This window comes from Gymnodraco acuticeps, unplaced genomic scaffold (genome assembly GCF_902827175.1).
Source record: "Gymnodraco acuticeps unplaced genomic scaffold, fGymAcu1.1, whole genome shotgun sequence".
Taxonomy (NCBI): Eukaryota; Metazoa; Chordata; class Actinopteri; order Perciformes; family Bathydraconidae; genus Gymnodraco; species Gymnodraco acuticeps.
The window spans coordinates 8789777-8933955 of record NW_022990238.1 but is presented as its reverse complement, the minus strand read 5'-3'; the positions used below and the strand labels follow the sequence as shown (position 1 = coordinate 8933955).

Below are 144179 nucleotides of genomic sequence, written 5' to 3'. Positions count from 1 at the left end.
CCCCCACAAGTACTGTGAAGTACTTACTGTGTACTTTTCCAGTAATCCTCTGTCAATGTCCCCTCCCGAGTACAAGAATGCATGTTTTTCTTTTAATAAGTGTTACAGCCGCTGTTTTCCTTGTGCCATTAACTCTGTTTGTGTGTGTATATGTAAATTAGCTGTGCAGTTCCTTTGATGTCATTGGCCGCCCCGTCCTCGCAACATCCGCGGTGATTGGATTGACGTCGTCCAATCCCCGCCCGCTTCTGCCACGTCATCCGGGGGAGGAGTACAGAGGCCGGGCAAGGACATCATTCGGGAGGCTCTGTATTGTGGGACAGACGCCTCTAGCCTCTCGTTGTGTTGCGGCCTTATTCTGTGCATTTTTAGACTGCTTAGCAGCGTGTTAAGCAGGTTTTTTGTGCTAGGTACACTGATTAGCAGTGTGTCGTAGGGTTTTGTGTGTAGTATAGTGTGTGTGTATTGCTTAGACCCAGGTTAGCTTAGCGCCTGTAGATCAGCCTTTGTGTGTGTATTGCTTTGACCCAGGATAGATTAGCGCCTGTAGATCGGCAACAGCTGTGTTCTCACTCAGTCTCTTTTTGTTCATTATTTTGTTCCACTTTAGAAGTGAGGTATTTTCTTTCCTTTTGTGTATTACTGTGCAGCTCCCTTTTGGAGTTCTCCTTTTGTTTAATAGTAACAGTTTGGCCCTTTGTTTGTGTATATTATTGTGTTCCTTTATAGTTACAAATAAACCACTTGTAACGTATACCAATTCTACTCTGGTCGTGATTCTTCCCTTTGGAACTCCTAGACCCAAAAGGGAATGTAACAATAAGCGTTAAAAACCCTTTCTTCCTGAGACTGATATTGTTGGACAGAGTATTTTAAGAGGATGGTAGACATGATATCGGCAATACTTCCAGTCAGTACTCCGGCAGCAGCATTTTTACACCTTGGAAAGTCTTTAGAGACTGGCCTGGATAGCTGGTCACAAATATCCTTCAGCAAAGTAACACACTCTGTCACATGGTTGCCCTCTTATGATGCTGCTGTCTTTTAATATATAATTTAGTGGGAATGCTGTTAACAGCATTCCAACTATCTGTTCTTCTACGCACGAAATTCTTTAATTTAATTCCGCCCGTTATTTTGCCGGTCTTCTTCTCCCGCATTGAACATCACAGAAACTCCGTTCAAACATCAAAACGTTCAGCTCGGTCGGGAATCGAGTGCTATTACTTTTATCATTGATAACTTTCATAATTCCAGAGATACATCCCATAATTCATCACATGTTTAACCATTGAAGTCAATGGAGAAAATCTTCAGACTTGAACAATCTTCAGGCAACTTCAACTGCTAACTGTTCCTTCATACTTTCACTCAGAAACCTCATTCCAACTTTAAAATGTTACACATCTTTCTGACATTATTCGTGTGACACAACTTTTAAATCTGATTCTTACTTTTAGAGATATTAAACATTGTTCAGACCTTGGTACAGAGGCCTTCTTCAGATTTTAACATTAACTAGAGTGCGTGATGTGACAGCTAGAGTTTAGGAAATCTTGAAATGTGCCTTCATATGTTTTTTTAAAACTGCCATAATTCCCAAACCCTACATTCCTGAGACATAATTTGTCATTACAAACGTAGGAAAACATCTCGTAGCTTGAAAAATGACAAATAATTAAGCAAAAAATAATTAAACAAAATGCCTCTTGAGGGTATGAAGGGACAAAAACTTTCAACATGTCTCCATTAAAGCCCATTGTAATTTCAGGCTGATATTTCCTCCCTGCAGCAGCCGCAAACCTTTAATTAATCTGCTAAAAGGCCACATTATTGACCCGAAAGTACACAAAAAGCACACTTACAGATACTCAAGGTCCTTGAGATGCTTCACGCTTTGAAATTTCACCGATATCTGTTACGGTTCTTCAACAAAACGTTCACATGTAAGAGGTTTATCTCTCATTCAAAACAATAGAAACCTTTGATCTCTGGACACCTCGTTAGCTCAAATATAAACACCTGTGTCATGGAACACGATGATGTCATAACTCCAACTGACATGCTCAGAGCAGCAGACTTCAGATAATGGTTAATGGTCCTGCCCTCAACAGCTCTACGTCAATTATGGGGTGTCATCATATGCCGTTTTCATGGAAATGCATCCGAGGGATGCGTTTTTGGAAGATCAAGAGGGCGATCAAGAGAAGAGAGAGAGGGCGATCAAGAGGAGAGAGAGAGGGCGATCAAGAGAGAGGGTGATCAAGAGAGAGAGGGCGATCAAGAGAAGAGAGAGGGCGAGCAAGAGAAGAGAGAGAGTCAAACTAAAGTGGAGACATGGCAGAAACCCTATAGTGAAGTGTTCTCCTGTGAGAGGGCGATCAAGAGAAGAGAGAGATGGCGATCAAGAGGAGAGAGAGAGGGCGATCAAGAGAAGAGAAAGAGGGTGATCAAGAGAAGAGAGAGAGGGCGATCAAGAGAAGAGAGAGAGGGTGATCAAGAGGAGAGAGAGAGGGCGATCAAGAGAAGAGAAAGAGGGTGATCAAGAGAAGAGAGAGAGGGTGATAGAAGAGTGAGAGGGTGATCAAGGGAAGAGAGAGAGAGCGATCAAGAGAAGAGAGAGGGCGATCAAGAGAAGAGAAAGAGGGTGATCAAGAGAAGAGAGAGAGGGCAATCAAGAGAAGAGAGAGAGGGCGATCAAGAGAAGAGAGAGGGTGATCAAGAGAAGAGAGAGAGGGCGATGAAGAGAAGAGAGAGAGGGTGATAGAAGAGTGGGAGGGCGATCAAGAGAAGAGAGAGAGGGTGATAGAAGAGTGAGAGGGTGATCAAGAGAAGGATCAGAGGGTGATCAAGAGAGAAGAGAGAGAGAGTGATCAAGAGAAGAGAGAGGGCGAGCAAGAGAAGAGAGGGTGATCAAGAGAAGAGAAGAGTCAAACTAAAGTGGAGACATGGCAGAAACCCTACAGTGAACTGTTTTCCTGTGAGAGGGCGATCAAGAGAAGAGCGAGGGCGATCAAGAGGAGAGAGAGAGAGGGTGATCAAGAGAAGAGAAAGAGGGTGATCAAGAGAAGAGAGAGAGGGCGATAAAAGAGTGAGAGGGCGATCAAGGGAAGAGAGATATGGCGATCAAAAGGAGAGAGAGAGGGCGATCAAGAGAAGAGAGAGAGGGCGATCAATAGAAGTTAGAGAGGGTGATAGAAGAGTGAGAGGGGGATCAAGAGAAGAGACAGAGGGCGATCAAGAGAAGAGAGAGGGTGATAGAAGAGTGAGAGGGTGATCAAGAGAAGAGAGAGAGGGCGATCAAGAGAAAATAGCGGGCGATCAAGAGAAGAGAGAGGGCGAGCAAGAGAGAGAGGGCGAGCAAGAGAAGAGAGAGAGGGCGATCAAGAGAAGAGAGAGAGGGCGATCAAGAGAAGGGAAGGAGGGCGATAGAAGATTGAGAGGGTGATCAAGAGAAGAGAGAGAGTAATGTAACCTCCTAATGCAATGTATAACTCCTATGAAAATGTTCAAAAAGTGCTCAAACTTCACATGTGTGCTAACAGTCCAGCCGTGAAGACATCTACGGGACAGTTTTGAGATTTCTTCAAATGCTGTTGCCATGGCAACACAATGATCACCATGAAACACGGTTTTCTCATAACTTCAGTGAAAATGCTCCAAACGGCCCAAAACTTCACAGGTTTGGTAACGATGCAGCCATCAACGCATCTAAGCGTATTATGGGATGTCATCAAATGCCGTTGGCATGGTGACAGATCATTCGCCATCAAGTTAGTTCAAAAGTTTGCAGTTCAAATATTCTGCTGCTTTTCCAAGCCTTTTTACTTTATTTTCTTCTCTCATCACACATTCAAGCCCCCAGTGTTCATGTATAATTTCAATCTAAATTCTTCACTTTCTTCTTACACATTACATTTCAGCATAGCAATTCAGCGTCAGCTTTTCAGCATTACGCATTCCCACTAGCAATTTCTTCAGGAATTGCATTCTCTAGTTATTCCTCTGCCGCTAGTTCGTACCTCGCAGATTCTTCAGTCTCATCAGCCTCACCCTTCTATCAGTCCCAGTCAATGCCTCCAAAACACTTCCAGTGTCTGACTCCATATGATATTATCCTGATGCTGTAAGGGTGATGCCCCATGATCACAAAATGACCCCTCTAGAGTCTGAGTGCCAAGGACCTCATATTATGTCTGTCATTAATGTTACATCACCCATAATAACAGTTTTCTTTCCTTTATTCTCTTCTCTTAACTGAATAGTCCTTTTTCTGCACCATTTTAAGGCTTCAAAACAGGCATTTTTACTGTATGTGTTTATTTGATTAAATTACACAATCAATGGCCCAGAATTGTACTTGATGAACTATGAATCTTGTGGTGCTTGAAGAAATACACTGGCTAAGCCGGCCAGGTTATATATGCCTTTTATGGAGCCCTTTTTTGCAATATTTATAAAAATGTCACTAATTATTTAAACAAACCACTATCTGAGGATAATAAAAGCAACCATAAAACGCCCTTTATCTAGAGAGCCATTGAAGCACATGAAGAATGTATCCTTCCACAAATCTTTTCAACTGCTGTATTAATAAAGTTGCCAAATGTTTTCAAATTCAAGTTAAGGCACTATCTGTGCAGAACATTACAAATATTCTTCATTTGCAGTATTTTATTTTAAAAATGTTCAGAAAGACTGCATCAATGATATGCAATATCTATATAATATCACTATTGTTATTAACTTCAACCAAAGTCAATTTAAATAGCGGGCAAGACTTTCCAAGGTGTAAAATACTACTGCCGGACTACTGACTGGAAGTATTGCTGATATCATGTCTACCATATCCTCTTAAAATACTCTGTCCAACAATATCAGTCTCATGAAGAAAGATGTTTTAACGCTGATTCAAAATAGCAGAGAAACATGCATTCTTGTTCTCAGGAGGGGACATTGACAGAGGATTACTCAAAAAGTACACAGTAAGTACTTCATAGTACTTGTGGGAGTAGTTTCACTACTAGCCTACTGAGTCCAACAGTGTAAATCTCACAAAGAACTAATGGCAGAACAAATAATAACAAACTCGAGAGACGGCTGACCGCAGTGCAGAATCGCTGTATAGTTGAAATCTCCTAACAATGTTGTCCATTTTAGACATGGGCGTCGCAGCCATTATATGAGGGTGGGACCCCCCCCCACTTTTTCAAATGATTAGTTTAGACCCCCCCACTTTTACCATGTGGAAAGTCCGTGAATTGGTCTCTCCACTCGCCACACTTTGTAGAGCGCTGTGTCAGTGCTTCACTATCAAATCCATTCCACTTGCTTATTAAGATAATGCCCAAATCAATGAAACTCCGTACCATGTTTTCACTGCTACTTTGTACCAAGGCAGATTCTCCCATAGCGTGCGCATGTTCAAGGAGTGTTGTCATAGTTGGACAGCTCAGATCTGTTGTATGAAGCGATGCCGGTAGCGGAGGTAAGGCACACACACCAAGTGTTCAGGACATTGTTAATACAGTGAAAATCAAAGCTGATGATCTCTTGGTTTGATATGTTTTCTCCCCCAGACAAAATGGACATAACAACATTTTTTTCAAAGAATAGGAAAGTAAGTCTTCAGCTGGTAGCAGTTAATCAGTTAACAGTGATGGCGGTGGCGGCAAAAGCGTCTCACTTCTGGAGAGGAGTTTCGTCTTTATGTCATGATAGAGAGATACAAATACTGAATAGTTTAGATGAGAAAAGGCATCGAAATGCCAAGGTACTAGTATTTATAATGTAAACAGGGAACATGAATAACCCGATCTCTCTGTGCTCATGTAAACACCATGATGTCCATGTAGAGACGCAGTCAGTGTGTTTTACTGGAGCCTCAGTTTGATAAGAGATTATTTTCTGAGTTCTTTAACTTCGGTACTCTCTCTCAAAATGGTAATGTGCATTATGTTTTAATTATACTTCTTATCATTCAGAAGCTTTTTGTGTGTGTTTATGTTTTACTGAGTGCTTATAGGCAAGCCCGCCTTAACCTGCCATCAAGCCCTGGGGCTGATAGTTTTTGTAGGCCCCCTATTTAAACAACAAATCAAAGTCATTTATAGCCTCGGCAGGCTCTGTGATCGCACTTCTCCACTCTGCTCTACGCGCACCTGGTCCTCTCCTCCAGATGAGTGACGTATCGGGCCTCCCTCATGTAGCCTATCGGTCCGGTTGCCGTTGGCTCCCCTCCACGTAGCAAGTCTTCGTCGTCCTCCTATCTCCTCCAACGGATAATGTCCCTCCTGTCTGTTTTTCCTCTCCCGCTACTCCAGCTACTCCATCGCTATCAGAACCAGACGGCCTACTTGGCTCCGAGGCCCCGCGGCCGGCACCGCTGCCGCTCGATACAGAACTCATCTGTCCTTCCTCCTCATCCTGGCTGCAGGTTTAAAATAACCTGTAAGCTTTGGCATGTTTTGTAATAGCTGCTTGTCTCGAAACTCCTTTTCCCTCAACAATTTCCTTTTCCGAGCGCCACTCTCAAACTTTTTTTTCTCCGACATTTTCTCCTAAACAACCTTCATCTGTCACTCAATCACTCGCAATTTTAATAAGTCACATGTGAAACATATTCTCATTCTGATTGGCTGTTAAGTGGTGCCCACTGACTGTTTCGGAGTCATCATTTTTGAGAAAAATCTCTGGAATCCATCGATCTGATTGATTAGCGGAGCAAATGATCAAAATAGTACGGAGGGAAGATATTTTCGTTTGGATTACTGGTCTGGGGGAAGCTCACGAGTGTGTGTGTGTGTGTATACGTGTGTGTTTGTGTAATTTTGCGTTTGTGTGTATTGTGTTTGTTTCCCGGGGAAAACACTCACGAGAAACACCGGCTGTTGTTATGCCTGCTGTGACGTAAAGTTACTCCGTTCTCCGCTTGTATTTATGCCGTTACAAGCTTCAAAGTTGTATTTATCATCTGAATTTGCCGAAACAAGTTTAATATTCTGAAAGCCAAGACTTTGTTTATTTGAAATCAGATGAAAACCAACTCTCACGGACCCTGTCGTGTTATCTATGATTACTATACACCACATTCATAATTTCAGCCGGAGGGAGGGGGGGCGGCGCTGTGGAAGTGCAGGGTGGCGAGTGAGAGCTGTCATCTTCCCTTTACAAGCTTCAAAAATGTATTTATTGTGTGATTTTGGAAATAAAAGTTTCATATTCTGAAAGCCAAGACTTTGTTTATTTAAAACACCAGAAGAAAAAAAAAAATATATATATATATATTTGTTTTTATTGGCTCATGATAGGCCCCCGATCTCCGTAGGCCCCTGGGCTTCAGCCCAGGTCAGCCCGTGCATTAAGGCGGCCCTGCTTATTGGCCATTTCCATCCCAGTATTCAGTTAACTGTGTATTTTCTGTGCACATTCAGTGGCGTTTTTATATGTACAAAAGTGGTGGGGCACAAAAAACTTAGATGTCTATAGCTTCTGCAGTGAGGTTCATGGCTGGTGAGGCACTGGCACTGACTCTGCAGGTTTACAAATATTATATTTTGACTTAAATCAAAATATAATATTATTTTCAAAAGCTTTTTTTGTCTGATGCTTCAATTAATTTTAAACAGACAGTTCAACAAAAGGATACCCAAAAAATGTAATTTTATCATTTAAATATTGAATTGTTCTCTCTTAGTAAGATCCCATTTCAATAAAATTGCAGTCTTACTTTGACTTGAAGATTAAGTCCATTTGCCTATCCTTCTGGACAAAAATCTCTATTACTTTTTTGTAAAAGTCCTCCTTATGTTCTTGTAGTTTCAAACGTCTATCATAAATCTAATCTAATCAATAGATTTATGATTCGAAAATTATAAAAGTAGGGTAGACATGTGGATATTATCCGGCTGAACAAAACGTGCATTTATCTAACAGCTACGTTTCCCACAGACCTTATTTGGAGCTATTTTCTAAAATCCTATGGAGAAATCTCATTGCTTTTTTGTCGAAGGAAGCCATGCGCAGCTTACTTCCGGGTTTTAGGACGCCTCACTGCAGCTCTCTCGTCTCCTCTTCACACACCACACTTTTCGCGGCACACGTACTTACAGCCAATCAGCTCTGAATGATGTGAGATGACGTATGGTGGGGATGGCAGCACTATGCCCCTATGGTCATTATTTTTTTGCCACAGACATTAAATAGGAAAATATTCTGAGCATGCGCAGTGTAGTTTTTACAGTCACCGTTCACTTAGACAGAGAGAGGGAGGGGTAGGATCGGGTTTTGTCCCACATGACTCTAAACAGCTCAATAGGCACACACTGTAGACACTAATTAGAATAACACAGACTAAAACAGCAATGTACAGACGAATCAGATGATTAAACATGATCTTAGAATATATATTTTATATATTTTTTAATTTATTTTTTGCATTTTGTTGTAATCATTATTTGTAATACTTTCTGCTGACACTAGGTGGGGCTGTGCCACCTGCCCCTAATGACCAGTCGCCACTGGCTGTACTAGCTGAGCTCCCCGTGTCTAATGTTTTGGCTGAAGACCCATTAAGTCGGAGGCAGGAGGCGCCTCTAATGACCAGTCGCTGTCCACTGTGCACATTACATAGACTAGCTAATATTCTACCTACTGCTTGGGACTTTGAGTCTTCAAAATGTCCAATGTCACAGACTGGGACTTACTTTAGAGTCAGTTGTATTTACATTCAGTATGACTTGTTATGATTCAATGTGAAAGAGTATACTGCTCAATAAGTAATTATCACTTCACCACCTCTCTTGACATATAGGCGCTTGAGAGTGAGTCAGAGGCAGAACACAGGGACAGTGGAGAGAGGTCCGTTGCTGAAGTGAGTGATGAAAGGGAAATTACAGTTTAGAGTCAATTGTGATGTGGACTCTCATCCCAGAATTTTAAGGAAATCAGTGGGGATATTGAAAAGGAAACATTTCAGTCAAGGGGCATCTCATATGACCAATATAGACAGAAGAGCAACATTTATTTGAACATTTAAGTCAATGATACCATTCCTAGGTGAACTTAACATCTGTATGGAGTCAGATCAGTCTCAATATTAATAAATGCTCACAGAAGGATTCACAAATGTATTTTGCGATTTATATATAAATGACTCTCCACAACAATATCTCTCAATGCACTCACAAATATTTATTGTTGTATATAAATGTACAAAAAATGTGCATTTAAACTGCTTTTTATTAATTCAAAGACGGCTCTGAATTAATAATCAAATATGTTTCCTTTCTTTATTACTGGATGAAATTACAAAATGTTCCCATAATTTCCCTCATGCTAGTATAGCCACATAAAAGCTAAAAAACAAAACCACCAGAATACAGGAAATCTATTTTTTTTTGTGGGGGAGGACCCCCACACCACCTGTTAAAAATGTCCCCCCTACATTCAGGATGCTTCCTACGCCCATGAGACCTATTATATTTACAGCCCTTAATAACATTCATTTTCTGGGCTCAATATGTGTCTTGGCCGTGTTCGTTGTGAAACCAAATGGACCCAACAAATACACTGAACAAAAATATAAATGCAACCCCTTTGTTTTTGCTCCCATGTTTCATGAGATGAACTCAAAGATCTAAAACATTTTCTATATACACAAAATAACCATTTCTCTCAAATATTGTTCATAAATCTGAAAAAATCTGTGATAGTGAGCACTTCTCCTTTGCCGAGATAATCCATCCCACCTCACAGGTGTGGCATATCAAGATGCTGATTAGACAGCATGATTATTGCACAGGTGTGCCTTAGGCTGGCCACAATAAAAGGCCACTCTAAAATGTTCAGTTTTATCACACAGCACAATGCCACAGATGTCGCAAGTTTTGAGGGAGCGTGCAATTGGCATGCTGACAGCAGGAATGTCCACCAGAGCTGTTGCCCGTGAATTGAATGTTCATTTCTCTACCATAAGCCGTCTCCAAAGGCGTTTCAGAGAATTTGGCAGTACATCCAACCGGCCTCACAACCGCAGACCACGTGTAACCACACCAGCCCAGGACCTCCACATCCAGCATGTTCAGCTCCAAGATCGTCTGAGACCAGCCACTCGGACAGCTGCTGCAACAATCGGTTTGCATAACCAAAGAATTTCTGCACAAACTGTCAGAAACCGTCTCAGGGAAGCTCATCTGCATGCTCGTCGTCCTCATCGGGGTCTCGACCTGACTCCGGTTCGTCGTCGTAACCGACTTGAGAGGGCAAATGCTCACATTCGATGGCGTCTGGCACGTTGGAGAGGTGTTCTCTTCACGGATGAATCCCGGTTTTCACTGTTCAGGGCAGATGGCAGACAGCGTGTGTGGCGTCGTGTGGGTGAGCGGTTTTCTGATGTCAATGTTGTGAATCGAGTCGCCCATGTATGTTATGGACAACGAACACAGGTGCATTTTATTGATGGCATTGTGAATGCACAGAGATACCGTGACGAGATCCTGAGGCCCATTGTTGTGCCATTCATCCACGACCATCACCTCATGTTGCAGCATGATAATGCACGGCCCCAGTGGCGGCCGGCCCATAGGGGCGCTAGGGGCGCCGCCCCACCTCTTCACACATACAAAATAAAAAATATATATATTTAAAAATATATATTTTTTTATTTTATTTTTATTTTTAATAAACAAGGTAAATATTATATAATTGGTATCAGTAAAATGTATAATCTACAATAAAATCTCGTTTAAAATTGTGTTACGACGATGTCTAAAGTTACTGATAAGTCAACTTATCAGTAGACCTGCCTGGCCTTGCCCATGTGTCATTACCTTTATATACACCCTCTCTCGTCTGGGCAGTAAGAAAGGAGCCCTCAACCAGTGCAGCAGCAGCCACTAGCAGCTGACTGTTGCTATCTGTAAACTATGATGCTGAAATATAATTTCAGCCAATCAGCGTCGTCAAATCTGATGATCACTGGGCGCCAATGTCAGCGCCCGGTCCAGTCTGTGAGTAGTTTGGGCACTAGTGACTCGTATCCGGTAGGGTGACGCAGTACGGCAGTAGTTGATGAGGATGGCTTCATGTGCAGGTGGAGTCCCCGCCCAATTCCGTTCAAGTGCTAATCTCCAATCCTTTCGAAGTTTGGGAGATAAACTGTTGCTTAAAGACCTTGGACCGGACCAACCCGATTTGTATATATCGCAGCAAGTTCGTGAAAAAGACAAGACGTATCAACGAGGCTTCTCACGTAGCTGGTACACCAGAAAGGCATGGCTAGCTGGATGCAAACAGGTAAATACTGTCTTTTGTTTCCCATGCTTGCTCTTCAAACAGCCGGGGACAGATACGATCTGTTCAGAAACTAGACAAAACTTAAACAAGTACAAACCACAGACTGTCTGTGTCATGGAGAATACAGTCGCTGGTTTATTTATGTCTGTATAGGCCGTTGTTGTGAGTGTGGACGGTCGGAGCAAATACTGCGTTAGCTTAGCCAAGCTCCATTTAGAAAACACGCATTTTAAAAGAGGTTTTCGCCTGCCGTCTGTCTGCAGACTTGTCAAAGCGTTAATTCATGGTTTTTACTAACCGGTATCAGTATGTTGTTAATTCGGCATAATTTTGAAACGTGTATTACAATTAAATCACGGTAAAATATGTTCATCTGGTTATAGTTGTAGCCCCCTTGCCAGCGATTCTCTCTCTAGTTTAGCATACTCAGCCCGACTCAGCCTGGTTGTTCAAGGCCCTAGAACCACGATTTATGGGGCCAGAAAAACTGTGAATTAGGACCCGATAGCCGGTACTAGGCCAAGTGGAAACGCAACCAAAAACGGGCCCCGCACGGCTCGGCACGCTTAAAGCGAGCTCCGCGCTGCACTGGAAACGCGCCATTACATCACCAGAAGTCCTAATTTAAGGGGTAATTTCTCCCAAAAAAATATGTTTTACTCACTATATCAACAGCCCCACCAAAACGATTTTCCACCAGCTGCCACTGCACGGCCCCATGTTGCAAGGATCTGTACACAATTCCTGGAGGCTAAAAACATCCCAGTTCTTGCATGGCCAGCATACTCACCGGACATGTCACCCATTGAGCATGTTTGGGATGCTCTGGATCGGCGTATACGACAGCGTGTTCCAGTTCCTGCCAATATCCAACAACTTCGCACAGCCATTGAAGAGGAGTGGACCAACATTCCACAGGCCACAATCAACAACCTGATCAACTCTATGCAAAGGAGATGTGTTGCACTGCGTGAGGCAAATGGTGGTCACACCAGATACTGACTGGTTTTCGGACCCCCCCAGACCCCCCCAATAAAGCAAAACTGCACGTTTCAGAGTGGCCTTTTATTGTGGCCAGCCTAAGACACACCTGTGCAGTAATCATGCTGTCTAAGCAGCATCTTGATATGCCACACCTGTGAGGTGGGATGGATTATCTCGGCAAAGGAGAAGTGCTCACTATCACAGATTTTTTCAGATTTGTGAACAATATTTGAGAGAAATGGTTATTTTGTGTATATAGAAAATGTTTTAGATCTTTGAGTTCATCTCATGAAAAATGGGAGCAAAAACAAAAGTGTTGCATTTATATTTTTGTTCAGTGTAGATACACGGATTGACCGTCCTCATCTGCGCTCTTATTTTGTCAGGTAACTTCCGGTAGCAGAATATGAAAAACCGGTAGTTTTTTAGTTTCTGTTTTCTAGTGATTTTATTTTTTGTTTTGAGAAGTAGAAAATGAAAATCATCCCGTTTTTTAAGTTTAGTAAATCCATTTTTGACCATGATAAAGAAAAACACCTTTTATTTCAATTTTGGTTTTTCAATTTTAAAACTGTCTACTGACGTGTATGGCAGCAACAAAGGATTTCAAAGTCCAGCAGCTCAGTTTGAACTTATTCTACAAATCTAGCTTGAATCTATTCTGTATTTTCGCAAATGTGAGCCCCTAACTAAACCAGAAAGTCAACATGTGAGTAAATACATGACTTATGGCAAAACTAGAGCTAAGTAATAAATAATCTCTGAGGTAATACATTTGGAACAATGAAGGCAATAAGCAGCAGATTTTGTGGTTATATTCACAAACGAGAAACAACATACCTTTGCAAAGGTGCTGAAAAGTTCGGGGGTCACCTTGAGGGTCTTCTTCTTATCTCCATCGTACACAATCTTTGATCCCACTGGAGTGTTGGCCTGGGTAATGATAGCCCTGTCCAAACCATGGCACTGACTGCTCAGCTGAGAGCTGGGGAAACACAAGGACTTTGTTAAATAACTTACAAGAAGGTCAGGGGAGTTAAAGACAGAACGCTTCATAATTCAGGCAGTTTGTTCAGGTTATAAATACGAAGATTCTAATTTCCTGTAATGTTTTTAATTGAATAAAGAGACCCAGGTTGGTAGAAGCAGAGTTTGGTCCTTCAGGGGAAGTCTTTCTGTTTTTCCATAACTCATATGACCTTAAAACATGTAGCTATATTTTCAATGTCATGTGTGTATAATGCAAGTTCCTCTGCTTTTATCTATACTTCTATTCTCACTTCTTCTTCTTTCTTCTGACTGTTCTGTACTTATTTTTTACAAGAGCAAAACACATTCTACAAATCTGTTGATTTTTCTGTCAATATTTGAAACTAGTACACTTTAATTTGATGCATTGCATTTATATTTAAAAGACCAGTTTTAATATTTCAGCTTTTTGTGTAACATGTCAATCAGGTGAGTTGACCCAACAATATGGTGTTGGAGTTAGGTAATGATAGTTTATTGAAGTACTCCTCTTGAGCTCGGCTTAATGTACAATTTATTTGAACTGCCTTTTAAATCATATTGATTGTACATCCCAGGGACATGTATAAAAACATATACATGGTATAGCGGTTGTTTTGTTGTTTCCAAAGTTACAAATAAAGTAAAATACCTGTGTCGTAGTTTACCTGAATTGTTGGTAATTGTTTTCCTGCTTCCTCCAGGTTTTAGAGTAACGCTCTATTACTTTGTCGATGACCTCTCTGTGTGACCCACACACACAAACACAAAGTCAAGTGTTTTATCACTGTAGTGCTGTTTTGTCTTGATAAGATTCAAGCATGAACACAAAGCTCCTCTGAATAGAAACAGTAATGGTTTTTGCCCTCACCTGCAGCCTTTACAAGGGTCAGAGGGGTCAGAGGGGTCAGGGGTGCTTTTCTTTTTAGGATGCGGCCTCTGAGGTTCCACATTACTGTGGAGTGAACAAGAGAGAAACAGGACAGGTAAGGAAATAGGCAGGTGTCAGACAAAGATTAGTTATTTTTCTATCGGTTGTATTGATTCATTCCATGCAACTTTATGTTAAAGGAAGCAATCTTAATTAAAGGGACAGTGTGAAGGATTTGGCATATAACTTCCAGCACCTTTGCCTTGCTCATAGGCCATGGCATCATTACACTCCTTAATTGAAGGCCCTATCCAGAGCCAGTGTATGATTTGTCTCTTTGCTACTGTAAAACATGACAGGTGGAAGAGGACCCGCTGCCTTTGTAGGTATGAATGGCCTAAGGTAAGGAAACATAACTACTCTTAGCTGTCTGGATTAAAGACTACTTAAAACATGTTTTTGAATTGTATATTACATTTCTGCCAATGGATCCCCCTAAAACACAACAGAAATGTAAAGTAAGGGAGTACAAGCAGTAAATGCTTTTATACAATCAACTAAATGGTTAAACACAAAGTTCTATGTGCATGCACTTCTAGCTTCAAGCCACATTAATGTTATATTTTGTGTGGTTCTACTGTTGACATGAGGTAGAGCAATGGTAAGTCTCTTCTCTTAATGAACAACCAATGTACACACACATGTGCAGAGACCTTTGCTACTTTGGTATATTTTAGCAGGAGATTTGTGCACCCTGTGGTCAGAGTTTTGTAATGTCTATAATCTATGGTATGTTTCGCATTTACAGTTATGTGTCCTGTTCTTTTCCTGTTATGAAGTATGCAAAAAGTCTTTGATAGAGGGTGTTTATGGGTATTGGTTGTTGCGCCAGCTCAGAAACAGGACAGTTAAGGTATTCTAAAACTGCCTCTGATATAGCACTTCCAATGAATGAATGAATGAATGAATGGGGTTTCGGGGTTTGGCCATTTCTGTTACAAAAATTGCTTTTCACTTTCTTAACATAGATACTTAACAGAACACCATTTAAAAATAAATTAACTTAAAAAGTTTCAATTTTCCACATTCTCCACTATTATTATTACAATTAGAGTGCTTAATATTTTTTCAAATTGAATCCACATTCGATATTTTTCTTGTAAAATATGAGATACAACGTAAAAGAATAATATATATATATATGTATATACATATATATGTATTGTAGTAATAATGATATAATCTATTTAAAATTGTAAATGTATTGTATGTAGACATACATTTAGATATAAAATAAACAATATATATATATGTTAATGGTGGGGTGGGATTAAATAAGTGTGAACTTCTTCCCACCCCTTTTCGGATGTGTAATTAGGTAGATCATTTGTTTATATATAGCCTGTAAGTCAATCATATTTTTGTTTATCAATTTGACACTGCTTAAGTTTGTACAGTATAATCATTTTCACGTTTCATTTCATTATAATTTGTTTGTATTATTGTTTTACACGTTAGAAATAAATCAAATCAAAATAACACATTGAAATGTAGCCTCTGCATTTACCTTATCCTAGGTATCAGGAGCATTGCGTGGTACGATACAGCACTAGGGAAACAATGTGGCGGTGGCGTACCTTGCTAAAGGGGCGTCTCAGCCTGGAGGTGAACAAGCACCTCTCAAAGTACCAGTCAATACACTACACCTGGTACGATCAGAGACGTGAACTGACAACTCATTTTGTACTAATACACTTTCCATAGTTTTGTGTCTTTTGACAAAAAGAATGACATGAGTTGTAAAACATGTGTGTGTGTGTTTGATTGAAAAAGGTTGGGAAACACGTACTTGTTGTTGACCATATACCAGATGACAGTGGTCAGCAGGCTCCCCAGACAGAAGAGAGTGATCACCAAGGAGAAGAATAACTTCAAGAGCTGTCCCCTCATACCTTTCCACTCCTACTAACTTCACTCGCTAACCCCCTCACTGTCTTTCTCTCTGCTTCACCTTGATGAACACTCACCCAATGTCTGCTTTCTGTTATGCTCTCTCTGTTTCCTGATTTCCTTTCTCCCTCATTGGTGCTCTCTCTCTCCTTGTCTACAATTACATACATACACACACACACACACACTCTTTCTCTCTCAATAGGTTTAATCTTTTGCCTCTCAGCTTTCTTATGTTTTTTTTTACCTTACCCCCCCTCTTTATCCTCTTCCTGTCTGTCTGTCTGTCTGGTTTGACTCAGTGTTTCTGCTCTTCCTTCGGGTGAGTGAGAGAACGCCTCCTCAGTTGCCTTTCTCCGTTTTCTGCCTCTTGTTCAGGCAAGTTTTCTGTCTTCTGTGTGCCTCTACTTTGTCCTTCCTCACTTCCTGTTTGGGTCCAGGTCAGCTGAAAAGAAACCAATCTTTTGTTGCTCTACATCCTACTTTAATCAGTGCCATGTCTCTTTAATCCACATAACTTATTTCCTCATGTGTTCACACAGTCAAACTCACAATCCTACTTTCCACCCTTGTGCCAAAGCTCTTTCTATTCTCCGCCCCCAACCCAGAGCCCCAGACTTCCCTCTCTGCTTTCCCCTCCCTCCCCCAGCCATCCTCCGCCCACACCCCTTAAGCCCCTCTCCCCTTTGCACAAAAAGGAGGCAGTAACATGAGTGCCCAGTACTGAATTAGCCCACAGTTTGCCTCTAGGCAAATGTGTTTTTTGCGTATCAGGAAATGTATAAAACCAATATGGGGCAAAGCAAGTGAGGGGCAGAGACTTCCCATCCAATCAGAATGACTGCTTAAACCCACCAAACTCCTACCTACACACACAAGCATCTTTTATTCCTCACTTTCTCAGTGTGAAGTGGGAGGGAGTTGGAGGTTGGGGGCCAAGGAAGGGAAGTCTCCTCTCAGCAGATGGGAAACTTGCTTTTAACATGGCTGGCTGTATCAAGGGAGTAACTAACTATAGTAGCAGCCGGCAGAAGTGAGGGAAGCAAACATTTATAGGAAGTCAGACACAACCAGAGAGGTAGGGAGTTGATACCCAGAAAAGTTGAGATGTTTGGCTTTCATTTGGTGGCTGTTGCCAGCTATCAAATGAAAGGGAAATACAAATCAAGGAAGTTGTGCTCCATTTGGATTATGGTAGATATGTTGTGTATATGGTATGCACTTCCAAATAAACACCAGTAAACAGATGGCCACACCTAGTTCTGTTGCATTCATTCCACCTGGTTTTAGTTTCAGTGGAAAACTCCCCGCTGGGCTCCTTAAAATAAAGCAAAAAATGTCTAGTAACTACATGCTGATTAAGCTAGGCTGTGCCACAGCAACCCTAACCCCAACAAACACACAACACAAAAGAGCTCTTGGAAAGTTTTTATTTTGGCAGAAGAAAGGGGTTAGTAGAAGACGTGTTTGGGTCATATGAGGCTGCTTTTTTGCAACCAGACGGAATGAATAATCAATAGAGAAGGTTGTGGAAGTAATGAAATCAGACTAATGGTGCCAATAGAGAAAGTACTTAACCTGTTCCTTACATCAAACACACAGTCATGTAAGGGTACCTTCCCTGACTCCAGTGAGCAGCAAAGCCTCTCGTGGGGATATGTGACATGTTCGTGATAGTACAGGTGTTTATTGTCATAGTACGCAAAAATCACTTTCTGACATCAGCAACCAACAAGAAGTTATTCTGGAGTGTGTGTGTGTGTGTGTGTGTGTGTGTGTGTGTGTGTGTGTGTGTGTGTGTGTGTGTGTGTGTGTGTGTGTGTGTGTGTGTGTGTGTTGTATCTGGAGTAGACGAGAAGCTGCCGGGGGTAAATAAGTACTTCCTCTAAAGAGCCCATGTGACACCATCACAAGGCAGAAAGCAGAACAAAAGTCCCATTGTCACCTATACAGCATCCACTAAATCTGTCATCCCCTCCTCTACCCCATACATACAACCACCTCCTTCAGCAGTGATGAAGCTGCTGCCAGCTTCTTCTAAAACACAGGTTACGCCATTTTGAATGAAGTAAATTGCACAAGAGACATATCCAGGCTCGCCTCTGTCTCTGCTCAACATCTCTTAACAACGGTGGTTTCCCAAGAAACGCAGCATGCTTCCTGTCAAGATTTGTGTTAGGGGCGTATTTGTTATTTTTGTAAGAAGAAAAAAGGCTGTTGTGATGCAATTCTCTGTTTTGCTTCTCCCACCTAGTATTACAAAACCCTCAAGTTAGTTTGTTTCCACACGCTGTCTGACTTAGACCTGTTGCCTGTAGGTAACGTGACCTGGTAAAGTCTACAGTGACCAAGCGTGGAGACCTATCATAGGCAGACCACACTGAACTCAAGTTCGACAGAGTTTTGATCCACTATAGGAGAGAGGGATGAATCAGCAAAGCCAGGGGTTGAAACATCTACATGACTCCTCTCTCAGGATCAGATGTTTTAAAAACCTTGGGGTTGGAGACAAATCTGTATCCTGCATAATGTGTGACAATGTTGTGCATTATCACCAGCATTTTCTTCTCAATACCCCATCTGATGAAGCTTGTCTGAAATCCATCAGATTCCAGGAGCTCTGAGTTACATGTCGAGATAAAGTTGTAGGATTTCACCAGCTGTGACTCTTTATATTGTCCTCACCCCCACCTCGCTGTGACTGGAGAATGGCTTCACGGGGAGGTGTGATGGAGAAGGCGGGCCGGAGGGGGGCAGTAATGGGGTCATGGGACAGCTGATCCCGGTGCATTCCTGGGCTGCTTAGCATGAGGCCTGCTGCCCTCGTGACTGAATGTCTCATAAGAACTCATACAACCAAAACACATACCTGACAAATGTTTTCAGCACACGAACACTGTGCACAAACCACATTAAGATATTTGGCGCACATACAGTCACTTAAATGGCCACATGAATAATTTACACATCCTGCCATGATGTTAATGGACAAGAGAGACCCTCTTTTCCAACATATTATAAATCAACCTGTATTACCAAAAATAGAGTGGAGAATTGTCAATGTGTGCAATATAAATCGGGACCCCCTTGAAAACGAGATGGTGCATCTCAAGGGGTTTATCCCAATGAATAAAATGTCTATATAAAAATATATATAATAAACAGGTAGGAATAAACAAATGGTTTCTATGTCAGTTTCCAAGAACACATGCTTGAGGTTATTTACTGGCGCTGTCTCTTTGTGGTTGAAAGTGATACCAGATTCATCTTCATTGCGAATGTCAATAATTAGCATAAATCTAGCCGTTGGATGAACAGACGTTTTACCATTTTATCTGCGACACCCAACTACTTGAAGGTTACCAGCACGCTCCAATATATTACTTACCAACTTATTACTTAGGAATGGAACCTACAATTTCAAATCAACATTGCTGTAAAAAAACTAATTTTAAAGCCAAAATTATTCCAACATATTTCACCCTTTTTTCTTACTCCCTACATATGTGGATCACCGTGATTTCTGAAGACAAATGTACAATGCTCATGAGATCAATGGCTAATATTTAACCTTTAAACCTTAGTTTAGATATTTTTTCATACCAGCTGCAACCACTAGATGGCAACAAACCTTAAAAATAACCGATTACAGTGTGATTTGATGTTCAAATCATTATTACCTTGTTTTAATTAAAAGTGGTACTTCCTTAAGTTTTCTTTAGTATCAACTAAGTTTGAGAGACATTCAAAGTCTCTGAAAGTCATCACAATGTGCAGATGTTCACAGCTACATTTATATTCCTTAGAAGGAAAAATACAATTAATTTCAACTTCCTTGGAATCGGAGGTCTGATTGCAAGGTCTGATAGACTCCTTTGGTGAATAGCAAGACTAGCCATGTTACCAGGGTCGGGATACCAAAACAGCCTTTCAACTCAATTTAATATTAGAAATAAAAATGTTGAATTAGTTTTGCTAACCTCACTTTAAGATAGATATACAACCACAAACGTCATTTTGTCAATGGAAAATAACTATACAGATAAGTGGCTGTTAGATTTTCATCTAGCGCAGTGGTAGATAAAGTACTCAAATCTCATATAGAAATAACAATGTAAACATTCTCAATAAAAGTAAAAGTCCTGCTTTCAAACTTTTAGTTAAATTAAATGACTTGACATACTGCTGGGTATAAGTCCTTCATACAATATTTTGGTTCCCTTGTTTCTTCAAGGTCACATGTCATGGCCATTTCTACTGATCATATTTCCATTGTTGAGGTCTACTAAAATAGATTTATATTGTGCAATTTTCCAAATTCACATTGGTTTCTCATACAGCATCTCTGTAAAGTATGTGTATTCACCGGTATTCACTCTCTGTCCTAAACGGCTTGTTGGAGCTCCTGCCCCCCCCCCCCTCCCTGTGAGCCCAGCGTGCTCTGATTGGTCGGGACGTTGCGAGGTTTCCTGGTCGGCGACACCACGGGACAGTGTGAAACTCATCCTGAGCACACACAAACACTAAAAGCCGAAGTAAAAACAATAAGGCCCATTCCCAAACCGCCCCCTACACCCTACCCCTCCGTTTGCGCGTTCACGCGGAGGGTCCGCCATATTGAGGGCTGTTCCAAAGCAACGAGTGTGGAGGGGGAGTGGGCTATCAAGCTCTCAAACAGCGAGTCTGCAGCGGTGCTGACTTGAGACCGGTCTCTACCTGACCGGAGTCACGCTGTGTGTGTCCGTCAGGAAACACGCTGTTTACAAGTAGTTCCAGCAAACATCCACTGATAAACTGCGATGTTAACAACCTCATGATAACCTCATATGTTTTTAACTTAGGATCATCTGTGTTTAGTCTAAAAAGGTAAATGTGTGCATTTTATTATAAAGTTGTGTATATTTACAGACCGTTGCAAAAACTAAGAAGCTTATAAACATCAGGTTTAAAACTAAAAGAGCTTTGAAACACAATGAAAGATGTTTGGAGTTTTATTTGAGTTATTCATTTAAACTTTTTGTCTAAGAGATGCTGATTTGAAACCGTTGTTACATACAGTTACGGCATTTCCTGTTTCTGCCGGAGAGAGGGGAGGCCGTCCCAAAGCTTGCTGCTGTATTTACTCCCTCCGTCTGACAGGAGGGAGCCTCGTTGAGCTGCGAGTGTGGCTACAGACGGAGTTCACTCCATCACGGAGGGGTAGGGTCGAGGGAGTGGTTTGGGATTGGGCCTGTGTGGCTTGATATTGAGTAAGAAAAAGGTTTATAAACGCTGTGAGAATGGGTCTGCGGAGCAGGGGCGGTTCTAGGGGGGGGCAGTGCCCCCCTAACACTGACTTTGGACCCTCCTGTGGCCCCCCTGAAAATGAAAAAAAAAAGAAAAAAGTTTATGATTAAACGATTTCTTGGCTGACAGAATAGGCGTAACTAACGCTATTTGTCTTTCTAGTCGGACCCATTACAGCAGGGGTCTCCAACACGTCGATCGCGAGCAACCAGTAGCTCGCAAGCCCTCAATAAGTAGCTCGCCAAGAAAAATGTAAAAAATACACACAAAAAAAGGAAATGTAATTAAAAGAATCTACCCTATGTATAAACAAAACCTCAATCTTAGCGAACTCTATCTACTTACTACAACTCTATATCTATCCAACACCCCTTCTCCCCCCACAATGAAAATGGACCAATCACGTTCTTGCAACAGTTTTAAAGGGGAGTGATTAGTAAAATATGCATAAATAAAAAGAAAGAATGCTAACTATAGGTAACATAAGATAAGAATAAACAAGTTTAAATGATTTGTTATTGGTTGTGATCATATTCTAAAGATGTTTGGATTATTGAAAAGTATACAGCTCCCTTTCATATGAGTGTTGAGAGCTGTATCCATAAATTCATTTTGTGCTCAAAGTGCACCAGATTGATGCATTTAACTTCAACATTTTAAAAAAAAATTTCCCGGGGGTGCATGACCCCCCTAGAGGATGTGAGGTCCACCCCAAAATAAAGCAGGTTAAAATAATTAAATTGCATACATTTTCTTTTAGTAAACACTGAAAACAGGTCCCAGACCCAAACAGCACACAAAGTATAATGTTAAAATATGCTAAATATATACACTGCAAAAAACAAAAAAAAGAGAGAAGTAAAAGTAGCTCACTACTTGTTTTATTTTTGAAAGTAGCTCTCATCCTAAAAAAGGTTGGAGACCCCTGCATTAGAGCGTAAAAACTGTAACTATGAGTATATGAAATAAATATGTGTACTGAAACAAATACCAATAACTGTATTGCATTGTTTTCTTATGCGCAATTACTTCATATTGTCTTTGTCTTTTTCGTCCCGCATTTATTGTGCCCCCCTCAGAAAATAACTGGCCCCAGCCTGGCCCCCCCAGTCAAATTGGTCTAGAACCGCCACTGCTGCGGAGAGCATTTCTTGGCGATCCCAACTCGTCTATTACCAACCAGGGGTCTGCCTGTTAGTTGAAAATGTACGCTAAAGGTCCCCACCCCTCCTGGGTTGCGGTCGGATAATCCAAAAATAAGCTCCTACCGTCTATCCCTTGACCTCTGTGTGAAACGTCATGGGGTTAAGGGATAGTGGATAGGAGAATTCAAAAGGACTTAGGAGAAGAGACTGTGGTACTTAGCACATGTGTCAAACTCAAGGCCCGGGGGCCAAATCAGGCCCGTGGTGGATTTAATTTCAGCCCGCAGGATAATTTCTAATTACTATTCGATCTGGCCTGCCGGTATATTGCACGCACACCTTCACTCAATCCTGAGGATTTCCTCAGTTCAGAGCCTGAGCCCAAACATTGATGAACTTGCACCCAAGATGAGATGCCCAAGATGGCTTGAACTAGCATCTTCGAGCAGCAAACTGATTTTCAATGGATGTTTCCTTCTGCACTTTTTCTCTCACGACAACAGGGCATGTTTGGTTTTTTCTTTGAGGTAAATAGTTTTTTTGAAGCTGTTGTTGGCCTGTGGACAAATATAATCATAAGAAATGACTCCGGAAAAGCTGCAGATAGAGCCATAAGAAATGAATGCAACTGATTATTTAATGTTTAATATTGTTTTTATAGGCAATCATTTAAGCTTTGTTAGTTCCAGGTTTAATATGTGCAATAAGTTATTTTCAATAAGTTCTGCAATAAACATTGAACCAGTCCGGCCCTCGACTAGTAGCCTACCGATTTTTTTTATTTTGGCCCACTGTGTATTTGAGTTTGACACCCCTGCTTTAGAGAATCCGACTGCACTTTCACTATCCGACGTGTTAATGATACGCCAGCGGACGTCATAAATGTGCGTCTGCTATGGAAACTACAGTTTTCTATACAGCGGACTACAACATGGATGTATAATAAGAACAACGGACTACTGTAAACTCATCTAGAGACTCTGCACCGTGCTCTAACGCTGTTGTTTTATGCTTTATGAACGTGGACAACAGAGAAACATATTCTTCATGACCAAAGTTGGAATTGATATAAAAAAGGAAAGTGAAACGTATGCTCGTCATGTCGAACACTGACAGTAAGTCAACATTTTCCAGAGGATTTTTTTAAATCACCAGATAACGCTAAAAAACATAACATTTATATAATTGTATGACGAAGTGTTAATTGAATATCTCTGGCTTGCTATAGCTACTTGCTAATGGTTTAGCTTACCCGCGCGATTCAAAGTAACGTCAACAATGTAGCTGTAATATGCTTTGCTTACATGTTCGCATAACTTGGAAGTTTACTGACATTTACATACCTTGTTTACCTGGCGCAAGTGGTGGCTCTGGGGTTGTTGAGTGAGGCATCACTTGAGAATTGTCGTCTTTTTTAAGAAAGATTTTTCTTATGTCCATCTTCAAAAACTCCCGAGTCCGACTGACAGTACCTGTCAGCAAATAAGACACGTTTATTTCCATGCAACTCTCTGGTGATTGGTCTGGTGTCTTGCCTCTGTTGCATTCACTGAACAAGGGAAATTACAATCCTGCCGTCCTCTCTAGTGTCATGATGAGGTTCAGGTAAAGCACGGTTAATGTATTATATTATTGAGGGAGAATTGTCCGGGGCTAAAGAAAAAACACCCGGGGCTTGCCAGGCGACGCGCCTGGGTACGGGTAATAACCATAGACTGTATATATATAAGGTTATTACCGTAATAACCAGAAAAGCATGACATGGGACCTTTAAGATATAGAAGGCAGCCGGTTTCAGTGGAAGATCCACTGAAAACGACATAGTATGCACCAAATGAATCAGACACAATTAGTGACTAGCTGGTGAACAGTAGATATTAGGAGGTAAACATTAGAGTCAATACAGACTAAGAACACAGCTCTGAGTAAATATTAGATTTATTCCAGGTGGCCAAAATATTACTTTTTATTACACTAAAATTAGATTTTTATAAGCTGTAAATTAGGTATTTATAGCAAAACAAAGCTAATTAAAATGAGATTTTCTAAAACTAATTTATGATTGTCTCAATCATCTCATGATTACTATGGGTGTCAGCTTTCCAGCTTTTCAAACTATTTGCCCCCGCTAATCAGGTATTCACTTCATGAGGAAAGAAAGTACACATGATCATCTGTGTTTTTATGTACACTTTTATTGTCAACACTTGACAGGTGGCAGTGTCAGGCAGGATTGACGGATCCACATTACTTCTTGGTCTCCTCCTCCAAGGTCTTGATGAACTCCTCCTTCTTGATCTGGAGACGCTCCTCTCTGCGCTTGCGGGCCTCCTTCGTCTTGTTACGACGAGCCTCGGCCTGATCACTGTAGATAGGCAGAAAGATGTTAGTATGTAACGATACATTTTAACATCAACAAATTGAGTTGATGCATCCTTACTGCATAATTTAAAGATTTTTATCCAAACACTTTCAGAATAAATGCAGCTTTTCTGTGGACAGGAAAAAACAACAACACAGGGATGGTTTAAGACTTACGACAGGAGCTTTCTGCGAGCCTTGTCTGCCTTCAGTTTGTGGATGTGTTCCATAAGGATGCGCTTGTTCTTGAACACGTTACCCTTGGCCCTCAGATAGAGGCTGTGGTACCTGAGAGACAGCGAGGAAAAACAAATATTAAAATACACAAACTGATTACAAAACGGTTGTCAGGTGCACCAAAAATGTGATGTGAGCTTGTGTGTAATACCAGCATTGTCAACGAGCTTTACTGAGCTCATCTCATGATTTGCCAACACCTTCAGAGGAATGGTTAGTGTAACATAGGCCCAGGGTCACAGCAGAATGTCATGATTACAGAGATTAGTAGTGGATACCAATACCAGGTAAATTTGACAATTTGTTATACCAATTCAATACTATGGTACAACAAAAAAACAACGAACTTCTACATTCCTTTGTTGCAGTACTGTTTTGAAACAGTCCCATGTCCAAAATCTATTTCATATTGCTATCACAAGAAATGTATACGAGCCATTTTAGAAATATTGAGCCAACAACCTTGGACTCTAAAATAACAAGACATGCCAAGAGACTGGCCACATCAATAAAGGCAGACACAAATAGTGAAGATGTCCTGAACCTACATATGCCTGTCGATCTTCTTGGCCTCCCTGTAGCGACGCAGAAGACGACGCAGGATCCTCATGCGGCGCATCCAGCACAACTTCTCTGGCATACGAGCGTTGGCTGTACCCTTTCTCTTACCTGGGAAAAGGGATTAAGTCCAGTCAAGTTACCTTAACTATCATAATATTAAGAAGTCTGACAAAACAATCATTCCACAAGACTTGCTAGTAAATATTAAAAACATTGCACTGCTAATTAATTCAGAAATGTAATCAAATCATAACGTAAATATTAAAACAGAAAGCCTGGTGAATGACTTTACTCTGCAAAGTATAACATGGCGATTTAAACTCACCAGTTCCCATGTGTCTCCCCTTCCGACGTGCCAGCGTGTTCTTGCGGCAGCGGGCACGGGAGTGGACCGTAACAGGTTTGCGAATGATAAGACCATCCTTCACCAGTTTACGGATCTGCTGGCCTGAAGACAGAAGGAAACAAGTGAGCTACTGGGATGAAGCGATTCATCATCAGGAAAGAGAAAAAAGTATGTTACGTTGCTCATTATTTAGCATTTTTTAGGAATTAGTTAATTTTAACAATCAGGAGTACATCATTTTAAAACTATCAGCAAAACTTGTAAAATACTTTAACCTTTAAGAGCCATGGAGACCCAATTTAGTGCATTTAGAGTTATCGGAGAAATCTCGATATATCAAATTGAAACAGTACTGTTTTCATGTTAAGAGGGTCCCATGTTATTGAGCTTTTATGTGTTCATAATATGGTTTAAGGTTTTCAGGAATGTATGTTTCTCTAGGGCAAATGATGACCAGCCACCCAAAGGTTAGTAGGCACGTTATTTTTTAACCATTTGTCTGGTTCTGGATAAAGCAATATAATAACTATTAAAATACACTTTAGGTATGTTATTACCTTTTGAGCTCCTGTTTAATGATGTTGGCGTCAGTGACTACTTCTTTACTCGTCAAAGAAATGCGTTTTAGTCATAGTTGACTCAATATAGTTATGAAGAAACTTTGACTTGAGTACCGTTTTGTTTACTGCATTTAAACCTGTATTCGCACCATGTAACACCGGGAACATGCATTTATTAAGACAGGTCATCTCAGATTTTCAGTAGGCCTAAGTGGTGAAGCATATAATACGACTAGCAAACTAAAATGGTGACTTGTTGCTTTACTTACGAGAGTTGGCGTTGGCGATCTCATTGGTCTCGTTGGGATCCAGCCACACTTTCTTCTTGCCGCAGCGAAGAACGCTCGAAGCCAGCCTCTTCTGGAGCCTGAGCACACACACACATAACTCAGATTAGATACCCAATAGTTACTTTATCGTATTCTGCTGTCTTTTGTGTATCAAACGTAATGTCAAAATTGAAAAGTTTCATGACTGTCGATGAAAAATGCCAGTGGCTAAAATCGCCGTTAGCCTCGCAGCTGACAGCCAGCCGAATTTACAACATGGCTTCTCAGTCTGCTACAACGTGTTACACAAGGCCGCGTTAAAATATAGGTTTCTGTTTTGATAATTACACCAAAGCTTTATCTGACGATGAAGAGGGAATGCATGTGTCTTATTTGATTGATATGGGGTTTACATATGTGCATTTTAACAGTTAAACGATTAGTTTTTTTGTTCATTCGGCAATGGTCCTACCTCATGGCTGCTACTTCAGTGGGAAAAGGAAGGCTTGAGAGACGGACTGGAACCTACCATTATGGAGGAGAGTCCATCTCTGAACGCGAAACATCTCTGTTAACCTAGACTACAAATGGCATTATAAATAATATGTTCATTAGAAGTAGTGTACATCTTTGCACTTACGTATAGATAAGATTGGTGGAAAAAGATGCCGACAATGGAAATGTGGAGATTTGAAATCTATGATCACCCCTCTTAAATAGAATGGTACAGATCAGTGTTTTTACAGTGCATTATGGGTAAGGTTGGGTGCATTCTGCTGTCGAACACATGAGGACGCTGTTGAATCCAGTTTTCAGTTTAAACTAAAAAACACAACATTACACGTTATCAGGAATATTTGCAGTAGGCATATGTTTTATACAATGCATTTGTACAACGAGGGCCAATATTCTTAAATGATAATATAACATTTCTAATTTTACCATATTTTGTGTAATACTTGACGTAAAGCCTTCAACAACCTTCAAAAAGAGATGATAAGGTTGCACAATGTAAATAAAAACACAACAGTATAACTAACAATGATGCAACTCAATAAATAATACTAATAGAGGGTTATTTTATTATTATATTGTAATCTGTGTTTGTTTACCATCATACATTGATGCTAAATGCCTTCCTGAATGAGAAAATAGCTGCATATTATGATATGCAGCCAGTTAAAATTTAGTTTAAGAAAAAGTTGTGTATAAATTCATAAATACACATGTTAAAAACAAATACATTTAAAATCCATTATATGCCGATATGCTAAAGTGTTAAAAAACAACTTTCCAAAATACGAGCAAACACAAAAAAAAGGACATGCAATTTAAACGGCTTTAAACAGTAGATCAAAACCAAACACAGGTCTGTTTAAACATTGGAAAAGGACAAATTGATGTTAAAAGCACTAGATTATTACCATACATTTGAACTAACTCGATACTGTTATGGAAATCTAGGGTGCTATCTAACAAGAAAGTAAAGATAAGACAAAAAGACATTTAGAGTCTGAACTTTAAATATGTATTGTAAAATTCAGCCTATAAGAGTGTGAAATGCACGTATTAAAAATAAAATGTGAGTTGGCTGCTAAAATAGGATTAACACCTGACAGTGTTGCATCCTTGGCTCTCCCGCAGCACCCAATCGCCATGGCAACACTGCACGCTCAACAATGTGGGTGCAAGAGTAGCACTTCTTCACCTCAGGTAACTCAGAAATACCAACTGAAATCATCAGCTCCGGACAAAGTATTTGACTAAAGTACCGGATCACCTCCTACCACAGCTTAAACAGACACTGCTCTCCTCTTCGCACAGAAATGTGCCGCTGCGTGAGTGATCAAAAGTATTTAAACCTTAAAGAGGTTGAACTATATGCGCAAACTGAAAACTCATCTCTTTCGACTCCACTTCGAGCGTTAGAACTATTAACGAAGCACTTTTATACTAATAAAGGACTGGCTTACCTAAAGCCAGTTGAGTAGCACTTGAAATGTTTGGCTCTATGAAACCTGATGTACTTATATGATTCTGTTTTCTTCAAGGTTGTGTCTTCCTGGTCGAATGCACTTATTGTAAGTCGCTTTGGATAAAAGCGTCAGCTAAATGCAATGTAATGTAATGTAATGTATATGTCTACTGAAGAGATGGATCACTTAACTTTATTGCATTTGTATTCCTCTTTGAAGAATCATGAATGCAAATTATCTAAATATATATGTTTTCACTGATTACATAAATCTTGGTTGATGATAATAATTGAATGGTGCATCTTGTATGTCATGTGTCCCGTCCTGTTACGGACCACAGGAAGATTAGCAGTCCCCAATGTCTCAGCTAATGGGGATTTCGAAAATGGATAAATCAAGCAAAAGGGGTAGCGTGCGCTGGCAGGGGAGAGATTAAGCCACACTGGAGGCTGGGGCTTTTAAGTCCTGTGTTGCATCGGGCCCGTGCTCCAGATGTGGCTCAGGGACTGCCATCAGACTCCTTTGATGCCTTGAAAACAACAGAAGCACATTCAGCTGATGCAGCACACACAAGCAGACTATAAGCAGGGGCCGCTACCAAAGTGTCATAGTGTCTATTTGAACACTCAAGCTAGCGTAATCAGGTTTACAAAAAGAACTGAATATGTTCGTATAGGTGCAACACATTCCCAGGATACTCAGAAACACGCATGGAATCATGTTCAATATGATCGTGAAACTGTAGTGTTAACTGAGGTACAAATAGCATCACATTAGGGTTTAGGCATGTGCAGGCGAAACAAATTATAGCTACTGCACACATTTTTCATGTTGCTTATTTGGATTTCATTCGAATGGATCTTAAAGTTGAATAGTGAACGATTTAACACTTCAGAGGTGTGTTGTGTTAGTTGTGGATAAAGCCAAATATCTACAACAATCATAACTGCAGGTCCCTTTAAAGCTGAATTCATTCAGTCACTGTGCTGCTGACCTTTACCAAGGTGTTGTGACTTCATTGAATTATGAACAAGTATTTGATTTAATTTTAACTCAAGTAACTTTTTTTAAATGTTGATCAGTCACTTTTGGTATTATTTGGTTTATTTTACAAATTTCTACTGATCTTATTTTTAATATATGTATATATATATATTTGTCTAAATCTGTATAATTTATGTGACTGTTGTAATCATTTCTACTCATGATGTCATATGTTTATCTTTATGTGTATGGTGCATGTGGCTGCATTACCAGAGTTGCTCATGCATTGTGCTACCACCTGGAACCAAATGTGGTATACAAATAAAGTTCTGCTTACTTGCTCACACTGCATGGTAAGTATTCATCAAAGCATTATGATTTAAGGAGACAAAATCAACAACAAAGATAAGAGAATAAATACAATATTGAAGCATATTTATTTCATAGTCTTGACCCTTGCATTTTTCTTGTTCTATTTCCCATCCTGAAACCTGAGTTTAATCTATTACAAGAAGTTGCAAAGAAGAGCAAATGCCAAAGGACTGTTTATCCACTTATTTTTCTTTGGTAGCAGCAAAGAAGAGGAAAATCAAGTGAGCAGCTGAGGACAAACTCAACCCTGCACCCCCCTGCTGCACATTATGTTTTTTCTTGGAGGAAGATGTCGACCAGCTGCTGCAGAAGAGTCACAGTGACTCTATCATCTGTTTTTTTCCTTTCATTTTTTTAAGAGGATAACCATCAATGCTTCCTAGATGACTACTGATACGTCTGATTGCATCTATAATTAACTTTTGATGTTAATGTTATTACATTGATGTAAGCAAAAGTTATGTTTGCTGTCTTGAGCCACAAAAGCACTGTCAGAAAATCTGTGGCCCCTGAAAACAGCTCCTCATTCTTGACATGTTAAAGGGACCCAGTAATGTCTGCCCCTGCTAAAAAGAAAACTCAGGCACCTAATTCAACCCCCCCTGGGTCAAAATGTCAGTTGTAGTGCAGGGTCCTTGGAGTATGGGTGTTTTGCTCTGGGCCACTTCAGAATCCTTGATTTACTGAACCTCTCCACTGCTGCCACAAACTAACTGTGAATTTGTTCTCCCCCCCCCCCCCCCCCTTAAAGCCCCTCTAGGACCTCGAATTTCTAGATTCCCAATGTGGCGACAAGCGGCTTGGCCTGATGGTCTTTGTACCTCCATCACCACGGCTGCTCTGTTGTTCTTTCATCAATCGATAAGTGAAGGTGGGGTCTATTCAGCGGGGCGTGGACCTCGACTCCCAGCTGGAGTCCATGGAGCGCACACAGGAGACAGAACCAGCGTCAAGACAGGCAGAGGAAGACTGACTCATTCCGGTAGTAAGAGGAATCTGCCTTCAAAATTAAAGCATGTCGGTTAGAAGACTATGTGAATTTGACTTTTGACCATAGACTGTATATATAAAGCTTTTGACACAACTGCTCTGGTTGTAATGGTTCCATTACTTTTGATATGATGTAATTACTATTACTTAGTGTCACGAGCCCTAGCAGTGATAACTTAAACCATGGTAAGTTATATAATTCAAAAAAGGAATAGGCTTAGTCCCAATGATTCTTGAAATGTATACGTATATAATCTGCAACTAATAATTCACTGTAAAACTAATTTATCATGCAATCGTCAAATATAATTCAGTTTCCGCCCTCTGAAACGTAGAGATTTCCTGCTTTTCTCTGTTCATATTAAGTAGTCTACTGACTTATTGTTGATGTAAATTATTTTTAGTTCAATTCAATATCATGAAAAGAAACAAGACTGACATAAGTGGTTGGTTTAGTTTCCTCACACAAATAATATTATAACAAACAATTATTTGTGAAACTGAAGACTCTAAATTGTTAAATGTTTGATGTTAATGAGTCAGTATATTTTTGTATACACCTCTCGTGGTATAGTAAACTCCACATAGTGACAATAGGCAACTATTATAATATAATATATTTAAACACGAGGCAGCTTGTTGGTAGTCTTCTATTTATTTGTTTGCCCAAAATAAGAAAATAGAGAACATTTCACCAGTTACAATGAAACAATCTTGAAGTTACAGGGAGTAATGATCTGCATTAAATAAAGCAGTATTCTATTTAAAGGTTAACATAAACATGCTGACGTTTTTTAAATTATTATATTTAGGCCATAACAATTAATTACACGTTCAATAGTAGGCTACACCTTGACAGTTTCTCAGCTATTGAGTTTACGATGCTAAATATTTTTATTTTGAAAGCTCCAGCCGGATGTGCCAGTGCATGATTCCGTGGCCTTGACTCTAGTGTAAAAGCCTGGTGCGCAAGTGTGTAACGCTATAGGCTGGAGGAAGGCAGCTGTTGCCATTATTTTACCAGCCAGCTCAGATCAGCGACTCATCACTCCCTGGAAAAAAAAATGTGTTGGTCCTCAGCATCATAAACACACGAAACTGAAAATAGATTTAAAAAAGTTAAATCAATGGTACAGAAAAGTAGTATGTCCAGGACGCCTTCGACCTCAACCCAGGAGATCCAAATGGACATGTTCGACCATCATCCACACACACAGGTAAGAAGCAAACAGCAGAAACGGAGGAAATATCGTGACAGGAAAACAAAAAAGACTGCGCAAACTAATGTGCATTTATAGGAAAAAGGCGTTTCGAGGACGGTGAGGCTGTTTCACTTCCGAGGATTAACAGGTTGTTCAGCAATTAAGTCGCCTCATTTGCTTTCGGGAGCCCACCATGCTCGTGTTCGCTGCAATGATTCAAAGCCGAATTTTATCCGAGGAAGCTCAAATTGAGTACATGTTCTAGTTTGTTTTGGATTTAGATATGTGTTGATTTCATCCTCGGTCTTGAGTTGTGTTGGGTTTAATTAGTCTCTATGTGTAACCATATGTGAGGATATGATGTTACGCTGGTTTTATTGCAGTGTTATCATTGGGTCCTCGACAAAACCACGCCTATTTTTGATTAATCATTGATTAATCAAGTAGATGGTACACTAAATGTTGATCTGCCCTGCTGGAGGAGAGATGCATCAATGTGGATAGACATGAATCCCACAGAGATGCTATGTATTAAGTTTTCAAACCTGACATGACCAGTAAAGTAATCAATTTGCCATTATTTTAGGAAATAACTCTAACACCCTGCCCCACCCTCAGAAATTCAACTTGATGAGGTAATCTTTCAATTTATTTTTCAACTTTCGATGGTGTCAATCTATTTACATCTACAAATATGCTGTGACTATTAGAAAGTGACAGGATATTGTGGGCATGTTTAGTCATAACAGGATGAAAAAATAAATGATGAGAATATCTAGAACAACACACCCACGCCTGAGCTCATGTCTCTTTGGAGAAGGGGGAAAAAAACCAACACCTCACCACAGACAACCAACGCTTCAAACCATGCCAAGTCCTGCTCTCTCCTCTTTACTCCCACTCTTCCCAGCTCCTTCTCATCTCTCAGCTCTCCAGATTCCTTCCGCATCCACTTTGAATGTCCCACTATCTCCATCCTGCTCTCACCATCTCACCTCGTCCTGTCTGTTTTTAAAAAATCAGATCTTTATCTGCTGTGAGGCTTTGGTGAGAAGCAGATGGACCCCCTCCTTTAGCCAGGCAGCTGGAAATGGTTTGTCTCATATTTGTGTGTGTGGTAGCTCTGATCAATTAGATATAAAGTTCATCCAGACCAGCAGCAGGTCATGCTGGTATATGTATTTATAACTCTGCTGTGGAGAGACAAGCAGGGAGCGACATTTCTAATATCCTGAAGGAGGCGGTTTGAGTTTTCTACCAGAGAAAAAAAAAGATATTGGGCAAAGACATGATCCAAATTCAACGCCAGTATCGCTGAAGATTGTGTTGTTGAGCATCGTCATCTTGCAGATAAGGGGTTTATATTTTAAAGTTGTGACATCGTGTAACCAACCAACCAGCTGCATTTTTAGACATGTTTTATTATTGTCTCACAAAATACAAACAGAAAATAGCCGTTTCAAATCGCCTTCAAACCAAACACAGGTATAAACCAACCATTTACAAATGCACCCCTGAAACAATATCAGTCCTTAACATTATTACTTTCTCTCAATATTCACATAGAAACATCCAACGTTATTACTTTAGAACCGTGATGAAAAATAGGAGACATAAGATAAATGTGCTTTTCTTCCTTCTCCATTTTTCTTTTTTTATCTTTTGAAAAGAAAATGTTTAAGTTAAATTGAGTACCTTTCCACAGTCGCCCATATTTCCACATATTCTGTCTTATTACTTTGCCACATTAAACCACTTGTTCAGTTTACTTACTCCAAATATAATTTGTTTCCAGGTGTGTGTATTTAAACCAACCTAGCTTTTCGTGACCACCATTTTTGTGATCATACAGAACTAGAAAAAAAGGTATTTTGCCTCCAAGCTCCATGCTTCTCCATTTAAAGTCTCCTGTTTACACACAACACCCTTTTTAATTGTACACTTAATCTGGGAGGATGTTTACCAACAGGAAGCCTCCCCTCCCTACTTCCTCTGGCATTTCCCTGCCCTTTGCTGACAGTAGCTCGCATCATGGCTCTGATCATAGAGGCATGGACACACATCATATTTAATGTAATTTTGAAATTCTGACAGCAGTGCACACGTTTATCTCCGCACAATCACCAGAACATCCTTATAAGAAACTTCATTTTTTGAACCACATAGGTCCTGTTTTATAATTGAGCTCTTATCTATATTGATAACAGTTTATTTGACAGCTTAATTGTTGATATATCTGGTGGCACAGCAAAATCTCCAGCGGGTTAAACATTCACTGTGTGATTATCTTATCTATGTCAGTTATTTTCAACCTTAACTTTCCATTGTCAACTCTTATTATACTGAAGTGGATTATGGCTTTGTAACTGCAGTGTGGTCATCTTTGTTCTGAATATATGGCTGTACTGGGAATTTGTTTACAACCTGTTTGATTGCTTGGTCGTGTTGCAACCTTTAGCAATTAGGATGGTGAGTTAGATCCCGTTTACATTGGGGATTTGTGCCTGGATATCTTATCTGGATAAGGTGAAAAACACGTTAAAGGGATAACTCGGATTGTTTGAAATAGGTTACACGTAGAGTGGATGGCGGTCAGCATGCACCCAGTTTGGAGAAACAGACAGGAGTTACGGCTCAGGATCTAAGAAATGTACTACCAATGCCTATACCTTAAAAGATATTCAACCAATTTAAGTAAAGACTGTAGTTTTTCAGCTTTACTTTTCTGTTAGACAGCCCTTTCTGACAAGAATCCAAAGCCGTTAACCATGTCTGTTGCCGTGTGACTTTGGTAACCCTTTAGTCCACCAAAATAACAGATTAACCAATCAAAGCAGTGGTTCACCGGCAACACCCGTCCAAGTAATATTATTTTGTTTTTCAAAAGAGACTGGGGACTTTGAAGAGAACATAGACAACAGCTACTGTATACCGTCGGACAGAAAGGTGAAGCGGTGAAGATATTTTTTGTTTTGTTTTGTCTGATGCTTATATGAGGCAAAATGAGTATTGGTCATTTTATTATAAGATTGCATTGCTAACCCGTTGAGCTGAAAGGGGATTGCTTTTCCTCAAATTCAGACATGTCTAATCTGTACCTTGAAATCTTACCATAATAATTGTTTTTATTACGAAGTAGGTTTACACATACGAGGAATTTTCTTTTGTATATAGAACATTTTCCCATACCTAGAAATGGTGGCAAAAAATTAGACATGTTTTTAAAAATCATCAGATGATGTTATGTTAAAAAAACACAGAACTAATCGTATCTTAGAATATGTCTAAAAAGCCATGATTCTCTGAAAAGATTTAGTGTAGAAGTAAACCCTTTAAATTGTTTTTTTTCTATGTTTTTAGTATCAGTTGCATCTTATCCATTTACATGTTTACATATTTTCACCTCAAGTTCTTTGATATCATAGCTATTAACTGTACTTGCAGATGTTTTCCACACAGTAGTTGTTGTTGTGTGTATCACTGTTATTTTGCTGTGGAACATCCTGCTGTGTATTTGTCCTAACCATCAGCAGCAGTAAATCAAGCATGGCACACAGGGCTGGATCTATTATTTTAGCGCAACAGGAGGTTTAATAGAAATTCAAAAGGACTCCCAAGCTCCATTTTTGGATGGGAGTGTATAACAGATTTTATAACAGTGTGATTATATGTTAGCTTGTGTATATTGGTGCTGATATAACAGGTTATGCATGTTTAAAGTAATCTCAGGTCCTCTGCCTGCCCTCTAGGTGACATTGATAACAAAACGCTGAGTTGGAGAGAGCTTACTGTTGGCGGGTTGTTAACACATGTGGACAGGTTTAAAGCAGCTGCTGGGTAATATGCAGGGTGATAGACATCATCATTGTCAACAATTTAAAGTATCACATTTTAGTTTTAATCATTTTAAGGTACTTAAGGTTCAAGCCTCGGAAAGTTCCCACTTCTTTGCTGTTCTTTACTGTCTTATAATTCCTGTAAATAACATATATTTGGGGTTTTGGATCAGGTTGGACAAAACAAGCAATTTCAAGGATAAAAGCGTCAGCAAAAAAAATGTAATGTAAAGATGTTACCTTGTTGCTCTGTAAACAGTAGTGACTTATTTGAACAATTTTTAATTGAAAACATTTTAGTTTCAGAACCTAAATAAAATAGTGGCTGTCTTTAAGGAAAATAATTGCAATGTGTATTTATGTATTACATACAATTGTTATTGTAGTGATTGCCTCTTCTACTGGGTGGCTGTGGCTAGAGTGCTGGACTTCGAATCAGGGGGTCCCAAGTTCGAGTGTCACTGCAGTCAGCATGTCATTGTGTCCCTGGGCATGACACTTCACCCCAAATTGCTCCTGTGGGGATTGTCCACAGTACTGAAGTCGCTTTGGATAAAAGCGTCTAACAAATGACATGTGATGTAATGTACTGGGGCGTCATATGTAATAGAAAAGAGGGGGCATCCGAATTTGAACCGGGGACCTCTTGATCTGCAGTCAAATGCTCTACCACTGAGCTATACCCCCAGTGGTCTAAATATGCAAGTACACAGGTCTATAAAGCGCCATAGAGGTGTTTAGTACGTTTTGGAAATAAGACACTTTATCAATATCAGATGTTCAATTCAAGACATTTGTGGTGTGGCACCCCCTCCTGTAAGTGCTGTAAAATGAACACATTTGCCGTGTCTATTTTTTAAGCATTATCTTAACCAGCACTTTTTTTACATTGAAAGAACAACACAGCCAGTCTCCTGATGAGCTTCCAACAAATGTAATTAGTCGGGATTGTGTAACCATGGCAATGTGGGCAGGGTGGGATCATAATGTGCTGTGTGGCCTCTGCCCAACCCGGATAGGCCATTTGCAAGGGGTCTGCCAATCAAATTACAAGGTCTCAGTTTGCATCTGAACATGAACAATGACGAGTAATGAAGGCTGTTCGTGGACACTCAGGACACATTTAATCTGGTCGACTTCCTCTCCAGTCTGGGAGCAGTGCTGCTCTATCTCTGGTTCTATCTGACTGCCTGATCATATTCAGAAGCTTTAACAAATGCTATGCCGAATGTTAACTGCTGTCATGCTCCCCGGAAACAAGGTTAACTAAGAGATATGTCAAGAAAGATTATTTTGGAAACACTCAATGAAACTTTCTGTGTTTTTCTCTTTATTTCCCAATCCCCCTCTCCCCTGCCCTCCAACCTCTCCAATTGCAGGGAAAGTATGGCAAGAGGAAGAGCCGATTTAAGCGCTCTGATGGAAGCACCTCATCTGACACCACCTCTAACAGCTTTGTCCGACAGGTAACATTTCACACTTAATCCTTCCTCCAGACCACTAATCCAGGTCCTAGACTGAGTCTCAGCTTAATTTTTATTTAATGAAGAGTCGTATAAAATGTTAATGGAGTCAAAGTGAGGTCTTTGATGCTGGGAATTCAGCAGCCCCATATAGACTGTAGTTTAATTATTATTTTAGACTCTTTTTTCATTTTAACAAGCAATTTCAAGCTTTTCAAATGTCTAGAGTAACTGCTTTTTCGCTCTTTTATATAAATAAAAAAAGTAGTACAACTTTTTGAAGTCTGAAGCATTCACACAGTAGGCTGAAGGAAGAACTATAATCTTTAAATAACAAACTTTCTAGCACCTCTGAACAAAGCAAAACTGATTTTACACTAGAGTTTAAAGGGTTTATTTGCCACATTTTAACCATGAACTGTTATTACACATTTGTTTTCAAGTTTTGTTTATCTGGCACATGGCATAGCTGTGCTGATCTCTTACAACATGAAACACTTTTATATTTGTTTCTGTATTTTGGTCGTATTTTTCCCTCTTCACCTGTGTGTTTGTCACAGGCAGCCCACATACTGTACTGTATCTCACACACTGAAATGGCTTTGATAACATTTCTGGTAACAACAATAGAACCCCTGTGACTGCAGTTACACATATATATTGTCACAGAGTTAGAAATGAGAGACTCATCCGAGATTTCTCTGGGACTCTAAATGTAATTATAATCCCCATGTGTTAGCCTCAACCCACACTACGCCTCTCTGACCCTGACTCCACCCTGGTATGTGGATGTATATCCATTTATTGTCTCTGTCTTGAGAAGCTAGTATAACCTAGTAAGCATCATTTTCCCGAGCTTTGTCAGACACTTTTGGCGCATTACCACAACAGCGCGGAGCGCGGTTTAAGCGTGCCCGTTTTTGGTTGCGTTTCCACTAGGCGTAGTTCCGGCTAGCGGGTACTTTTTCACAGTTTTCTGGCTCTCCAAAATCGAGGTTCTTTCCGGCCCAACAACCGGGCTGAGTATGCTAAACTAGTGAGATAATCGCTGGCAACCAGAGCCGGCCTGACCCATTAAGCGAAATAAGCGGCCGCTTTAGGGCCCCCGCAGCCACTAAAAAAATCTCAGTACACCGTCGCCGTGATAAGTATGTTTAATTAATTGTGTTAATATGCCTAGATTGCCTACTCTCAAAGTCATGTATTATATTATTGAGTCAATAATATAATACATTAACCGTGCTTTACCTGAACCTCATCATGACACAAGAGAGGACGGCAGGATTGTAATTTCCCGTGTTCAGTGAATGCAACAGAGGCAAGACACCAGACCAACCAGAGAGTTGAATGGAAATAAACATCTGTCTTATTGGTTGACAGCAGGTACCTATCCTGTGAGCTGTGACAATGTTTAAAATAAACTGTCAGTCGGACTCAGAGTTTTTGATGATGGACATAAGAAAAATATTTCTTAAAAAAGACGACAATTCTCAAGTGGTGGCTCACACAACAACCCCAGAGCCACCACTTGAGCCAGGTAAACAAGGTAGGCCTATGTAAATGTCAGTTCCAAGTTATGCGAACATGTAAGCAATGCATAAATTACAGCTGCGTTGACGTTACTTTGAATCGCGGGGGTAAGCTAAACCGTTAGCAAGTAGCTATAGCTAGCCAGATATATTAAATAAACACTTTGTCATACAATCTAAATGTAATGTTTTTTAGCGTTACCTGGTAATTTCAAAGAAAGCTCTCTGGGAAATGTTGACTTACTGTTCGACATGAAGCTAGAAGCTACCTTACAGTACACAGTTGATCCGGAGTCCTGTCAGTTAAAGTGTTTCATAGTTAGCTTAGCTAAGCATCAACCTAGCACTGAAATATATGGATGTTATGTGACAGTATTTCTGAGAAAAAGTCAGCTGAAATGGTGGCATGCCACTGCTTTACGTGTCAACAACATGTTTGAACGTATTTGCAGCAGTAAATGTGGCTGTTTGGCCACTGACGTTGCCATAACAACACCTGAATTTAAATGTGCAGCCTCTTTTTGTGACAGATTTTTGCAAGAAATTATAATTCTCCGGAATGATATTCCTATTGACAGCTAGTTTCTATGTGAACATTATGAGAAGGACAGCCAGAGACAATACATGAAAAACAGTTATGAAATACTATATGACAAAACAAGAATACAGTTTAAGTGATTTGTAAAATATCCATAATGAAAAATCTGTTTACAGTTCTGTTTCATATGGGTGTTGAGCAGGCTTGGATTTTCGTAATTTTAGGGGCAAGGCCATTTGGGCTTTGGTGTCACACATTTTTTCAGGGCGGAAAGGCCACATGCCAGGGCACAAAGGCCATTGAGGGAAACATTTGGATTTGGAGCTTACAAATAAATAAACTTTCTGATAAGAAAAACACACGAATGACATGGAAAACAAATCACTTTTTTTATATCAATAATGTTAAACATTATATCATCCTATAGGCCTATGCCTCCTTAGTATTACCGTGTATAAAATGAAATACTTTACTTTGAATAATTAGTGTTTGGTATGTTTTGCATCTACTACTTCTCCCATTCACAAATCCGAAATCAAATCACAAATTCTATTAATATGTAACAAATCGATTCCATTTCAGAGCAGAAGAAACAGCCTTCAAGGGTCAAACTCTGCACATACATCATTCGTGTGTGTGTGTATACCACAGACTGTCTGTGTCATGTCTGTCTTTAGGATGTTGGTGTGAGATTGGACGGAGCAGCTACAACGTTAGTTTAGCCTGATCGATCCGATCTCCATTCAGAAAACATGCATTTTAAAAGGTTTTTCGCCTGCCGTCTTGTCTGCACACTTGTCAAAGCATGGTTTTTACTAACCGTTACCAGTATTTAGTTAATTCGGCATCATTTTGAAACGTATATTACAATTAAATCACGATAAAATAGGTTAAGTTTGTCGTAGTTGGTTTCCACCACAGTATTTACATGGATATAAGCCCCGCCCCCTCTCCAGCGCGCTCTGTGACAGGAGTAAACACAGCTGATAGCCGCAGTGAAACCGGGTGAAACTCCAGCGGTTAGAGCAATGCGAATATTCGCATCGCGTCCGTTGTGAACGCAGCATAATGCAGTTCAGAAACCACTGTTCTGACGCTTTTAAAGCAACTTCAAGATTTTAACAGTGTGAGGGGCCCAAAGGCCATGGTGGCCGTAGGACGTATAATTATTTGTGGGGCATAACGGCCAGACCGAGGGGCTACGATAGCCATGGCCGTCATGGCCTCCGTGAAAATCCCACCCTGGTGTTGAGAGATGTATCCATAGATCTCTTAATTTTGCTCTCAAAGTGCACCAGATTGATGCTTTTAACTTCAATATTTAAAAAAAAATCACAAGACAAAAGTTGGTTCCGTGTTGTGTGTAGTGAGAACGCGCTAGAGTGAGGGGGGCCTCCAAGCCAAAGCTCGCTTAGGGCCCCCAAAAGTCTAGGGCCAGCCCTGCTGGCAACTACAACAAAATGAACATATTTTCAGGGTTGCCAACTCTCACGCATTTGGCGTGTGACACACGCTTTCACTCTCAATCTCACGCTCTCACGCTGCCCAAACTATTCTCACGCCAAAAACAAGAATACCGAAGACTAGAAACATCTTTGATAATGTCTTCTGGCCAATCCGAATCAAGATAACGGCGTGGTGTTGTTGCAGGAAGTACCGACGGAGAATACTTTTGCTGTAGTACATCTCTATACATCGATACAACATTACGTGTTGATAGAAATTAACACGTAATGAAATAAGACCCCACGGTTTGATGATTGATAGGTGTGTGGGCTGTCTTTAATTTTGACACACAGAACAATGGGGGCGATCCACCCTTATCCACAATGTAAAGTAATTGACACAGCCTCTTCCCTCTTCTCTCTGTGAGGAGCAGCAGGTTCAGCTTTCAGAACAATGTAACAAAAAACTAAAATGGCATTCATTTTTTTAAACATGTCGTGTAGTAATAGATTTATTTATTGTTCTTCTCAAGAGAGTACCAGAATGTGTATTTTATGTTAGTATTTCAAAAAAACTCCTGGGGGAGAATCCCCCCAGACCCCCCTGCAGGGGTTGGGTTTTCAGCATGTCAACTCTTTCACCTGTGGAGAAATTGCAGGATTGGCTCCAGGTCGCCCTTTTTATTTACTACAAGACAAATGTGCCTTTTTATTCCATACAGTTCAATTTGGATTGAGACAGGGAAATATTCTAAACCTCACGTGTGGCGTTTCACTGTCAAGGGGAGCGTGTATGTAATTACATTGCAAATACTGACTTGAGCCCCACCACTGTATGGGTTAGCCCTACCATAGATTACCCAACAAAAATACTCTGGAGCCGCAACTGCCGACCCGTATTGCACATGCGCAGATCTAAGATCCAGTAGAAATTATAAAAAAGTAAAAGTCTGCTGCTTATTGTTCTACTAGGCCAAAATAGAGTCAAAGAGTATATGAGAGTGAGAGTGTGTTAATTAACATATTTGGCAGTTTGGAGTAAGTCTGTAGATTTGTTTGTGTGTGTGTGTGTGTGTGTTTCATGTATATTAATAATTATTAATTATACGATAATTAATTTTGTTGGATACATTTTCCCAGAAATTATTGCGATAAACGATAATATTGTCGGCACCGTTGTATGGTTATATATATATAATAATATATAATAATAATTCAAGTACATCCTTTCAAACTGCTAGTCATATCCTCATGTAAATGGAAATTTATCGAGTTCATTTTTATTTATCGTACGATAAGTCAATTAATTGCTTATCGCGACAGGCACATAATAAAACAGTGGAAACAAACATGTGTTTGACTTTCATTAGTGAATGAAACTGTGTGCCCTTTATAGTCTGTGTCCAATATTGTGTATTTGTATATATTGTATATATATCCTGTATATATGCTAAGGTCCCACTGCTGACACGATAGCAGTCATTTTGTGCGCATATGTGTAATTAAACCCATAGTATCAAAATCTCACTCCAGCCAGGTACCCACAGTTGGCAACCCTGATATTTGACCGTGATTGAATTGTAATACACGTTTCAAAATGATGTCGAAGTAACAACATACTGATACCGGTTAATAAAAACCATGAATTAATGCTTTGACAAGTCTGCAGACAGACGGCAGGCGAAAAACCTTTTAAAATGCTTGTTTTCTGAATGGAGATCGGCTAAGCTAACGCAGTATATGCTCCGACCGTCCACACTCACAACAACGGCCTATACAGACATAAATAAACCAGCGACTGTATTCACCATGACACAGACAGTCTGTGGTTTGTACTTGTTTAACTTCTGTCTAGTTTCTGAACAGATATGAGGAGCTGTGAGCTCTGAGGGCTAACAGCTAACGGCTGATGTTGATTTTGTGTTTCGCATTGAAGATGACGTCACGGCTCCGCCTACACTGCGTTACTATAGTTACTACCCCAGTTCATAAACTGTAATGGAAACGCAGTATAAAGTGAGCCTGGCCTACCAAGGCCTAACTATACCGTACTAAGCCGTGCGAGGCCCTGCAGTGGAAATGTGCCATTTCTCTCCCCGGCTAGTACAGGAGGCGGGGTTAAAGCATCACAGCTCGAGGCCTGAACCACAACCCTGTTTGAACATAACATTTCTCAAAGCCACGCTGCATGCCAGGTAAACGATTCCCCTTTTCTCTCTGACCTCATCATTTGTGAGAAGAAATGATTTGGCCCGTGCTGAATGACATTTACCTGTTCAGTACTGAGGTTGCCTTAAAAAAAAAATGAAGAAGAAAATCCCAGGGAGCTGAACTCTCCTGCGGTTTCTAAAGGTTAGCTGCATCTTTGCCAACACACATTACCCCTCCCACTGCCTTGTCCTTCATTAACTCTGAGACTCTGCTTGTTGAAGGACCACGTGCACTGGGGCCGGCAGGTTAGGCAGGAATTATAATCTCTTACATTGTATAAGAAACTCATTAGCTGCATAGTAAGGATGATTTCATACTTCCTCAGATAAAATTCCTTCCTGTGTCTCGTGCTGTCGCACAGCATTTCAATCATAAAGAGAAAAAGTGGAATTGTAAACATTTGAAATGCTGTACAGAAACCAAACATGTATTAATTTACTAGTGGGAGTGTTTGTACATTTGAATGTATTTTCTGAAACCCTGTTAAGATTTCCAAAAACGTCACAGGAAAAGAAGCACAAAGGTGCCCTATAGGTTTCTGCACATAACCTTTTTTAGCCTCCCCTTGAACAACGCAAAGCAGAGCCCTGTATAGGCTTTACAGTACACCTACGCCAGTGCAGACTCACTCACCACACACACAAATACACGAGAGCCACAATCAGCCAACGGTAGAGCTGGCTGGTACACTCAGCCTGGTTTCCATGGAAACCAGGCCACTGAATCTCCCTCTGTGTGCAGGCACAGTGGGATGGAGAGACGAAGGAAAGGGTGTTTGTGTGTGTGTGTGTGTGTGTGTGTGTGTGTGTGTGTGTGTGTGTGTGTGTGTGTGTGTGTGTGTGTGTGTGTGTGTGTGTGTGTGTGTGTGTGTGTGTGTGTGTGTGTGTGTGTGTGTGTGTGTGTGTGTGTGTGTGTGTGTGTGTGTGTGTGTGTGTGTGTGTGTGTGTGTGTGTGTGTGTGTGTGTGTGTGTGTGTGTGTGTGTGTGTGTGTGTGTGTGGGTGCAACCTACATGTTTGTGCAGTGCTGGTTTGTGTGTCCAGTTCAACAAAAACACACTTCGTCTTACGTCAGAGAGACTGTCTGCTGCTGCTGTGTACAATAGGTGACATGTTTGCTGATGAGTAGGGATGTAACGATATACTGAATATCGCGGTATATCGCGATAAATAAACGTCTCAATACCGCGATGTTACATGGTTAATTAATTGTTTTCTTTTTTTTTTAAACCTTTATTTAACCAGATGGTCCCATTGAGATCATCGATCTCTTTTTCAAGGGAGACCTGTCCATCATGGCAGCAAGTATGTTACAACATGAACATAAAACAACAGATAACACAAAAGGACATCGTATTTACAGGGCTACATGTACATACCTAGAGACATTGACACGTACCAACAGTACCCTGTCAATAAGCCTCACCTTCTTGGCAAAAACTGTATTGTTTTTGAAGTGGTGGAGAGACAATGCACAGTTTTACCCACTGCTGTCACCCATGGCCAAAGCATATCTCTCTTTTTTGATGTCCGTCATTTTGACAGACAGGATCGTAACATTTCCGTCATAATCCATTATTACCCGTCGGGTCTGAACTCGCCACTAACGTGTCGCGCTGACACGGGGGGGAGGGAGAGAGAGAGTACGCTCGTGAACTGTCAACGGGGGGGGGGGGGGGCAGGCAGTGTTATGCATGCCCACCGAGATATGCATGCACCTCATGGGAGCGCGCATAGCGTAAAGAAAAAACTCCCAGACATTTCAATGATCTGTACGGCAAAGTACGGTTTGGAAACTATATCATTTCCTTTTGGAGGGCATGCATAACACGGCAAATACCAGAGCCTCGCTGCGGGGAAACTTTGGCGCTGTTCCGATTTTTCCGTCATTGTTCAAAAAAATATTCGGTTAACGCGACCACTGCTGTCCCAGCAACATCAGTACCAAGCGAGAGAGTTTTTTTCTTTATTTTTCAATATCGCGATAAATACCGTACCGTGGACTTGTTATCGCGATATTATCGTACCGTGAGTTTTTGGTATCGTTACATCCCTACTATTGAGTATATGCTGAAAGACATTATTACATTTACTTCAAATTGTATATTTGCTCTATTCAAAATGTAATACACTTTAGAATTATAACATGAAACCAAATCATGTCATGATGAACACATAACAGATGTGTCCCACTTCAGCGGCAGAAGAGGTAGAAGATGCAAAATTCCTCTTCAAACAAATCACCAAAACAAAATCGATAAGACGACAAAATAAATCAGGGGTAATATTAATCATACAGCATTTAATTAACTTAAGAATTATCTGTACCACCCTGTAATCAGCTTAATATTCAGCCTGATAACATAAACCAATAAACACGCAGACTTTAGGGTTGGTTGCCATTCATTGTTATCTGCAGTGGGTGGTCGACATAATCTACTACATTTATCAGTGACTGATTACCACCATTTTCTGGTTAAATGTGACATTGTCACAGTATATTTGAAAGATCCCCTAAGCGCTCCATCAAAAAACTGTGCAGTGGATTATTGGATACTCTGTGTTGATAAGGATGTGGTAAGCGTGTGATGCAGTGGGTTGAGTGTTGGTGTTCGGATCAGGGGGTCACAAGTTCAAACCCCACTGCAGTCAGCATGTCGTTGTGTCCCTGGGCAAGACACTTCACCCCATGTTGCTCCTGTGGGGATTGCCCACAGTATTGAGTATGTAAGTCGCTTTGGATAAAAGCATCTAATAAGTGACATGTAATGCAATGTAATGTGTGTACTCTTAATTTGAGCATAAAGCTTCGTTTCTCAGTCCCAACTTTGATTTATCAACTCGAAATATGGAGGATTTATCCTAAGGTATAGCTGTTGCTTGTTGTTTTCCTTCTCTCTGCTGTAATTGCTCTATTAAAGGAGTAAAATGCCATGCATTTCAGTTATAAATGTGGTGTGATAAGTGGTGTAATTTATAAGGAGTTTATGTTGTTTTCATTCTTATGTAAAACACAAACGTTTTTGCTTCAATACAACAACAAAAACTCTGGGCAAAGAAGCATTTTAGAAGTCCAATAACTAAAAGTCTTAAGACTCTGAAAACTATCAACCTGTATTGTATTGACCAGATATTTTAACCATCGAACAGTGAAAGATTTAAATGACCAGAATACCAAGAAACATAATTTTGCCTCTAATGCTTTCTAGACCATATTGGCTTGGCTGCCATATGTGAAAGGTCTCGAGGATTTAGATGCTGAAGAGAAGATCAGTCCTCCTGTCAGTCGAGCCATATGAACCTCAGCGGTGCTCCCGTTGCTGCTGTGTCTGGCCTGAGAGGAGCCAACTGGTCCCCATTTGACTGTCTTGATCAGCTACTAATACAGAAAGGAGGAGGAGGTGGTCAGGTGTGTGGTCGTTGAGAAGCCCCATACAATGTGTCAGAGGTCGCCCTCTAGTGGACATACTGTTTCCCCTTCACTACCACCCCTCAACCACACCTATCTGCGTGTTCACCATTTATTTTAGACTTGTATCAGCCTTGATTCCAAACAGTTGTTAGTATACAATAAATAAATGCATGTCTTTTATCACACATTAGTAGCAGACCATTCTAAAATGTATGTAAAACATATTGGTGATTATGGACAACGATAATTTACAATTTGATTTCTACAATATAGAATTTAAAAGTCAAGAGATTGTGCATTTCCGTATTTTATGAAAAAAGTGTGTATATCTGTACTAAATGTTATGTTTCGGTAGGGTGGTTTAGTTAGGATTGCATGAAGGGTAAACATCTAGTTTGTGGAAATGAAAATAGTAAAACAATTGTTGCAAAACCAAAAAAGGTTATTTTACGATTTTTTCCTTTTTAGATAACGTAAATGACAGCTGGCTGTAATAGCCGCCCTGATTCGTATGTGAAAAGTTAGGCCAAGTTCCAGACTCACAAACACACGGTTGGCATCGGCATATTGGGTGCGTTATAAATGTGCATATACAAGAAACACTCCATTATAGAATTAGGGATAGTACAAATTAACACACAAGATCAGTGGAATGCAAGAATAGAGATTATTCATCAGCCATTAAATTGAATTTTGCTTAATGATGCTGTTCTTTATAGGTGCAGTTTTTTGTGGTGTGTGTGTGTATATATATATATGAACTGAGGGATCTTAGGATAAAGGGTGTCCCATGCTGTACTGACTGTAAATCCACTTCAGGCCATAATATTGGGCCACATAAATACATATGACAGACTTGATGCATGTAGGAGAAATTCAAGATAAGTTCTGAGAAACAGTTTATGCAACATTGATAGAGTACAACCGTATCAGTTTTTGACTTTGTGAATCTTAGTCTAATCAACTTTGGAGATCAATGCCAACCTTCAGTCCTAATCATTTCTCTAATACCCCTTTTCCGGCAGAGAGACAGAGAGAGGGGCTGGGAAGAATGGGATCAGGTCAGAGGCCGAGGGGAATGAAGCAAAGGGAGAGAGAAAGGGGAGGGGGGTTTCCCTGGGCACTGCCACAGCCCTCTACCACGTCAGTCAGGGCATTGAATGGCTGACGGCTGCATACCAAGCCTCCTTCTGGGTCTTGGTGCGTTCATGTCCCTGTTTCTGACCGGCCAGGGCTAAATATATTTCCCCAGTTTGCAAATGTAGCACAAGTCCTGCAACCCGACCCCCCAGCCAGCCCCTGCTCCCTTCCTCTACACAAGGTTCACGTTGGTGGAGGGGTGGCTAAGTGTGTGTGTGTGTGTGTGTGTGTGTGTGTGTGTGTGTGTGTGTGTGTGTGTGTGTGTGTGTGTGTGTGTGTGTGTGTGAGTGTGAAGGGGTTGGAGGTTAAGAGAGCGCTCTCCTAGTTTCACACATACTGTACTCTTTTCTGGCTCTCTCTGCCATCCCACCACACAAACATACATACACACACATGTACACTTCTGCACTTGACAAGCTAACAGACAGATACACACACCAGTGACTGCTATCTCACGCGCACACACTTACACGCACACCCACATAACTCTGTCTGTGGACTCTGGCGTTGCCCCCTTGGTTTGCCGTGGTGCGGCGAGCGTGGCAAACGAGGCATGGAGCGGACTGAGAGGATTCAAAGGCCCGTCATGGTAAGAAGGCTCTAGATAAGCTTTTTGCTGCGTCTGACTGAACTGGAAGCAGTGTATGTGTGAGTTTATCTGTGAACGTGTGGATCTGGATTGAATTTTGAAAGTTCAGCAGACACTGTTGCCCTTAGATACAATGACAGGAGAATATAACTTGTGGCCCGTATACTGATAGAGCTTTACCTCCATGTCTGCGGCTTTCTTCGCTCTTTCGAGTGTGATTCCATTTTGGGCCGGGCCGCAGCTGCTGGAAAGGCGCTGCGTTTTTAATTAGACTTCCAGTCCCACCGGTTGCTCCTGCTACTATTTGCCCTGCCCGCAACTTGGCCATTTCAGGGGGCTTCCTTGACTGCTGTCTGCCTGTCCTGGGCTGGACCTTCTTTTAGTTTTGTTATTGCAGTTGGCTGGGCTAAAGCACCATTCTATGTTGTGTGTTGTTGGCTAGAGTTTCAATATTTTTGCAAATATTTAATTCAGGGCTCATTTTATTTTCAATGGATTCCTATTGTGGTGATTAGGACTGCAATGTTAACGTTTTCATTATTGATTGAAATTATGAATCTATCAATTGTTGTGCAACTATAAGCCTTTGTCTATAAAGTGTTTGAAAATGAGTATATGATATGAAACAGGTAAAACCAGCACATTTGAGAAGCAGGAATCAGTGAATGTCTTTAAACTATTGATAAGTGATCAGTGCAGCAGTGGGGATGATGGAGATTATGTTACATAATTAGTCATTTAAGTTTCTGATGTATATATTGAATTGTAATCATTCAACAAATGAATACAGTCTTGCCAGTTATGTCCTAAATTAATATTGTTAAGTTGATTGACTGTTCAGTTCACCTCTACCTTATACATGCATTTCCCTACATTATGTATATCATGACTTCATTTGGGTATTGCACATTAGATCTTAAATGTCTATCTAAATAAACGTAGACAAAAAATCAAGTTGTCATTGCATACTTGGTCAGATAATATCTCTTTGATAATATGAATCTTCTTAATTTGATTTTATAATTTAGGCTATGTTTTTGTACAGCTTGTGTTAACACAACATTAAGTTACTGATGCATTGAGAAGGCTGGAATACCATACTAAATGGAAAAAGTGTGTTGGGTTGGCAGTGGTATCAAAACATTTGAAACGATTCCCAGCCATAATCATGACTCATCTTGAGTCCTGAAAAAAATTAAACAGGCCTAACTTTGTTCCTGTATGTTGAATGTAATGAGATTGACTGAAATTAATTTCTAAGGAGCAACTTGTTATGGAGTCCCTCTTTCACTTATTATCTTATTTGTGAAAATGGGGATTTCTAATGAGTTCAGTCCATGACTCATCTTTTTAGTTATCTCCACACGGTCCATTTGGTTGCCATGACGCTGCTGTGACTGGAAATAAAAGGACTAGGGCCATTTACAGCCACCTGCCATGAGATTAATGGCAGGAAATATGTCCTTTGTTATTCCTCAGTTTGTACATCTGTCTGCTCTATGAGGCTTTTCCCCCTTTGGCCCCGTTTTCTTTCCCGTACCTGTCTTCACTGAGCTAATCTCACTCTGGATGTGATGTGAATACACACAGCTCGACTGGTAATGCGTTCTGGTTTACACTGAAAAGAGACGTTTGGTTCTTATCCTTCTTCTTCTTTTCTGAAATGTTTGGTGACAGGGTCCAAGATAAAGCAAATAAGATCATTTTCTCACTTTCTTTTTTTTTTTCACATGATCTGAGCTGATAAGGATGGAGATATGTTTAGCTGCTTGATTATCAGGGTAGGGGTTTTTGTGTTGTGTGTCTCAGATGGTAATCACATCATAGTCAAACATTGTAAAGTCTGACAACCACGCTGTGATGCTCCTTTTTTTATGGCTTTAGCAGATTTAAAAATGTAACCTCTACCCTGTTATCTGGCATGAACATTTGACTAGTTTCCCTCTCTTTACAATCTTTATAAAACATAAAAATAAATGATCTGTGTCTTCCTGATCTGATTATCTGTTCCTATAACACGAAGACAAGACATTTCTTAGTTTTATAAAGACCTTAAAGAGGGGGAAACTAGTCCAATTTTCATGCTGGTTCAGTATCTTCATAATCATGTTTATCTCATACTAGTATACCCCACATTGCAAATCCACTTTACCACATCCAACTCCCTTTTGTCCAATGTCTCTTTAAAAAAAACAAAAAACATTTACAAACATTGCATCAGAAGAAACAATGCAGACCTGTCTTTTACTTTATTCCATTACCCCCTCCGCTCTGTCGGTCTATTTTACCTTCTCCAATTATTCCATATTAAAGCTTAGCAACACAATCGGTTAATTTTACACAATATTTGCTGAGTTTCACCTTGTTTATTACTCTTTTTTTAATACTCTGGGGTTTATGACAACTCAGTTTGTGAGGTAGATTAAATAAATTCTTTGTCTACTAACACTCATTGATTTTGTCGACTGATCGACTTGTTGATTTAATCAAGTTTCTTCACAAAGAATCATGCAAACACACCTGTCCTGTGTTTAACAGACAGATTCTCAGAAGGAAATGTTTCAGCATGAAAAGGGTATATTAAAATTACTTATTGACTGAAGAAATCTTAGTTCAACTATGAAAACAAAATATATATTATTCAGATTACTCCACTAAGAACATGTGTTATCCTCCAAGTTATTGACCATGCTGTGGTCTCACAGCTGTAACTTACACAGCATGGAAATATCATTCATCACCTTTTTTAAAAAGCTTTTATGACATTTTCCCCACTGCTGATTTCCCGCCAGGGTTTTTTTCCCACCACTGACAGCGGTGAAAGAAGTACTCAGATCTTTTAGTAAAAGTAGTTTAAAAACAGTGATAACATACAAGTAAAATTCCTGCTTTCAAATTGTAACTGGGAGCGATCAAGATCATTAGCATGATAATCTACTTGATGAACAAAATCAGATAGATTGAACAAAATGTAAAAATACCCATTATAAAAAATGGTAATATATATATTATATAATAATTTCAGAATTATATTTATTTGACCATTGAATTATCCTAATTATTGTGTTCATCTCTCCATGACACATATTGCATGTTTGTCCGTCTTATCAGAGGAATCCCTCGCTCTTGCTTTTTTCACTTATTACTTGGCTTTTTTAGGGGGGGGACATTTTCTATTTTGTCTGTAAGGTTCCAAGGACAGATGATGTAGCTTGCTGTATGCATTTTGAAGCCCCCAGACAAGTTTGTTATGTGTAAAATTGGGCTTAATAAAAAAAAAGTATTCCATTTGATCACTTTAATGTTGCAGCTGGAAAGTGAAGCACCTTTGTATTACTGGTGAGTGTAACCTATAATAATATGTGATCATTTAGTATATTTTATAATAATAATACAGGCTGTGAAGAAACTAAATCCGTCAATAACTGAAGTGGAGAGAAAAATCCAATATTTTCCTGTGAAATGTTTTGTGGTAAAAGCATGAAGTAACTTGAAATAGAAAAACTCATGTAATCAGTAATAGTTATAGTCCACCACTGAATATTGATCCATATAACTGCTTTCCATCTTCTTTACTGCTCTCACTGCCTGTTATAAGCCGCAGAGATGGTTACTATGACACTGCTGGGGTCTCTGGTATGGCACAGCCAATAGGAAAGCAGCTCAGCAATCAGATGACCTGAAGCTATTTTGAACATGAGCTGTATGTGAAGTGAAGCAAGCAGCTAAATTAGAGACACAACCTAATGGCATGAGAGGTGAAGAAGGAGAAGAGAGGGAAGGGAGGAGAGTGTCAGAAATGAAGAAGTGGAGGAAATGTTTTCTTGCTTGTTCTGTCCATCATCGCGCTCTGAAATGATTTCAGGGGCAGGAAGTAGAGAGGTTATTGATCAGTCGCTGTTTTATCCCCTCGTTCACATATATATTATTTGTATGTGCTGATGAATCTGTCAATTCTTCCTGCCCCTTACCGTTTCCTTTTCCTCTGATTGTATGTGACATGAATTAACTGGATGACTCACATACACGTATTTGTCCACAATCACACATACACTCACAAAGGGTAATCCCTCCCACTCTCTTTCGCACTACATTTTGCTGCATCACACGCTGTAGTGAGCTGGTTTGTCACATGTTGTTTCAGACGTCATTCTTTATTCTTTAAACATATTCCTGTGGGTTTCCCATCAAGGTTTATTAACCTTGACCAGTCAGCGATTATGGTTTCGATGACTCACAGCTGGTTAATGGGGGCGGCTGTTAATGTGCTCATTAGATGCTGCATGCCACTCACAAGCTCATTCCTCCTACCTGAGTGGGATGCCTCCTCCAGCGTTTGAGTGAATGTAACAGGAAGTGGGGATGGTTTGTGGAAGCCCGAGGACGCCTTGAGTAGCTAGCCATCGCCTTGGCAACAGGGAGTGTCTGCATTTAATGTGCTGTTACCAAGTCGCAGAGCCTTGAAGCAACAGGTGGTTGAGCTAGAATCAACATTTGTGTTTGTTGTTTTCGTTTTAAATCATACAGAGATGCATGGATGGTAATCAAAGGTATAGAGGCAGTTTCATCCCACATACATACATGTGCAAACACGCTGACGCACCACACACATGTTTCACTCATGGATATATTTAGACCTTCAGGCGCACTCGGCTCACAATGTTTCTCTTGAGGAATGACATCAAGGACTCTTTCATTGATTCTTCTCATGGCATTTTACTTTTATCCCACAGTTGGCTGTCGAAATAGAGACAAGGCTGAGAAAGAGAGGGTGATGACCTGCAACACAAGTCCCCCACCAAATTCCAACCAGGGATATTGCTGCTTTAGCGTATTGTCTTTACCACAAGGCCCCACTGGGACATCTCACATTTCTTTTTATCTTTATAATAAGCATACAAAACAATTCAGACAACAGCAAGTTGGCTGCAATGAACCAAGAGTATGGCACTTAAAAGAGTACTGCACTGATTTAGTATCGCTTTAAATGCTCGCTACAAGTCTCAACAAGTCTTGATGTTAATTTGCAGGTTTTCCAATTCAAGATTTTATTTAAGGTCTTCATTTAAGGCGCTGGGCAGTTCCAATTATTTTCTGAAATGGAAAGAAAACATTAGAACATGTTTATATTAATTTATATTACACATTAAGGTATCAGTAATTATATTGTTTTGGTATAAACACTAAAACTCATGGTCTCATGCAAAGATTTGTTACAATACGCAGCCCTTGTGCAGAGATATATGTGTTGTACTCTACTGAAATCTTGGTGTTGTCTGACTAATCATGCAATGGGAATTTTCATCATCATTGCATATGGTGTATGTCATCTTTGCGCATTCTCACCTCTATTTTAATAGCCCACACCTAGTGACTCACTTGTTCTGCCTGGCACATTCAGCTGTCCGCATTCTTGTCGGCACCTCCTACAAAGCGCCAGGCAGCCTGAAAAAATTAAAATAAAACAGCAAGAAAAGAATAAGTGGGATTGTTATATAAGTTGAACACTCAAACACTTGAGAACAGAAGTTCAGGCTGCCTCCCTCTCTGCTAAACAGTACAGTAGGCTCCCAGCAGGCTCTGGTTTTTATTGTGGTATGGGTGTCTGGATGAGGGTCAGCAGAGTCAAGTTACTGTACACGAGTGGTGGATGTGCTGGAAACTGTAGCCACTTCATGTGAAATGAATAACCCCACTAATATTATAAAGAGTCCACGGGTCATTTTTTTTCTCTCTATCTCTTTTTCTGTCTCTACTTGACACTTCCACACACTGAATATGCTGCTCGGCCTCACTATAGCTGCAGTGGAAATGTTGGCCTGTTGTTATGCATCAGCTCCACCTCAAATTACAGAGTCAGCTTTCATGTAGTATGAAGGCCGAGGCCCCCTTTGTGTCTTTGTAGGTTATGCTTCTCAAAGCAGGCTTGACATTTTGACCACAAATGAAATTGCAAAGGCAGAACCACAATCGTTCTTCTTCACACTCAAGACGAGAAAGGTGGATTCAAGGGAACAGGAGAACACTGGGAAATCTTAAAGATGAACAAAAAGGTTGTCGGGTTAGACAGCAGACATTCAAACATATACCCAGACTGCACTGAGTTCATCACAATTGACTCGGTGTACTCGGTTGATGCTCCCTCCAAGGGTTGATTCATAACAATGTTGTCCTTTTCTCCTCCTCACCTTTATTTAAACTTGTTATGCATTTCAGGGCTCGGCAGACTCCTACACGAGCCGGCCTTCGGACTCAGACGTGTCCCTGGAGGAGGACCCCGAGGCTCTGAGGAAGGAGGCTGACAGACAGGCCCTCGCCACGCTCGAGAAAGCAAAGGTCAGCGATAATAAACTGTTGTATCTCCACCCGTAATGGGAAGTATTAGTTTAATAGTCATTCTTATTGCATAATCTTCACATCAATGTTGTGTTTTGACACTAATGAACCTCATCCCCTCGTTCAAAGGGACACCAAACTCTGTGTTGTATTGAGTTAGCATCTGTATACTAATATCTGTGTTTCCCATCACTGCTCCAGACCAAACCGGTGGCGTTTGCTGTGCGGACAAATGTCGGTTACAACCCCGGCCCCAGTGATGAGGTTCCTGTGCAGGGCATGGCCATATCCTTCGAGGCCAAAGACTTCTTGCACATTAAAGAGGTATGAACTTCTCCGACTCTCCAAGGAGAACACACCTTGGTATGGAAAAGAACGTTTCGGTACGGAAAAGTATAGCACTAGAGCTGTTACTGTAGTTAGAAGTAAAAGTCTGCACTGATTCACCCTGAACTAAAGGTAAGTCACAGGCTGCAGGATTGTGTAGGGGGAAACAACAGCAGGTCTTGGAGAGTCAAACAATTGGCATTGATGATGGGATCATGTTTTATTGCAACTCACTGCACCGTCTCCTTCTGTCAAAACCCTACCCAGGCCATGAGTGGGCGTAAGCACTAACAAGAGCTGCAGAGCAAGGAGAATTGAGTAAAACACATTTGGTGGAATAAGGAAAAAAAGTGATACAAGTATTGTCCTACTTTCTGAATACAAATATTTTTTGTTCAATTAGATAACATTAGTTTACTGACATCAGGCATAAAATGTATTTGCAAGAAAGTGTGCCTCATTGTGCTCAGGTTCACATAGGGCTACTACTTGATTCAGCAACCTTATATTGCAATAGTGCAACTGAAAGCCTGCATTCGAACTTTCCCAAAACAGCTTTGAGGGTAAGAGGAAGAATACAAAGCACATTTAGAGCAGGCAGTCATGAAACAAGCTACACAAATCATTGCAGACTCAACATCCTCTCTTCTCTGAATACGAACTTCTGCCACCAGGAGGAAGACTTTGTGTGGCAAAGTGCAAAACCACATCACTTAGCGATGTTTGGTTCATGGTTCGACTCAATGAGGATGAACCTAAGTGCATTTGTGTAATGTGTAATAAGTACAACAGCATTTTTGCGCTAAGCACTTGTGCACTTCAATTCTACCAGTTTTTGGTGTTTTCATGTTATTTATGTAATGTTTGGTAATTTAAGGCAAGATTTCCATCTCAGAAAAAGTCAAGTTTACTCTAATCTATTCTACTACAATTGATTGTGCTTTAGGCTTTCTGTACTATGAACGGTACAGTTCTGTTCTATGTGCTGTTATTATTTTATTGTTAACGATGTCTACATTTATGAAATTGCATACAATTCATTGTTCCTTGCACTAGGGACGTGCACAGACATTTGGAGGGGCTATTACTCTAAACTGGAAAAAGGGCCTGCCCCCGAAAAAAACACAAGACCTTTTGAAAATTGTAACTTGTTTTTAATGTAAAAGAAACCAAACGATTATTACATCAACTAAATTGAACAGTGATTCACATCTCATAACAAAATAAGCTAAGGCGAGTATGACTTGATTTAAAAAATGTTTTGCGGTCCATATCTCATTAAAATATCTAATGTTAGTAACTATTAAAGATAAAATGGGGACAATTCTGTTCTAATGTAGTTTGAGCATTGCTGTGCAGACATACTGATAAAATAGGGCTTCTAACTAATTACCTTAAATAAACTCACTAATTAATGAAACCAGTTCAAGTTCAGTTCTTATTCTTATCATTCTTTATGAGCGCAGTGACGGTAAGGTGTCTAATTACTTATTTATTTAGTATTCCATAACAGAGATGGTCAAACTAAAGTGGTAGAGACATGGCAGAAATCCTTCAATGAAGCGGGACATTGAACTGTTCACCCGTGAGAGGGCGATCAAGAAAAGAGAGCGAGCGGCCCCGTTGAGGGAGTTTACAGATGAGAAGACACAGAAAGACAGAAGCACAATAACAACAAGTAGGCTATATTTAGGTGTTTTTTGTAAATAACCGCCGGTATCAAGAGGAAGTAAAGTCTCGTGGGTTGTCCCTTATACCCTAACTGCCATGAGTCAACTCAAAATCAAGTTTCCAAAATCTGAAACTGAGGTGGTCTTAAAGCACCGGCAGATGACAGCGCTGACAAAGTGTGTTTCCCGCAGCGAGACGCTACAATACTAATTGTGGGCTTATCATGTTGATTCGGCCACAACAGAAACAAAAAAAACTCTCGCTCTCTCCAGAGGGGCAGGTCAGCCAAAAAGGCCAAACGGGCCATTGCCCGGGCAACAATAGCCCGTACCTGTGCACGTCCCTGCCTTGCACTGTCCATGTTGTTTCAAATGTGTACATTTTAATTCAACCCAGTGATAATGCATGTGAAAAGGAAAATGCTGGTACGTCATTGGTTACAGATGTCTGTCTCTTTGCAGAAATACAACAATGACTGGTGGATCGGACGTCTGGTGAAGGAGGGCTGTGAGGTGGGCTTCATCCCCAGCCCGGTCAAACTGGAAAACACCCGCATGCTGCAAGAGCAGAGGATGAGACAGAACCGACTCAGCTCCAGGTACTGTTGAAGTCCCTCAGCAGCTCCAGGATCAGCGTCACAAACAACAACCACACTTTTCAAAACAGGTCAAACCTGAGTCACACATCACCCACCAGGCAATGTAAATCTTCCTTAAATAGACACAAGCACTGCAGTGAGTCACCGTATTCCACTACAACTACAATATGTACTATAGATTTCTGAAGTGTAGGTTTTTTATTTTATATTTTCCAGGAATGTATGTATCATCAACACATATAACAATAACAAGGGTTGATGGGATTCTATACATTTTACAGGGAGTTCACTTCATTTCTTTAAGCTGGGGGAGGTACTTTATTTTTGGCAGGATTGGGAAAACATTCCATAATAACCTTTAAGCTTATTCTAATTTAAGTGGTGCCACGGGGTATGTTGTTTTCTGGAAAATAAAGGAGATTTTCTAAAGTCTGAAAACTGAGCCAAGAGGAAGTGCAGAATACTCATTTTCTCTCACACCACTTGAATTACAATAATATTGTGGAACTTTAGCTTTATGAAGCATAAAACACGTCGCCTACCCAAACTTTAATTACTTAGAGATGACATTTTTCTCAAAGTCAGAAGCTCATTCTGGCTTTTTCCAAATGTGTTCTCTTCACTATTTATTACCAGAAGGCCAATACAGCACTTTGTTCACTTTAAACTACGAGGAGCCCCCTCCTGGCGGGAGAAAACCTAACATATATTATTTGTTGGTAAAAATAAGCATCCTGATGATTACGGTGTCCTCAGTATTGTGAAGCTATAATTTGGTCTTTACTTTACCACAAAAATAACTTGTGCTTTTTTTTCTCCAATAATAGTAAATCTGGAGGAAGCTCCAGTCTGGACGTTGCCACGGGAACCCGCAGGCCCACCCCACCTGGCACAGGTGAGGTCAAGGGGGTCTCCCTCTCTTCTGTCAGAATAGTGACTGTGTGTGTGTTTATGTGGGCAATCCTGACACAGCGTGATGAGACAGGCGCCTGATATTTAGATGAAGATTTTAATTGGCTAGTTAGTCAGGCATGATGATGAATCACGGCACATCTCAGTGGGTTGCTCTGTGATGTGAGAGAGGTCTTAGGAGGTCTGTCATTAGCACACAAGACGGCACTGAAATAGAGCCGAGAATGGACCTCACTCATTTAACTTGACAAGTATGTCTGGCTTTTGTGTGTGCATCGCCAGTACGACAGAGAGCTGCTCGATATCCAGAGAGACAGCCAGAGATAGAAGTGCAAACATGGGGAACATACTTTGATAGACATTAAGATTTTAATTAAATAGAGCAACTTTATTGAACAGAAAACCTGTATACCGGAAAGCACATATGTCTAATATACCTAGTTCACCCTAAAGTAGGTGATCTCACCTAAAGAAACATTTTTGACATTTTAGGAATCATGCTTATTTAGACAATGGATTATATTTGATATCATATGCCCATTTAACACAATCAGTTATCAACTGACAAAAAACAACAAAAATATCCCTTAATAATGTTTGTATTTTCACAATGGACTGTAAGCTAGTAGGTGTTTTTAACTTGGCTTTGATGATATTGGATCATTGATCATTAAATCATTCTATCAATCCAGATTGTTGGATCCTTACACCCTGTGGATGCTTAGCACACACACACACACACACACACACACACACACACACACACACACACACACACACACACACACACACACACACACACACACACACACACACACACACACACACACACACACACACACACACAAATAAACAGATGGCTCTGTTCAAAGGTAAATCTGGCTATCAACACCTCTAAAGGTCACTAAATAAATAATAAAACACGAAACCAGAGTATGTTTTTTTACACTGAAACAGATGAGATAGAACATGTTCATTATTGAGCTTTAGGGGTGCTCGAAGATAGTATTGCTTTTAGACAGAACCAGTTTAGCTGTTTGATATTAGAGTGGTATAATTCTCCTCATCTCTCAATTTTCACAAAGCAAAAAAAGTGTGTTTCCCAAAGCCCTACACACTTCCTTTAAAACTGGACACCTGTCAGCCTTGTCTGCCCTTCCCCCTCCACACCTGACACCCGAATCACCAACAATAATCCCAACACACATCTATTTCCAACACCCATCTTCCCTCTCAGCTTGATTCCTTCTTTCCTTTCAACTACTTTTCTCGATTGTGCAGCCCCTGCTTTACACATCTACACTCCAAGTTCTGTTGCTTTCTGTCCACTGAATCTATTCTGTTCATGCTATTGTACCTTTCATCTGTGCCTTGCTTAATGGAAATCTGGTCTGTTCTTTTTTAAAACTCTTTCTATGTTGTTTCCACTTCATATAATATCACCTTGTTTTGATCTCAATATATACCATCTCTTCCATGCCTCTTTCTGGATGCATTTCACATTCTCTTGACTCTTTCTCCTTTTGCGTTTTCTCCTCTCTATCTCATCCTGTTTTTACTTTGCCCTTTTTTGCTCTCTCTCTCTCTCTTCTTTCCCTTCTTCCTTGTCTGTTTTCGTCTTCTCTCTGCACCATCCCCCCTCCGTCAGCTCACATGGACATGTCCAATGTGGCCTTTGACGTTGACCCCCTGGACCTGGATGCTGAGGAGCCCCCTGAGTCCCAGGGTGACCCTCGCTCCTCCAAAGGCATGTCAGGCAGCGTAACATCCCCTCAGGCCAACGCCCACCGACTGCCCTTCTTTAAGAAGGTAACATTAGGGCTACAGGACATCGCCAGACCCCCTCCTGCATCTGTCCCCTCCAAGATGTGTTCAGCTCTAATCTCCTCTTCCCCTCTCACTAACCGCTCACAACTGAACTTTCCCTGCCTCACCTGTAGCTGGATCAAAACCTGTTTAGCCCCTCATGCTCTGGTCTTGACAGTAACACTGATATATGTATGTTTGTTTGTTTGTTTGTTTGTTTGTTTGTTTGTTTGTTTGTTTGTTACTGTGCCTGCTAGCTGGGAGAGGCATTAAACTAACTGATACACTCTGAAATGGCTGCTGCTGCATATCCGTCTGAATCTATTTTAAAATGAAGCCACAGGAGGCATTCATTGTAAACTCTGTTTTAATCAATAACAGCTTCTCTCCCCACTAATCCTATCATGTCAATAACTAAATGTGCTTTTGTGTTTTGTGCTTTCTTTTGTCCCTTCTGGCTTTTGTGTGGAATGGTACTGTAGGTGGCCCAGCTAAACAGAAACAGAAGTCGGTGAGTGTGGTTCGATCTTAACCCCAACCTCTCAGATTTCTGACTCCTCGTCCTCTGTTGTGTCATTGTCCCATTTTCTTTCTTCTGGTGGTACGAAATCAGTCTGCGGAATATTGGCATATTGGCATATTGGCATATTCACAGGATAATTTGTATATCACGGTTTGTCATTCCCCAGAGCTTGTCTCACAGCTGTCAGTGTGCAGATGCAGGCACAGCTCCATCCCAGACCCTGTTAGTCAGAGTGTAACAGTAATACATCCTGACATGCTTTCATTTCCATTTATGACGGATGAGCCGACAATCAGAAGTTTTCATGCTTTTCAGCACAATTTGCACGTTAAGGCTGCAGAGCAAAGACATGTTATGATTGGAGTGACAGACATTGGCCTTTAACTCATCATTCAATTACTGCAATGTAGACTGGATATCTGTGAACCACGATATCTCAACATTAGCCTTTTCTAACAGATTTTAAAACAAAATCGCTGTGTTCCCACGGTTCCTTAAAAAGTATAAAAATACTTCAATGTATCTTTACAAAAAAGGACTTCATTGGTATAATAGGATCTTATAAATTGACATTTTATCTGCGATTGGGATGTACTGTCTGTTCGATTGCAACAACATTTGGAAATGTTTTACACTAATATTTAAGCAAAACTGTCCATAATTTCCAAAAAATATCTATAATTATGGCTGTTGTAATGTTTAATTACATTTATTTTTTGAGCAGCAACAATTAATGTTTTGCTGCTTTCACTCTGTTTTTTTAAATACAATATCTGCAATTTGTATTTATAGTTTTTTTGGAAAGATCTGATGTTAAAGAGTGACAATAAAGTGTAATATTGAACTATCATCCAGATCTATATTATGTACACCCTCCTCCATTGCTCACCACACTAAATTGTGCTCCTATTATTCCGAAGCTATTGTTATGTCCAGTGCTCCTGCTCTGCCCCTTAAGAGACAAGAGCCATTTGGAAACTTTTAAAATATGTATTTTTAGCTTCTGTGAATACGAATGAGGTGAAATGAGCTTCCGTTGCTCTGCTTTATGTAATGTAATGTAGTGGAGCGGAGCGGAGCACTCCAGCACTATCTCCTGCTTGAAGAGCCTCACAGCGCACATGAACGAGGGAGCATGCATGGAATACCAATCTAAAAAGAAATTCATCCAATTTCAATGTTCACAAAGCATATAGGACTGTTTTCACCCCACTCTCATTGAAAACCGACGGCTTCCAAATAGGACAAATGCTTATGTAGTCCTTAAAGATGAATCATTCCTTTCATGTACAAATAAGCCTCAAGTTCATGTGTCGCATTATAGATCGTGTTTGTGTGTGGGTGTTCTATATGAGTCCCTTTCATGCTTATAGGTTTATCAATTTTTTGTGAAAATGGCTTGATGAAATCCACAGGCTGAGGATGTACAGGGTTCTTTAGACGGGATAAAGACTAAACTGAACTATGGAGAAAACACTCAGATTTGTTTCATTGTTTGTGTGTACGGGTTTTATAAAGCCTTCATAGACATTTGTGCGATGAACACATTATGGTTGGTTTCAAGCTTAAATTGGAATTGAGGATAAAAAAAACAAATAGAAAAACATACAGTTTAAATCCAAATGGAAAAGGAAGTGCATTCTTACTATAAAACTCTCAATTCAGCATTTATTGGCAGTAATACATTGACAGGTGCTGATGCACAACAAAAAAAGGAAAGTGTGAAGTGTGACGCCTGTGTTAGAGTAGCAGCTCGTCCACGAGAGCTTTCCTGACACCCTAGCGTCTGGTGGTTTAATTATGGACACTAATTATGTAAGAATGCAGACTAAGAAATAGAAGCGAGTGCATTCAGAGAGAAATTGATCCCCGTCTCTGACCATTCATAGCCAGTCAATAAAACCAATGGACTCCAGCATCTAAAAACCCACAATCCATCAGTCTGACTGCTCACAGAGAGGGCTTTTGTGTTGAGTTAATGTGGATTTATGTGTGAGTGTACACCTTTTCGAGCTGTTTTAAATGCACTCGCAGACGCAACTTAACGGCCTCGCTCACCCTAATGTTTGTGCTCTCTTTTTTCTCCGGCTCAGATGGAGCATGTTCCCCCCTACGACGTGGTTCCCTCCATGAGACCCATCATCCTAGTCGGACCATCACTCAAAGGATATGAGGCAAGGAGAAGAATAAGCAAAATTCTATGTACCTTTATTTAAGTACTGTAATAATTGCAATTTTGAGGTAGTTGTACTTAGACGTTATATTTCCTGCTGCTTTGTACTAATACTTCACTACAGTTCACAGGATTTTTATATATATAAAACAAATAATTTAACAAATGTTATTACAGGTTAAGATACAACTGAATTAAAAGTCACAAACTACAATGTACTGTAGCAACAAGTGATGAACACATTAAAGCTTAAATAATTATTATCCAATTATATAACTATTCTCAAATTCGCCTTTTTGGTACTTGTGTGAGTTTATTTTGATGCTATTACTTTTGTACTTTTAGTAAAATCTTGAATGCAGAACTTTTACATGTAACAGTGCACTTTTTATTATGCAATTATTTGTACACCTCTGCCAACATTTATTTGTCTTACATCAATGTTTACTATTATAGTTTGTTGTCTTATGTCTGATGTTTTGTCTCTAGGTGACAGACATGATGCAGAAAGCTCTCTTTGACTTCCTGAAACACAAGTTTGAGGGCAGGTAAGAGTGAGACCATCTGCTCTCTGCAGCCATCATGTACTGGACGCTCTGCTTTAACTGGCTTCTGTTTGCCAACCCGGTAATGACTGCTGTACTGGATATCCGTTTCAGGATATCCATCACACGGGTGACAGCGGACATATCTCTGGCCAAACGCTCAGTCCTCAACAACCCCAGCAAACACACCATCATTGAACGCTCCAGTACCCGATCCAGCCTGGGTAAGACTACACACAGCCACTTTGGATCTGCACAAATCACAGCCAAACAAAAATGCCATTAACTTCACAGTTCAGACATTCATTGGACTCCTATTTTGTTATTTGAATAGTCATAAAGCACTTGATAAAATATTGCAGTGCAGAACAAGCAAACGGAAAATATTTATCATGTTGCAGAACGTACATTTTAAGTGTTTTCAATGTCTGTGTTTCATATGTTTACTGCTTTCATTGTGTTTCTTGATAGAAAGGTGGAAAGATAGATAGATGGATAGATAGATAGATGGATAGATAGATAGATAGATGGATGGATGGATAGATAGATAGATGGATAGATAGATGGATGGATAGATGGATGGATGGATAGATAGATAGATAGATAGATAGATGGCAAAGTTGGCAAAATCCTTCAAAGAAAGTGTAAATGTTCCCCCCTTTTATACCCCTTTTTGTCTGAGTCTGATCTGGTCTCTCTCTTTCTTCATCCTGTCTTTTCTGCCCATCACCCAATCTTCCTTCCTACTCTCCCACCTCCCATTTTCTTCTTGTTCTTCTACTCTGTATTGATTCAGACGTACTGGGTACGTATACTCTCCTTGCAACAAAACAATGAAGCCTCTCTCCTTCCTCACTTCCCTTTTCTTCTCACTTTATTCATCATTTGCTCATACATCATTTGTCTGCTCGTCTGCTTGCCTGTCAGTTTCTCTGTTCCTCATACTTCTGTTTGACAGCCTGTAGTCTCTTACAAAAGAAAAAGTATTTCAAAACCAAAGCAGGGAGAGATCTGTGGGAGGGCAACAGGGCGGCTGGCAACCGCTCGAAACTGAGCGGGAATGAGCAGAGATGGAAGCCGATACTTTCCATACTGCTCTCCCCCTTTTTTTGACCTAGGATAATCCATACTGTCTGTGAGCAATCATACAAGGATAGCCTCTATAAAAGCTGGACCTTGCCTCATGCACTCTTTCTGGTCATGACAGGGGAACATGTTTCTCTGTGAAGTTAAATCCAAATTTGCAAAAGTCTTTGTTGAGGTAATGAAAACCTTGCCAGCTATTTCTTTATATGAGTTAAAGTTCATGAGTCTTATCACTCGGCTGAGGCCCTGTTTTTTTGCCTCCATCTTGAATTCTTTATGCTTCAGCCCTCTGGAGGCTGCTGCAGTGTGTGCAGCCCTGGCTCTCTGCAGATTGCCTTGCCCCCGTTATCTCTCCCTGGCACTGGTTTGGCAGCGCCCACGCCTCAGAGGGGCCGAGGTTTGCCCAGACAGGCGAGGTTTTCCAACTTATTTTCAGTTTTAGTCTCTCTCCTTACACGTCAACAGGCTGACAAAAAAAACACGGGTGGGGGGACTGCGCTCAAAATGCTGAATAACAAGCTCTTATAGGCTGTTGTTGAGGAACAATGAAAACAAAACAGCCAAGCAGTGCAGAGACTTGAGTGGTTCACCTGATAAAATAATTACTGCTGTGCCCATTAGCGCTAACAACAACTAATGTTCCACCTAATTTTGTTTTGAGAGGGTGTTTTTTTCTGTTTTATTTACATGGTGAAAAATCGTGCTCTTATTACAAGTGATTACAAGGCATCTCATTCTTAAGTGCCTCCTTCCTTTGAAATAAAGAAAGATCAGAATAACATACGGTAATGTTGAGAGGTGGCAACAGAATGAGGATGCTGCTCTGTTCCATTTAGCTTTGCATAAATGGAACTTAACTGTGATCCAATCTAATTCATACGCTTGGAAATATTTTTTTTCTAAAATCTTAATCATGCATGATTTAGTACAAACATGTTGGTTATGTACTTATGGCTGATATACACGGCTACATTTCCTCATAGTTAGCAGAAGATTACACAATTGTTTTGCCTTCTCGCTGAACTTACCTGTGTGTTCTGTGTGCTGGGCCTTCAGCGGAGGTGCAGAGTGAGATCGAGCGAATCTTTGAGCTGGCCCGCACTCTCCAGCTGGTCGCCCTGGATGCGGACACAATCAACCACCCCTCTCAGCTGGCCAAGACCTCCCTGGCTCCCATCATTGTCTATATCAAAATAGCCTCACCTAAGGTATAGCGATAAATTAGTCTTAAATCAAAGCCCTATTTATGAGTTTCATTTGTTAACATTACCCTTTAAATGTAATTATATTCTGTATAAAAGTGCTGTAGGAATAAGTCTTTAACCCAGAAATGAGTTTTTGCACTTCTGGTTTCCTCAACTCAAACGCTCTTGTGTTTGGGATTCGCAAATGTTAAAGGTTTGATGTCTAAAAGAAGGTTTGTGTTTAACACAGGCTTAAGAAATGTTAAGATTTTTGTTCTTTTAGATAATATATGACCATAAATGCCCTTGTGGATGTTGAAGCTTTAAGGTATCATACAAAAAGGTTTCTAAATTAGGCTACAGAGGCTGTGAGGGTCATCTAACATATTCAAACAGGCAAGGTTATCCACTGTGGTGATCAAGTAAAGTCATGCAACCTTTTTGTAGCTTGTTTATAGTTTTTGGTTATTACATTCACTTGTATTGAAGGAACCAGACCAATACTTTATCTCTGCAGCATTATATTTTGTTAGCTGGATTCATTTTGCCTACCTACCCCTACCTATAACATTGCTTTAGTAGATTCTCTGAAGGGTTTTTGTCTCCCTGCAGGTCCTCCAGAGGCTCATCAAATCTAGGGGGAAATCCCAGGCCAAACACCTAAATGTGCAGATGGTGGCAGCAGACAAGTTGGCCCAGTGCCCACCTGTGAGTATGCTTTGTGACCTGAGTAATAAAATAATACTTCCTATAATATAGATAGGAAAGGAACTGCAAAGTGTGGTGTATTTTGGTGCTATAAGGGGAAGATTTTAGAGTATGAGAAAAACTTGTTTTGTTAAAAGAGCCTTTTAAATGTATTTTACAATTCTACACATTTTGCGATACAGTACAGGTGAAAATAATAAATGTTTTCGATCCCAAATACTCTGCAAGAAGACATTATAGAAACAAAATAATTGAAAAATTGAAAAGTGTAAGAAAATTCTCACCTTAATAGTAATTTTATTTCTGTGCAGGAATTGTTTGACATTATCCTGGACGAGAACCAGCTAGAGGACGCCTGCGAACATCTGGCTGACTACCTGGAGGCGTACTGGAAGGCGACACACCCCCCGAGCAGCAACCCCCCCAACCCTCTGCTGAACCGCACCATGGCCACAGCAGCTCTGGCCTCCTCCCCCGAGCCCGTATCCAACCTGCAGGTACAGGTGCTCACCTCCCTGCGCAGAAATATGGATATGTGGCCTGAAATGGACGGTCCTTTAGCCAATGAGAGGAAAGAGGAAGAACATGCTCTCTGAAGTCCAACATAGAGGGCAGGGGGGGGGACTCTGGTACCTCAACCACAACCCAGCAGCCTGAAGGAAAAGTGCATTAAAACCCTGTCGATGCTGTATATAGAAACACATACACACTAGCACACCTGACACGTAAATGAGCCAAATTCACACACATGAACAGCTTTAAGAACACCCACAAGAGAGATTACATGTATGTTAGCAGGTCAACGTTACCTTGCCAACGCTGTTTAAACTGTGAGAGCAAACCACACTGGACTTAAAGAGTAACTCAGCTCTGCCGATGGGGGCCCCTCCATATTGCTATAATGAAGAGTAAAAGGATATCTGCTGCCCCCCACCCTGCCCTCTTTAGCTCTGTGGCCTCCTCTCGCCACCACTTTTTCTTCTCTGGGAGGCTGAATCCAGATTGCTGTCTTCCTCCGTGTTGCTATGGTACCGGCCCGAAAACAGCAAGTCATGTCCGCCTCTTCAGACGGAAACGCTTTGTTTCGTTGGAGGCCGTTGCTAACACTGTGTCCACTTTAATCTTTTTATAATCCAAATATTAATTTGGTGTATTTCTACTCATAAGTTACGACTGGCTGCACATTCATTTATATGAGTTGCACATTGTCATAGATATTTGTGTCACCCGAGCAGCAGAATTTCACCAAATGGCTTAAAACATGTTTTATATTTAATTCTACCATTTTTATTGATGCTGTCTTAGAAGCGTCAACAAAAAAGTCCAAAATAACATCCAGAAACCGTTGTTGTATTTTTTTAATTTACGTGAAATTGTTTCAGTCTTAACATCATGTGCTGCAGAGTTAAATTAATAACTATATAATAGTTATTTCTGCTTTATTTCTGCCATGAGGTCAATCTGCCAGAAGGTGGCACTGATGTCATGTTAGATATTCAGACTGCTTGTTTAATAACTGTGTGTGTGTGTGTGCAAAGTGAAAACCAGGAATGTGTGAGTGTGTGATATAAATAGGTTAATGTCAGTCATGAACACTAACGCTTTCACAACCACAGGTCCTTCAGCGGGAACATCACGTTCTGTGTTGAATGCTCTGACTCCTGCTAACTACAACTGCAACAAATAGTGGATCGATAGAAAAATAAATGCCAAATATTTGTACAACCTAACCTAAACACTTATGTATGCAACTATGGCATAAAATGCAGTTTTTCAGCCTCTCTAATAAAGAGTTGTTTTGCTTTTCTATGTTAAATGTTATATTCAATTAGTAGCTCTGGGTTTTGACAAAACAAGACATTTCAAAAATATAACCTTTGACCTTTGAGAAACTGGAAATTGGTTAATAGATACATCCACAAAAATAATTTTCAGTTTAATCTATAATGAAATTAGTTGGTTTCAGTCTTAATGCTAAGCCTGCCTACTAACCACTGACAGTTTGGTCTTGCTCTGCTGTTTGTGTCTCTGCATGGTTGCTGTGTGGCATGTCTGCTGCAGGGGCCGTACCTGGTGCATGGGGAGCAGAAGCGAGACGGGCCCCTGACAGAGTGTGGCGGGAGCGGCACCCTGCAAGACTATCAGACAGACCTGGGAGGAAAGCCTCAGCAGCAGCAGCAACAACAGCAGCAGCAGGCGTACCTGCGCTCTTCTCGGGGCCAGCTACGGGGGGGCAGCGGCCGGGGGCTTTCCCGGCAGGACACCTTCGACTCTGAGACCCAGGGCAGCCGGGACTCCGCCTACACCGAGGCCGGCGACTCCTGCATGGACATTGAGACTGACCCCTATGAAGAGCCCGAGCCCTACCGAGGGGGCAGCCGCCTCCACCTGGCGCAGCATCACGGCAGGCAGGCATCCTGGGAAGACGAAGGTGCCGAACCGGACCAGGAGAACCTGAACCACCCTCCGATGCCGAGCCAGACGCAGCCACACGGACGCGCCAAGCTGAGGGAGCGCTACTGCCAGGAGCCTGTTGACACCGGGGCCAACATGAGCCACAACAAGAACCAGGACGACTGGGGGAGGGACGTCTACATCCGCTGAGCATCACCACACAGAGGGAAGGAAGCTACTGGACAGACTGAGAGATGGGGGAAGGGTGGGGAGGGTTTCAGGTACTGTGTGGGTTGGGGGCCATGCCAGTCAGGCTGACAAATACATCTGTTTACATCCCAGTGCAATGTAAAGAAAAACAGATGCCATTCATCAACTTCTTGCAATTCAATTTATTTATGTTTAGAAAAAAATATATTGTTCTATTTTTTGTTTCCTTACTGCATGAATATCATGTATTTCTATACTGACAGCACGAGGACAGTAATTGTGAATCTCTGATTGTGATCGATCTCTCCTTCAGTTGTAGAGTGTCACGGCCGGTAGAGCTGTAGTATGTCCTGTCTGTCCTCTGCAGTCTTAAACAGGGTCTAATGTCAATGTCCCCATGTACAGCACAGTGTCAGGGTTTCTCTTTACCTTAATCTCACTCAGTGCTTTTGGATTTCAGGGTTTCTCCCACACTGAGATTCAGAAGTTACAAGTCCCTCAGCTCCACGTTCTTATCACCCAGACCTTAAAAAAGAAAGTTGATGGAGAAGTTGCCATATTTTAACACAACAATTTATCGATGTTTGTGGTCATGCTTGATAACAACAAAGAGTACACTCCAAAGATGTTTACTTCTTCTTCCCTGACCTGGTTCAGCCACTGCACCCGTCTGTCTGACCTAGTCCTCCCGTTTCTGTTTTCCTTTTCCCTGTGGGTCCCGAGAGCGCCTTCAGGGTTCATTTTCTAACGTGGTGCAAATTCAAAGCAGCACTGCTATTGTAGTTGTGTGAATGAAGTGTCCTGCCTTAGTCACTCGCACCCTAAAACATCCTTATTTCAAGAAATCTCCAATCACAAGTGCCGGAATGTCTTGCCAAGCCATGTCCACCCCTGCCACGGTGGGATGTCTTAACTCTTGTTACTCTCATCCCATGTTTGTGTCTCTTCGTGTCTTGTGGCTCCAGCATGTTGCTCATGTCGTTTTTTTTCCTTTGCACTAGCTTTGTCGTCTGTTTTTCAGGGCTAATGGTTATATATATAAAAAAGTGCTTGTGTGTGTGGTAAATCACTCCTGACTTCCACCCAAACAGCTAGCTTTTCTGATATTAAATACCACTTTCTTCTTACTCTTGATTTCTGACTGAAATAGTGTTGTTTTTTCCTGTGAACATTTGCTTCTTTTTTTTTAAATCTTCAGTTCTTGTGAGGTATTGAGATGAGTATCAAGTGGGGTGGGGGGGTAGGACCAACTTTGGTCTTCACTCAGTTATCTATAATGGAGAGTCCATGAATGTCTTTGGTGGGCCGCTTGGGCCCGCCCGTCTTCAGTTGAATAAATAAATATTAAATAATGATCAGTAAATAATGTTATTGTTGCGTTATCGCAATTGTTAAAAATATGAACTAACATGTATCATTGGTGCCTGATTGTAGCTACATTTTTGCTTTTTCTGCCTTTCATTTTTAATCTGTGGATAAATTCGTATTTTAATTAAAAATGTAATCAGAAAATGCAATTGTGTCACTTAATTGATACGGTGAGAGGTGAAGACACACTTCACAGACGCACGACCTGCATGTGTATGTCAACATGTGTGTTTGAGTGATGTATTTTATGTCTTAGAGCTTATAGTTAGGGGAAGTCCATTCGATACAATTGATTAATATTTGTTTCTCTTCCTCGTAAACTGAAACTACATCTTTCTTATTTCATTCACATCATTATTAAAACCAAAGATGGTAATCAAATCATTCTATGTCTGATATAAATCATAATTTCTCCCTGCTCTTAGAACCAGTCAAAAATGCTTTTATTAACTGCAAAACTGAAACAAAAGCCACATTGTTTGAAAACACACAGAACCTTTAACAGAACATGACAAGAATAGAACATGCTCTAAGATTGTTGTCACTTTATTGTTTTCACATTGATATACACTGAAACTGTTACCTCCTAAGCTCTCTGATTGCAGCGATGACACCCGGGAAGTATTCGGGTCGTGGAGGAAACGCTTTGAGAAAGCCACATAAATCAAACATTCTGCCGGTCCAGGAAGTGGTTTTATTTTCTCATGTTCAGTGTTTTTGTCATGTTATCATCTGCAGTGGAGGAAATGTCACAAACACGGACACTGTTTCCATCTGATAACTAAACGTAAGTGTTATTTAACACCATGTGGAGGCTAGAGCCCAGTGTAGAAATACTGTAATATAAGACAGCTCAGTGGAAGAAGTATTTATGTTTTTTCTTCAGTAAAAGTATCAATGTCACACTGTACAAACATTACAAGTAACATGATTTTAGTGAAGAGAATAAAAACACAAGTATTAAAAGTACTCATCATAAAGAATGACCCCTTTTAAAAATGTTTAATAATATATATTACATTATGATCTCATATAGTATAAAATGTTCCATGTTTCTTCTGAAATATAATGAAGTATAAGAAGCTTACATTGAAATAGTTAAGTACAGTGGAGTTGCTTTCAAGTTTCATACTCATGAGCAAATACAAATGTTCATTCAGTATTTATTTAGTATTGTTGTTTTTCAAAAAGTATACAAACGGCAGAGTCGTACACTCACACTAACTCTTTGTGTACATTGAACATGTCTAACAAATACATTAAACAAAAAAATAACAATATAAATCAAAATGTAACAACTAAGAGGAAATAAACCAAAAACTAATTGTGTTTAAAATGTGGGTTAACCTCTTAGGCAGATAAGGAACTGTACAAGTTGAATGTCCTCACTGAACAAAAAAGGAATTCTGGGAATGTTTGGTTTTTCATTTAAAGAAATGAAACATACCACACACAAACACTTTAAGTTGTACTGGCTATTACAATGTTTGGTTAGGGTATATTATTTTAGAGTGCAGTAGGTTAGTACTTGGAAAACACCTTCCCGAATGTTGGAAATCACGGGGATTTTCTTTAAACACCCAGTTTTGCTTTCTGTTGCTTCATAATACAGACAGAGGAAGGAACCTAGTTTTCCTTCAACTCCATATATGAACAGTCCATGTGTGTCATTAGTTGCGTCATCAGTCCACTCCTGTCGTCGGTGTCTATGTTGCCTTCACGTGTTCCTGAATAAACTCTTAATTTTGAGCTACAATGGTAAAGTAGGATTTTTGATACATTTTCTTTGAGTTTAAAAATATGAAACACCTGAAAGGCTATTTGTCAAATAAACCTGGAGGACTTGATCCACTGTATGGATGTTCTTGGAAAAAATATGTTTTAAATGTTCAGTAGCTACGAACCGGTGACGCTGTGATACTGTTGAAGAGACTTTAGAAACATATTTTCAATTCTAAACTGATAATAATTTACACTTAAAGCCTATTTAATGGTTTTAAATGATGTTGAGCTGTCATATAATTTAAAAGAGATGTGAGGTTTTAAATCTAAGCAACATTTGTATGTCACGCCTTCAAGCTAAGTGAGTCAAAAAATAAACAACTACGCTATTTATAAAATAATATGTATTTATTTTATTTTCAACATCCTATATTTCATATACGACGTCTACATTCATCCTTATTTGATCATATACAAATATAATTACATAGGCTGACCAACTGGTGTGAATACCACCTTTATTTTTAACCAAAATGTTGTATTATTTCAATCAATATGTAGTGCTTTATTTACTCAATCAGCTTTGGCTAGGTATAGCCTACAAAATAATCCAGTTGTAATGTAGCCAATAATATTTGTGGTAATTCAGACATTTCCAACGGCACATGAACGCACCATTACTATGCCCTTCGTCGGTGAGTCACATTTTTAAGAGGGTTTCTAGGCGCCACCCACTCACGCAATGGAGCAGTAGAAAGCGATATCACATAAAGGAATTCAGGTTAGTTTGCTAGTCAGCAGTTTACACTGAAGTGTGTCTCCATCAGGTCGGATTTACTGGATCTTATTGTGTTCGTTGCTCACATCTCACACTTGTTGAATATGGGATTTATTCTGACCAAGATGCTGTCTGTCTTCGGTGACACAGGTAAGATAAAGTTCATTTCAAACGAGATTTGGTGTCAAGTGTTGTTACTTTTAAAACGCTCTCCAATTGTTTAAGTATAGCATATCCTGAAATAATATGTTGAAAATGGACTAATGGACATGTTTTCATGTTGCCTATACAATAACACAATCATTGGTGGAAAGTCAGTACAGTAACGTTAACTTTTAATATACATGATTCAACTCTTAATTATGATGATATGTTTTTATAGAAAAAGCTACCTTTGAGTCTATAAGGTAATTAAAATAAACTACACTTTTACGGGTTGCAACATAACAGAGATATGTATATTAATACGATATTCATTTTCATAATTCATAATCCTCTCCAATTTATTTAGGCCAAAATAAAACGTTCAGCACTGGTCACTGGTTAACGTGTCTTCTCTTTTATCACTAAACATATGAATGTTCTTTTATTCAGAGTGACTTACAGTAACAATAACTCTGTCAGCAGTTGATACACAGCACATACCTGGTATTGTTGCCATGCAGTGATGTAACAACTTTACTTTGAATAACAGACGTCTGTCTGTCCTTTATCTTATCTGTGTGTACTTTTTTTTTCTTGTTTTGCTCTGAAATGAATTATGCAACTCAAGATTAGAAGTGTGTTCTAATGAGAATAAAACATGTTTGCACTGGGTAAATGTAATCTACTTTTCTTCCCTCAGAGCACAAAGTAATCATTGTGGGTTTGGACAATGCTGGGAAGACAACCATCCTTTATCAGTTGTAAGTGATTTAGCACAATTTTCGACTTAAATAGTGTCATATAACCACAATATCTGCTGAATATCTGTATTTATAATGTGTTTTTTTTCTCTGCACAAACAGTCTGACAAAAGAAGCTGTGCACACATCACCAACCATCGGTAGCAATGTTGAGGAGATCACTGTACGTAAAACACACTTCTTGGTCTGGGATATCGGAGGACAGGACAACCTTCGAGCCAGCTGGTACTCGTACTACGGCAACACAGAGGTACGGATCACTTCCTGTCTACAGCGGCACAGATAAAGGCTTAAATAAATAATGAGAATATTTAAAACCAGTCAACAACATAACACAATACACATAAGCGTTCTCCTGCAATGTAGAACACAATAATAAAAAACATTTGTCAAAGTACAGAAAAAGTTACTTATCACCATTACATAATCACCTATAATATATTACGTATGTCTGCAGAAGGTTTCTTGTTCCCCCCTCCTGATAATACAAGCTCTGATAATATGAGGTTTATGTGACTTCTCTTTCAGATTGTCATTCTGGTTGTGGACAGCACTGACCGTGAACGTCTCACGCTCACCAAAGAGGAACTGCACCAAATGCTTGCACATGAGGTACAAATCAAGCTGTGTTGACAGATGTTTGTTATTTCATGAGTAACAATCATTATGGTCCAGATGTTACAACAAATCAGTCTTTACATTAATAATAATAATAATAATAGATTTAATTTGTTAGCGCTTTTACAGGTGCTCAAAGACGCTTTACAGATATAATGAAGGGAAAAGAAAAGGAAGGAACAACAAATAAATATATAGTTAAAGTTAAAGTCAAATAATACAAAAACAATCACACATTAAAAGCCAGATTGAAGAGGTGAGTTTTTGTGAGTTTTTTGAAGGTGGTGAGGTCAGTGCAGTCTCTGATGGGTTGTGGGAGTGAGTTCCAGAGGGAGGGGGCAGCGACGGAGAAGGCTCTGTCCCCCCAGGTCCGGTGATTGGTGCGGGTGGGGATGGATAGGAGGTTGGCTTCTGATGAGCGGAGGCAGCGGGAAGGGGTGTGGTGGTGCAGCAGGTCTGTGAGGTAGGGGGGGGGGGCCTGATTGTTGAGGGCTTTGTGAGTAATGAGGAGGGCTTTGAAGTAGATTCTTTGACGGACGGGGAGCCAGTGGAGGTTCTGGAGGACGGGAGTGATGTGGTCTCGGGAGCGGGTGTGGGTGAGGAGGCGGGCAGCAGAGTTCTGGATATGTTGGAGTTTATTGAGGAGGTTGGATGGTATGCCGTAGAGGATGCTATTGCAGTAGTCGAGTCGTGATGTGATGAATGCATGAATCAGGGTTTCAGCAGCAGAGGAGGAGAGTGATGGGCGGAGACGGGCAATGTTTTTGAGGTGGAAAAAGGCGGTCCTGGTGATGTGATTTATGTGGTGGTTGAATTTGAGCTGACTGTCGAAGATGACTCCGAGGTTGCGGATGTGAGGGGGGGAGATAGAGTGTGGCTGTCAATGGTGAAGTTGAAATTCTGGATGTCTTTGATACGGGATGGGGGGCCGATGATGATGATGTTTGATTTGGCACTGTTCAGTTAGAGATAGTTTGTTTGCATCCATGCTTTTATTTCTGAGAGACAGTTGGTGAGAGTGGAGTGTGTTGTGGGGGTGATGGTTTTTGTTGAGATATAAAGTTGGATGTCATCGGCGTAGCAGTGAAATTGAAGGTTGTGGCGACGAATTATTTTGCCAAGGGGGAGCATGTAGAGGATGAAGAGGAGGGGGCCAAGCACCGAACCCTGGGGGACACCTTGGGACAGAGGAGCAGTGGAGGAGGTGCAGTTGTTGATGTTGATAAACTGATGTCTGTCGGTGAGGTAGGATTTCAGCCAGGAGAGTGCAGTGTCGGTGATGTTGAGTGATGATTCGAGGAGGGACAGCAGGATGGCGTGGTTGATGGTGTCGAATGCTGCGGTGAGGTCGAGGAGGATGAGGATGTTAAGGTTGCCGGAGTCAGAGGAGAGGAGGAGGTCGTTTGTGATTTTAAGAAGAGCTGTTTCGGTGCTGTGTTTTGATCGGAAACCGGATTGAAATGGCTCAAAGAGATCATTGGAGCTGAGGTGGGCTTTAAGTTGTGAGGCAACGACACGTTCAAGTATTTTTGACAGAAAGGGGAGATTTGAGATGGGCCGGAAGTTGGACATGATGTCAGGTGTGTGTCCAGGTCTTTTGAGAATGGGTGTGACAGCAGCCAGTTTGAGAGAGGGGGGAACTGATCCAGATCTGAGGGAGGAGTTAATGATGGTGGCGATGAGTTGGGAGATGGCAGGGAGGCTCTCTGTAACACATTTGGAGGGCATTGGGTCAAGTGTGCAGGTGGAGTTAATTCCAGTCATGAAGTCGGACAGTTGCATGGGGGTCACAGGGGAGAAGTGGGACAGGGGCTGTGAGGTGAAGGGTGGGGGAGCCAGGAGGGGAGGTGGGGGGTGCTGATGAGGGTGTCAGATTGCTGTAAATGTTGCTGATTTTGGTTTGGAAAAACGAGAGGAAGGAGTTAGATTAGATTACAGCAGTACAGAGGTGCAGAGGTACTTTGGTTCTGCATTCAACATGTTAACTAGTACAAAAAGTCTTGACATCATATGTTGTAAAGTACTACTTATGCAGAATGGCTATTAGAGTCAGGATAATGTATGTTACTGGATTGGATAATATGGATGCATTTTAATGTTCTCATTTTTATTTAAAGTTGTATTTCTTTTATTGTCATTTTCCTTTTAGTTTGTTATTTTTGTTCCTTGATGCCTAGCTTTTTTCCTTTATTAATTTAGTCAGATATATATTTAATGATGTGTTCAATGATATTCTAATTTAAAACAAAGGTTGAATTAAATGTGGGTCTAATTTAAATTAGTTTACATGCGGCTTGTGAATTTCCAACCACTGATGATCACATGTTATCTTATCTTAATGTATACTGTAATACTACATCCTAATGAATTTTTGTATTACTTATTTACATTGACAATCTCAATCCACAAGGAAACTTAGACAATCAATTTGATGTGGCAGAGCAGGAAGTTTGAAATGCAGTTAATTATCATAAAGCAGAAAGGAGCAGGAACTTAAAGAACTCATATACAAGTACCTCAAATTGTACTGAAGTACATTCCGTGACAGCAGCAGGGTTAACACTTGACGTAAAACCCTTTTGTTATTCTGTCTAGATGTCAGAGATACCCACCTGCTTTTAGAGTAACTAATTGCGCAATATGTAACAAAGCCGTTGACGAGGAAGTTTCGGCTCAGACTTTGTGAGTCAGCGACAGCGTGTTGACATGTGTCTGAATTTTCCGCTGAGGTTTATGTTCTCTGTTCTCAAAAGTTGACGTTGGGTCATATTTGGAATTTCCATTGGAAACACTTCAGCTCTTTAGATACAAATACAGAAAGCAACATTGGTAACCCCTCTGCTCTTTTTTTGTAGGAACTACAGAATGCAGCTCTTCTTATTTTGGCCAACAAACAGGACGTGAAGGGCTCGATGACGACAACAGAGATCTCGCAGTGCCTCACACTCGACTCCATCTCATCACACCCCTGGCATGTTCAAGCCTGCTGCGCCCTCACAGGGGAAGGGTGAGTCTGCCTAACGTACCTCACACTTTCTCCTCCTTTCTGCTTTCATTGTTCCTGGAAATGCTTTTGTCAGGAATAACCCATTGGAATGTAACTTTTCAAGAACACAGAATAATAAGACATCGGTATACACTTCAAATAAAAATACATCTTGTAAAAATGTATAAATATTGAAATAAATGTAAAAGTTGCAGAGAAAAAAATAGTTAAGAAAATAAACACAGCAGACACAAATGGAACATACATGCAAACAAACACAAATTGTATATCAATTGTTTACAGATAGATTATTTCAAACATAAAAAAGCTTGCTTAGCTAGAGTTAGTCTGAACAACAACATGTGTTTAGGAACATTTCAGCTGTATTAAATATTTCCGTCACTCAAAATGCTTTCTTTCTCTCCGTTCTCTCCCAGTCTACCAGCCAGTCTGGACTGGATGAAGTCTCGGGTTGTTGCAAACTAGAAGAACGCACTCCAATGGATGAAACGTCCTCAATCTGAGCCAACATAGAAAGGCCCTGCAGAGGCCTCAGTATCTGTATATTGACTGTTTTTGGGGCAAAGTCCTCTGAACACGGCATCTGTGATAGAGCCTGCTGCGCCGCGTCACACCTTTACAACCAAGGCTTCAGGGTGGAGGAGCAAAGGAGAACCCTGGGTGATCCTAGAGTCGGTTAATGTTCACCATTATCTATAAATGTGTACTGTTAAAGAAGTGCTTGGATATATTTTAATATCCATCTTGAGGCAATAAAAGGCAGATTTATTTATGGAACACATTTAAGACACAAAGCAATTCAAAGTGCTTTACATAACATTTCAAAGCATTAAGACAAAGTGCATGAGAAACATACCACAAAATGCATTTCAATACAATTAAAAGCCTTCATTAAAGGGCCAAGAGGATACAAAATAAAACAACCTAAAAAGAGGAACAGAATACAACTGTAAATGTAACAGTGCAGTGTGAATCACATTGAACAAAAGGCAGCGAAACACAGCACAGTCTCCAGGCTTGATCTAAAGACCTCAGGGTTAAAGCGGTCCCAAATATTTGGTCCATAAATCTTCATTGCTGAACTCCAAGTTGTTCTCAGTTGTGGTGACGTAGATGAGAACAACTAGGGAGTGTTAATGTGCATGTCCTAAACAAGGGACCCACATAGAGAGGCTCCCTGACCAGATATATCACATTTCTCGTTTCTGTCACAATGGGCTTCTTTCATTTCACTGGGGTTATTTTTAAAAGTATAATCATTAAAGTATCAATAATGTATTCATTACTGGAACTAAACAAGTTTTACCAAATATGTGACAACCTACACAGAGGTTGTAGTCCGGTTTATCCCATACTTTAATGTTATCAAGCTAATCCAGTGCCCTTTTATTCCTCTCGTGCCAACACATTAAGCCTTAAGTGAGACAACCATGATCTCATCTTGACCTTTGATTCTCGTCACCAATTACTTTCTCTTTTAGTTAACATGAACTCTTCCTTTTTCAACCTAAATAGTACCTACACTAGTTACAAAACAGCTGCCTAGTATTAAGTTTTACACAATAACTGTGGTGAAACTTTACAGCACATACCGTACCTCCTGTGGCCAAAGAAAGCCTGCAATATTAGGATACAAGTCTGCCCCTAATGTATACATTGTTATCAAACGCCATTGAACAACAGAAGTATTTTCTTAGACATAAACATGTTTAGTAAATTATTTTAAGAAAACAAAGCTCTTGAACTGTATATTACAAATGAGCTGGCTGCTAAGTACTATGAGTCGTATTTTTTAAGTATGTATACTGTACTGTGTAATTGCCTTTTTTGAATAAATAGTATTACAAATATGCAGTGGATGTGTTTTCTATCTTGCAGCTGTGATACTAGACTATGGTCTACTGTAGCATATAAGCTCTATTATATATATCCTTTATTTAACCAGGTACAAAGTCTCATTGAGATAAAAATCTCTTTTTCAAGAGCGACCTGGACAAGAAGGGCAGGATGAACAAAGTTACAACATATAAAACACAGACAATACAGGCAGACGACTACAGTGGTCGTAAAACACAAATTAAATGGCACATTAGCCAGTCGATATGCAAATAAAATAAACTATTAACTGGCAAAATGTAAAACAACTTAAATTGTGGGATATACGAGATCACATCGACCAAAGGATTCTTGTTCTCTGTTCTCTTTCAGCTCCTTCTGTATATTATTCCATGCAGAAGGGGCAGCATATTTAAAAGCTTTTTTTACCCAGTTCTGTTCTCACTTTAGGAACCAACATCTGAATAAAATCTTGGGAGCGCAGGCCATATAGACTCTGTTTTTTACACATATATGTGCAAATATAAGAGGGAACCAGCCCAAGCAGAGATTTATATAAAACCCAACAAATGGGAAAGTCTGCGTGCAGACAAAGATGGCCAATTAGCAGCAGCATACAAAGTGCAGTGGTGTACACGATATCCACATCCAGTAACAAAACGCAATGCGCAATGGTACACAATATCCAAGCTCTTTAGGCACTGGTCAGAGGCATTCATGTAAAGCAGATCACCATAATCCAAAACCGGTAAAAACATTGCAGAGATCAAATATTTCCTTGTCTGAAAGGAGAAACAGGATCTTTCTCTGTTAAAGAAACATAATTTATTTGTTTTGCTTTGAAACAACATTTTCAGTGTGTGACTTGAAAGATAAATTCTGATCAATAATAAAACCTAGATATTTGTATGTAGTGACTCTTTCAATGTCAGTCCCTTGAGCAGTACAAATCTTGGGGAGAATAGAAGTTAACTTTATGCCATTTGAGAATATCATGAGTTTGGATTTGTCTGCATTTAATACTAACTTGAGTTGAGATGAATGGGATTGAATAACATCAAAGGCAGACTGGAGGAAATCAAGACTTTGCTCTATAGAAGAGGATGAACAATAAATAACAGTATCATCTGCATATTATTTTAGTTTGTGCTACACAACTATAGGTAATCTTAAAGAATGAATAATTAGTCTTTAAGAAATGGTAGCCTTTTTTCTCTCGAAGGTAGATGAGGAGAAAAAAAATTGATAAAAGAGGGGGCATCCGGATTTGAACCGGGGACCTCTTGATCTGCAGTCAAATGCTCTACCACTGAGCTATACCCCCTTGTGCTCAGTTGACGTGGTGTGTTCGTTATTTAAACACTATTGACATATATATATAACTCCGTATAAATCGTGATCGTTCATATTATGTTCATATTATGTTTACTTTAACGAACTGATTTGTATTGACATTCGTGTCGTAGTCTTTAAATTGTATTTGTTAAAGGTACAAACGTGTCTGACCTACAGTCTATGGTCTGACCACGTGGGGGAGAACTGAGCCTAGATTTGTGGCGATGTTCCGAAATGCTGACTTCTTGTCGGAGATCAAAGAATCCACCAAATTGAACGACAAATACGTCGTTTGGTATGTAGCCTATGGAGGACAAAGCACAATAGAAGTGTTTCCTGCTCAGACGCCATCGGAATGACGTATTTGACTGTCCCGTCCACAACGTAGTAATTTCACAGAAAACAATAAATACCTTTTAATGAGACAACGCTATGATTAGGGTTTAGTTAGGTTGAGAAACTAAATGGACTTGGTTATGCTTAGTTACAGATCATATTTCGGGTTAAATATGTATTTAGGAAGGGTAAACAGTGGATTGAGTAAATGTATGACACCTTGAGTAATTCAGACTTTTCGTTTGAATTTACAATTAGGCCTAGTCTTAATAGTCAAGATATAGGGTAACCCTACATGATGTTCTAAACATGAACAACATTTGCAACTAAAAGTGTGATAGCTCGGTAGCCTACAAAACAACTTGTTGACTAAGAAAGTGGTCAAAACCAATCTAGCGTATCCTACATGTTGACACAAAATAATCAAAGGCTAACTAAACATTCAAACTAGTGCTGTCATGTAAAAAGTAGGCTACATTTAAATAAATTAAGTAGAAGCTTTCCTGCTGTGGACTACATAAGTACAATTTTGCAGTACTTGTAGGTAGGCTAGTTGAACTTAAGGTCTAATTTAGCATGTCAATGTTAAACTACTTTGTAAGCCAACTTTTACTAGGCCTACATCTCAGAGGTAAATAATGAACGTTTGCTTCACTCCACTTGGGAACTTAAATTACTAGTAAGTCTACTCTGCAGATTAAATACACATTTTAAATCAACTAATGAACTATGATATATTAATATAGATTAAGCAGCCCAGCAATTGTCTATATAAAAACAAAAATTAAATCCACCATTACCAGCAGTGCAGTAATCAGCTTTTATGTCGTTCAAATCACTGTATGCAACCTTTTTTCAAGAACTTGAGACATAGTATTGCATGTTAACACACAGTTTTACAGTGGTAGAACAACAAATCCTAACACATAAAGGCTTAAGTTACCACATGGAAAGGGTGATCTGACTGCAAGAACATGTAGGATAATCTTAATGTGGGAGTTCAAACTGATAGTGACATCTTTTAGGTGGGCCTGTTTTAGGTCAAATAGACCGCCGTCTACTGCAGGTAATATACAATCACAATTTCAGAGTGATACATTATTATCTGTTTTTCCACATTTTGGCTTTTATTTGGATTATCCTCATCAGCACATGAACAAACAAGTGATGCTGAGTAAGTAAATCTAAATTGAAAGTTATTCCAACCTCTGTGTATTTATTAGTTTGTTTAAAGCCATGACCTAATAAAACCGACACCCGCTGCTGCACATTGTACACTGTGCGTATGATATTATGAGATTAGGCACTGATGGACTTTCCAGCTGTGAATCCAATAAACAGTCAGCTGCCATTTTCTTTGCCAAAGACTCTGTATTTGCTCTCGAAACAGATACAAATTATGAAAGCTGTGGTTGAGTGGTGCAACAGCGCTTGTAACATACATGCCATTTTAAACACAATGTACTTTACCTCTGGAAATTAAACTGCACGTTTCTGTTCATTTTGGTCACAATGTTGTTGTTAAAGTCAAGACAATGTATTAAGGAGTCATTTACAGACTTGACATGGAATGTATAATATTATTACTAGCATTTTTGTTTTGTTTATCATGATAACCATGTCTAATCTCAGATGTCAGATGGCTCAATCCTCAGATTCTGTTTGGACAGAAGGAGGCGCCATTCCCACTGCTGACAGTCAAACTCCAGTACATTTTTGAATCCCAAAGAGAGTAAAGCATAATTTTATCAAATATAAATCAAAACTTGCTATCCAGGCCGTTAAAGTGTTCAGATGAAATACTTTCTCTTTTACAAAGCCTCATCAGCTGATCCTCGTGTGTTTACAATTACCACGACAGCATTGAGGAGGAGGAAACAGGGGTGGTGTGAGGAGAGAGAGGGAGATTTGGAGGGAGGACGAAAGATTCAGAGAAAAGTTGTTTTTGCAAAGAGAAGAAGAGGAGGGAGAAGAAAAGAGGAGCTGTTATTCTGTTGTTCTGTCTTTTTCTGGCCAACATGTGTTTCAGTTTGGTGATGCTACTTCTCTGTCTCTCCCAAGCAGAGCTGGGAAGAGTTCAACAGCAAACAGGTGAGCCTCCATCGTCATTGCTTTAATATCTCCACCTTTCCGACTGTCTGGTCGTCACAGCGTCAAGTCACAGCGTCAAGTCACAGCGATGCTTAGGTTTACAGGTGTAAGTGTGCCTAACAGTTTTCTTTCTCTTGTGCTTAATTGGTACTTTATATTTTAAAGAGTTGCAAATAAACACTGCATACATTTAATTTTACCTAATTCGTTTTTCTTTGTGTTTTTGTTAAAGGAGTTAGTTAACATTCTTATTTATAATTTTGTATAATAATGTTGTGCTATTTTAACTTACTGTAGACCGCATAGGAGTAGGAGTCTTTGTGGAACAGCAAACATGCATACCATGCCCTTTTTATTTTACTCACAAGAATGAATGACCCAGTTTACAATAAAGTATACAATAAAAATACCCTATTTCACAAGAATGCAACTGAGTCTAAACAACAACCCACAAACAGCTCGTCTCAGGTTTAAAATTAGATATTGAGTCTGTTTTTCTTCTTGACTCCTGGACCCTTCTAGACTCTGGCATAAAATGTCTGTAGGCTTTTCAAGCTGTTGGAGAGTAGATTTATCAGTTACCATCTTTGTTTTTTGAATTATATATCTATATATAAAGGTAGTTCAGGGGTGCAGAGTGTTATGCAGGAAGTGAGTTTGCTTTGGACATTCATATTAATTTATTTCTAGTTTTGAGGAATTTGACTGGTCACTCTCCACACTCCTCTCCCGCGTTCCCCTAACATTTCAGTAAATCCTCCAGTACTCCTCGTATTGTTCTGCACACTGAAATGTGTTGCAGATGAAAACACGATACGACAGGAAGTGCTCAGATATATGCTTGCAGGATAAGGGGTCAGCTGTTCTGTATTGACCTAACATATCCTCCTTTCCTTTGCCTAATTTGCTCTTAATTGCCTCTTCACTCAACATTATTTCCTGCCCAGTTTTAAAAAATTACTCTGTTCCCGAGGGGGCCATCTACACCATCTGAACCAGTCTGTAATAACACCAAGCCCCAAGCAAAAGATCAATTGTGTACCCGTCAATGACCTCAGTGTTTGGTCTCTCATCTCTTGTCCTGCTGAAAGGTTTGCAAATAGCCTGAAGCTGATCCAGACAAGTTGGAGCAAAACTTGAAAAATGAGAAACAAAGTTAAACGTATTGTAAGACTGGAGTGGAGATAGGATGTTGTGGTCTGTGGATCTTAAATTGAATCTTTATTTTTATAAAAGTCAAAGGCAATTTAGCTTGTGATAATCAAAACATTCCTGTGTTTAAAGAAAAATAAAGTGGCAAGAACAAAACGATGTATGTGCCAACAGCCGAGCAACTTGCTCTTTGAATCATGTTTTACTTTGGAACAGTGTTTGTGTGGGAAATGGTTTTGGCCTGAACTCAGTCTCCATTTGTCTTATTTGTCTTATTTGTCTTATCGGACACAAACATTTGAAATGAGAATGTTCTGCTTATCCATGTAGAGTTATCGTTTCACCATAGCAAAGGACATGTGAAGCAATCAGTGTGCTCAGGTTCTCTTAACTAAAGTTGACCCAAATGGGATGTCCATCCATACAGTTTAGTTGTTGCAGTTTGTTAGTGACAACATCATTTAAATTGATCATTTTTAAGTTTCCTTATTCATTTATTCTCCTCTCAAATAAATAATGCCATTGTGAGTGTTTCTAGTATGTTACTTAGAAATAATAAGTTTCAAAGTGCATTCAGAAAGAAATACATTGCATAAAACACAATATAATTATATACAAACAACTGAGATACTACAAAAACCCAAGCGGATAAATTGAGGTGCAATATATATATAAAAGGCCAGGGCATTCCCCCTAGAACCAATAACATAATGAAACATTCATAAAAGAAAGGTTTAAGAACGGATTTAAAAGATATTCACTGAGATTACATTTGAGAATTGCACATCTGCAATTCAACCACATGCCTGAAATGAACTATGCATGTTTATTGCGGGTGATGCTGAGCCTCTGCTCAGGAAGGGTGTGTTCTCTCAGAGCGCTCTGTCCTGACCGCTCACAGAAAAAGGCAGCTAAATGTCGTGGTTTAGATCCTAAAGGAGCGGGCAGAGGTCAGTTTCCTGTCCAGATCATCTGCCCTTTCATTACATTTGACAAAAAGCATTTCCTGCTTTACCTCACCGGGTCTTTATACTTGTCATCCTTTGCTTCAGTGCTGCCTCAAATCGTTTTTAAAGTGTTTACACCCTGAAACAAATATTTGAATTTAGCAAACCACTAGGCCAAGGGCAGATTTAGCCAATTAAAGTGTTTTCACTTTCTGAGTCAGACCAAAACCATTTCTCCACTGTAACAGAGGCATGGTTTAGCTTTTGTAACCATATTGTGTTTCTCTTTACATTCATACCCACACTTTGTTTTCTCCTGCTCAAAAAGGAGCAGATATAAGAAACTAATCCAGGTTCATCTTAACATTTGTAAACCGCTTAGGTTTCTTTTGTTATTTATGTACTAAATATCTAAATATCAAGAATTAAGATCACTCCTATGTCAAAATCAAATGTCAGTTTGAAAGGTGAGTTTCATATCATCATAGTTAATGTTGCCTGCCATTTTGAGTGAAGCCACAGTAACTTAAGTGCGTGATGAATTTTGGATGGAAAGAGATGAGTTCAGAGTGAGATTTTATCAGTTTGTTTTGGTCAGAAGAGACGATATGACTCCCATCTCACTGTTTTGATTATCTGCCAGGGATTGCAATACTATTGCCTGTGAGACTGATGGCCTGAGTAGATATTAAAGCCCCAGCTTTATGTTCAGCGTCTGCACCCCTCCCAGCTTTTCATGAACCAGAATAATGTTTATCTGCCGCACTGCAGACCATTTCTCCTCTTACCTCATATAAATGCCATAACAGGGAGGACCCAGCCCTCAACAATCACACATCTAGGTTTATTATATGAGCTGCCACAAATGCATTGACGCACCACTTAATTGAATGAAAGGGTGGAGAGAAACAAGCATAAATAAAATAAGCTCCCTATGAGGTAAAGACTTGTCACTACAGCCACTTGTTAAATGACTCATTGTAGTTTTGACGGCTGGAAGACATCAGTTCTAATTGTGTGAATTCAGAGTGATGTTTAAAGCAGGCATCACCAGCAGAAGTCCCACACAGTCTGAACTCTGGGGGTTTGGCACGACATAGTTTAGAGACCAACCGGCCTATGTTTCCCTACCACACTCAGAAATGCAGGCATCAAACCAACTTCAAATGACATTTCAGTGGCAGGATGGGAGCTGCACAGGCTGTTGGAACCCATAAGGAGTTGTTTAAAAGCTTAATATGTCAGATTTTTTACTCGTAAATGTGTTTTCTTGCCAATGATAAGACAAATGCTTGAATTGAGCTTAGGCTTTGAACTGTGTTTTTTTTTAACAAACTAGGATTAAGTTCTAGTCTGTTAAATTGGCTAGTGAAAGAGTTGATGGAAGTATGTCTGCATGTGAGGGAGTTTGCTGTTTTCTTTGTAGGCTTGACAACATGTGTAAAATAGCTGAATTAAAGCAAATGCCTAATTCAGATGGCAGGTCAGTCTGGTCCTAACCTAAACAAAAATAAACTTGGTTTCTCTTTATGTCCCTTTTGAGAACAACACAATAGACACCTTGTATTGTAATGTAGGTTTGGTTAGAGGTGGAGTTAGTCATTTCATGTTTTTCACACCCATGAGCTACACCCTCATCCCTCATATCATTATTTTATACTCGGTTCAACAAAACCTCAAGATCCAACTTAATTGAATGTGCACTCACGCACAAGACTTTACTCGTTCTGGATTCGTGTTTTCTTTTGCATGAAATGTTAAACAGAAATCTGTGCTAGCTGACTTTTATCTGTCATTTCACAAGAAGATTGTTTTCAAATTAAAATAACCTGAACTATTTCAAGACCAAGAGCATTAGTTTCTTTATGATTGCTTGAGCATTTTGTTATTTTTTTAAATATACACATGTCCCAGACATAAGAACACCTGTTATTTTGCTAAATGAAACACTTCATTCCAAAAATCCAATGTTGTCAACACATGGCTTACAGTTAAACGATCTGATCCTATTTGAAGGACTTACACTAAACATTTGAACTTCCTAGCAATAGTCTTGGTTTCATTTTAAAATAAAATTGTGAGAGTAAAGTATATGAGTACATTGACCAAACACAACACACATGAGTAGTTACTGCACCCTGGTGAAACTTTATTTCCACATTGTAAAATAAATCAACATATCCATGCATTTTCCAAAGGTACATTGTGCACTTAAAAATCCAATCATCTTTTAAATATAATACATAAACACAGCAATATAATTTGGGACCAAACAATAAATCATGAGTTATAGTTTTTACTATCAAATCGGAGATAGAGGGTCCTGCGAAGTAATAAGGTTGGACTGAAGCATAGGTCTTCTTGATTGATACACCACACTCAACAATTAGGTGTTTGCCAGGTGGTCTTGGGCAAGGCCATTTGAAATGGCAAACGAGTGATTGTATGTCACATCACATGTTTGTTGAGGAATGTGTGAATTACAAAAAGTTCCATGTTGATTTTCAAATTTAGCACAACATGTTTTTGTTTTGGAGACTTCAGCTAATGTATTGCTCTCAAGAGTAAGTAATCAATTGTTTTGGTGAATTGAAATAAACTTAGGCAGAGTATGAGAGATGTAATTAAGTGATTTGAATCTGGTGTGTGTAATACGAGAGCTGGACAAAGACGTTTTTTAACCTGACAATGGTCATGTTAAAGTATGCTTGTTTAAAAAATGGGATCACAGAATTGGAGGAATACCACCTGGTAGCAAGAAAGGTACACATGCGTTTGAACGTTTTCAATATTAACGGTAAAAGACAAAAGTTCTTCACATCGTGTCTAAATCTAAATGTTTAGTTAGTGCTTCATGTTCCCTCATGTCACTGTGAGAGAAGCTAAGGGGGCGGGTCTTACGGTGCTGCTAATGCTAACTAGCTTGTAGATGTAAGAAGCTAGCGTTAGCCTGATATCGACAGAAAACAACCACAGTGAGGATTGACACGTTTAAATCCAGGGTTTACATGTGTTTGAGCCTGGGATTTCTACCGGACCACTGAGGGCCTGGTAGAGTCACCCTGCTCAGTTTTATTCTGCTCAGTTAGCAACATGTCCCGACATGAAATCACCGGAGCAACAGAGACAAACTCTTCGCGGCAGCCAAGCTGACCACGGCAGGTGATTCACGGTGTTTATGAAGGGAAACTGAACACGACGGAGTGATTGTCGTGGCTTTTTTAGTTCTTTAACGTTACCAGCACCGCACCAAACACCTCCTGTAGTTCCCTGGAAGCCAGACAAGAAAACAGAAAACGTTAAGTACAGAAGGCCGCCCATATTTAGGGTTAGATGAGACACCCCGCCAAATGACGACGCTTTCTCGGGGTTTATATAGGCCGATGTGTGACGTCATTTTGTCGGCTACCGTGGTCTACCTAAAAAACGCGCAGCACCGTTATACTCCAGTGAGACCATGGACGGATATATTTTAAATGTTCTCAAATATTGTATAATTTATATAAGAACAATTTTCATCTACTTATACTATGTTTGATTATTGCCATGCTACTATTCTTCAACTCAACACTTTGCAAGTCAATATAACACTTTTGTTATAACAATTTTGAGGGACTTTACCCCAGTATTTCAGTTGTTTGCCACTCAGTACTTATCCCACCTCTGCACTTAGGCAATTTATGATTAAGAAACAAGGACAATATTTTGAAGTTAATAGATGTAATATATCAATAATCCAAAAAAGTAGCTGGTTTAAACTGACTATGTGACCAATTACGTGGTTTAACATTTCTGCAGACAATTCGATGCAGAAAGAAAGTCCTTGCAATGTAGCCTATAGCTCTATCAGTGACCGAGGTTATACAAGGACCAGGATAGGTCCTCGTCTTGCTAAAATAAACTCAGATCATCAACTAGGAATATGCGGCTTTCAAAATGTGGATTTGAAGAAATCCAAACCATGAATTAAATCACCAAGAACTTTAAAACAAAGTTACCTACCCCAGTCTGCTTACTAAATATGGTTAACATTGTTTGTAAGATTTGACTGTTCCTTCCGAGCTCATAAAATGTTATTTGTATTGTTTCTGTCTTTGTTTATCAGTGGCATTAACTGACAAGGTCGAGAATGAAAATATCAAAACACATTGTAATATCTGATTTGGCTGAGTGGTTGATTCCTCAGCCTAAACTAGTAAACAATTTTAAGAGACTGAATAAAACTGGCATCTGAAATGTATCCCAACAGTAATGCTGCCAGAGTCAAACAAATATATTGGCTCATGTGGGCTTTTCCTTTTTTCCTTTCTCCTCTCTTCTTAGAATTTCAAATGTATCATATGGCATGGAAGAAAGATGCAAGCGATTATACCATGAAAATCTATGGTAACAGACATAACATACTAACCTGATATTCATTGTTGTGGACAGATGATTGGTACAGTGTGATCTCAGAGCATAGAGAGTCCGCTGGAGGTGACAATCATCCTCACAGAGCGCAGCGGTCATCTTCAGGCCACATGAGGATAAGCAGGGCGGTCCTGGGTGGAGGGCTAACCATCAACATCCTGCCAGACAACACGACACGTGTAGTGGTGAGAGCTGAACCGCAGTGTTTTATGACTGTAATGGTTTGTGGCATAGATTATGTGTTTGGCTTTTGACATGTTTTATTTGTTTTAATTGGAGTTAAACACTGCTCTGCTTTGGAAATAGAGTTGACTAATTGCCACTCACTAGGAGAGGTCTATGACAGCATATGAGTGAACTCTTGATGCCTGTATGACATATTTCCTAAAAACAGTCACACATTACAACTTCTAATCCTCCGTGTTTTTCTTGTGTGTAAGGAGGATTCTGGGAAATATTACGCATGGCGTAGCTTTGGCCCAGAAGACCAGCGCTCACAAGAACTATGGGTAGATATGAGTGACGTCCGACATGGTCAAGTAAGAGTCCATGGCATTCTGTCAAATTCATACAAACAGGCTGTGGTGAGTACAACAGACAAAAAAGACAAGCATATTCTTACTTTTTCTGTATTAGGTTATAACTTATTGGTGAAAAGTATACATATTAATATATCCTCTGTGAAATGTGCCTTTTATATCTGCAGTCGAATGCTCTGCCACTGAGCTATACCAACACAACTGAGGTGCTTAGTGATATTCTTGTAATAACCATATGGTTATTAATGGTTATAAATAACACAACACATTTAAAAACAATTGTGCATCTCTCGCTTCTTCTCATCAACATAACATATGAAGGTAAAAGTATTATAGGTATGACACATTTTGTAGATACGACTTTTATTTTTAGATATGACACATATTGCATCATATGGGAACTCTGATTTTAGGGGATGTCTTCATCTGCAGTCAAATGCTTTTTCACTGGCATAAACCCCCTATGACAAGCTTCTTTTGACTAACATTGGTGGCATGGTACATTTATTTTTATTTTTTTACTCAAACAGTACAATATTAAGAGTAAGAAAAAGTTTGTCTCCTTAATTCTATTTGTTCATACTTTTAGGAATTTCATACCACAGCTGTTTCTTCCCACACAGTTAACGGGGCACCCAGCGTTAATGGGGACCACATGCAGTCAAATGCTCTACTGCAGAGCTAAAGACCTGCTATGAGTTAAAATTATGAATTCAAATTGTTTTATAAATGACATATAAACACATTCAAAGAGAAGACCTTCACATAAATGCAAAATGTGTGCAAGACTAATACATCTGTATTTAAAGGACCTGTGTTCTTGTGACATATTGGTAGAAAGTTACTTACTGTGCACTAGCCTATTTTGATGAACTACTTAGTTGTTGTTCAGTTAGTTGTCAAACATTTATATCCTTATTGAACTTTTCCAGACTGACACAAATTAACAACTGTCACAGGGATATGGCTGAGTGGTGACTGAAGATCAAGACATCTAAAGTTTAAATCTGGTGCCCCCTACATGTGACATAATGCAGCATCTACTGCACAAGTGCAGCTGCATTTCAAGTGCGGTCTGCAGTCAAAGCTCTACCGCTGGAACCTCTGTCCCAGTAATTTGGTGATAGTATGAACAAGCAGGGGGCATCCAATTATGTGCAAAATGTATGATACACCAATACATCTGGTCAATTCATAGAATCTGGAGACACATTGGGATTTATCCAGATACCCTTTTTACTGAAGCTATGCAAGGAATTGTATAAATTGAGCAATACAAATGTATCTGTTCTATGTCCTTGATGAAATTGAGTGCAACAAAAACAAGTACACAGTCAGCTTCTGATTGTACATTTCTCAAATGATAAAATCCCAACATTTTCTCCCAATACTTTATTTTTAGGGTATGTCAGGATGTTCAGTTTGAAATATAAGGTAGGGGAGCTAATGGACCAGGGAAATGTCGATACTTGCCAAGAGCGTCAGGCCTGCCAGAGGCTGTCAGCACCAACCGAGTTCTGACCTCTCGTTGTCCAACACCTGGCACCTGAGCCAGACATACATCTCACTTTAATATAAAAAGATGTAGTGGATCCAGAACAGGAAAGGAAAACTCCTAATCGCTAAGAAATATGTAATGGAAAAAATGTATTCTCCATTTGGAAAGAGCTTTAAATAAAACATGTTCAGGTTATACAGTTTAGGAGTAAACTGTTTTTACATTAGATGTATACATATTTGAAGCTAAGAAGAAAAATGTGCTTGCCTTTTTGGAAAACAAAAGGTAGCCTACTGGTCATGTGTTTTTATTATATTAAATTACAGCTAGAGCTGCAGGTGAGGGTTATCATTTGTATCAATGGTAACAGCAGGGCCAGTATTCCCTTTGCTCTTTTGATTATTGACACTCATAATAGAGTTTGAATATCTGTTTTGAAAAAATGCACACTCTGTTACCTCAATGACCTCCTCCTACGTAGCCAAGTTGTGTCTATATTTTAACAAGATCATTGCAGTTGTTGCATCAGATATTATGCTGATCAGAGTGTTAGTCACAGCTGTCTGCTTTTAAAAGCTGAGTCAGAGCCTGCTAACGCAAACAAGTGCCTGTTCCTTTATAAAGAGTAATAATGATAACAATGTGAAATAGGAGCATGGGGGTATAGCTCAGTGGTAGAGCATTTGACTGCAGATCAAGAGGTCCCTGGTTCAAATCCGGGTGCCCCCTCATTTTCAGTATGAACCGAGTATTTGATACATGAACACAGTCAGTCAGATTTCATATCAATTGTTCTAACACGCATTATCAAATGATATTCAGTTGAGTATTAACCCTGAAAATTGCAGTCAGGCCAATTTGGCGTTACATGGTTGTTGATGGTGAGTGTTTGCTTTTAAGGCTGCAGGAAAGTGGACAGTTTTGCGGATAACAATGACATAAAAGCAGCAACATTGGATAACTTGCTTCATTGTTTTCTGTAAATCCCCCCTGTGTGCGTAGGCATTTGAATTGATTTGGAGAATAGAGAGTATTGACTAAATGTTGATGTTTCTGAATGGATTGATAGTATAACAAAATGGTGGGTATATATTAATATAACTCTTAGGGATATAACAAAACTCTTTACATAAAGGTGTTAATGGAGTAATTAAATGAGTGGTGCTCTACCATACAATGAGGGAAATCAAACAAAACATAGCGCCTAAAGCCTCTTTATTCTATCTCAGTGCAATACAAACTTGGTTTTCTCCTTATATATATATAGACATGTTTATTCATTGGGATAAACCCCTTGAGATGCGCCATCTCATTTTCAAGGGGGTCCCGACAATAGCAACAACTTACAGACATACATAAACAAAATGCAAAACATGACACACAAGACAAACCACATACAGTCTGTTAAGTAAAATTCAAGCAATGCACACAATCATTACAATTTGAAACAGTCGAGCAAATCAGTTTCATCAATATCAGTTTCATTAATAACAAGTACAGACCAGTTGAAAGTGAGATGATAATGCACTTTCAACTGGTCTCCTTGAAGAAAATGATTAGGATGCTTTCAACTTGAAAACGCTAGCAACCGTTTGAGCTATACCCCCAATGCCTCATTTTCTCTCTGACTGCTTCTATCCACTCTCTTTGCAGAGGGTTGCCCTGTCGTTTGACTTTCCTTTTTACGGACACTACCTGAGGCAGATCACCATAGCAACTGGAGGTACTGTTTTTTTCATTTTAGAACAGATGTGACCTTTCCTGCATGCGTTCAGAGCAGAGAAGTGTTTTGCAGATCATACTCAAAACTTACATATTTGTCCATCTGGCCATGTTCAGGCTTTATCTTCACAGGGGACATTACTCACCGTATGCTCACGGCCACACAGTACATCGCCCCTCTAATGGCACATTTTGACCCCAGCTACGCTAAAGAATCTACTGTGCAATACATGGACAATGGTAAGATACAACCACATATTTGATCATGATTGCCAAGTAACATATCTGACACATTTTTGACGTTCCCTGTCTTCAGGTGAGGTGTTTGTGGTCCAGTGGGATCGGGTCAGACTCCGGGGAAAAGAGTCAGAAGGAGATTTTACGTTTCAGGCTGCTCTTCACAAAACAGGAACCATCACATTCAGCTACCGAGATGTGAGTGAGACACATCTCTTTTCTGCTCTCGGTAGCTTTCTAAAATGGTGCTCTTTCATTTTGCTGCATGCATAAGCGGTTCCCTTTTTGTCTGTCAGATACCTCTGTCTTTAGATGCGATCGGTTCAGCTGAGCATCCAGTAAAGGCCGGTTTGTCTGATGCTTTTATGGTCACGCCAGTTTCTCCTCAATCACCAGGTCGGCAATAAAGTTTATGCAAATACATTTCATTCATATTCTGTTATCATGATTGTTTTGTGTTATCCTGCCATTGAACCAAACCAGATTAGGATAATAGAGTTGACGTTGAGCTTTATCTCTGTCCATTTAAACTCTTTATACTGCTGCAACTAACAATTGTTTTCATTAGTGATTCTTCTGTGAATGATTTCCTCCATTGTTTGGTCTTTAATACAAAAAAGTAAGAAAATGTCAATCCCTGTTTCTCAAAGTCCATGGTGATGTCTTTAAAGGACTTATTTTTTCATTTTGAAACCCAAATATTTTTACTGTAATATGATATAAAACAGATGGAGAAGGCAAGGCAAGTTTATATAGAAATGTTAGAAGGAAATCATTTCAGAGGGTGGAATCAGCATTATTTATCTGTTGACTACAACATAAATCAATTGTAAAAACAGATTGTTATTTTTTTGGAACACTGTCTTATCATTTTTTATTTTTTATTATTGCGCATCTAATTATATTAAATACATTAACCACATATTTTGGATACATAGTACTTTATGTGAAAACCTGACAACAAACCTGTTATCGACTTAGATGCCAAGCAACGGATAATTTATGAGTACCATCGGGTCGAGATAGACACTACAAAGATCACCAGCTACTCTGCTGTTGAATTCACTCCTCTGCCTAGTAAGTGATTATTATTAAATATAAGTCTCTGTTCAATATGTTGGATGTGTTATAATATGTTACCTCCTTCTCTTTATTCAGCCTGTCTACAACATGATAGCTGTGAGCTCTGCCTCTCATATAACCAAACCTCTGGTTGTAGCTGGTGCCACGTACTCCAGAGGTGAGCAGTACATTGCGATAGCCTAAACATTCATATGGTGCTGTTTTACCTTTATAAATATACATCTGATGCGTTTTAGGTGTTCAGATGGCATGGATAGACACAGACAAGAATGGTTGGACTATGCCTGCTCAGAGGAGGTAATGTGGACAACAAGAATACATATCTGCTTATTTGCCATTTGTAAGTCTCATGCATAAAATATATTGCATTATTGTATATGGGCAGAGCAAGAATGCAACCTGTGAGGATTACTCCAGGGTTGACAGCTCCACTGGTTCCTCTATCACACCAGAGATCGAGAATGTCACCTCACTGACTCCTCTACAAAAAGGCTGTGAATGTGACGGTAAGGCTGAGCTATTCTTAGTATTTCCCCCCCACATTTTGTCGCTGAATAAGAATAGATTCAGCCATGAAATAAGTATGGAAATTATGGCTTTCTGTTTTCTCACAGATGAGACCAAACGTCATATATTTAAGACTGGCAACGGTGAGTTATTATTCTCAGAAACAGAATGAGAACAAAAAACTAAAATATAGAGCCCTTTGAAGAGGTATAATAATGAGGTTTCATCTCTATTACAGATGTGAAGACAGATTCTTCAACCAAGAGGGACGGGTTGGCTAACACAGGAGTGATAGCTGGTATAGCAGCTGCACTGGTTTTAGTTTTGGCTATGGTACTGGTAGCTCTTTACATCAACTACCATCCAACTGCTGCATCACCACTTTACCTCATCCAGGTGAGCACTGAATGTGTCCGACACCTGCCCTGACAGGAGCCATGTGTGCTTAAATGACACATATCCACACCAAACATAATCTTTTACGTTTCTTTTTTTTTAGCGACGCAATAACTACTGGCCATCCTTGAAGTTTCAGAAGCAACAGCCTGGTTACACAGAAGTGGAAGTGGAAGGTCATGATAAAGACAGCATTGTTCAAGCTGGGCCATGTTGAAATAATGGATGGAACCTAACATATTCAAATTGAACTTATTTCTACAAACATCCAAATATATACATTCGTGCAAAAACCAGTTCAAGTATTACATTCATATTGTTGTTTTTTAAGATGTCAGGCAACATCTTTGCAACAGTTTTTGTAGATTAAAGCTGATTTTTAATTATTTAACGATTTAATTAAACATGTATGTCTCTCTGGGTGTGCTTCAGTTTCAATTCCTGTTGCTTTTGGTGGGGAATTTTGAGTACCTTCAACTTTGTTTTGCAAGAACACACTGCACAGTTCCTGAAAAATACTCCAGTTTTAATGCCAGCAGTATTTGATATTTGATTTGATTCTGGAGTAGAGTACTTGATGCTGTACATAAAAAGGGTGAAAAATCCTTATAGAAAATACCATGCATGAGGCATATTTAGGAAAACAGACAGTACAGCCTTTTTGTCAGCAGGTGTCCTCCTAACCACATACATGACATGGACATCAACTAGGACACGCAGTGAACGTGGCATATGTGTACAAATATGATTTGAGATCACTGTATTGGTAAAGCCCCAAAAATCTGCAACAATGAAGATGATCGCATGCGTTTGCTATGCGAGCACAGATGGGAAGAGGACAGTCGTGTTGAACATGCACAAGGGTGGATCTGGATTACAACACATAACTTGGACTGTGTTGCGATGGTATTTCAGTTTCAGTTGAATATGCACGATTTATAAGTGATGAAGTTCCTTCAAATGAATGACCAAATGATTCAAATCTTTCTTCCAAGTAAAACATTGAACCTCCCACACTGCTTCTTCCCTTTCTGCTCGGACACGCGCCGCCGAGGGAGGGAGAGAGAAAGAGAGAGAGAGGGGGAAGCGGGAGTGCGCTTTCCGTGTCTGGTTAGTGGACTGACAGCCAGCTGTGCGGCTACAACGACAACAACAACCTCCTGGATTTTCTACATACAACTAGATTAGTGTTGGTCTGTTACTGATCATTATCGTGCACTATATCTAGTTTTTGAAGTGAGGACTCGACAGCATAAAGCTAAAAGCAGTATCGTCGGCGGTTTCCGTGCTAACTAGCTAGAAGAGCATTCCTCCAACATGAATCCGTCGTGTGGCAGATGTAATCTAGTCGTATACCCCACGGAAAAAGTGAATTGTCTGGACAAGGTAAGAACGTGAAAATGTCGCCTTACTTCTTACTCTTTGTTTTAAAATACTCCTTACACCCCAACATTCTTTGGTACGTTTTCTACACGCATTCTGCTCTGCTAAAATGACACCCTTCACGTATTTTTGTGAATGAATCGAACACCCCAACAGGACAGGTATTTCGCTAGCAAGACAAGCTAACGGCTAGCTTAAGGTCTGGGAGGCGATGTCACAAGACCCGAGCGCGGACTAGAAGCAAAATATCGTGTTGATAATGGACAACTTTAACAAAATAGAATATATATATATATATTTTTCAACACCACAATGATTCAAGGCTACAGTATTGATTCGCCCTAAAACCAGCGTCTCACGGTGCTTCCCACAGCCTGGTTTGGGCCTGGCAGGAACCACTGCTTAGAAGAAAACTGATGTTTAGCTAACGTTTCTAACCTCAACACATCTAGTTGTAGGATTTACCTTTACAAATACTTAACGATTCATGACTTTTGATGGAATGAAATAGTCCAATGTCGTGGGCAGCATGGACAGATTTAGACATGTCTGTGTCCAATTCACCGGCTAATCCAAGTCAGGGATCATTAGAGGAGCCGCCTCAATTACTTTTCAGTCAAAAGCAGATTCCTAATCTCAGCCAAGGTGTTAATCTCATTAATATTACCCGTAGGGACTCCTATGTCCAGCTCATTAGATCACATGTGAGCTACACTTTCAGTTAACATTGATACATCACAGTTTGTCATTGGAGGGAAATGTGAAATAAGTCCTGCATTTACTGAATGCTGTTGCACTCAGACTGTAACTTTGCAACAACATACATGTAACACACACTCACTTTACTAGTTGGGTGGGGTCTATTGTTTGTCATATGAAGAGTAGTGTTTATGTATTTTGGCCAAGGCAGTACTTGGGGCACTGAATGGCTATTGAAAATCAATCCCTGTTGAGACTTGTTTATCTGACAGGGAAGGTGGGGAAAGAGCACACAAAGCACACTATCTAAAGTAACATCACTTCTTGATTGAATGCAATATTTCTCTCTGCAAAGACGTGTTCTTGAATGCACCATGAGTAATGTTTTCCCAAATTGCTCTGGACTGGAACTGATTTATCTCAGAATCCCTCTCACACTTGAACAAAATACAAGTCATGTTAGCATGTTAGAAGACTGGCATTGATGATAACCAAATTGCCACAAGTACAGCCTGAATGTGCGTTGGTATCTGGCCTGAAGCCGAGTGCATTCCAGCAGACACACTCCCGTACAGCGTGCTCTTGTCAGGGGCCTGCTGTGTCGTCTCCCTGCTGCTCTGAACCCATACAGGAGAGTAGCCTGCCGTCCGTCTTCGCTACCATTCTGCATCAGTGCTCACCCCTTCAGACATGCCAACAAAATCACCCCTTCCCCATCTCCGTGGCGCGCACACATACACTACTCTTCTCTTTCTGTTAAAAGCAGCTACATGTGCTAGGCTAGCTCAGGTGAAGGCAGAGGGGAGTTGAGTGTTCTACCGCTTCCGCCATTGGTATTCTGAGCCACTGATGAATGGCTACCTTTACCTGACAGTGTTCTTCTCTAACATCCCCCTCTGTGGGGCAGAGAGTTTGAGCCACAGAGGCTTGTTTGTCTGTCAGCTGCATTCCACTATAGCAGGGCTGGGCCCAGCAGAGGGAGCAGGCAGCAGAGCACATGTAAAGACAGGAAGTGGATTTTGGTTGAGCTGTTAGCCTTGTTATTTGGCTTTCCTTTATTTCTTTAGAGATTGTTGATGGTAAGGAGTTTTAAGCTGAAGTTTTTGGATATAAAATCAGGCTCATATCAGTTTGGTTAGTTTGTGTTGCTTTTGAACTCCAGCCAATACAAACTTGTTACAAGGAAGTGATAAAGTAGTTGCTTTTACCAGCGCCCTTAATGCAACCCTTCGAAATAAAAACATTTAGGTTAATGTGCATTGTCTGGAGGATTGCAATGATTTGTATGTGTGTCACAAGATTAACAGCCATTTCCTGCACTCAGGAAGTGTGTATTTTCAAGATGAATTGAGAGATCCGTGTTGAGTGGTTAACGCTTTAAAGCTGATCTCTCACTGAAACACTCGACTCTGCTCCAGTGTCTGTGTGCTCACCATCTCTACGAGCTGTCTGCCTTTTGCATGTGTGAATCACAGAGCCTGTCCCCACCTGCAGGTGAAGAGAAACAGATGTATTCATATTTAACTGTGCTATTGTGCCATCAATTGTGAAGCTGTCAACCTGGTTCCAGAGTGGGTAAATCAGCTACTATTTCAGTGAACGTAGTGTTTTCAAAATCTATGAATAATGTGAGAAACTGACTTCTTCTGAAAGTTCACCCTTCAACAAGTATGAAGCCTAAACACATTTGCTTCTGGCTCTTGGATTCATGTTTTGGCTTTTGAATATGTTAAATGTCAAAACATCTTGATAAGTGTTTAGACATTGGTAAGATTCATTCTGGGGCAAGACCTGTTTGCTTGTTGCAGACGCTGCTTTTACAAAACAAAAGATCTCCCACATGGCACCAAGTATCATAGATAAGAAGACACAATACAAAACAGCTTGTCAGTGGAGGAGAAGGTCAAAATAAATATGGATGAATGGACAAAAGCCAGCCGGAGGTTATTTTCCTCATATCAGCGGCGAAGGCTTTTACAATGCAGACGGACAAGAAATATCATTGTTGAACCAACAATTTCAATAGGCAGCTCTTTTTTTACTTCAGTCTTTGAGTTGAGCTGGTAGCTAATAAAAGGGACTGCACTTCTTGGGTCACATGATCTCGAATGTTCAGACACAGCTGGCATTAACCAAAGTGTGTGTAGAAATCAGATTTCATACACCATTCTCTTCACACTGATGTATCCGACACATACGGTCATTCTGTACTCGAGCTTTCACAGTTACAATGGACTCGGGTTCATTTGTATTATTTAGCTAACAAATTGGTTGCTGTGTCATTTGGCTTCCGTGTGGGGTTTCTGGTTCAGATGTGTGCCCCTTGTGCTGCTGCCTTTCAATCCCGGGAGATTGCTGCAAAAGAGGGTTAAAGGTCGGAAGAGTACAGTATGAGATTTGTGCAGCTCAGAACAGTCTTTACAGCACGAGTGATTACACCATGCTTAGTCATGTGAAATAGAATCCTTAAAATGGGCTTATTAGAAATCACAAATGCTTTTATCTCATCATGAGTTCTTCATATATTCCTTTCTATTTGAGTATAGTGCGAATAGAGCTATTGTACACAGTATTCCTGTGTACAATGGGGTTTCTCTTCTGCTGATCCAGTTCAAACTCATTTCCTCTGACTCCAGTTTTAGAGGGATTTGTCTACCGCCTATGTTTAGAGCTGATTCATGTTGTCCTTAAGCCACAAGAGGTGCGGAATGTATCCAGCCACCTCCCTTCAATGATTCACAGTCACATATGACTGTTCAAACGACCTGACGCGTTGACTCCACAGTGAGCGGCCAGGTACTTCTCCTTTGTGCCTTTTATCAGAAAAAGGAACTCGTCGACATGTTTGCTTTCCCAGACCAACCATCTGGCCTCTCTGTTGCTTTGCCTTAAGCAAATGCATAGAAGGCCAACGGAAAGGGATACTTTTAGCCAAACGACATGGCAATATGATGCCATGGGTTTTTAAATGAATTCATACAGATCATTTATAACACACCAGAAGTGATTGACATTTCACCTTTACTGTGCTTATGTGTTATGTTTCTTCTTCTACTAATGTTTTGTCTGTACGGTGTATTTGACTAAAGTGCACATCACAGATTGGAGTGGTTTGGAAAGTGTGTTAAGTGCATACTCCACTCTTTCCTAGTATGTCTGTTCAAACCGCTGTCTGCCTGCATACCAGCAACCAAGCCTTTGGCATGGGTGGAAATGAATGGCATCAGGTAGGCTAATAATGAGCATGCTTTGATGAGCTAGTTTCCTCTATTAGCAGCACCAGCCAGATGTGGCTACTTTGTCTTTAGGCATGTACTGTCTTACGCAAGAATACACTTCCACACATACACATAGTAAGCTGCTGTAATGCCTTACTGTGTGTGTGTTTGCTGATCTTCTGTATTTATTTAGCCACCTTTGGTTTAGAATAAACCTCTGAGTCCAAGAGCCATAAGAGCCTCCTTGGAGCATTGGGCCTAATGGCCTCTTAAAGCATGACACAAAGTGATTGAAGGGATTTGCTACTGATCTAGAAAAAAGTAGTTATTAAACATGTTCACGAAGGACCCGTAGGGATGTCCTTCACTGCTATAAGGAGCCAAGTTCCTCTGATGCTTAATTTGGTGACTCACAGATCATGAAAATCCCCTTAACACAGTCTAAAGCTTCAGTCCATTCTTTTTGTATCTAAAAATAAAACAATATTGGGAAAGGGGCTTCTGGTCAAATCAGTACGCCTTCTTCTTCAAAACAATGCTTTGTTTTGCTGTGGTTAGAGCACTAAAAGAGGTAAGACATCTACCGTGTTTGGATTAGACACTAATACAGATCAAGGAAGTGGTAACAGCCCTGCATCATTTGAATGCCTTAAACCAGTCAGTAGTTAGCGTCAGACTGTGCTTATTTTCAGACTCTTATGTCCCTCTGTGTGTCTGATGTGTGTGCACAAACATGGAGTCTACAAATGGCCAGAGGGTTTTTGTCCAGGCTAACTTGTATTTGGTTCTCACCAAGAGGGAGCGGTGAGGCTGACTGAGCATTTCTGCTCTTGATTGGCCTCTTGCATCCCAGCTTACATGCAGCGAGACTTATAACCTACATACAGCACTACACACATGTACTACTCACACACGTATAGACAAGCGGCTACACATGTGCCCTTGAGCTGCGCTGATGCAGGGAGACAGTGCTGTGTTTTTATTTTTTATGGGTGTTTTATTTCTAGGGCTCTGCAGTGTCCTCATTTTCCAGCTGAATGCCAGATCCTGCCTCGGCACCCAAGGGCCAGGTTTTCCTGGATCCAGAGGAGGATAAGTGCTGGGTGGCCTCTGGAACACACATTTGGGATGTTTCCTGCTTGTCCCTTCCTCTCCCTTTGGCATCAGTATAAGTCCCAGACCTTATTCCTACTTGATACTTTTAAGATTGTATCGAGGTTCAGATGAGATAATTAGCGATTCACGCTTGGCATTAGATTAGTATTAAATGTGACAACGTGTCCTATATACTGGTTTCGATGATGATTCTGATATTTAATAAATGAAATAATGATTTCATTTGAATTCTACACATAGGAAGCCATGAAGAGCCTCTTACATCATTTGTTATTTGTCTTTATCACACGCAATTGTACCCCAGTTGCTAAAGGGCAGAATTAACTAAATAAGTTGGACTGACAGCATTATTATTATTTCAACATTTCTATCGGCACTTCAATAATATCGCCGTCTTAAATCCTTCAAGCAAGAACAATCGTGTAGCGAAAATCTGATATTGTGATTATATTTGACCTCCCTCCGAATACAAAAAAAGAAGTGGCTAAATACTGACTGAATAAGTTCACCAGGAGATCCTTTTTTAATTTGTGAGTGAAAATGCACTTACAATTGAATATAAACACACTTCACCAGATGTAGTGACCACATGTGGCCTGAGTGCATTTTGGCACCTGTGTTTAGCTTGTTGTTGCTTCTTCCAAAAGGCTGTTTAGCCGGATACCTGCTCACCTGAGAGGGCCCGTGTTATCAACGTGAAGTTGACGAGGGTTGTCATGGTAGAATGTAGGTTAGCAGGTTGGAATAGTTTGATAAACAGTTCAGCAGGCTTGGTCACTGGAGTAATATTTAATTTAGGGAAACAACACGAGTGTCAAAGTCCAAGCTCACTCAGCTGATAGGCTCACATTTCTTCTAAACGCATTTGCATCCACACTACTCCCGTTAGCATTACCCTGTGTTAGCTTATCCCTGGTCATCATTGAGAAGGGGATACAAGTCTGTGGAGAACATTACGCTGTGTAGATGAAGCAGACGGTTTGCATGCAAACATGGCAGCCACCACAGCTGCAAATGAGCGAGAAGCTGGAGGAAATGGAATCTGCCTGCACTGTGCTGTTGTTTGTAGAGATGTGCCATTGCAGTACTGGCCAGAACAATGCAGAGGGAGAGCAGTGGAAAAAGTAACATGATGTGTCCATCTGCAAGTCCCTCAGGCCCCGATGGGTTGTAGTGGGATAAGCAGTTTGGAGTGGAAGGCTTGGCCCAGTGTGTTTGGCTGTTGATCACAGCTCCACTGCTGTGAGCCTCCTCTTTTGTATGCATTAGAACAATATTGCTGGCCCACGGCAACAAACACCCAAGTCAAACGAGCAAACACTTGCCTGTTGTCATTGAACACCACCTTGGGTGGTCTGTTACAAGCAGACAGAACAGACAAGACTGTTCCTAAAACCAGCCTGAAGCCAAAGGAAACAAGTCTTATGCCCATGGTGCTTTGGGTTTGGTCATGTTTCCATAAATAGTGCTGCCATCACTGTGTCCATATAGGCGACTTCACAATGGAGCAAGTACCAGCGGAAACCACACCTACAGATTTGGGGAAGCAATCATGTGTTTTGGCATTCTCACGTCTTGATCATACAAGTACAACAAACACTTGAGCTAGTCTGGATCAAAAATAGTTCCATCTGGCTATAGCATATGAGTTTAACATGACGTTTTCCTGTTACCTAGTTCTACTACGAACTCCAGACAATGTCCAGGGAATCAAGTGTTGACATATGTTTGGGTTGTTTCACCGCATTGAGGCCAACTACCTTATTCCATTCTGAATATCTGTTTTGCAGCTTTGCATTCCTCTTGAAAAACATATGACATTATACACACACTGAGATAAGGCTTGATATGTGATACAATATAAAACCAGCTTTATAAAAAAAGAGAAGCTTTATTGGCCACGATTGAAGGCTCTATATTGCTAAAAATGACACTGAGGTGTTAATGAAATGAAATCTTCCTTCCACACATCCCCTTGTCCGTCACTTATTTTGCAGCCCCACTTTTACTTCTATCTAGTCCACCATGATTGTGTCTACTGTCCATCTGCAGCTTTCACCGTCGACATCCTGGTGGTTTATCCGTGCTGTAAAACATACTACAGTATCTATCAAAACGTTTATCATAAATGGATGCGTCTTACCCCAGCACACTGTAGAGTCAAACATGCATGTGTTAGTGAGTGAAACATTGAGAAAGTGAGCTTGTTCTTTGATGTGCACTTTCTCTGTTTTGAGTCATATTTTCTGTCCTGTTTGGAAAATATGTATATTATTGTGTGTGTGAGCAATTGTGTAGAAGTGAATAAAGCGCGGGAGAAAGCACCGTCTTGATTTCCCCCCCATTTTCTCTCGTTCGTTGTCTTTGCACTCCTTTCTCCCTTCCCTTGACGATAGCAGGAGCAGCCAGATCATTGCTCCACTCTCTCGCAATTTCTCTCTTTTGCCCACCCCTCCCTTCCTCTTGCTCCTTCCTTTCATGTTTCCTCTCTCCTTCCAGTACTTTTCTTTCTCCGATCCTCCCTCCCTCAATCCCTCTTTGAACCCTCAGGCCACAGAGCAGCCCAGTGCCAAGAGAGAAAAGGGAAGGAGGAGGGTGGGAGGGTGGGGAGGAGGAAGGGTAGTGAGAGAGATAGAGGCATGGCTTCTCGTGAAGATGGTTAGAGCAGCTACAGGGAAATGCAGAGATGAGCACACAGAGTCCAAAGGTGCTACATTCAGAGCTAGCACAGGCCCTGCATCACCAAGTGAAAGTAACTTCTGCTGGCCTGTTTGTTTTTACACATCAGGCACAAAAAAAAAGTGTGAAAATGGATAAACCCCAGATTGGACGATAGAAGTAAAGATTCATACTTGTTAATCACGAACTTTACAGCTACCTCCTTACCACAAACACCAGCTCAGTGACCCAATCTACTTATTAATAGTAACGATTCAAGCAACCAAAAGCGGATGTTCAACGGCAGCATACACAAACCACTGTTTCCACTTTGCTTAGCTCTGAACAGTCACTATTCTTTCGGTCTGTATCAAGCTCACTGTATGGGTGTTCTTATGTGTGTGTGGCCTTTTTTGGATCCAAATGAAGGTGAATTAAATGTCTAAAATCTCTCTTTCCTTCGTTTCTGACAGTACTGGCATAAAGGATGCTTCAGCTGCGAGGTCTGCAAAATGACTCTAAACATGAAGAATTACAAAGGCTTCGAGAAGAGACCTTACTGCAATGCGTAAGTTGTCCCCAAGTTGTCATTTTGTGTATGTCAGTGAGCATGTCTCATGTTTTCACGCTCAAATGGTTTATCATGCATCCCAAAGCTGCAGCAGTGTTTCATCTGTCCTCAGATGGAAATAGGACTCTCCAAATGTGTGTAATCATGTTGCAACCCAACTAAGGCCCCTCTATCCCTCCTCTGCTGTTTATCACAGACTAGACCACCCCCCCCCCCTTAGAGAGAGGGCCTATATCTGTGCCTACCTCCCTCCTCCTCCTCCGTGGGGAGGAAAGGGGGGTATCAACAAAGGAAATTCCTAAAGTTCCTCTACAGTGACACGGGCAGACACACTGAAAACTAGCATGTCCGCTCACGCCCCAGCACTCACACTAAAGACTCATCAGGAATCCATGGAATCCCCCTCTGCCATTACTTGTAAAGGGTGTCTCCTCTCTCTCTCTCTCTCTCTCTCTCTCTCTCTCTCTCTCTCACCTCGCTCTCTCTCTCTCTCTCTCTCGCTCTCTCTCCTCGCTCTCTCTCTCTCTCTCTCTCTCTCTCTCTCGCTCTCTCTCTCTCTTCTCGCTCTCTCTCTCGCTCTCTCTCTCTCGCTCTCTCTCTCTCTCTCTCTCTCTCTCTCTCTCTCTCTCTCTCTCACTCGCTCTCTCTCTCTCTCTCTCTCGCTCTCTCTCTCGCTCTCTCTCTCTCTCTCTCTCTCTCTCTCTCGCTCTCTCTCTCTCTCTCGCTCTCTCTCTCTCTCTCTCTCTCTCGCTCTCTCTCTCTCTCTCTCTCTCTCTCTCTCTCTCTCTCTCTCTCTCTCTCGCTCTCTCTCTCGCTTCCTCTCTCTCTCGCTCTCTCTCTCTCTCGCTCTCTCTCGCTCTCTCGCTCTCTCGCTCTCTCTCTCTCTCTCTCTCTCTCTCTCTCTCTCTCTCTCTCTCTCTCTCTCTCTCTCTCTCTCTCTCTCTTTTCCCTTTTCTCCTGAACTGCCATTTTCTTGGCAGTAAATGAAATGAAATCAAGACGTCATGCTAGCATTCTCAGCCCTAGTGGAAACTCGAAGTATGCTAGCATGTGGTCAGCTGTTTTATTTTTTGCATCCTTTCAGATTAAAATCAGGGACTTATGATATGTGCCAATTCAGGAGAAAAGTCAAATGATTTAGGTAACTTTAAAAAAAGAATGTTGTCCCTGGACTATGCAAAATGTAATGCAAAGCCATTTTTTTTATCTTGCTGAATTTACCGATTTTTAATTATTTACACCTTTGCCGTTTACCTTGACATGTGAAATTGTCTCCTGGGAAAGGGCCGATGGTGCTTTATTATTGTAGAGTGATTCTATTTGCTAATAAGCGCCCTTAATCTTTTAACAAAAGCCCTACACCCTTGGCTCACCACTTACAGGTGTTTACTTAGTCGCTTTGACATTTCAGTTAATGATAAACTTGAGTGTTACCACAGCAAATTCTCAGTATTTCTCCACCCATCCTCTCCTAAATAAAGCATACAAGCTCAATGACCTATGTGCAAGCCTTATTATAATACAATATAAGACGATGAAGTATTGTATTTTTAATATGATTTGTAATAGTAACCATCTCTAACCTGCAATCTCTCTGTGACCTTCCTACCTCCGTTCTTTCACTTCAAGGTGTTTCCCCCTACAGCAGGTGTCGTCATACTGTCACAGTTTCTTCCTCTTCTCCCTTTCCTGCCTCCAATGCTCCCTTTGCTCCCCACGCCAGCAGAAGCAAGGCCCTTCAGAGCCTGTTTATTATGCCTCCTTCCGTTTGTTTAAAACAAGCCTTGTTGGAGTAAACATCATAAGTGGGAGAGCCTCCCGCTTCAGGAGAGGAATTCAGGCTATGGTCTCTCTCATTATTCTGTGGGATAGCTACTTTATCATTACTCTTCTATATGTGTCCTCAGTAATTGATATAGGCGTTGTTTGTTTTCACTGTATTCCCACCCACCTCTTCCCTGATAGTCCCATCCCCGTTTAGATCCTAAAGTCACACGGGGGATTGGGGGAGATTTAGGAGAAGAGATAACATTCTTCATTTCCCAAGGAGACCGTGGGAGATGTTGGAGGGCGCTACCTTAATCACTAATAGTCCAGAAATTAATTTAAACATCAATGTGGTGTTATTAAAGCTTGTCACAAAAGTCTTGAGTTAGTGTTATCAATCAGACGATGCCTGCTGGTTGTATTCCATTTAACACAGTCTTGAATCATTTGTTGATAAATAGTTAGTCAAGATGAAAGCCACTTTTGCAATGTGACCTGACAGTGCTTCCTGGGCTGCGCTGCTGTATGTATATGATTAGCCTGGGAAAGAGCTTTACATCATTGAAAGATATATGAGCCTCTTTGTATAATGGACAATGCCAGTCACTGTACAGCAGATAGTTCTGCCTGTTGCTTTCAACGCTGCCTCTACCAACTACAGCTCCTCTACTGTGATGTGTGTTTTTTACCAGACTTCTGTGCATATTAGGGCTGTGCGATTATGGCAAAAATCATAATCACGATTATTTTTGGTCAATAATTGATATCACGATTATTAAAAACGATTATCCATTGACTTTGAAAACATCCATTTATTGAAAAAGAAAATGTGAACAGTATGTTTTTAACAGTTGATTACCCTGAACTTTAAGTAATTCAACTGAAAAACCAATAATTTAAAAAAAAAAAAACATAATTTTTTTAAAAATAATAATCGTTTTATTTCGATTACGTTGTTTTCGTAATCGTTGCAAGCCAAAATCGTAATCGAGATTAAAATACGATGAATTGCACAGCCCTAGTGCAGATTTGACATGTAGATGAAATGTTCCCGCTGAATGATGCATTACAACCTTTCCAGGTCTCACGGGGTCAAGCCAGCCTCAACGTCTCCTGGTCCCTCTATGCACACAGGCCTCTCCTCCTGCACAGTAGGCGGTTTGTGTGTGTCTGTGTGGTGTGCGATTACACATGCGTGCCCCACTCACCCCTCCATTTTGATCACTACCTTTTAGCGTTCCCGGGGCTAACTGAGTTTGTGCATGTGTCACCCACTCACGTCTGCAACTTATTACCTTTTTATGCAACCCGACAGATGAGTGTTCTTGTGACTCACACATTGCCTCAACCAAAACGCAGGCATGGTCGTTGCAAACACTCAGACACACACTTCACCATCCCACTTAGTCATTAAGTTTAAATCTTCAACCCTGTTGTGTGTTCGTTTGTGTAGCAATTTGCTGACCCGTAAGTGCTATGACGGTTTCTAAGGACACATCGATGATGACAGGATTGCTGTTAACATATATGCGGGTTTCGAGGGTGTGTACCTTGAACGCACGCCCCTCTGCTTCAGGCAAATGGGGGCTTTAGACACAGTGATGCTCTGTGAAAGGAAGTGTGTTTCCACCACAAACCAGACACACCCAACCCAGATACATATTTACATCATTATTAGGTAACTGGCTTTGAAAAAGGGGATCATACCTAAAACATTGAGATAAAATAGACTAAAGGAGCAACACTTATGGAAATCATTTAGAGACTTTTGCTAAATCTGAACCACTTCGATTAATTTCGTGTTGCTCTCGAGTCTCGACACAAATATGTATATATTAGATGCATCTATAGTGTTCAGAAACTGCCAGTGAGCATTGATAATCCTTTAGAGTTAAAGAGTTGGTTCTTGAGAATCAAATCACCCTCATGAATGAATGGGAAATGGGAAATTGACCTGCATAACAAACATAAAGATAAATCAAATCAAGTTTTATTTATATAGCACATTTATAAACGATTTTTGGTCGAGCTAAAGTGCTGTACATAAAATAAAAATAGCCTACAGTAGAGACACTTTACAGCAAATACAACAGCACAGACTGTTCAGAATATCAGTATGAGAAAACCATAACCATTCATGAAGGGTAGATTTGTTTGCCATCTAGCCTTGTTTTTGCATGATGTAATATATCCTTAAGACAGATAAGACTTAGTGATGTTCATATAAAACAGAGTGCTGTGTCTGCTCTTTGAAGCACCTCAGCGATTAGATATGTCTCAACAATAAAAGAGTAGCTTGATTTGCATTATTTGATCAGCTTGCTCCTGCCCTGCCCCGACAGCTAGCAAACCACAACATCTGAATGTTGCGGATAGCTTCCCTTTCAGGAAAATAAGCGTTTGAGTGTTAGCAGTTGTGAAAGACGAGTGTGAGCGTGCACACACCTGCATGCGTCTGTATGGATGAAAGCAGGGATCAAGTGCTTGGGTTTGTTGTATATCACAGAGCACTTCAATCATCTTCTCCAGCTGCATTTATGTTCTTCTCCCTGCTCTTTGAAATGTTTTTTAGGTTGTGGCTCCTCTCTTTTTTTTAACAGTACTTTAAGTAGAATATGACGACCACCATCCCTTTGTTAAAGTTGTTATATCTCTTAATCACATCAGGATGAATGCTAATTCAGTGTTTTGACCATGTAAACATATTGCCTAAATGGGTTACATACTCTTACAGGGAGTGGTTGAGGATTTTTGAGGTCACACAGCACCCTGAGGCATGCTGGGAACTGCAGTCCATATGAGCTGTGAGGAATATTCCTCTCCTGGATTGAAGCCATGCATTTCTTTCTGCCTTAAGGATCCTTCTGAACTGGCAGGAAATGTTATTAGTGGCCTTGAAGGCTACTCGTGTCCAGAAGCCTCCAGTGTTTTAAATCACTGACTTATGCCTTACACGGACAAACAACTGACAGCATTTAAGGCAATCGATAAGTAAACATGCAATGAATGGCTTTTGGAAGCATGCTTCTTGTACAGTGGTGCATGGTTGCTTACTTGTGTGTGTGTGTATATAATACATTTGTTTTTCAGAATCTTTCCTCCCAAGTAACACAAGGTTTGGGTGGTTATGGTTCTGTGACTGTCAAGAACGTTCCCAGAATCCATTCAGAAAAAGGCTGCGCTTACACGCTCCGCTGGAAGGGGCTGCCCATGACCTCATTCCCACTCACCTAATGTGTGTGTGTGTGTGTGTGTGTGTGTGTGTGTGTGTGTGTGTGTGTGTGTGTGTGTGTGTGTGTGTGTGTGTGTGTGTGTGTGTGTGTGTGTGTGTGTGTGTGTGTGTGTGTGTGTGTGTGTGTGTGTGTGTGATGTGTGTGTGTGTGTGTGTGTGTGTGTGTGTGTGTGTGTGTGTGATGTGTGTGTGTGTGTGTGTGTGTGTGTGTGTGTGTGTGTGTGTGTGTGTGTGTGTGTGTGTGTGTGTGTGTGTGTGTGTGTGTGTGTGTGTGTGTGTGTGTGTGTGTGTGTGTGTGTGTGTGTGTGTGTGTGTGTGTGTGTGTGTGTGTGTGTGTGTGTGTGTGTGTGTGTGTGTGTGTGTGTGTGTGTGTGTGTGTGTGTGTGTGTGTGTGTGTGTGTGTGTGTGTGTGTCCACACCTGCTATGGCTCGCTCCCAAAACTCTGCAGCATCTCATCCCCCACCCTGCACTTCCTCTTTCTCAGGCTACCTTGGCTCCCACTAACAGAGCATTGTATGTTATACTGACATGCTTTTTGTCTACAGGGGCTCCTAACTCAACCTCAGGACCACCTTGAATAACAAATACCCTCACTGTGGGGCCACGGACTGCACACTGCTTGAGTTATGCTGTTTTTTTCTCTTAGAGGCTTGGGCGTCACAGTGGGAGTCTCGGTAAAAAACTGGCATCTGCTTGTATGTGTTAACTGTGTACTGACATTCTTTGCTTTTTTGTCTGCTTATTTTTCAGACACTACCCCAAGACAAACTTCACCTGTGTGGCTGACACTCCAGAGAACCTCCGCCTCAAACAGCAGAGCCAGATGCAGAGCCAGGTAGCTTTCTTTCTCTCTCTGCTAGTAGCCTCTCATGGCTTTGAAACAGATACAGACACACACACCCATTGTTTCTTCACATAGTTCCATAAAGGACGATATAGAAGGACATGCTTAACACCAATTGCATGACTTAGGTAGGTCATTCACTTCAGAAACACTTTTTGTTATATTCCATGGAATGCTCTTAACATCCCGATAGCAATGAATACATTAAATGCAGGTAGGCTGGATGGCCTACCTGCATTTCTCGTGCACAAACTTATCTCATGCCCTCATTGGTCATGTGCACGTCCGTGTGTGTTGGAAGGGGCTCTGTAAGGAAGTTTGAAGGAAGGGGCAGATTTTTTTTGGCTGCGTACTTTCAAATTCTAGCGCACTCGAGCTGGTTTCTCCATTCTTACCTACCCTACCTTTAAGTTAACCCAAAACATTTATCTGGGAGTAATTACTTTCTAAAAGCCAACTTCCAGATAAAACAATCACTATAATTCACGTTTTTTTAAATTCAAAGTAAATGCCTACACACAGTTGGAAGATAGATGCAAGTAGGAAATTGAGTCACAAGACACACAAAAGATTCATGAGAATTCTGAGAGGGAGGGACAATGATCATGTAATAATAGGATAATTAGGATGTTTTGGAGACAAAAATAGGTAAACATTTCTACCAAGAAAAAATAAAATGTGGCTTCATGTTTGTGACACAAAACCCCAGCGAGGAGCAATCCTAATACAATAAGGTTGGTTCAGTTACTGTAGCTTTGGATCCCTAGCCAGCTTCCTGTGTTATCTGTTCAGTCTTTAAATAAAAACACTAGAATTGGAAATATCAAATAGGATATTGCTTAAATGTGTTATGCAGTCACTTCCATTTCCTTTAATCGCCAGTTTAAAAAAAAAAAAGAACACTTCTTACGTAAGAGTTGCAGCATAAATGTTCCTAGTTTCAAGCTCATTTACATTTCTATTTTGAATAAACTGGCAGAAGTCTGGCCTTTCAGTTGATTTCAGTATTCTGCCTAAGCACGGAATTTAAGGTGGGGTTTGCCGTTTATATACGATGGATAATTAATGATAATTGAATAATCCTAGTTTAAACGGTACTCTTGCAGCCCTCGGGTTTCACACTGCTGCTCTCAGCGGCGTTAAACTGTCTGGCGGTTATTCAGATGTTTTTTTATGATGGTTGCAAACTACATTATGGCCTTCAATAAATGTTGTGCTGTTCATACCATAGCATGTTTGCTGTGGCCCTGTACAGATGCACTATTCAGGCATGAAAATCACTCACCTTTCGGCGAAATTCGCCGTTTTGAATCCAAAATAGGTCGTTTGTGTGATTCATGTAGATCTGCAATAAAAATATGTTTGGGGTATGGGGGGGGTCTGGGACCCGGAGTAATCTGCGGCCGCGAGCTGTTATGTGCCATCATGACACGCATGGTGTTCTTTTTTTATATATTATAATGCAGCGCGAGCTGTGTGCTCGAGTCTTCCTGCCTGTCGGCTCTGCTGCTCCGCGATGATGGTCTAGCTTCAGCAGCCACATTACCTACGGGTGCGTTCGTTAATATTAACTGTGCGGTCCGGAGTCACTGTGGCACAGACTGGACCGCTGCTGAACAGCTGTTAGAACGGGCCGTTCAGGTGTTCAGAGCAGAGCTCCTGTCGGAGCGCAGAGCGTGATGTGCACTGAAAAGTTTTTCTGTCGCAATATTACCGTTGAGCTAGCTAGCTAGCATACATTGTCACTATCTGCTAACGTTAGCTTTAGCCTTCGTTTTCTAATAGTTTTTTTTTCATAGGCTATAAACGGAGGTGGTATAAGTATAGATCTTGTACTTGAGTAAAAGTAGAAGCACTCAGATCTTGTACTAGAGTAAAAGTAGAAGTACTCAGATCTTGTACTTAATTAAAAGCCGAAATACTCAGATATTGTACTTGAGTAAAAGTAGAAGTACTTGATTGATTGATTGATTGAAAAGTTTATTAACAGCTTGTATATTGGGTACAGTACAGCTCAAAACATACAATTGTTAAGGGGATGCAGACCAGAGAAAGACTTTCGTCTTGTTTACATCAGGGTCCCCCATTTCCAATTCATCATGTATGTACTCAGATCTTGTACTTGATTAAAAGTAGAAGTACTCAGATCTTGTACTTGATTCAAAAGCAGAAATACTCAGATCTTGTACTTGAGTAAAAGTAGAAGTACTCAGGTCTTGTACTTGAGTAAAAGTAGAAGTACCAGAGTGTAGGAATACTCTGTTAGTAAAAGTACTGCATTCAAAATGTTCCTCAAGTAAAAGTAGAAAAGTATTCTCATCAAAATATAGTGAAAGTAGCGACAGTAAAAGTAGTCGTTGTGCAGATTGGTCCATTTCAGAATAATATATATGATGTGTTTTATAATGATTGATCATGAAAGTGTTCTCAAAGCTGGTAAAGGTGCAGCTAGTTTGAATGACTTTGTATACTGCAGGGTAGCTTGTGACTTTACTCCAGGTGGAACTAAAGTCTGATCATCATCCACATCTGTAAAGTAACTAAAGGTATTAATACATGTAGTGGAGTCAAAGTACACCATTTACCTCTGAACTGTAGAGGAGAAGAAGAACAAAGTAGCAAAACATTGAAACACTTAAATAAAGTACAAGTATCTCAAAATTGTACCCAAGTATAGTACTTGAGTTTATGAATTTAGTTACTTTACACCAGATGCCATAAAGATAGAAAGACTAAGCCTTGCACAGAGGCATGACAATAGATTTTCAAAATGCTCAACAGTGCTGCCAAAATTATAAACTGACTGCTACACAATTAAAATAAATGCTTTTATATATTTCTATTAGATGTGACACTTTAGCGTTTCTGTTATTATTAACACTGCTGCTTTAGTTGTTTTGACTGCTAAAATCCTGTTATTCCTCATTTTAAAGCCGATATTCCGTGGGGTCGGGGGGCTCGGGTCCTTGTCACCTTTTCCATACCTGATGAGTTTGCATCCCTGATAATACTTAGTAAGGAGGCCATTATGTTTTCGACTCATGGCTGAAGTTAAGTTTCTCCAGCTCTCCCCAGGTTGGCAAAAAAATTCATCTCAAAATGCATCAGATTGATGCTTTAAAATATGGAATATTCAAAATGTTCTTCCGGGGGAGCATGCCCCCGGACCCCCCTAGAGGGATAATATCCTTCTCACCCTTTTCACCCCTGACCCGTTTTCATGCCTGACTATTACATTGATCTGTTTCCTTTTTAATGTGCATTCTAATGCAGGACCACCCACGTGTACTAATCATGGATCCTCCCAAATTACCTCTAAAGCTATGTTTCTTCAAATAGCCCCCAGTCTTAGGGCCCTGGTCTGTTTTGTAACCACAGAAAACACTGCTATGGCTCTCCAGAAGCTTTAATAACAAAGACCCAAATATATATTATCCAATTTGTAAAAAAATCTCTTCAGACCAAAATATCCATCTGAACTGGGTCATGTGTTCTTGCCTTGATAAAAATCGCTCTGATGGAGTCAGAGAGAGTTGTACTCACAGACTTTCAACAACCTTTTGAGATAACGATAAACTGTATAAGATGTTATAAGAGCTGGCAAAGTTGTGGCAGCCAGGCTTCAACACTGAAGGCAGTTGGGAGGTTTCACTTCTCTGTTTCATGCCAGAATGTCCCTTGTGTGTTCCTTTAGTGTTCTAGGAACGTATCTACTAATGTGATCACTAAAGTAACCACAGAAGAAGAAGCTACATGCAACATTTTAATGAAAAAATCCACACATATCTTGGTTTTAGCACAATTCAGCAGAGAGGACCCCTCAAATTCAGTCATGTTTGACCTCATTAATCACTCAAAAGCTCGGCAAGCTCCTGGAGGGACTGATGTATAAATCTGGATGTTGGAAGCATCCTCTGGGGAAAGCTGAAGGAGAGGCTTGTTTTCTCAGCATGTCGTAGAAGAGTGTTACCCAGAGAACAGGCAGGGCTTATCAAAGAAAGCACATCCCCTCGTCTTATCTGGATGTGGGTTTCAAACATTACTGATGAACCTGTGTGTGTGTGTGTGTGTGTGTGTGTGTATATTGGGGCTGGGTCAGTGGTCATATGGGGAGGGGGATAACTGAGGGATTGAGGGCCAGATGGTGTTTTTCTACAAGCATCCTAACAGCCCCCAACAAACACTCGAGCATGCACCAAGAGACAGTTATTATACTAATGGTTTATCGTAGTCAGGCCCAACAATGAGATTATCAACACACAGAAGATGTTTGTGTGTGATGCTGAAGGATTTGTGTAATCATCAATAAAGACCTAAGCACTCTCTATAGCAGTCCTGTTAGCACAGTGGTATTTGTAGACAGGAAACTATGATGTCACTAAAAATAATCAGCATTAAAGGAGTAGATTAGTCTCAAAAGATACAAAATCTAGAAGTTCCCTTCGAAAAGATAACACAGTTAAAGTAAACGGAGTCCTCCCTTGATAAGAACGGCTCAAAGATGATTTTGGGGATACAGAAATTGAATAATAATGGGCTGCTTGTTTCAAATAGACCCATAACCTGTTGAGCCCCAAGCCTGTTTTCCAGGTCACAGGCTCGAAAATGACATTCCCAGAACAAATGACTATAACTTCACTTATAAAAGGGGTTCATTAATAATCTTTTTTCTCAAATCAATGATAAACCTGTGAGTTGGATGTAGAAAATTCAGAATCAATATAGTATAGTGTCCGTCCAAAATAAAAACATTACTTATAGTGAAAACCACCCTTGAATGATGGGATAGTAGACTAAAAGCTTTTAGGACTACAAACTATGACATATAATAAGTACCCTGTATCAGGGAAGTTCCTAAATCCATCTAAACGTTACCAAATAAGGAGTGAGAGTGATGCGTAGCCAGAATACCCAAAACAGGAAGCAGTCATACACTCTCGTAGCTATCATAGCAGCTAATATGAAAACTCATTTTTTGACATAAAAATTGAATGATGGATTATCAGTAATCATTTCAAAGTGACACAGACACATTGGATTAACCTATGGATTAACCTTCAGCCACGTTTTTCTCGTTTTTTAATGCTATTGATCACAACTTTTGATCCGAAACAGCAAACGGTAAGACATTTCTCCCGTTTTTGCTCCATAAAGCTACGTGTTGTGATGTCTGTGTTTGCTTCCCATTCGCGAGTTATGATCGCTCAGTGATGATACTAATACCTCTAGAATCTGTGGAATCTCAGCTTGTTAGCTAATATCTTGTTTGTGCAGATCCGATAAGTAATAAAGTATGTATACCTTGAGTTCTGTGCTAAGTGCGGTAGAATTTTTTCGCTCAAGGCTAATTTAGACGCTTCTTGTGAGACTTGTGTTTTTTTTCAGTAAAAATGGTTCGTATCGTCAGTTAGCCGAGTTTCTTCCCGTTAAGTGAGTATGACACGTTCATAGTTTATTAAATGTTAAGAAGCCCTGAGACACAGTTTCGTGAAAAAAATATATGGGGCTTAACAGGTTAAAGAAAATGTCCCTTAAACTGAAGAAGCGTTTTTCAAAATCAATTCAAATTTGTTACACTATTAACGTTTCTTTGAGTTAAGTTGTGTTTGGATGATTTAAGCCTCTTGAACCATGATGCTTGTGTGCTATAGTGTTATGGTTATTCTTCTTGAATGTGTTTGTGTCAGCGTAAGGAAGTTGAAGGTGTTTGTGGAGCAATGTGGCCATCTAACCCCTCACCAATACCGCCGCTGCGTTGCTAGGGGAACCCTATTGCTATGGTAGCAGGGTAGAGGTTTGTCACACCTCATTACAAGACTTTGCATGGGGAAACGGAAAGAAACAACACGGAGCGAAAGACAGAGAGAAATAAAGAACGAATTTGGGAGGAGGAGAGGGAGAGCAATGAGGCGCACATGAGCAAATAAAAAAAAGAAGAGACAGGAAGGCACCAAGAGAAAGAGAAAGGGAGGAGTGCAGGGTGAAAGAGGAAGAGATAAAAGTAAATCCCTAGAGGAAGGAAAGCTAGAGGAATGCAAATAGAAGCAGAGAGACTGATTATAATGAGGAAGAGCTCCAGCTCTATCGACTACTCTGTCGCTGTTGAGGCAGTCAAATATGAATGAATGAAAACGGAGCACCGAGAGAAGGCAATGTGGGTGGGGAAAGAAGCAGAGGCATGATTGGAGAAGAAGAAGCTGTTGCATAGACCTCAAAAAGACAAAGGAGATAGACTGAGAAATAAAAATAGGGGGAGGAGGATCATACGCTGACTGATGAGAGCGGAGCGAGAATGAAGGACAAAGATGTGTCATGGCCACATTAATCTTCGTCATGACTTATCTTTTATGCACAGGCTTGAGGGCCGTGTATAATTTCCCGTGGAATAAGGATTAGCCATAGTTTTCACCCAATTTCTCAGTGGTCGTCACGCCAGAGGTGACGGCACATATGAACGTATCACACACATTATCAGTGAATCACAGCCCTGTCATGTCAGGAGAGGAGAGGAGGATTGGTCAGCAGTCTGTTCAGCAGTGTCAGGCATTATGTGGACGGCAGGGAGGGGAAAGCAAACAGGGAGGGAGGGAGCTTTGCTTCCTGGTCTGTGCAGGCAGACTACATTCTGGGAGCGGAGCAGGACATTGGTGCAGTCACCATGCAGGCGGGAGTAAGGGTTAAGTCGGCGAGGGGAGGTAGAATCAGAAGATTTGTCATGTTGAAATGTCATAGCACGTGCCAGGGAGATGAAATGTGTGTAGCTGTTTTCTTTCAAAATAAAACCTGCACCTGACTTCCTGTTTCTGGTTTGTAAACTAGTTTGTGAATATGGAGATCAGCCAAAGGGCAGCAGTGGGGGGTGGGGGGCTTGGGGGCTTTGTGCATTGTGATACTCATCTTTCGCTGCATGGGCTGGACATTTCCTCCTCTGCCCTTAGGTCAGGATAGGGTGGGGAGGTTGGGAACAAACAAACAGACGTACACAGCGTTTGTTACACACTACCTCTCATTATGACCATATATGGTTGCTGGTACCACGTCCTGTATGTAAGGTCCTCACAGCAAACAGGAAGTGAACGTTGCCACAAAAGACTACACAATAGATGTTGGGCCAACCCTACTATCCTATAACACACACTCACGCACACACACACATTGCTAATTCCTACTTCAGTCATAGTTTTTATAAGAATTGTTCATCTTCTGCGTCTTTGAAGAACATTGGGATTGTAAGGTCAACATGTTAATAGTAGCACAAGCATTTTTTTCATTAAATATGGGCTGGAATTGTATGGCAAACCCCAGTCAAGGAAATACTTGCATAATGAGAAACGTGCTTCTTTTCACTAGAGTTGATGTTTCAGCATTTTGGTGTAATTGTTTCAACTTGTAAAAAAGATAGCCGTAAACTTTTTTCTTCCAGCTTATTTATTCCCTTTTTAAAAAACTTTATTCGGCTAAATATAATCCTTTATAGCAGGGGTGGGGAACCTTTTTCCTCTCAAGGGCCATTTCAATGTTTTCAACATCCTCCGAGGGCCGTACAAATGGTTGACCTCTGCTTAAAAATACTCAAATCACAGCCCACTCATTTCACCTTTCTTTCATGCTGTGCAAAGAACAAGCAACCTCTTAATCCAGATATCTCACCATGACTCACGCATGCACGTGCACGGTGTGGCATGACCACCAAACAGAAAGATATGGACACAAGATGTGTGCAAATGTATTTAGACTCCTATCCATGTGAACATGATTGAAGTGGGGGGGTACCTAACCTCCTCTAGGGGGGTCCGGGGGGCATGCTCCCCCGGGAAGATTTTTTTTAAAATGTTGAAGTTAAAAGCATCAATCTGGTGCACTTTGAGAGCAACATTAGGAGATCTATGGAAACATCTCTCAACATCATATGAAACAGAACTGTAAGCAGATTTTCTTTTTCTTTATGGATATTTTACAAATCACTCTCCTTTCAAACTGTATTCTTGTTTATTAATAACAACTTTTTTTTACTGTCATATAGTATTTTATACCCGTTTACTTTATTCTCTTATTTTTTTATAACTATAATGATCATATAAAGATGTGCCTTTACCTCACTGGTTGGAGAAAAAGCTTCTTATATTCGTTAGCATAGCTAGCTAACCAGATGCTAATAACAACAAAGTTATTGACTGTATGATCAGTATGACAGATCGCCACTGGGTTTACAACTAAAGACACAGCCACGCAAAAACTGCAGCATGTGTACGGCTCCTTATGGGTACTGACATTCAGCTCCGGAGCGGAGCTGCGTTCTGGTGCTCCCCGTCAGAACTACACCCGAGACATATACCACGTGATGACACGTTAGGCTTGTGTTGTGTTCAAGGACCCTGACCTTGGCCAGGAAAAACAGGCACTCACTTGTTTAATTATTTTGCGGTCTAGATTTCTTTAATTTTTTTCTTTTTTGCGTGTGTTTATAAATTACCTCGAGGGCCACACCAAATGGTCTCGCGGACAGCCCGGGGGCCGGAGGTTCCCCACCCCTGCTTTATAGTGTCCAATTAAAACTCAGGTTGATTGATAAGCTGGACTATTCTTCTTTTATTATTTATATATATTTGTGTATATACTTTTATTAACTACATTATATATTATGAAGAGCATTATGTAATAATACATGCATTTCAAACAAGCAGAGAAATATCAGTAAAACATGATTTCTAATCTGTATATGTTGAAAGAATCTAGGTCAGAGCATCTATAAATAATCATTGCGTGTGTTTGTTGGATTTTCCTTGTTGACTCATAAACGCATTATAACGGGCTGTACATATTTATTTCAGCTAACATATTGCACACATTGCTTGCCTTCCATGTTTTTTAAACACTTGTTTTGTTTCTAACATGAATGCTGTTTGTTCTGCAGGTTCGCTACAGGGAGGATTTTGAGAAGAACAAAGGGAAAGGTTTCAGCGTGGTCACAGACACTCCAGAGTTGCAGAGAATTAAGAAAACGCAGAACCAAATCAGCAATGTAAGTGTCAGCAACATATTCATCAAGTAAATGAACCCTCATTCGTAACAGAAGAGCTTCTTATCTTTAGGTATTTTGACAAAGACTAAACATTGGTGTGTGTTTATTAGTTTCTCTATATTACGGTCATCTCTTTGGCAAAATGGTCCTTAACATTTGTTCTGAAGAAAACAACTGGTCTGTATGAGTTCAATACAAATGTATTTAGCGTGCTGAGATTGGCTGAACCTGTTTTACCTCATCTCTGAGAGCTTTAGCAGAAAAAGAGAATCATTTTCATAATATTGTTCATGTTGCTTTTTAATGTATCTTTCATCCTCCCACTTGGTCACAGTGACATCAGTAAATGTCAGGCTTCCTCTGCTCACGCCGCTCCTCATGTATAGTAATGGAATTCTCCTCAAATCACTCTCCACATAGATGATTCTCCTCCACTCTCCCTTCCACTCCCCCTCAGCTCCAGTTATTGATTTGCCATTTCTCTGTAAATACTGAACAGTGATGTAGAAAGGCATGCAGTGTTTTCCTTCAGGCTGCTTAAGACAGCTGCAAAGGCCTTTTCCCCTGCATTAAACAGACTCTGACACAAAGCGTACGTCATTACACATAGCCAGCTTATTATTAATGGCATAATTAGTGTGGAGGGTGATGGGTAATCACTGCTTTCATGTGATGAAAGATTTTACCATGTCTAAGAAACAAGGAAATGAAGACAGAGAAGGCATGGAATGTAATATTTATGGCGGTGTGCACAAATGCCACATCAAGATAAGATGAAGGGCATTATTGTGGGATGGATCGGGCGCATCGTGATGCATTTGCAGTCGGACTTGATAAACGAAAACCTCTGCTTGCGGTTAGTGCATCACGACAAACACTGGGCTAGCCCTCCAGATGAATGCTACATCTTTCTCACTTTTCTTTCTCTTTCCTGCACACTTAAAGAAATCGCTCTTCAGAATGTCAGCAATGTTAAGCTTTTCACTTTACTTGTCCTAACTTGCCTCTCTTGTTAAGTCTTTTTCATGCCTCTTTACTCTTGGTCGACACCTGGGCTCCTTATGATAACTCAACTATGAACAGTTATGTCGTCAACAACCTTTTTCCCCGTGGTTAAGATGAGAGAATAACAAGACGGCCCTGACCTCACTAAACACCAACTGTGACAACATCACATGCCATATTATAGAAAAATGTAGTTTAAATGTAAAAACTTTACAATAATCTTTCTTTGCTGCAGAGCTCAGTCCATCTCTCTCTATCTTTCATTCTGACAATTGTGCTTCTACAATGTAAAAAAAGCTTTCTGTATGTTTGCAAATTGGCCGGTGCAGATGGACTTTAAAACAGGCACTCTCTACGAATAGCAAAACTGCATTCATAATCATTCAACCTGTGTTTCACCAGATAATGATAAGATCAAACTTATGCAGATCTGATGACTCAAAAAGGACATTGGACACCGGACTTGGTGACTAATTCTGTAATACTGAAAATAGCTAAAATAGAGTCAAATGTGATGACTGATTGAGTTGTTGTTATCTAAAACTAAAAAGCATATTTGACGGTCACCAGAATGTCAGCTATGTTAATCCTTTCAATTTTACTTGTCCCAACTTGTATGTCATTATTTTTTTGCCTGGTTTTCACTTCTGGTCAACTACTTTGTATTGGTTCATACAGCTAAGATTGAGAAGAACAATAGTATGGGGGGTTTAGTTCAATCAATAGCCTGGGCACTTCCTGTAAACACACCAAACACACATATACACACCAAACACACACACACCATCTGTTCAATCTGCTCCTTCAAAACAAACCAAAATAATCTCCCTCACACACTCTCACTTAGCATATTGCACTTGAGGACAGTCACTGTGTTCTCTCAGTCCCTCGCTTCACTGTCCTTGCACAAACACTCCGTCATCCATTCTGAGAACACACTCCTCACACTCCTCGCTAACGCCGGCGGCACAGTGGGCTCTTTGAGCGCGGCTGTATGTGTGGACAGCATCAGGGTTGTACATCTTGACCGAGGCACTGCGAGTCAGTCTGTTATCAGCCTGGTAATAAGGGGGACGGGTTATTTAGTGCAGTCATAGAGCAGTCACTTTGTTTCAGTTTCACCAGTGTTTCATGTTGTAACTCTGGGAGCTCAGTTGGAGAGGTTGTAGGTTGATGAAGAACTTTGTAGCTGGAACTTTAGTGCAGGTGCTTTTCTGTTAATAACTTCAGGATGAAAAAAAAAAGAAGCTCTAAGGACAGATCCACTTGAGAGGGTAGTAATGGATGATTATAGTTGCTTCTTGCTATGCTTAGTCATATGACCCGCCTCCTTCTTCTCCTCTCACCGTTTCCTCTTGCAGTCTCATTCTCGCCTCAAGTCGTTTCCCTTTTTTCACTTCACCTGTTCTTCCTGATGTGTCAGCGAGGGTTGCTATGAAACTCTGAGCTCGAAATACTTCCGGCCGCTGACATGTCATTTCCTCTCGGTGTCAAGCTGCTCTCCGACTCTGAGGCTATGCTTGCACGTAGGGCATGGTGCCCCACCTATCACCACAAACACATGGGTGCTGGAGGGCAAGTGGGAGACCTCTGGTGGATGAACAATGAACTGCAGACTGTAAAAGCTTCCTGGAGAGATATTCTCCTCACCTGTAGCTTTGAAGATTTGTGTATTCTCCATCTTTATATGTGACCCGTTTGTCTCCTGCAGATTAAGTACCATGAGGATTTTGAGAAGAGGAAGATGGGAGGAGACGTTCCATTTCAGAAGCCGAGCAACCCAAGCCCAGGTATCCCTTCCAACACGCACCCACAAGAAATATTTTACTAATATTTAAAAATAACAAAAAAACATTTATCAGCATGCGTGTTTAACTTTCACTAACCAAACAAAACAGAATGTTAAAGATGACCAGGACTTTCTGTATAAACATTACATTATACACAATTCATACAGGATACTAGATGGATTCTGATGTTAGGCCTATCAGGAGGTCTCTGTTTCAAACCTCGAGGAATGGGCCGAATGAGTGCTTTCATGTTCTGAGAAAAGTACAGAGAGTAGGCCTATCTACATGTTTCTTTAAGCCTCTTGCCTTGTCTGTGCTTGGCTCCAGCCCGGCCACAGGCTGAGTGAGCTCCCAGGCTGGGTGTTGCCTCGTCACACCGCTTAAGGAACTTGGTTGTAACTTGTTCTCTTCCTTCCTCTGCGTTCACTATCTGCATTGCTGCAGAAATTGCTTTATTAAAAACTCATGAAAGTAATTCTAATGAAGCATAATCTGACGATAAATGTTTAATCTAAGGCTATCCCTCAAGCCAAAAAGATGGTTTGCTGAAAACTGGTATATTTTAAGTCATAATTATGAATATTTTGTTAGAGAGTTACTTGAGGTATAAGGAAGGCAGTGGAAAGGTTACAGCCAAGTATTTGAATGTACCTGCTGTTTGTATTTAGCATGATACACTTCATTTTGAGAGATATTGTTTAGTAGTATGTGTTTCAAGAATACCCAGAGTCACTGAATGGCTGTCGAAGAGTCAATGCAGTGCTCAGACAGGACTAAATACATGCTTATGCTTCATATGAATAGAAATCCTTATTCTACTACCAGAAGTAAACGGTGTAGTTCCCAGTACATCAGATGTCTGTGCAGCTATTGACCTGCCCTCCACTTTCCTTCGTGCTTCACCAGGAGCTTTCCAGCCGCCTGCAGCCTCTCAGAACTTCCACTATGAGCCGACTCCTGAACCCGTGCAACTGGCGGCCGCCGCCCCGCCCAGCTCTGGGGTAGGTCCTCCATCGTTCTCCCGTCTTTTGCTTCCGGTGAACTCGAATTACAAACTGACACCTTGATGAATTAAAAACCTGAAAAGAATGTTGTAAATAAATGTTAAACAGAAAGAAATCCTGCCAACACTTCATCATTTGCATTGATGAGTAGATCTGAACCGATGAACTAATTACTCGGTTGGCAACTTTGTATTGCTTTTTCTATGCTTATTGAACTCATGAGCACATATTTGGTTAACACAAGACTGTTGCATGATTCTTTCTGGAAGAATGCAGGTTTACAGATCTTCCGATTAAAACAAAAAATTAGTTTGTCAAGAAAAAGTTGGATGTGTTTTAGTCAGATAAAATTGTCTTTATTCAGGGGTAGATTAACTTTTTGGATAATCATCTAATCCTTAAGCTTGTCTTGTCGAATATTGTTTTAGTCTTCTATCCGTTCTTATTTGTACTATTAAGGAATTCCTAATGGATTTTTTTTGGGCAATTAACACTTAAAAAGTATGTAAGCCACATTTTGAAGGTACAAAAAACACTCTTACATTGAAGATTCTAGCCGTAGCAGACCATACCTGTGTCGTGGGGAACTAACTGAAGTACCTGTTGTTTTCCACAGAAGCGATACAGGGCAGTGTACGATTACGCTGCAGCTGATGAAGACGAGGTTTCCTTCGTGGACGGAGATGTGATCATAGACGTGCAGCAGATCGACGAGGGCTGGATGTACGGCCGCGTGGAGCGCACCGGCCAGCAGGGCATGCTGCCCGCCAACTACGTGGAGGCCGTCTGAGTGAAAGGGAGAGAAAAAGGAGGAGGTAGAGAAAGGGAGGGAAAGAAGGAAAGGAAAATGCCCAGTGCCCAGTGCCATCTCATCTTAACGCTGCTTCCTCTTGATTTTACTCCTGTTCCCTGATCTGTCCTGTGAGACCCTGAAACCCCCAACCCCCCCTTCTGCGTCCCTGCTCTACTCTCACTGTTTCACCACAGACACCTTCTACCTTTGGTCTGTCTGTCCTTCTCTGTCTGTCTGTCTGCCTGCCTCTTTGTCTGTCTGTCTGTGCTGAAGTCTGTCTCTGTTTGGATGTTCCTCATCCTCTCTTGTCTTTTCCCAAACCTGGCTCCGCTCTCAAGTGCTGTCTCAAGTGGAAAAATGAAAGTCTTAAGGATAAAACACACAGTTCATTGCAGGGGTCATGCCATGCCACACAGCTCCATCCTAGCTATAGCACTTAATCCTAGCACAACATCATGCAAAACTTAAGAGGAAGAAAAAGTAAAATATCCCCTTTTCCCTCAAGAGTCAGTCGCCACAGCTGAAGACGTTTATTCTGTAAAGAAATTAGGTTTAATAAATGTGGATGGGTGTGGCATATTATCACAGGTTTGTTTTTTTTTTCTCATTCAGCATCTTTAGATCTTGGCCAGACTGGAAACACAGTGCAGAATCTCTGTGTATCAGAAAGAAGCTTGAATATGTTTGACTTGTGTACATTCCTTTAACCTCTAGCCCTGTTGCTGTTGCACCAATCAGCCAGTTATCAGTCTTAACAGAGAGGTTTTTAATATATTTATCGATTGACACATCTCGCCATTATGTGCTCGGGTAGGCACCCTCGTGTTCAGCACTGCATTGTGGGCATCGTTGTAAAACTGGAATTGTAGCCTAACTGAAGAGCACCTCCTGTAGTTGCCTTTCTCGGGCTCGTCGGATACAGGAGGGATCAGGGACAAGTTAGGGGACATTATCAGTCCATCTCTAGCAGCCACACTGAATACTTCACCTCAGTCGGCGTGGATGCACCCTTATTCCTGTTTTTTGCAGCCTGAATGCCTTCAGTCCTGAGTGAATCACAAAGTTAAGGTGATCAAGGTTATACTGTTAGGAAAAAGGAGATGGGAACATGTCCTTCCCCCTTTTTTGCTACAAAATCACCAAGAAAACACATTCATAAAAGAGAAGGCCAAGCACAAATCTATATTGTGATTTTTTTTTTTTTTTCAATCATTCCACTGTTTTTGTGAGTGAACATTCCAACCTTTTGTTTTCCATTTAATGTGAGAGAAATTGTCGAATCCTTGGCTGTGGTAAATGTTGTTTTCATGCTGTTCTTTCTTTTTGCCTTTCCCATTATTGTTATTGTAAAATAATTATTTTCAAAAAAAAGTCAGTGTATCAAATTAATTAACCTGCAACTCGATTTATGAACCAAGCCAGACTTGTGTGGTCGCGGTATTAGATCAGTTTTGGGATTTTTCAACCTGCAGTTTCAGGTCAGACCGGTGCTAGCAGCTGGAATAAAAAATCATCCAAATGCTTGCATGTTCATGCCTGTCTCTGATAAGTGGATTCTCGTTTATGCTCTTTACAATTCTGGAGTTTCAAAAAGAGAATCATGTTATCAAATGGCGTTTCAAATCAGCCCTGGTCTTTAAAACTTCCTAAAGCCAGGCCTGTCAGGGTTTGAGCAATGATGTCAGACACAACGTTTTGTTCTGTCCACCTGCCAGGTGAATCCCAAAATCTGATCACTGAATCTGCCGAGATTTACGAGCGTTTGGTCAGTGTTGGTCAAAAAGATTGAAAGGATGTTGGTTCATAAACACAAAATCAAGCATTTAAGTTGCTGGCTATTACACAGAAATGCTGTATCATTCCTTCAGTCTAAATACTTTGTTTCTGTGAGGACCTTTGTATATGATTTAAAAAAAGATATTGACCATTACTCAGTGGTGTAAATAATCTCACAGGCCCCTCCCTGACCATACACATCTCTCCCTGTTTTCTTGCTGTTTTCTTCTCCTGTGATGCACTGTGACTGTCACAGACATGAGCGATCAGGGCGGTTTCTAAGGTGGGTTGGGGGTGGCGGAAAAAAAGTTCAGCTTTATTAAAAGAAAAAAGGCTCTCACTATGTAGCTAAATTACATTGTACAATTGTATATGTATCATAAAGGTAAGTTAGGGAAATGTTTTTACAGGTCATGGTGCTCTGGGAAGTAGCTTGCCTGCAGATTAGAGTGGTTCATATTTTTTTGTGAATGTGGCTGAGGGGACGTAATGTGAAAAAATACAGTTTGGTGCAAGTTGGTGTTGAACATTAATAACATTCTAACTTTCTAATGTGATTAATTGTGACAGTGCTGAACAATAACTCAGAAAATAGCACCTGACATACACACCAAACACAATGAACGTATGTATGCCTGTATTTTGCATTGACCTACACTTGACAACAGGACAAGTTTATTTGCAAAACCGATGCTTGATGGGAAAGCTGTTTTAGAGCTCATGGTTGTGTTTTTCTCTTGAGTAAACTGAACAGTTGGTGGTTGGGCATCAAGTGAAACTATTGCTGTTCCTGGCTGATGATGATGTTTGCTCAGATATATTTAAAAACAAAGCTACTTGGCGGATTACATCCAATCAAAACGTTATGTTGTCTCAAGGGGCTTGGATTTGGACACTTTGTTTTCTGGATTAAGTGGAAAAAGTGGCCAGAGACGGGCCGGTGTTGAGTAAGTGTCGTTAAGGATGGATTTGTTAAGTCAAATATGAGCATTTGGGGATGTAAGAATGCGGTGCTGGGGGGGGTGACAGAGCGCTGATCCAATGCTCTGTATCTCCCAGGCTGTGAGGCAGGGCAAGTTGTTTGTCTGACCTGGATTTTAGTCAGGGGTAACCACTTGCGCCAAATACTGCTCTTCTGCTCTGGCATCACTCATCTACTGAACTGTAACCTCATATCATAACCCTGTTTCCATTCAGTTTCTGTCTAGTACCCTTTCCATCTGTCTGCTGAGACCCCTCTTTACTTCAGCCTTCATCGTAGGCTCCTGCGCTTCTGATAAACCATTCCCCGCTTCTATGATACTGGTTATATACTGTAGACTTTGCGGAGTGAAATCATGTAATCCACAATCGGGTTTAGCATTCAGACCATTTTGTGCATTCCATCTTAAATTGTTTTGTTTTTTGTATAATTTTGTTATTTTTTAAATAAAAAAATAAAGATACCATATGCACATTGACATACACGTGTATTTAAAACTCATTCTGGATACATAATCAGAATTAAGGACCTGCTATCATCTTGTTGCCCTGTTACAGCACTTCAAATTGTACTTATGATTCTGCAGATTCAATAAAATGTCATTTTTTTCTCAAACCGTTTATACTACGTCTATTGTTGTACAGAAGAATAGTCGGACAAATGCAAAAGTCTTCAGAAAACCTGTTCTATGCCTATTAACCTTTTAGTGATAATTCTGATTTAAAGACACATTTATTAAGAAATATGCCCCATATGAACACAATATATAGAAAATAAAAAAGGCCCTCTACAAGACAAGAGCTAAAGATAAGGTCATAAGGCAGCAGGACCCACCTTACTTGATATTGTGATTATTAAAAATGTTCTCAAATGTACAATTAATCAAATAATAAATACACACAGTGAACGTGGAGCATTTTGGGCCCCTGGGAGTCTATGGCTCTTTGGCCAGCTGCCCACTTAGTAAGCCTTGCTTTGGACCAAAGCTGTGTGTAAGCCTCCAGTCCCAAGATGAGGAGTACAAATAATATTAAGGATACATTTTGTTTAAAGATAAATCCGGGCAAAATAGTTGATTTTTATGTAAGACTTGCCCTGGCTCAGCTAAGAGTGATGCGTTGCACTGAGTTTCCAGTATTGGGTACAGCCATCTGAAGCTCATTCAGCCTAAAAGTCTTCATTGAATCAGTCATTTATCAAGGTTTAAATGTTTTAAGTAAGGTATTGATCAGGTATTGATGCAAAACAGTTCATGGAGTTAGAATAGTTGTATTGCTTTTCTTTGTTTTAGGCCTATAGCTTAGAGAAGGGTCTACAAATAAACTGGCAACAGGAGTTTTTATTTGTATCGTCAGTTGTTGTATTGTGCCAAAAAACGCCCCCTAAAGACTTTCAAATAGTCTTCGATCAGCATTAATTTAAGAGTCAAAAGAATGACCCCGAAGATTCAATAACAAAAGAAGGGCATAAACACATAAATAAAATAACGGGACATTGAACAAATATACGGCGACAAAGTCAATTAGAAAGATATCATGTATAACAAGAAATCCCCCTCCATTCATGGGAAACATCAAACCGGAGTTCAGCCTGTCAGGTCATACTTGTTTTTTCTGGTTTGTGAATTGCCCTAAAAAAGGACTATTTCAGGTGACAATATCAAACATTTCTGTTCAATTGTTTATTGTGAATTGAATTGGGATATATTAACATCTCGTGGAAAAAAATCTACCTAAAAGCCCAAACGCGGGGTGAATAAAACCCTTTCTCCCTACCTTCGCTTCCTGCTCTGAGGGGGGGAGGGGTCGACTGAAGCTCGAGATCCCCGAACTGTTCCGGAAACAGCCGATCTCCTGCAGCGGTGGTAGTGCTTCTGTTTTGCTGCGTGTCATTGCGTCTTCTCCACCGTCTATCTCTGACAATATTTCAATCATGGTAGACATTTTGTTGTTGATGTTTTTCGCCATCATGGGCCTCGTCTTCCTTTCCTACATTATCTACCTGCTGTGATGATGAAGAAGATGAAGCGTCCTGCTCGGACACACAGGCGGTCGGTGCACAGGCTAACACAGGATGTGTGTTTTTCCTCTCCTGCATCCATGGTCTTCATCTTTGACACTGGTAAGGCAGCGTTTCATAGAATATAACAAATGTGACATCATGCATATAATATCAAGCGAAAATCGAACACGGTGTGGTGCTTTCAGAAAAGATACAGGGAGGATATTCCTTGGGAATGGATGGTTATCCATGCATACATAGCTATAGCAGCCTACTGTATCTTTAATATATTGCAAATGATCAGACAAGTTAAATAAAAAAGGCTAACAATGTTATTCATCAACAATAATAAACTAAATACAAAATGTCTGATATCAGCTGTCATCTGTTTCAGGGAGAAAAGCCAGGGTCCAGCCATGATGGCCTCCCTATTGGAGCTCTCATGTAGGAGGGAAGAGCAGAAATAATGGACTGAAGTGGAAGCTCTTTTTTTCCTTCTCTGTCTCCTATTTGCACTCTACCATCACCACCTCCTTTAACCTCCTTTTTATGTTAGGATCCTCCAAATAAATGTCACTACAAGAGCTCCCATTTACCTTGATGCAATCAGTCCAACCAGTGTAATTTTTATACTTACTGTTGTTCATGTTTCTCTTTAAAGGTGGAGAAATATTACCTCTGCACGTCCAATGAATCCGTAGACATGGATGCAGGACAGTTTGTTGGATTGAGTGTAATACAGGTGTAGAATTTGCCTTTTTAACAACACTGTGAGCTAACTGTTGGCTCTAATTATAATATGTTTCATTCAGTATTATCATATTATCTTTATTTTTGTTTTGCCTACTCTTGTTTACTCATGTTTTGTTTCATCAAACAGTTGGAGAGCTTATGCCTTGTTGTATTGTCAGAGCTGCCTAGGTTGGCTCAGCCTTGACATCAGTGTGTTACTTTAAATGTGTTTACAATATGTTCTACTCCTCACTACAATCAATATGTCCCGTCAGGTTAAAAGGGAATGTGCCAGTTATACTACTCAAACTGTTTTGTAACTGTTTTTGTATATACATTTGGCTGCAAATTACATCCGTGAGGAGCAATGGAGTCATTTCAGAAATACATCTACTGTGTATGCTTATCAGTTTTATCACCGAACCTCTTCTACATTATGTTTCACGTATAAATTATGTTAAGTTACTGAAGCACTAATGATTTACTTGATGAAAGTATTTCACAATATGTCAAATAAAGATGATTTCAGTAAACCCTGTTGCTTCCTGCTTAATTCATTAGATATTTTTTATTTTTGCTAACAAAATGAATCAATCATTTCTGTCAAAGGACACATTTGGCTGCACAAAGAACTGCTCACCTTTCATGCTTTAATGAGCCATAAAGTCAGTGTGATCCACTAATAAATGCAAATATATATCTTTTTGTTTGACTTTTCTGGCATTTTGCCATGTTGGAAGTGACATTACAGATTTCATCACCAAATACATGGGGAAAGAGGCCAGTATGGCTTTCATCAAATTACATCATAGAGTCTGCGCAAATATTGCTTTTGAAATTACTCGTGTGTTTATGGATAGTGAGACTATTGTCATTTTCTATTGCACTTTACAGCCACAAATCAATTGATTTCTAAAGGCTAAAATCTGCTCCAGCAGCTTTATGTTAAAGTATGTTATGGTAGTTATCATGTCCTGTGTAGTGCTGTATATCTGGTGATATCCAAATTAAAAACCTATGAATTAAGGGCTATTTTTTTGCACAAAGCAGATGGTTGCCTCTATAATAAAATAAGAAACATAACTACCTGGGACATAATCTCTTCAAACGAGGGCTGATGCATGTTTGTAAAGGAGTACACACAATGCATGATATTAAATATGTAAGTCATCTGTTTAATACTTCCTGTCAAATTAACGCACTGATGTGGTTGTGTGAGCAGCCACATGCTGTCCTGCAGATGGTGCTGTTTATCCATTGTAGGCAGTGGAGAATCAGCTGATGGCATTGTGTCCATACCATAGGCTGAAGGTCCATACAGTAAATAAACGTGTCTCTTTCCAGATGTAAGAACAAGTGAAGTAAGACAGGATAAGAGCAGTGCGATTTCAATTCCGCAATCACAGTTAGTTAAAAAAAAAACGAGTTTATTATGTTTATTAACAGTAGCCTATAGGAGCACTTGGAATGAATGTTTTTTTATAGTATTTTAAATAGATATATTTGTATACTACAATACATCTTACATTCCCCTTTTTTTCTTTTATACCCATAAAGACTATTCAACCTAAAGTCAGTTTTATTCTGGCTCGATAAGGAGATCATTGTATCACCATTTCTTAGACAGGTTGCCCCTCTTGCTCTCTGAAGACTCGCCAAATTGTCAGGTCAGCTTAATTATTTACATTTTTTGCGAATTTTATACCAACATACTGTACTTCTAACCTTTAAAAAAATGCCTTAACAATACGTATTCTGAAAACCAAAATGTCCGTAATTATATTGTTACATATGTTACTTTCTTGCCAAGTTAGAGGAGAAGATTGGTAGGCTACCACTTTGCTGTCGCAGTAGCAGCTGGTTAGTTTAGTTAAAGACTGCAAACAGCCCTGTCTCACGGATATAATCCTGCAAAGAACACCCCACATAATTATAAACTTTGCTTCAGTTTACACAGTTGACGTTTTAAACAAACAAGATATAACATGGAATCATTAAATAGTACTTGTTTGAGGTGCTGAGGATTTGGTCACCTCAGGGCAGAGCCAAGCTGTTCCCCCTTAGTTTCCAGTCTTTATGCTAAACTAAGCTAACCAGCTGCTAGCTTTAGCCTCATATCTACCTAAAGTGGTATTGACCTTCTTATGTCTAACCAAACTCCTAAATCATGTTACCAAAAATGTTTAACTATTCTCATTATGTGCCACCTTCTTCTAAAAACCACTTAGCTTAAGTTTCTCTCTCATGTGTGCAGTCAGACCCACTGTGGGAAATAATCGGAATTCCTCTGCTGCTGATAGTATAATCTACTACTCTCAGTTTTACAATGCACCCGCTGTTCTATCAGAGCACACACACACGCACACACACACACACACACACACACACACACACACACACACACACACACACACTTTAGGTCGATCATATCAAATAACGCTGCAGAATTCTACATTTGAGGGTGTTCAAGAAAACTGAAGCTGCATTTGAGCTGGACTAAAAAAAGTAGGCCAGGGTTTTGTTTGGTTGTCCACATGTTACATGACCTTGCTGCATTGCATTCCTGACCCCCCCTTCACCCACTGGCCTGCCACACTGTTCCTAGCCACTATATTAGATCAGTGCTATGTTATGCGTCCATTGAATGGAAAAAAAAGCCAGAACAGGTGCTCTTTTGTTTTTAAGCTGCAGGCAGGGACTTGGCTTTCCCCCATGAGCAGTATTTTTAGGTAGATGCGGTAATACGGCATATTTTGAATTGTTTATGATTACTGTAAAAGGAAAACTCCACCCTAAGGACACTCTGGCCCTGCTGCAACCGTTGCCTTGCATTTCTGATCTGCTTCCAATTTCTATCCCAAACAAAGAAATCAGTGGATCTTCCTGGAAATAAATAGATGTAGGTATTCAGTTACTGAAACATACCTAAATCTATAACAACAATAATAATTGTACAAAAATAATTAGATAATCTTTGGATAACAACTTCGGGACTGCACTGAACCTTACACACAATTGATATTTAACAACCTAAGACAACTATTGTGTTTTTTTTCCCTTTTAATTGATGCTGCACAATGCAACTGTTCTTGACGCATGCTGACATTCTGCCATACCATCTCACCTTTGTGGCACCTGTAACCTCTTGCAATCTTTGCTGGAATGCCAGTGAGATGGAGTTGATGGGGGATAGAGCAGCAAGGAATTAAGTGTGATAATACAATAGATGTAGGGTGAGGGTGTGGTGGGGGGCATAGAGGATAGAAACAGAGCAAAAAAAGAAGAGGGAGGCAATGAAAGAAAAGATAAATAGAGGGAGGGATGTAGGATTGGGGGGGGGGATTATGTGCTTAGCAATGGCCTTCAGCAGTGGAGTTCCTGTTGTTGTGGTCAGGGAGTTTCCCTCCATGTGGCCCTGGAGGAAAACGACAGAGGATGTATTTTTCCTGGCTGACCAAGAATGCCCGGGCCTTGAGGTCTTTCCTCTTATAATTTGCGTTTTATACAAAGTTCATCCCACAGTTTCAATCCTAAAGAAACTGCTGTCCATCTCTTTCACAGCCAATGTGACACTAATGCATAAACATTTCAGCAGAGAGGCGAGCACAGGGGAAAACATTCCTCCCAGCGACACAGGGATGTATGCTCTTCAACACCACATCCACCCAGATTGGACTACACGTCCCGACATGCTCCCCCCACAATAGGGGGTGGGGGCCATAAATCCTGGCAGCCAATGGCTTTGTGTCTTAGGATCTGTGGTTGGCGTGTTGCACGGCAGCTGTTGTCAATGGCAACAGAGGTTTTCAGAGAAGCATGAGCTGGACAGCTGGTAGAGGGTCCCTCAGTCCTGTACTGGGAGTCACATGATCCCCCCGGCAGCCAATCTCAGCCCTCCTCCCTCCCTCACTGCCTCTCTCTCATTCGCTGACTCTGGCTCTCTTTTGGCTGCAGCAGGAGGGGGAGGGGAGATGGAAAGAGAGGAGGGAAGTGGAGATAGAAAGGGAGGGAGGGAGGGGAGGCAAGAGGCCAGCTCAAACAGGGAACGAGTGAAAGAGCTTGTGAGGGGAAACGTAGAGCGGGAGTCTCTTCCCTCTGTGTGCTTATCAAGGAGAGAAGTGAAGATCCAATGCACGCCCCGTTTGCCCTCCATTCTCCACCCTGAGCAGCAGGACAAGAAGAGAAGACAGAAAAAGGACCAGAGAGGAGTGTTTCCCCTTGGATGTATCGGACTGTCACACTCAGACACAAGGAGGGACAGGACCATGCCTCTGAGGAGAGGTGCAGGCTGCCCGGCTGCCTCGCCTGTGTGAGCATTGCTGTTGGGAATACTGAACAAGAAAAAGAAGGAGGAGGAGAAGAAGAAGAAACGGGGCAGGCAGCCGGCGATCTCGTGCCATGACTGGGAACAGGAGAAGGGAGGAGGCTTGCTGAAATCATGGACCAGGTGAGGATGGAGAGTAAGGGAGGGACTGAAGGGGAGGTGAAGGGGACACCCACCTTTACTGTGCTTCACATTCACACCTTGCTTGGTGACACAAAACACACAGAGAATTCATAACATCCATCATCACACTTTCCATTCCCTCAAGGCAAAAACAAACAGCATGCTGCTTTTCCTGCGATATGTTTGCTGCCTTCACCCCACTGCGAGCTAGGTTTGACTCTGGGGGAGGGGGCCGGTAGAGGTGTTGCCACCGGCGAGTAGCAGGCCTCTGGAGAGATGACACACCTGAAAACATCCCCGGCTTGTCCCTGATACAGGGCATAAGATCAACACTTTGGGAGAGGAAAGAGAAAGCGGCATAAAAAGAGGGGTGTGGCTCAGTGTTGTGGGCTAACAGGCATCCTCGGTCATGATCCGTCTTAACATGTCATGCCGAAATTGGCTCCCTTGCCAGGAGTCAGGATACAGGCGGGAGACCGAGATGCCATGCGACAGGGTTCACATCCAGAGCTGTGTGTTACTTTCTGCATGCATTCATTCATAAGAGCTCAGACAAGGTTTGTAACACTGTGTTCTCGTGTCACCAGTCTCTACAGGGACTGTCATCCACAAGCTTGCTGTGAGAGCGAGGAATATACCTCCTTCAGTTCTTCAGACAGTTTTTCAGCATTGTTTTTGAATACAGCCTCTGTGGGGAAGCTCTTGGCTGCTGTGGTTTTATCAGGTGTTATATCCATGCTTGAGGCGACCAGCTGCTTGTAGTTGAGCGTGTGATGAATGGCTTTAAAGGAAGAGAGAACGCACACATGCACCTTCCTTGTATCTTACCCTCAACGCACTGCCAGTGTGTGTCCTGCTCATTGATTACCTCATCCCCCCCTTACCTCCCTCCTTCTCCTCTGTTGCGTCGCGTGTTGTGAGCATCAGGTTTGTGATTAAGGACGAGGAGAGGGGGGTGTATGGCGAGACAACCCAGCCCAACCCTTCATTTGGCTGAATAATGCATGTTGTCCATAAGGGGAACCTGTCTGTGTCCACTCAGGTCGGGGTGACGTTAGCCCCCCCAGTAATAGCAGAGATGATGTCATCCCTGCTGCTGGTCAGACTGTGTGTCTGTGTGTTTGGGTGTGTTTGGTCGAAAGCATTTGATTGTTGTTTGCTTTTGTTTCCAATCAGTGGTATTGACCTTCTTATATCAAACTGTGAGTCTGTGTATACGTGTTTTTGTTTTTTTCTTCCTAACTTTGAAACATATTTTCCTAAATGGGAAGCCTCAGGCAATAATAAAGGGCACACAGAGTCCGAGTACATAGGTCATGGCCTCAGTGTGACACACACACACACACACACACACACACACACACACACACACACACACACACACACACACACACACACACACACACACTTTCAGTATCAGTTAACATTTCTGCAATAACGGTGTAACTTACAGCACAATACCTCACAGGAAACAGAAAAGTATTTATAAGCAGTGCTGCAAAATGCTGACACAGCATGGCCTTGGTGCAGTGTTAAGGCTGGGCCGGTGTCATTTCAATATATGGGCCGTATTGTGACGTAACAGACAAACATAATTATAGCACTTCCTGTTCTTCACGTGACTGTGCATCATTGTCGTTTTGTGCTTTATCGCTGCTTGTGTTTCCTGCTTTAGGCCTCTCTCAGCCTGGTGTTTCAAGATGATTCTGGATATACAGTGTTTCTCTGAGAAGAGGTTTAAAGGATCTACTGTCATTTAGCAGCGTAAACACGCACTAACACGGCTGTGTGAATGTAAACAGAGTCATAGTGTTTACTATAGTCATGGAAAGAATGCAAGGTTTGGAGAACATCATCGCGCAGTCTCTGCGTTTCTCTTTGTCCTCATTATTCTGTTCTATGCAAGGACATGTTCAGAAGCACAGTGACAATGAGGGCAGGGGCTCGGGGAGGCACAGGAGAAGGCAGGTTACATTGAGTGTATGTGAGAGGGAATCAAGGGCAAGTGTTGGATACCTTTTTCTCTTAAAGTCTCTTCCTTACTCATCCTTTGTGGTGCTGTCTGTTTATGATACACACTCACAACCAACACAGTTCTTTTTGCAAAAAGGAATGCCTGCGGGTGATTAAAATTGAACCTCATTTTGGGTCATTAGTGCTTTCCAATCAATAGTCATTAAGGCAGACCTGGCGGTGCTGCTGCCTTCTGAGCCCTGAAGCATCGTGACCACATCCATCAGACATAAACAAGCATTGCTCTTTGCCGAAACAGCCTGTGAGTCCAGGAGAAAAGTTAGTGCCAGATCGTTAAAGACAGAGGTAGAAAAGAGCAGGGATAATGTTATCTGCAATCTACTACTTCATTACCCTCAATGAACCATAACTCCTGCTGTATAGTGTGTTGGAGGGAATCCCTCATGCCGCTGGACGAGCCTCAGTGATGTGGACAGGGTGGAGGTTGCTGTGTTTATGCTGCTGTCTGTACACTACTCCCTGGAGGCTCAGTTTAAGCGGCAAGGCGACATATGTCTAACTGTACTTTGTGTGTGTATACAAGAGTGTGTGTGTGAGTGTTAGTGGCTCTCAGCCAGAGTTATCTTGTAAATAGCTTTGTCTGTTTCCCACAGATGTGACTGAAGTGGAATGCAGTCAAAATGAGCTCAGAGCAAAGCAGCCGTGGAGTGTGAGAGACAAGAAAGGGTCTTATTAAGTTACAAACGAGATAGTGAGAGGGAATGTGAAAGACAACAAGTGTGAGAGAGGGAAGGATAAAGGAAAAGCCTCATGGTGGAACAGGTGGTCTAATCTGACGCCCCACCCATGGCACCCCAAAGCCCCCCCGCCTACGCCTATCCAATCTTAGGACTCTTAGGAATTTCTTGTTCTTTTGTCCTGAGCGGTAGAGACTGAGAAACTCTGAAAGAATGCATTTTGTATGCATATTTGCATCTAAATTGAAATTAAACACACATATAAAAGCATACATATCAATCTTCTCACCCATGCAGAGGGCGTTGCAGCTTCTCTGACCTGCTTGTCAGTTTTGCACTGCAGGGAAGAGGGGAAATACAATGCAAATGAACAATGCTATAGGGGGAAAGTAGAGTTTTTAAGATGAATTTGCATGTGGTGAGCGAAACATGCAGCTGTCATATGGAGCGGTGGGAGTTGTTGATTGACCCTGGCAGCCATTACAAGGTCTCTGTAGCATGAAGCATGCAGTCTGTATGTAATACAAAGAAGGAGTCATACACTGCTCTTTCCTTTTTTCTTCCTTATATGGAAAAGAAAGAGAAATGTCCTGAATTCCAAATATTTGCAAATGTACATACAATTTTATGCTGTTTTTGCATTTCAAATTATATATAAAAACATATTTAGAAGTAGCTGTGAACTTTTTATGATTTCTTTCCCCAAAGTAGAACATGTCAAGTTTAAGATGAGGATGGAGGGATGTAAGTACAGGGTTCATGTTCTTAATTCAGGCTCAATTGGATTGTCAGCCCGGCGATTACTAAATGGTAGATGCCTGCAGGCGGACCACGAGCAAATTGTCCTGTGAAAGAAAACTAGGACACCCATCTCCAGGAAGTAAAGAGCTCCTGTACAGCCCAGGACGACTACTTTGGACCTCAACCTCAATGCACTTGAGGGGCGAGTAATGAATGAATGCAGATGGCGGGGGCGGTGGGGGTTTCTCTCCAACAGGGGTCAAAGGTTAGCCTGTGTGGCTAAAGCCCTTCCTGTCAGCAGCACTTTGTGTCAGTCCAGCTAATGTCATGTCGGGGATCTGCGGGCTGATGACACAGGATGAGCAGGGCTAAAAAAACAGAAGGATGGGATTTATCTGTAGCATCCAATTAGGAGGCAGTTTGCTACTTAGTTTGTCCAATTTAAGCTAATGGGCCTGTGTGACATTTGAGTTTGACATGTTTTTTTTCTTCAACTTATGCCCTCTGCTGTCTGTCTCTATGTCTTGGTATCAGTTTTCCGACCTCATTCTTTTCCACTTCTTTCAGTCTTGACTTTAGTGTACAGGTTTTGTGGGAGGATATCAGTCTGGAATGAGCAGCTGTGCAGCTGATGCCTGCTGTTTCGTTACTTTGATAATTAAACAGGCCACGGAGATGCCCTACTGTTAGTGGCACCACAGCTGCATGTCAGTAATGAACTGCATGCTCACAGAGACACTGACCTCTTGGCCTATATTCCAAGACAAAAACACGTGATGCCTATTTCAGCTACATCTGAGTTGAATTTGAAGATATTCCATCCAATGTTGGGTATATCAACACTCCTCTGTGTACCATCTCCCTGTTTTCCCCATCATTCAATCACCAAATCGACCATGTGTGTGCATCACAAAACATCAAAGCACTTTGAATTTTGTGTCTCATCCAGAACAAACTGTTCTTTTAAATATGTCTCAGTCAGCCACATTTTTGTCATATTTTGTGCTCACATTGCATAACTATCATCGCCGTAAATCCTGCTAAATCCCACTGATGGAGAGAAAATGAAAAACTTGCTGCAGAGCTCTGAGGACAACTCCTCCACCCTGACCCCGCCTTGCCCTGCAGTACAGTACAGAGCCCCCTTGTGGCCTCCAAACGCTACTTTAGCTCAATTTCTATATTTGTAGATTGAGGATAATCTATTTAGGGAAATCTCTACAAAGTAACAGATGGTGTTCTCTTAACAGAATTGAACATAGAATAAGTTGTTTGTTTGGCTGATGACACTGCACATTTATGTTCATTCCACATTGGAAATACAAAATCCTCCCCTCTTGGTGACCTCTCACCCTCATTCAATACTGTAGCAACATGTTTACTCATTAAAATATAATGAAATTATAGTTTTTTATCAGTGTTGTGTTGAGTTTCTGTGATATGTAAAGGCTTTATAGAGGTGATCAATGCCAGTTTTTTTCTTCACTCTGTTCTTATCTCTGTCTATGATTTAGACTCAAGCGTGAAATCTAACACTAGAATTACAATCCTAAGAGACGTACAACAGCCTTTTGCACTGCTGGTTTGTTGGAAGAGAACAGGGACCTTTCCTGTCAATCTGTCAAAGCATTTCTTTCCAAAAGGACACACAACACCCTGCTCTAAGGCCATGTCTAGACAACTTATCTCTGAGTTTTAATGCTGGCAAAATGCTCGGATTAGGATATGATCCTCCACGAACATGCAGGATGGAGAGGTGTGGCCTAAAGCTTTTGTTGTACCACTAACGCTCAGGACATCTGACGTTGGCCATCTTTTATTTAGATCCGTCATTTTTTTTTTAGGGAGAAGATGCATGAATAATTAATGACCTATCTAGAAAATGAATCAGCCCAAGACTGCACTTTGGGTTTTTGTACAAACAAGTGAAAGTCTAACTTAGATACAAACCTCCTTTTTGAGAGAGACTTGGCCAAGAAGGCAGCATGAAATGTGACTGATAAATACTTAATATGCAGTAGATCTGTGTGAATAACAATGCAGTGCAATTCAAGCAGGAGACTCATTTGATGGAGCAAATCTGCCGTCGGGCATGATAGGAAAACATGCCCATTACAGCCGAAACGCCTCAAGTTACTGCTAACATGAAGCTAAATTATCTACTTAACTGCATAACAAAGCCTCAAAAACAACCTGCTTTGACAAGATTTACGATGTACGATCAAATCAAGTTGCAGGGTTTTCCCAACAAAAAAATCTTTCAATTGTCCATTGTATGTCTATTTTCAGGCTGGTATATTCGGGGAACATGCCACCTAATCCAATAATATGCATTCTAATATTCCATGAGTTATTTATATGTTCCTGACTCAACAGTGACCTTCTGAAAAACTAATGTGATGCTGATTTTAGATAACATTCCCGAATCTGACTCTTAGATCACGTTACCGATTGTGACTCGAAGACATATTTCATACTTAGAGCACATTTCCATTGTCTTCCCTACCATGCCCCAGGAAATGATGCTAGAGGCAGGAAGTGGATCCGTGAAAAGTAAAGAGGCGACAAACACATTCAGATTCTATGAAGTGACGGTCAGCAGGAAGGAAACGTGAAGCGCTGCTACTGGAACTACTGTTTATTTTCCCTCTCTGTCTCTCAGAAGAAGAGAAACGTGAGTGTGTGTGTGGGGGGGGGGCTCCTACAGGAATTTCCTTTGATGAATGTGTCAAGCATTTATAGTAACAGCTATCATTTATAGAAACAGTGGAATACCCTGGATGTGATTCACTTGTTGTTTCACTTAAATGAATATATCGATGGAGACAGACCGGAGACTTTGGAGAGTTGAATCAGTGGTCATTTTGTGACACCTGAACATTCACTGCCCCTTCTTAGACAGGGGGTATTTCCCTTCCTTTGTTCCTTTATCTCTAACACTGCCACATGGCCGCTCTAATCAGCTCTCGCCATGTTAAGAAAACTTCATGAAGTGGAGCCTCAGTAGTTCTTGTTTGGGAATAAGATAGTGTATCAGCTTGTACATGTAGATAGGACATAAACTGCCTTGAGCCAGTTTTGACGATAGTCTCACTTACGTAGGAAAATGTAAACATTGAGAAGGTGTTGATACTAATGTTTTTGTGTCAGTGTAAACAGGGCTAAAGTTAGGGTTTAGACAGTTTGTAGGCATGTGCACCAAGAGCACAGACTGGTAGTGGTCCTTGGTTTGAGTGTGTGTGTGTGTGTCTGCGTTCTTGGCCTCAATGAGTAATTCTCTCCAGGATCTTACCCAGACGAACGGTCTCCCTACTCTCCAACTTAAAGCTGTGTTTGCAGCCATGCAGCAGCCAGTCATGTCCACAGGCTCAGAGTTGTTTTCTGTCTGAGTTACTGCCGGCGGCCCGCAGAAGAATGAGCGAGGCAGCTGCAAGAGAGGAGGGGGATTCAAATGAAATGTAGTGTGGGACAAGGGGGTCAGTGGGTCAGCAGAAGAACAGAAATGACACACAAAACAAAGTAAAGAGAGACGATAGTTAGAATGCAATATTGTCATCTTTAGACAGTATATTTGAAGTTCCTTTCTGCCCATATTCAAAAGGAAAAACATCCCTTTCTTTTACAGATGAGAAGCCTTTAAGTTTGCCTGCTTTAACCAGTTTACTTCAAATCATGTTTATCTGCATTACAGCTTTTAATTAGCTTAACTATGTGTTTGACTTACCCAGACGGTTATTGGTTTCCCTTTGAACCTTAAAGCCTGCTTGAGTTCTTTTTGCAAGTCTCATGTCATTTGCTATGAAGTGCAGACTATTTAAATTAAGCTAAACTTAAACCTTGTTAGCACTCGGGATAATGAATGCAGACTTTGATGGATTACAGAAGTCATATCGCAGGGAAAAGATCACAAACCAGATATGAATGTTGTTTCCACCTAGCCACACAAAGAGTTTAGTGGAAACACTGCATCACTGACATTTTGTGGAACGATGTGGCCATGTAATCAAAGTTCCTCAGACTCTGAAATACCATCTCTTATTGAGAGAAGAGAGCAATTAGAAATGATGTGACTAATATTCATTCATTTCAGGCAAATTGAAACATTTTGATCAAGTTTCACTATGCCTGTACAGTAAAGTGACGAAACCTGGCTGTGCTGCCCAGTCAGCTGTTTCCTCCCTTCGTGCCAGTTGTCCGGCCAGACAAAGAGGACTCCTCCTGTGGCGGAGAAAGGGGGAATTTACGGCTCTAACCTTCAACCTAACCCCCCTCTCAACCTTCCCGCAACCCCCTTCAAAGGAGTGCCAGAGGAGCCTCTGTATCAACAGGCAGCCAGAACAGAACATACATCTCATTCACAAGTACACAAATATCCAAATATCCCACCCTCATCACCAACATCGACATCTTAATCACAGGAGTGCAGTCATGTATGTGTTCATACAAGCTTGAGCATATGCCAACATACAAACCTATAAGCTCAAAGTCCACATTTTCCATGGCTCCTGAGTCTGAACCGGACACATTTCACACTATCAGGCCCAGACAGCGACAATCTTCTTATAACATTTGAGGCCTCGAACGCAAATAAAGTTACTCATTATATTAAATCAACCTAGAAAGAGAGACAGAGTTCTTGCACATTGTGTCTTTTTTGGCTCTTGGCAGTAGGAAAACCATCCTTCATTAAATGCAACTGTATCAAGTAGTTGCCCCACTCTAGAGAGGATTAAAGTAAATGATGTTGAAAAGATCTGGCAACACTACTACTACTACACTCCTCAGAGTTAAAGTATGTGTGCAGAGGGGGGTGTCGGACATTTACTGAATGGAGAGACTCAATAACTCGAGGGAAGCGGATTGAAACAGAGGAGATATGAAAGAATGAGGGAGGGCAGAAAGAAGCTCAGATGGGGCTAAGTTGGAATAAATGGAGTGATTAGTTGTAGCACTTCAGCACAATGCTCGGCGAAGTGGCCTAGAATTGTATGGAGGATGCCCTCCATCCCTCCCTCTCTTGGTGGGAGTCGGGGGAGGCGCGGTCAAGCGAGTAAAGGGTTGATGGTTGTTTATGGGTTTGGCCTACAAGGCGCTGGGCTGTGTGTGTGATTATGTAATGGCCGAGGGGAAGTCTCTGGATGCTCCCAGCCCCTCTCCTGCTGGCCCTCAAGGGAGAGAGATCGGGGCCCGTCGCCTCATTCACATCGGGGCCGGCTCAGTCAATCACAGGGACGCACTGCCTGAGGCTGTGTGTCAGTGACTAAGGCTGACCCAGAGACGCAGTACGAGGAAAAGAAAGACGTCACGCGCAGTACGTCAGAAAAAAAGCCTCTTCTTTTGGCTAGATGTGGATTACAGCTCTTTCTGCATTTCTAAATCAGCATTTTGAAATCTGCTTACCCACCTGCTCACAAATGACACACACACGCTCCTCTCTGCACCTCGCAGTCTCAGCAGACCAGCAGGACATCAATAATAGAAAGCCCATTTTGATCGCCAGACAGGCAAATTGATGCGTAGCGTGAGTGTGTATCTGCATGCAATATGGGATAAGATGTGGACCAAGCTCCTCACAGGAGGGGTTCACTAACATCGGACCCTTCCTTCCACAGAAAGGTGTCAGGCCACACACTGATTTATTATATAATAAAAAACATGTGTGCTGTGGAAGGATAGAAAGATCAAGACTTGAGGTCAGATAAAATGTAGAAAAAGTCCCCCCCCCCCCAAAAGCCAGCTCCAGGACCCCCACTGCCTGCCTCATCACCCTTCCTTTTCTTAGAGACCATCTGCCCTCACCTTAAGACCAGAATACTGCCTCTCCGGGCTCTCACTCTGACACGGTGGATTTCCAAACAGCCGTGTGCTCACACAGAGACTTCTCTGGCTGCACTATAACAGTAACATGGAGGGAGGATTTGAGGCCCACACATGGTAATTATCCGTCTCAAATGAGGGATGAGTGAAGGTCAAGACTAGGACTTTCGGAGAGTGTCCTCTGTAAGCTTTTGGCTGGAGTATTATATGTCTCAGAGCGGGCCCAGGCTGGAGGCCATGGAGAGAGAAGGGGCCGACAGGAGACATGTTGAGGTGGAGGCTGAGTTGGCAGCTTCAGCTCTTGGCGTGGGAAGGGTCTCGTAAGCTGCTTGTCCCCCTATGACTCCGGTCT

The 144179-nt window shown here is 40.7% G+C and overlaps 6 protein-coding genes, 1 long non-coding RNA gene and 1 other non-coding gene across 13 annotated transcripts in view; 6 read left to right on the top strand and 2 right to left on the bottom strand.

Annotated features, from left to right (window-relative positions):
- Positions 1-16690, bottom strand: part of LOC117548320 (alpha-2,8-sialyltransferase 8F-like) — a 19014-nt gene extending 2324 nt beyond the window's left edge. The window contains exons 1-4 of the mRNA XM_034219500.1: positions 16008-16690; positions 14159-14242; positions 13956-14030; positions 13120-13264 (exon numbers count right to left, since the gene is read on the bottom strand). Of these exons, the coding sequence (XP_034075391.1) occupies positions 13120-13264; positions 13956-14030; positions 14159-14242; positions 16008-16108 (405 nt within the window). The 5' untranslated portion in view covers positions 16109-16690. The remainder of the gene's footprint in view (positions 1-13119; positions 13265-13955; positions 14031-14158; positions 14243-16007) is intronic.
- An 8024-nt stretch (positions 16691-24714) lies between these two features.
- Positions 24715-27406, bottom strand: rpl19 (ribosomal protein L19). Its single transcript, XM_034220329.1, has 6 exons — positions 27346-27406; positions 26874-26971; positions 26024-26146; positions 25686-25806; positions 25078-25188; positions 24715-24904 (listed from the first exon to the last, which is right to left on the bottom strand). Exons 1-6 carry the CDS (start codon positions 27348-27350, stop codon positions 24787-24789), a joined length of 576 nt encoding a protein of 191 aa, XP_034076220.1. The 5' UTR covers positions 27351-27406; the 3' UTR covers positions 24715-24786.
- A 4746-nt stretch (positions 27407-32152) lies between these two features.
- cacnb1 (calcium channel, voltage-dependent, beta 1 subunit) lies at positions 32153-70783 on the top strand. 5 transcript variants are annotated; one of them, XM_034219764.1, is made up of 15 exons: positions 32153-32412; positions 37613-37699; positions 54774-54893; positions 55095-55217; positions 57353-57489; positions 58317-58384; positions 60690-60718; positions 62824-62904; positions 63393-63451; positions 63563-63672; positions 64245-64253; positions 65591-65742; positions 66331-66426; positions 66738-66923; positions 68488-70783. In XM_034219764.1, exons 1-15 carry the CDS (start codon positions 32323-32325, stop codon positions 69028-69030), a joined length of 1890 nt encoding a protein of 629 aa, XP_034075655.1. In that variant the 5' UTR covers positions 32153-32322; the 3' UTR covers positions 69031-70783. The 5 variants fall into 5 exon arrangements, with proteins under 5 accessions (XP_034075655.1, XP_034075653.1, XP_034075654.1 ...); XM_034219762.1 differs by lacking the exon at positions 60690-60718 and adding an exon at positions 60050-60210; XM_034219763.1 differs by lacking the exons at positions 60690-60718; positions 64245-64253 and adding an exon at positions 60050-60210.
- Positions 70784-72824: 2041 nt separating this feature from the next.
- arl5c (ADP-ribosylation factor-like 5C) lies at positions 72825-79278 on the top strand. Its single transcript, XM_034219503.1, has 6 exons — positions 72825-73048; positions 73743-73803; positions 73906-74053; positions 74332-74415; positions 77277-77428; positions 77845-79278. Exons 1-6 carry the CDS (start codon positions 73003-73005, stop codon positions 77891-77893), a joined length of 540 nt encoding a protein of 179 aa, XP_034075394.1. The 5' UTR covers positions 72825-73002; the 3' UTR covers positions 77894-79278.
- A 3619-nt stretch (positions 79279-82897) lies between these two features.
- On the top strand, positions 82898-95916 carry LOC117548677 (plexin domain-containing protein 1-like). 2 transcript variants are annotated; one of them, XM_034220077.1, is made up of 14 exons: positions 82898-83026; positions 89557-89720; positions 89976-90119; positions 93226-93295; positions 93412-93534; positions 93611-93729; positions 93828-93927; positions 94513-94608; positions 94690-94771; positions 94851-94911; positions 95000-95120; positions 95229-95264; positions 95360-95517; positions 95621-95916. In XM_034220077.1, exons 1-14 carry the CDS (start codon positions 82954-82956, stop codon positions 95732-95734), a joined length of 1461 nt encoding a protein of 486 aa, XP_034075968.1. In that variant the 5' UTR covers positions 82898-82953; the 3' UTR covers positions 95735-95916. The 2 variants fall into 2 exon arrangements, with proteins under 2 accessions (XP_034075968.1, XP_034075969.1); XM_034220078.1 differs by lacking the exon at positions 82898-83026 and adding an exon at positions 88089-88287.
- trnac-gca lies at positions 92230-92301 on the top strand. The gene has a single exon. It is a non-coding gene; the product is annotated as a tRNA-Cys (tRNA).
- Positions 95917-96588: 672 nt separating the features above from the next.
- Positions 96589-127993, top strand: lasp1 (LIM and SH3 protein 1). The gene is made up of 7 exons (XM_034219560.1): positions 96589-96903; positions 105065-105159; positions 110913-110997; positions 119921-120028; positions 122745-122823; positions 123730-123824; positions 124444-127993. Exons 1-7 carry the CDS (start codon positions 96835-96837, stop codon positions 124615-124617), a joined length of 705 nt encoding a protein of 234 aa, XP_034075451.1. The 5' UTR covers positions 96589-96834; the 3' UTR covers positions 124618-127993.
- A 1173-nt stretch (positions 127994-129166) lies between these two features.
- On the top strand, positions 129167-130644 carry LOC117548352. Its single transcript, XR_004569325.1, has 2 exons — positions 129167-129499; positions 129774-130644. It is a non-coding gene; the product is annotated as an uncharacterized LOC117548352 (long non-coding RNA).
- Positions 130645-144179: the final 13535 nt, after the last annotated feature.

Coding starts and splice junctions, on each gene's coding strand:
- cacnb1 (XM_034219762.1), top strand. CDS start 32,323: ATGGTACAGAAAAGTAGTATGTCCAGGACGCCTTCGACCTCAACCCAG. Junction 37,700..54,773: donor CTAACAGCTTTGTCCGACAG/GTAACATTTCAC, acceptor TATGCATTTCAG/GGCTCGGCAGACTCCTACAC. Junction 57,490..58,316: donor CAGAACCGACTCAGCTCCAG/GTACTGTTGAAG, acceptor CTCCAATAATAG/TAAATCTGGAGGAAGCTCCA.
- lasp1 (XM_034219560.1), top strand. CDS start 96,835: ATGAATCCGTCGTGTGGCAGATGTAATCTAGTCGTATACCCCACGGAA. Junction 96,904..105,064: donor AAGTGAATTGTCTGGACAAG/GTAAGAACGTGA, acceptor CGTTTCTGACAG/TACTGGCATAAAGGATGCTT. Junction 123,825..124,443: donor CCGCCCCGCCCAGCTCTGGG/GTAGGTCCTCCA, acceptor TGTTTTCCACAG/AAGCGATACAGGGCAGTGTA.
- rpl19 (XM_034220329.1), bottom strand. Junction 26,147..26,873: donor GATCGCCAACGCCAACTCTC/GTAAGTAAAGCA, acceptor TTCTGTCTTCAG/GCCAGCAGATCCGTAAACTG. Junction 25,189..25,685: donor AAGAAGATCGACAGGCATAT/GTAGGTTCAGGA, acceptor GCTGTCTCTCAG/GTACCACAGCCTCTATCTGA.
- arl5c (XM_034219503.1), top strand. CDS start 73,003: ATGGGATTTATTCTGACCAAGATGCTGTCTGTCTTCGGTGACACAG. Junction 73,804..73,905: donor ACAACCATCCTTTATCAGTT/GTAAGTGATTTA, acceptor CTGCACAAACAG/TCTGACAAAAGAAGCTGTGC. Junction 77,429..77,844: donor TGCGCCCTCACAGGGGAAGG/GTGAGTCTGCCT, acceptor GTTCTCTCCCAG/TCTACCAGCCAGTCTGGACT.
- LOC117548677 (XM_034220077.1), top strand. CDS start 82,954: ATGTGTTTCAGTTTGGTGATGCTACTTCTCTGTCTCTCCCAAGCAGAG. Junction 93,296..93,411: donor GATCACCATAGCAACTGGAG/GTACTGTTTTTT, acceptor GGCCATGTTCAG/GCTTTATCTTCACAGGGGAC. Junction 95,121..95,228: donor AAAAGGCTGTGAATGTGACG/GTAAGGCTGAGC, acceptor GTTTTCTCACAG/ATGAGACCAAACGTCATATA.